The sequence below is a fragment of the Engystomops pustulosus genome, chromosome 1, assembly GCF_040894005.1.
Source record: "Engystomops pustulosus chromosome 1, aEngPut4.maternal, whole genome shotgun sequence".
Lineage (NCBI taxonomy): Eukaryota > Metazoa > Chordata > Amphibia > Anura > Leptodactylidae > Engystomops > Engystomops pustulosus.
The window spans coordinates 40,571,003-40,715,181 of NC_092411.1; the positions used below are offsets into that span (position 1 = coordinate 40,571,003).

Consider the following 144,179-nt stretch of genomic DNA (forward strand, 5'->3'; position numbering starts at 1 on the left):
AGAGGAGGTGGGGAGAGTTTTAATGGATCTGAGAACTTTCCACGTCAACTATGGAAGATTAAAAGATGTTTTTATGGCACAGCGGATTCATACAGAAACCTCAATAGAATCATTGGAATGTCTGTATCCCAGTCTTTAATGTATTGTGTAAGGTTTATAATGGAGGTTTGTGGTGAAATAATTTTCCTCACTATCTTTCACGGTATCACAAACGTGTTCCCTCACTGTAATTTTTAAGTCTCTCTTGGTAAATCTTATTTATATCAAGTTTTATTCTATTTTAAATGTAAAATGTCAGCTCTTTCTGCAAAAAAAACACAGTGTACGCCGCTCCGTACACTGAAGTAGGGAAAAGTTATTGGTTTCGGAATAAGGCAAATTAAAATTTTGTACAAAATTTTGATACAAAAGTATCAAACCATAATACACCATTTATAAATTAGGTATCTCTGTGATCGTACTGACCCAAAGAGGTAAGTGGATGTGTCACTTGTAGCGCACAGTACAAATAGCACACACTGAGCCCGTAAGAAATTGTTGCAAATGATGATTTCATTCATTTCACTGCCTTCACAAATTATTTTGGTAATCAGCCCTTAGTTTCTCTAAAAGGTCATGTGATCTTGTTAAAAAAACCCCACAAGGCAATACAGATATAGAATAAAAAAAGTTTTAGTTTTTATAAGCAACAACATGTTTATTGTCCTTGGGATGATCAAAGCTTCCTGTTCTCAGCGTCATCATGGACGACAATCTCAACCTGTTCTGCTCTTTGCATCAAGGCCGTTCTTTGTCCGTCAGCCGCAGCAGAGAACAGGCATTTACGCCTCGGGGATAAGTATACTGACGACTGAATATGCACAGGTTTTATCCAAGAAATAATGGAATTCACTGAATATACAAGTCATCACATCATCGAGTGATGGAACAAACATAAGGTTCAGGGTCAGCAACGTTTATGTCTTCCTTACCTGAAAGAAAGTTTTCTTAGATGCCAGGAAATTAAAAGGAATAATTTCACTTTTATTTAAAAATGTTCAGGAGCAGAGCACCAGGATTCTGTTTAGCAAGAAGCAAAGTTCTTTTGACAAGACCGGACTGGTGAAAATGATATTATTTAATGCTCTCAGCTCCCTCTAGTGGATAACAGCCATACACTTCCATAAACTTGATTCAGACCCAAATTCAAGAGTTAACGATTTACGTCAAACAATTCAATCCAACTCTGACATTGCTGAACATTCATTTGGTTATCACGGCTTCATGTACTATTTGATTTGTAGGAATATTACAAAGCAATTGTTAATAATGTTATTATAATTATTCAAGGCAAGTGCAGTCCTTTCTCTCTGCTTGTCTATACAATTATCAAAGGAATGTTCCTTATACTCGCATTCAACACGAGCTATGAAATCACAGCAACTTCTATATTTATGAGGTACAACGTATTCTGAAAGACTTCACTTTTAACACTTTGTTATTTGGTGACCTTGTTATAAACAATAAAATCAAATCCGCCTCTCCCCATTGATTAGAAACAGGGGCATAATTATAATAATAATTCCTTTATTTATATAGTGCTCACAGATCACGCAGCACATAGTTTCCCAGATTGGTTCCCGTCCTCATGGGGCTCACAATCTAATCAACCTACCTACCAGAATATGAGGGGCAGCTGGGGAGGGGTCAGCATATGAGAGCTCGGGGGTTTAATATGGGGGGGGGGTGGGTTACAACATGAGGGGTAGGAGGAGTCACAATGTTTGGGGTGGGGCAAAAGGCGCAACTTAGATATGCAGCTTTTGTCCCTCATTCACTTCAACAAACGTTGGGAGGTATGTGCAGCAACTCTACCAATGCATAGGGTAGGTAGTTGTTGCGAATAGCGCCCTCTCCATGTTAGGAGCTGCTGAGGGAGAATGATCACCTCGCTAGGAGGTCTCAAAAAGTGGGGAACTTTGTAATTGCAGCTGGAACCACTGCCTGGGAGGGCAAGAGTTAACATATATATTGTCTGTAATCAATGATATGCACTGTTCTTATTGTAAAGCAAGCTGGAAGCTGATTGGAGAGAGCGGCCACCTCAATGGTAGAGTATAAAAACCCCTTGTGGGAACATTAAAGGTCCAAAAGCCAGGCTGCTCCTTCACGTCCTGACGGCAGCCAAATGTTTGATTTCCCTGTTTGGAAAAGAACGGCCCCACCTTCTTCGACAGATCTGTATGCTCGTATTAAGGATATGAGGTCGATGGAACAATTGACTGCTCAATTGAACAACAAATTGGATCGATTTGAATCAGTTTGGTCTCCATGGGACATTCACTGTATGACTAATAGTCAAGGCTCATAGGGCGTCTGCTCTGACTCCTTCGCACAATCTCCTAAACGTGTGTAGCTAATATGACAGGATTGTTGTTTTGTTTTGTTTCTCCATATATGTCTTTTATATGGTTATAAGGCTGATAACATCTACTATCTAATGCTCCTTTCATTAGACTTGTATATAGCCCATGTTTGGGCAGATGTTTTTGTCTGTGATTGTTAAAGATAAAACAAAGTAAAATAAATAAAAAAAAAACCCTTGTGGGTGGTAGCACATGGTCTGAGGTTTTAGTCAGCATTCAAGAAGCAAGGCCAGTGTGCAGCTCCTGCAGAGCTGCCATCCAGACACACTACGAGGAAGCAGAGGTGTCTCAGGCCTGCTGCCTGACACCTTTTAGCCAGTCAGGAGACTAGGCTACAGCCGAGGTCCACTGTCCTGTCCTCATCTCAACCAGCCCAGCCTGAAGTTATAACCAGGCTGTGAGCAACCCTTCCTAAGGAGCAGCCATCTCCTACCAGCTTTCCAGCTTGCTGCTGTTGATGTTAGGCCATTGCCTGCTTTTGACATTCAAATAAAGAACTGTGAGTTGTTTTGCACAAAGTGCCTCCGTGTTATTCCTGGATCAGGCTGCTTCACCATTATGGACTCCCCATCCTCCATCACCTAGGGCAGTGATGGCGAACCTTTTAGAGACCGAGTGCCCAAACTACAACAAAGACCCGCTTATTTATCGCAAAGTGCCAACACAGAAATTCTATTTGTGATTTATACTCCCTTCTCTGTCACAGTTTTCATTGATACCAGCACCCTGAGGACACCAATAAAGCAGAAAATAGTCCCAGGTAGCGCTGTCACTTTAAAATACCTCTGTGCACAGCAAGTCCTGGGCTGTCTGGGACTGCAGGAAGATACCTGGAGTCATCTCTGGTGATGGCCTGAGTGCCCACAGAAAGGGCTCTGAGTGCCACCTCTGGCACCAGTGCCATAGGTTCGCCATCACTGACCTAGGGACTCCTACATATACCCATCCTACATTTAACTTTGCTCCCTAAGCCTGCTGCCATATGGGTTAAAGCTCTACTGTGATTGGACTTTCACTACTGACCAAAAAATGTGGAGCAATGCCAGCACTGTTTAAAATTCATTATTCATTAGATAAATTTAAAGGAAACCTACCACTTCCGATGGTGGTTATAAGCTGCAAATGCCGTGCGTTTAAACTCTTTAGTAATCTTTATATACAAGTAGCTTCACCGCACCGTGGTATGCGCTCGGCGCACCATGCGCGCGACCACTTAGTGCGCCTGAATAGGACGTGGTCACGCGCATGGTGAGCCGAGCGCAGTGCGGTAAAGCTGCGTTTGAATGCTTTACATCTCTTTAAAAACATAACGAAAATAAGCGCCGGCACCAGCAGCTTATAACCACCATCGGAAGTGGTAGGTTTCCTTTAAAAAATTTAACTAATAACAATAAAATGCATAGATGGATACAAAATCCGGTTGGGATCAAAACACATGTCGGGGAGGTGCTGGGCAGCATTTCCTCTGTGCGCATCAATACACTCTGACTACAGGTATACATAAAATTTCCACATGGTACAGAACCTAACATGGCATATCTGTACTTTATTTATAACTGTGTCTTCGCACTGTTGTTTGTTCATTGATTATATAGTGCCTCTAGTCTTACACTATGCACTAAGGAATGGCATATATTTAATCCTGTGTATCCGTTGCCCAGCACTTTTTTGTTATCAGTTACATTTTTGAAATGTACCGTATATACTCGAGTATAAGCTGACCCGAGTATAAGCCGAGACCCCTAATTTTACCACCAAAAACTGGGAAAAACTACTGACTCGAGTATAAGCCGAGGGTGGGAAATGCATTGGTCAAACCCCCCAAGTAGTATACAGCCTGGCAGCCCCCAGTAGTATACAGCCTGGCAGCCCCCAGTAGTATACAGCCTGCCAGCCCCCAGTAGTATACAGCCTGCCAGCCCCCAGTAGTATACAGCCTGCCAGCCCCCATGTAGTATACAGCAGCCCCTAGTAGTATACAGCAGCCCCTAGTAGTATACAGCAGCCCCTAGTAGTATACAGCAGCCCACAGTAGTATACAGCAGCCCACAGTAGTATACAGCAGCCCACAGTAGTATACAGCAGCCCACAGTAGTATACAGAAGCCCACAGTAGTATACAGAAGCCCCTAGTAGTATACAGCAGCCCACAGTAGTATACAGAAGCCCCTAGTAGTATACAGCCAGCCTGCCCCCACGGCCCTTAAAAAATAAACGTATATACTCACTCTCCGATGTCAGCGCGGCTCCCCGATGTCGGCGCGACCTACCGATGTCCTCGATGTCAGCGCGTCCCGTCTTCTTTCTTCTCCGCGGCTCCTCTTCTCTCTTCCGGCATGGACGCGGCCATCTCTTCTTCTAGCAGGCGCATACTATGACGCGGCCGCTGCTGAAGTCATAGTATGCGCAGCCACTAAGAAGACATGGCCGCGTCCATGACGGAAGATAGAAGAAAGAAGAAGAGCCACGGAGAAGAAAGAAGACGGGACGCGCTGACATCGGGGACATCGGTAAGTCGCGCCGACATCGGGGAGCCGCGCTGACATCGGAGGGTGAGTATTTAAGTTTATTTTTTTTTAAGTGAGTAATTTTTTTTTTGTTATAGACTCGTGTATAAGCCGAGGGGACGTTTTTCAGCACATTTTTTGTGCTGAAAAACTCGGCTTATACACGAGTATATACGGTATCTAATAAATAATTAATTTTAAATTGCTGGCATTGCTCCACATTTTTTGATCAGTAGAGTTTACTTCTGAGCGTAACTGGCTAGTATTGATTTGTGTGTCCCATTTCACTGAGCACTAGCTGTAATACACTTATCTATTACTGTCCATTTTTTTGATAGGATTGTTGTGATTGGATTTTGCAAGACAGACTGTTATATTGCTGCTAATCAATGGGGTTAAATACCCACAAGAAACTGTGTCCACTTTGCTACAACTGCTTCTGCTGCTACAGTGCTAAAAGTGTTAAGTTCCGCCCATGCGTAAATGGCGCAAAACCTGGCTCGAGGAGGAAATTAAGCCCGTCACAACCCTGGGGGGAAAGACTAAAGTTCCTCAATCTGGTTCAAAGGCTTCCTGCTCCACTTCAACGCAGGAAGAACTCTCGTCAGTACTTCATAGTCGGAGAGGCAGTGATTTAAGCATGGCGGAACAACACACAATTTGGGATCCCAGAGGCCAGTCAGGGCACATCACCCGACACCCAGAGGGTGTCTCCGGAGCTGCAACGTCCCACTGGCACACCCCGAGCTGGCTGACTGGAACATGTCCATTCTCGTGGATTTGGTACGCCACCTGAACATCTCCCAGTATGTTGACCGACCCTTACCAGAGATCCCAAAGGCGCTCTCAATTCCACCCAGCATAGTTGGCTCCTCAACCCGAAGCGGCTGCCAACGCTCCGGCATCGAAAGAAACACCTGCGGAGTCCTTGCCCAGGTGCTCATCGCACTTTCACCTGTTATGATGTTGGGACTACCTACAGCCTATGTCTGCCGATTACTGGTGATTTGGTGCTATAGAACCGCTCCTCTGGCATTGTCACCATCTTTGACAATCGCCGTGGGTTCCGCTTCATCCATGAAGATGGCACTGGCCGGTATGTTTGTATCCCAATGGTCCGTGAAGTGGTTTGACCTGCCGGATATGTGGCACAACCTGCAACCTGGTGAGCAAGTACTTCCTATCAACAGGGCTCACATGGCTACTGGGCTGTAGACCTCCACTGAGGATGCCCCGGCTACAGATACTGAAGGCCAGCGCTCCTGTTCCTGGACCTGTTTAGATCAACGGCACCCTGGAAGAACCTGCAGTTCCAGTAACCACCACCAGGTGTACGCAGTCGGTTGGAGATTTTTCTCCCAGTTGGGCTGAACCCATAATTTTATTAAGAGCTAGAAACTGTCCTGAGACTCTTTTCCCCCTTATTTGTAAGTCAGATACATTCCTGGACTCTGCTGAAAGCAGACACAACTATAACATTGCTACTAAGGACTGTGCCCCTCAGCACAAGAGGATATACTCTTTTGTCTTTTTCCCTTCCTCAAGCACTGTGCCCAGGGGATGGACTGGTATAGATGGTTTCTGCAGATTCGTTATAATGAGCCAGTAGCACATTGTAATAAATACTGTACAAAAATTACATATTCTGCAATACAGTGGTATTGCAGTATATGGTGGGAACGATCAGACCATCTAGGGTTAAAGCACACTAGAGGGTATAAGAAATAGGAAAAAAAAAGTTTAAAAGTTACATAAATACACCTGTACCCTGATAATGTAACCACATTGTCACCCCACAGATCTAGATGGATCATAATGGGGGTCATTTCCTAAGGGCCCGATTCGCGGTTTCCCGACGTGTTACCCGAATATTTCCGATTTGCGACGATTTCTCCTGAATTGCCCCGGGATTTTGCCGCACGCGATCGGATTGTGGTGCATCGGCGCTGGCATGCATGCGACGGAAATCGGGGGGCGTGGCCGAACGGTAACCCGACGGATTCGGAAAAACCGCCGCATTTAAAAAAAAAAAATTGGTCGCACAGGCCACACTCACATGCACCACGATGGTGCACCTGGTGGACATCGCAGGACCTTCATGAATCGCCGGAAGACCCGAACGCTCGTCAGTGAAGCCGCCACTGGAACGCGAATGGACCGGGTAAGTAAATGTGCCCCAATGTGTCTACTTAGAGAGGCTCCACCCCCACACCATGGGATTTTGCACTGAACAGCCTAGAGAGTGATAGGAGCTAACACAGCAAAAACACTGAGTAAAATTGTAAAGTAAGGGGTTAAAATGATCTTTATTGTATTAACATCACTATGGGGTAGAAATGTGAGAATTTTATTTTGTGGGAAAACCCCTCTAGGGGGTTAAAGGTGCACCAAAATAAAGTTGGTTCACACTTTATGAGCAGTGCACAAGATTAAGACCGTGCTCCAATCTTCAATAATCTGGCGCACCCTGCACCTCAGTGAGACACTACTTTTGATAAATGTGGGCCATTGTGTCAGGAAGCAAGATTGATAAGCTATTTCTTTTTGGTGAAGGAATCAAACAGCGCATTTACTAAATGAGTAACGCTTTCATCTTCTACAAACAGACACACTAAAGAGTTTGAAAGTAAAAGAAATTATGGAAACTGTATGAAAGTTTTCTAGAGAATTTGAGAGGTTAATTACGTTTTTTAAAATATAAGCCACAGGGTTATAAAAATATCAAACTATACTCCCCTCTCTTCAGTGCTCCCATTACTGACACTCTCTGTTTGTACACAGAGGCTCAGCTGTGATGTCATGTCCACAGCCGCTGGCCTGCTACAGCCTAACACGGGCCACAGCTAGACTTTGCCTCGGCTGTGGTGTAGAACAGAGGTTGGCGAACAGATGTCTTCTTGCCTGCCAGCTTCAGTACTACAAACAGCAGGAGAGAAGAAGCGCTGCAGAGAGGTAATAGAGAGGTAGGTATATGGTGTTTACTTTTTTTTTCACTAAGCAGTAACAAGAAGGATAGGTGTCCATAGTATAGAGAGGAGCTGCTCTATGGAGGCACATAGGGGAGCTGCTGGAAGGCACTGTGTGAAGGAAAACTGCTGAGGGGCCATAACATGAGGGGGAGCTGTTGTGGGTCACAGTATGAAGGGAAGCTGCAGGGTGCACACAGTACGAAGTGGAGCTACTGGAGGGCATAGTTTGACGGAGAGCTACTGGAAGGGACCACAATATTAAGAGGAGCAGCTAGGAAGGGGTCACAATATGAGGGGGAGCTGCAGGGGAGCACAGCATGAACAGTAGCTTCTGGAGGGGCACAGTATGAAGGGGCGTTTTGGGGGGTACTGTATGAAGGAGAGCTGCTTGAGGGTAAAATATGGAGGGGAGCTGCAAATGGGGTACACTATGAATTAAAACTGCTTGAGGGTCACAATATAAAAGGGAGCTGCTGAGGGGGCACAATATGAAGGGGAGCTGCTGTAAGGGACAACAATATGAAGAATGGTAGCTGGGGAAGGGGCACATGGTAGCTAGGGAAGGGGCACAGCATCAAGGAGAGCTGCTCAGGGGGGCACGGTACGAAGGGAAGATGCTGGGAGGGCAAAGTATAAAGAGGAGCTGTTGGGGATGCACAGTATGAAGGGGAGATGCTGGGAGGGGTAGCAATATATGTTGCATATAATTGCGTTGCACCCTGTAGGTTTATTATATGATGTTATAAAATCGCCAGAAGTGGCATAGAAGTCCTGAAATAATCACAGATGCTAGTGTATCGCTAGCACTTGCGATTATTTTCCCCTTTCCGCCACCTCCACGCCAGGGGGGAGTAAAGGGGGCATGGCTGGCGGGGGAGCGGGCTGCCGTGGGGTGTTTTTCTGTCCCGGCGCACCCGCTGCAGCAAACGGCTTCTCACACGTTAGAAGTCACAGACTACGCTTATTTCTACGACAGATAGAACCGGATACATCAAGAGGCCGGCTGCTACCCCAAATGTCTGTATTTTATGGGCACCTTTGTAAAGTGTCTTGATTTACCCTTTTTGATTTACAGTTAGCAAAATATTTTCCCAGAAGTATTTTAGCATTTGTCAGCTACGGTTCTGCTTCACTTTGCAGAGTGTTACTAGGGTAGATGCGATGTGCTGCGTGCTATGCTGGCTGCCATCCTCACAGCTTTACTAGAAAGGATCATCTGTTATTACAAACAGCATCTGTGTCATCTCGCCTGAGAGACCGAGCCTTCCCACAGTGGGCTGTTCTGTATCCGGCCTGTCATAATAACGTGTGGGAGTAGTGGGTCAGGTCCAGTGATCCTTACTGTGTGGCCAGTGGATGTTACATGAGCATAGTTATATTTATTACAGCCGAATTCTCCTACAGATAAGTGACTTTAAGGTAACCTGTCAGGGCGATTTGGGACACTAAAAAAATGTCCTTATGGTCTGCTGTTCTAATGTCCCAAATCACCCATAAGTTTCTTACTAGGTCCAGAACCCTCAATGCCTGCACCGTGATAGAATTAAGCCGCTGTAGTTCACCACAGTTTCACTTCACATTTCAAAAAGGTATAGCACATGTGCAATGAAACTGGGCTGTACTAATCTGGCTTCACTGAATCACTGTGAGGTGCTAGGACCACCAGAGGCGACTCTGATGTGCCTCATCTCCAGGGCCGGCACCTATAGGGCTGTACATAAGAAATCCATGGGGATGAGGGGGGCTATAACTAATGAATCTATACGGGTTGAGGGGGGCTTTATGTAAAATACCCATGGGGGGGCTGTTTGGTATGATAAACTAGGGAATATTTTAGGGAACAGGATATTTTAGGGCCCAGGGGCCTACTGAAACATGGACCCAACTTTGCTAATCTCTTAAGAAGTATAAAAGGTTTCTTTTTTTATCACAGCAGCCACACAGTAGTAACAGGGATATTTGGGACTGTAAACCACATGGATCAGGTTCTCAATTCACCCTGACAGGTTCTCCTTAACCACTTTAACCCCTTCCTTACTGCTGTATGACCATATAGCGCATGGGGTTCCTGCTCTCGGGCTGAGTCCCTCTCCATACACAGTTGTGTCTTTTTACTACAATACACGGAAAAGTAGACATAGACTAATGACTGGAGTTGACACAAATCCTCTGTCCATTCAGCTGCCTGTTAGATCCTTATGTCCTAGCTGACAGCACCATGGTGACTGATCTGAGCTGCTGTTACACCCATACGAGGTGACCAGACATAGAGAGATGGTCATCATAATGTATGTGGATAATGAAAGTCAGCTTTGAGACTAGGGTGTATACTTATTATACCAGTATAACCTATAGTCAATTAACAATACGTGTTAACCTATTTTCCACTTATGGGCATTTTCCCTTTTTAAAGATGGTAGCTTCGTACACTCACTAGGCTTCATAGTTTGATGAATGGGTGATGTCATCAAGCTGAGCTAGGTTTGTCAAGCTGGCCGATAGACTCGGACTATGGGGGTCATTTACTAAGGGCTCGAATCGCGTTTTCCCGACGTGTTACCCGAATATTTCCGATTTGCGCCGATTTCCCCTGAATTGCCCCCGGATTTTGGCGCACGCGAACGGATTGTGGCGCATCAGCGCTGGCATGCACGCAACGGAAATGCAGTTCAGCTACTGGGTAGACAATCATTTAACAGGGCAAATTGACATCGATTTTGATCATTCATAATTGTAATATTTACTACTTCAACCCCAGGTCTATCCCTCTTCTATATAACATTACTTAATGCTGTACCTGACTGTATTGGCATTTATCCCCAATTGTTCCCCAATATCTCAATGTGGTATGATATGTACCGTACTTGTCCTTTCAGAATATTTATGCTCCATTCAGCAATAGTTTTTTCTGGGTCTTTAAACAGCAAGTAGGTTACCAATCCATACCAGTTCTCCCCCCATTATGGTGACTCTATAAGATTTGTATGTTATCAGCAATGAGTAAATAAATCAGAAGCACAACACGTTTTATACATCTGCTAGCAATGGCGATGACGCCTGGATTCCTGCGTTTCTAAGTGATGTCTAAGCCATCGCTTCATTCTGCGCTTTGTTTTGCAGGTGTTGAGATAATGTCAAGTAGGTTCCATTGAACAGTAAGTACAGAGACTCCTCTATTACAACCACACAAAGAATTTGAGATTGAGACAGCTGGTTGGGGAGGTTTTTAAGTCTGAGGATAATTGCCTATAAGGATTAGTTCCTATGCAACAATATTTCTTATGACTAAAATCTGCATTTTAATGGGGGTAAAAAAGAACCTTGAAAAGTACTGGAAGCTGAAAAATACCTTTATACATGTTTTACCAGTGAAAATATGTGAGGATTTTCACGTGTAGGTCGTTTTACCATACATTAACCTTGGACAAGTTTTTTTTTTCTCTTTGGACAGATGTATGTCCAAGAGGGACCATGGCATATCTATATTTTCTGCTCAGAAGAGGTACCTAAGGTTTAACTTTGGGAATTAAACATCATACCATAAATACTCGAGTATATAATATATATATATATATATATATATATATATATACTTACTGTATATACTGGTGTATAAGACTACTTTTTAACCCCTTAAAATAATGGCTACAGTGGGGGGTCGTCTTATACGCCGGATATACGGGGGCCGCACTGTGTGAGGTGTTTTTTTTCCCCGTCAGCGCGCAGAGAGCCGCTTCCTGGGACCGCCGCGCATGCGCGGCAGTCCGCCTCTCACGGTCATTAGAAGAGGCTTAGTACGCGCTGGCGGGGCGGCGCGCTGTATGCTAATGCAGCCGCCCTGTCAAAGCGGTCGGCGTCACAGAGCTGGGGGTCACAGGCGGCACTTACAGAAGCATGTCGGATCTTCATTAATATCGCAGCTTACAGTTATGATCACCAGGCACTTGCTCTCTTGTTTGTTTTGCAAAGTTTTAAGCAGACTTTTTTTCATTTGGGAGAGGGGTAGTCTTATACAGTGAGTATATACCAAATTCTATATTTTTAGGGCAGAAGTTGGGGGTCGTCTTATACGCCCAGTCGTCTTATACGCCGGCATATACGGTATATATATATATATATATATATATATATATATATATATATATATATATATATATATATATACACACACACATATATACAACACTGGGAAAACCTATTGACTTGAGCATAAGCCTAGGTTGGGAAATGCACTGATCACAGTCTATCCAAGTAATAAAATTCCCTGCAGCCTTCCCTCACTTACTAAATGCCCCATGCAGCCCTCCCCCAGTAATGATATTCCCCATGCAGCATCCCCCAGTAATGATAATATGCCCCATGCAGCCTACCCCAGTAATACTATGCCCCGTGCAGCCTCCCCCAGTGATGATAGTATGCCCTGCGCAGCCTCCGTGCAGGACTCTAGTTACGCCACTGCTTGGAAAATAACCTGTGGGGAACATTTACTTACACGGTCCCACGATAATGCACTCTGCCGCAATTCACTAAGATCGTGCGCTCAGTCCAAATCAGTCGGATCGTCCCCCGATTTCTGTTGCATGGAAGCCAGCGCAGCCGCGCCACAATCTCTGCGCCAAATCCCGAAAACCGTGAACAGTCCGACGAAAGTGGGATCTGCGACCCGTAGTAAATAAGCCCTATTGTACTGTGGAAGGAATGAACTCTGCTGACCTCTGGAAAAAAATTATCAATACATTAAAAATGATAGCAGCACAAATGACATTTTTTTTCTACACAAACCAGCACAGACTTAGCACAAATGTTTGACCCCAGTTGTTGTGACCACACATATGTGGGAAATGTCAGGGCAGGTTAACCAATCCTAAAATTCTTGCTTGTGTATTGTGCCCGTGGCGACATTGCTCTTCCAGAAGTCACATTGTCCTGGGGTTGATGTAAGTGTTTTTACCGAATTACTATCAATTCAGAAATATTAAAAACACATGATGTGTAACTATGGAAACCGGCCTAGAACATTCATGTACAATTAAAATGTAAGGCACTTAGAAAGAGCAACATCACAGCACACAACACGACTGTATATGAGGACACCTCACTAGGGATCAGTGCATCATTTTATTATTCGCTGACACCCAAAGGATACAGACACAGATTCCTTTATTTTTACATAGTTTTGAACTACATTGAAAAGGTTTAAAAATAAAACTTTATTTCATTCGGTAAGAGGGATCTTTACATTCACTATATGCACAGACATGACAGCCCCTTCCATGTTCTTTCCATTATTTTATGGGATTGTCCCAACAATGACACATGTGCAGCAGAATAATGGGCGTCTGACCCCCAGCAACAACAAAAATGGAATTCTGGCTAAAAGAGAGGTAATGTGTGGGCCATCTATTTCTATTCTGCACTAAGCACTTTTTACACATAGGAACTTGTTCAGCATCACATTACTCATGGATTCTGCAGCAATGTTTAATTATGGAATATTGTATTTATTACTATGTACATTTATTGCTAAAATTTATTGCACTTTCTACAATATGTAGATGACCTATGGCCTGATCCTATGGGCGTGCACCCGTTTTGCTATTTTCAGTCAGACCTGTGCTGCTTGGACTTTCTACAAGTAATATCTGGATCATATATATAGACACATGTGTCATTCGCATTGCAGTTGTATTAAAAGTCTTGAGACTATCAATTATCCTAGGCCAGATGTGTAGACATAGTAGAGTAAAGGTCCTAGGACAGAGTCTTGAGGGAGAAAGGGTGAGGTGAAGAGGTGGAATGAGAGTCCAGTTGGAGAAGATCCAGGAAAGGGGAAGGTCAGAAGTCAACAGTGTCAAAGGCAGAGCATAGGTCAAGATGAATGAAGTAATCCAGTGTGGCAGATGTGATTTATAGGTGAAGTGCAACATTCCCCACTAGGGCCTAGCCTTTCCTTGTAGCCTAGAGGCAGCCAGGGCCCAGAATACCAGAGTGGCTGGGTAGAGCACGGTGTTGTAATGGTGCTAGGTATTGGGACCGGAGGGCTGTCCTACAGCCTGGCAGGTCTCCAGCAGGTGGTGTGTGCAACAAATATGGAGGGGAAGGCTGATGTACGGGTTTCTCCCTGGGGCAACCCCTGAGTGTCCCTGGGTAATGAATAGGGAAACCTGGGGTGGTAGACAGCCGTATCCAGGGATCAGACGGAGGCAACTTTATTGAACAACAGGTAGCAGGTAACAGTCCAGAACGGTCTCACAGCAGATTCAGATTCTGGTACTGGAGTGATCGTGGAGAGTGGTCCCCAGGAATAGTGCACCAGCCTGCTAGTAGATGCAGGCTGGGATAATTGAGATGGAGCTGTGTCCAAACTGTGGAAGCTGCAGATCTGGGTTAGAGTCTCCTGACTCTTTTTGGGATTGGTTTCTGTGACAGCACTAAAGGTGTGCTCCACACGGACTCTCTGTTCACTCTCAGACTCCTGGGACAGACCATGAGGTCAGATTGCTGACAGGCAAAGACTACAGAGAGACCATGATGTCTGTCTCTGCTCTCACGGAAGACTGGGTCATGTGCTCCCCCTGCACAGGGGTTTTATACTCCCCCTGGTCAGGTGGTAGCACCTCTCCAATCACACTCCAGTTTATAATACAGCCAACTGATTGGATAACAACTTATACCCATTTAACTATTGCCGTTCCAGGCAGAGGCTACAGCTGCAGATTACCTGAGATCTCCCTGCATTATCTTCTGAATGAGTTGCACAGGCTCACCAGATGGATCCTGACAGGGAAAGGGCCCTATTCGCAACTACCCCCTTGCCTATACGTTGGCAGGGGTGTTGCATCATTTTATGACAGGAAATTTTCCTTGGAGAGGGATTTACGCAAAGGCTGTTTAGCAGTGGTTGGGTTGTCTAGTTGTAGTGAGAGTGATGAGGGCTGTAGAGTTCAGGCCTGAGGTATCAGTGGTCTTGTAGAAGGCGACAGCAGTTTCTACCTCGTTCAATGAAAACAGGATTGTGTTTGCGGAAGTCTAGATGTTTCCTACATGATTGTATTATCTTGTGAACTGCAGGAGTGGTTGAAGCCAGAATGGTAGAGAAAGTAAGTTGTGCTCAGATAGGAGGATAATAGTTAGACAAAATGGATAGGAACAAAGGTGCGTGAATATTAAGTCCAGCGTATAGCCTTCTTTGTGAGTGTCTGTGGAGGACCATGGTGAAATGCCAGAGGAAGAAGTGAGAGGAGTTTAGAGGTAGAAGAATGTGCTATATCAATGGGGATGTTAAAGTCACCCATGATGATGGAGGGGCTGTCAGAGGTGAGGAAGTGAAAAATCCAGGTGTTCAAGTGGTCAATAAAAGCAGTGGCAGAGCCTGGGGGTCGGTAGATGACAACCACTTGGATGTTAGAGGGAGCATGGATGCGGATGAGTGAAATTCAAAAGACAGAAAGGTGAAGGAGGGTAAAGGTAGGATTGAGCTAAAGGAGCAGTTGTCAGACATCAGAATGCCAACTCATCCACCAGGTTTACTGCAGGGCCGGGCAGTGTGAATAAAGTGGAGTCCAACATAAGAGGAGCACAACAGGGGAGCTGCTTTGTTCCTCTTTTTCCTCCAGTGCTGCATCAGGTGGAGGCGATTTGATTCAGAGTCAGTGGGGGGAATAGTTAAGGTTCCAGGATATAGCAATATCATCAGTGCAACTCCATTTTCCATTATGTTAAAGCACACAGCAGTCTCTGCTGCCTAATGCAGCCACCCATGTTAAAGAGTTACTTAGTTAACAGGTGAGATAGAAAACTGGCTGCAGCAGAGATGAGGAACTGAAATACGACAAAAAAAAAATGACCAAACAAGGTGTCAGCAAGAGCAAAGACTTATTAAGGCCACAACATGTTTTTGGGACAACAGTTCTCCATTTTGAGAGGCAGTGGTGTCTGCTGTATTTCAAGGATTGGTCACCAGGTCCAATGTTAAAGGCTTCATGTTCCCCGCAGAGTTACTTTCTGAGAAGAGTAATTCTTTTGTTCCGCATAAATGGAGCAAGACTAATAGTGAACTTCCCCAACCATCAACATGCCCAAAGGAGATAAAGAGACATGTGGAAAGGGGGCACTGTCTAAATAAATCATTACCATATAAATCATGCATTATAGTATGCATCGTGCGTTCATATAAAGTAGTACGGATCCTAACCCATGAACAACCTTCCTTGCCTATGTCTTGAGTCTTTACTTTTTTGCTTGTCCCTTCTGTTTCACGGCCTGCTTCAGCTGACTCTTTTGAGGTTCAAACAGATCATAAAATATCTGATCTTCCTTTGAATGCTCACGAATATACAGCAGGTCCTCTACAGGGTAAATGTCGTCCTTCCCTGACCAGACTGTGAGGCTGTACCTGTAATAAGACAAATATCAATCATCATTAAAGTGAACATTCTCACTATTTTATGAGCATAACGTGGCATGTAGAAAACATCACAATGACTTCAGTAATCATCAATGGCATGTTCTACTGCAATAGGGAACTTTCTGCATCTAAACTATAAATTCTACGATTTATTACTTTTTCAAACATTTGCAGGTGTTAAAATTGTGTATATGAAAATTGGCAAATTGGAGCAAATACCCCGACACCCCATTCATCCTTGATAAAGTCGAGCACTGTGCACGACTATATCTGGCAGTCCATGTGGCATTCAATGGAGCGCGATTCAATTTAAAATATCCATAACAATGCATCTTAAAAAAAGAGGTAAAACGAAAATATTGGATTCAGTATGTAGCAACAATTTGGAATAGCAATCCAGAGCTTCTTGAAACATGGCAAACAGTGTATTGTCATTTGTGGTCCATCACCTAGGACACAATGACTCGCCAAGTTTTTCACTGCCACTAAAAGTAGGGTTCAATCTGAATCCTCTTATGCTGGGCCAAAGCGGAACCGGTTGTACTTCCACAAAACAAATGAAGGACTCATCAAAAGGTGCATAACTAGGAGAGGCAGGACCCTATAGAAGGCTTCTGAATAGAGCCCCCCTTCTCACTTAAAATATATTAATGTATTTTTAATAAATCACAATCACACATTTTTACACTCATACGAACACACGTAGAGAACATATACAAATGTACAACATATATACAGCCACAAATACAGTAATATATATATATATATATATATATATATATATAGGTCCACATCCTTTACTTTTTAGTGTGTCAGGTCGGAGGCCACGGCCCCCTGACACTGTGGGCCCCAAAGCAGCTTTGATGGCTGCTACCACTGTAGTTACTCCCCTGCCTTATCATATGCAAACAGAAAAGGTAAAGGCGTGGCAAGTCTGTCAGTACTTTACCTATCTGACATCTGCAACAGCCACTGAAGCTGAGGCCACGACTGTCGAACTACGGGAGCTCTGACTGGGAACGTCACCGGCTGGCTTAGATTCTTACAGATGTCTTCCATTTCTTTCACCATTTCCCAGCTGTAACCTAAAAAACAAAGTTTTATATAAATGTAATTACAAAAGAAAACCACTACTATCTGCATCCACTTGTATAGGCTGTTCTCACTTACTGCTGTTACTCATAATTTCTCTTCCATTGCAAGGATGCAGCTGGACTGTGCCGGAAACACTAGTCTGTCTAGGTAAAGCCCTTATACCATGGTTTTGTCAATGTTCCCATGAACTAGTGCGATTATGAGTACATTAAGATTCATTTTACAAATCTTTCAAATGAGAAGAAGTGGACAGAGCACTATATACAGCACCCCACAGATGTCATTGGTGTATAATCTATAGAAAGAATGCAAGTCTGTGCACACCTCGTGCAGCTCTCCTCTTCCATCCCAAACGAGAATTTGTGAATCTGAACGTCTGTGGTTCAGAGATTTCCAAAGATGCCTCACAAAGCCACTGATTTCTATGGGTGTATTTTCACTGATCCGTTGTCCATGGGAAAAAATATAAAACATCCTATTTTTGTCATGGATGTGGATCGCGTAAGGCAATAGAAGTCCATGGGTCCGCAAAAAATACCTGATGTGATGTTTTCAAAGCAATGCCAAACCTTCAGTTTTTTTGTGGAGACAAAACGGAAGAAAAAAAATGGAGACACAACGAAGACAACTGTAGCTTAACAACAACCCCAAAATAAAAGAGCCCTTACTCAAATTCAGCTCTCAGTATCAAAACTTCTGAAATTCAAACCCAAATGTAAAATAATACAGCACAACAGTTGTTCTATAACAGTAAAGCTATAGAAAAAACGCTCCAGTTATCATCGTGAAGTTAAAGAAGAACATGTTTGTTGTCCTTGGGATGATCAAAGCTTCCTGTTCTCAGCGTCATCATGGACGACAATCTCAACCTGTTTTGCTCTTTGCATCAAGGCCGTTCTTTGTCCGGCAGCCGCAGCAGAGAACAGGCATTTACGCCTCGGGGATAAGTATACTGACGACTGAATATGCACAGGTTTTATCCAAGAAATAATGGAATTCTCAGAATACAAAAGTCATCACATCATTAAGTGTTGGAACAAAAGTGAGGTTCATCGTCAGCAACGTTTATGTCTTCCTTACCTTAAAGTTTGCCCTTACACTAGGTAATTAAAACCAGGTAAAGCAGTCATGTAGTAAAATAAAGTGCAAGGATTTTCCTTTTTTTTTGTTTTAGTGCAGTCCCCTCTAATTTGGATCCTTACACTAAATAATGCAACCATGATGCACTTGGAGGATTAGTCCAAGGCTACACACAAACACACAGATTTCAATCACCTTTCAGTTGCTGGCCACCATCTCAGAGGGTAGAAGATCTATAATATTATATCCCATTTCTTCTAATATCAGGTGGATAATAGACACCATGAGGGTGCAGAGACATGTTCAGATTTTCAGATGCAGTTTTTGATGCCCAAAACAGTAATGAAGAAGTAGGAGGAGTAGTGGAACCTTTCAATTATTTGTCTAACACATTATGTTAAACACCTCCTTTTGGCTCCAAAATTGGCATCTGAAAAACGTGTGGCCTAATACAAAGACATCTACTGTGAAAATGTATCACGCTTGACCTGTAAACGAGAGAAAAACACTAAAAAAGAACAGTAATAGATGCTAGTTATACCTTCATTACTTCTATCAGGATACCATGCAGTTGTCCAAGCCAATGACAGAGTGACATCTGGGAAGAAGGAGGTGACAATCTGAAGAAATTCTCTTGCACCCACTCTAGAGTTTCCACCAGGTCCAGGAAGTATGTCTGCATTTATCCAAACGGGTTGGTGAAGATGATCTTTCATTGCATCCAAAATCTTCATAGAAGGCAGTACCGCTTCCAAACTATATGGCAAATTTTGAAATAAAAGTACATTACAATGTTTGCAGCACACAAAGCACAGTAGACCTCCATTTCAAGCTCTGGTAGCTTTGTAGCAGGGGCTGCATAGTGGGTGCACTCACTGTTTTGACTGATGTCAACATCTTGTTCATACTTTTGTGTACGAAGATTCAGAAAGCTCCATTCACAAACTAAGGTTGGCCATACCCTTTGGATAGAGAATGGCAGTACCACCAGAGATGTGAATGTACCCGAATGTGCATGGGGGCCTCCCAATAGCGGATGTTGAGGGAGAGAAGTTGGCGGACATGTCTGTCAGTGGCTTACTTACTGCACTGCCAGTCAAAGCCAAAGTCGGTTAGCAAAATTTTTAGAAGTGCTTCTATTTTTCAGTTAAGATTTCATGTTTTTTTTAAAAGGGAGGGGTCATTCAATGCCATTCTAGTCCACATGCACAAAATTAGCAAATTTTGTTAAAAGGATGGGGTGGGGATAGGAGCTTTACAGTCTGCTAAATATAACATTTATGCCAGGAATAACATTCTAGATGACCACTTATTGCACACTAGTCATAATAAATTATAGGCTGGCAGCATATGACCGTGGTCAGTATGTGAAAAAACGTGTGCTGGCTGGATTTCATTGACCAAGCACAGTGTAGAGGACAGGATCTCTTGAATCAATGTGATGAAATGAGTCCCTTCTTCCTCGCTCTAATACAGTTCTGTGCTGCTGCCGTGAGGGGAAGAAGGGACTCCTTCATCATATATCACTGTGACTGCTGGACACTGCGCAGTCTGTGTCATGTGCCGCTGTCCTTGGTTGTTTCTTATAATAAAGCCATTAGAGCAGATTTACTAATCCGGTCTAGTTTTAAGATACTATAAATTAGAAAAGACAGCGCAAATACGCCTCAAATGACGGATGTAGAATGCTGTATTTGGGACAGCACTGTGTTACAGAAAATACTGTATATTATTTGTTAATCCTGATGACAGCTGATCGGCCACCATTGTTCTATTCTTAGGGATTTCACGACCCCCACTGACCGATTTGTTACATATTCATTCGACAAAAGTGTTTGTACGAGAATTTTTTTTTTAACCATAACCCCTGGGGATCGCATCCTTTTCTAGAAGCTGAAAAGTATCATAGTCATACATCAGTGAGATAAAACATGACAGCTATTAATTGGAGAGGGATATGTCCTCCTCAGAGCGGTGTACCGGGAGCACACACCACGTTACCCAGGGGATTCATCTGTCTAGGATAGAGATGATGATGACGTCTGAGGAACAGGTTCTACAAACAAAGACTATCCAAGAGCAGTCATTTACGTACACATCCAATATACAGGGCGACGTGGAGTACGCCCACTAGACTGACATCCGGGTTATTTCTTCTCTTAATTGTTATGTCATCACTTTCCAAGATGAGAATACAACTTTAATGCAGTATTCCAGGTATATCAAATTTTCCCCTATACACATCCAAATAGGTGTGGATCCACCCGTAGAGATAGCCGATGGTCGTACTCTGCTATTTCCAACAGGTGAGCAGTACACAACCTTAGTTAGTCCATGAAATTAGGACCATGTGCTGCCCAGATTTCCAGGATTGGGGATGGACCCTATGCATCAGAGTGACATATGATGCATGGAGTCCTTACTCTATTCATGATTATGATTGTTTGCAGCTGTCATCGTCCCATATACGGTATGTATTTTGTAAGCTCCTTTTCTTATCATCAACAGTCCACCAATTTTTGTGATAGGTAGGGGATTGGATCACTGACAACCATTGAGTAATATGGATTGGGTGGGGGATGAATAGACAAAATCAAAATATCCCTTTAACTTTGGGGATGAATTTAAGAGCAGTTTATTTCCTTTAAGAAAGCTCCAGAGCCAGCGGACTCAGTCCTTTGCACCATTGCTGATTGCGGCACCTGGTCTCATCCTACCTGGGAAAATAAAAGTTGGTAAATGATGTTGTAATTTCTTGTATATTCATTTCCCAAGTGACATTTTCTCACAGACTCAAAACCTTTAAAAAAGGTTACAGATTCTGCATCTTTCTGCAAAATTGATTGTGGACTTCGCTGTTGCGCAATTGAATGTCTGTCAGATGCATGTGCATACGCAGTGGGTGTTTCTCCCTCCAGATACGTGCAGGGCCGGAGAGGAGATACTAAAAGAACTGCGCATGTCTGAGATTTTGAATGCTCCTTCAGAACACCCCTCAAAGCCTTTCAGGATCATTAGCATAATTAAATAAAAGTTGATTTTAGAAGGAAGGAGGCCATGGCTAACAAATATAAGAAGATTACCACAGTCACAGTGCCTGGATCTATGGCCCTGTTTATCCATGCCCGAATTTGAGATTTTATATATATATATATATATATATATATATATATATATACATATACATATACATATATACATATACATATACATATATACATATACATATATATATATATATACATATACATATATACATATACATATACATATACATATACATATACATATACATATACACATATACATATACATATACATATATATATATATATATATATATATATATATATATAGTGGAGCAGGGGGCGGGCTGGCTATATAGTGGCGCAGGGGGCGGGCTGGCTATATAGTGGAGCAGGGGGCGGGCTGGCTATATAGTGGAGCAGGGGGCGGGCTGGCTATATAGTGGAGCAGGGGGCGGGCGGGCTATATAGTGGAGCAGGGGGCGGGCGGGCTATATAGTGGAGCAGGGGGCGGGCGGGCTATATAGTGGAGCAGGGGGCGGGCGGGCTATATAGTGGAGCAGGGGGCGGGCGGGCTATATAGTGGAGCAGGGGGCGGGCGGGCTATATAGTGGAGCAGGGGGCGGGCGGGCTATATAGTGGAGCAGGGGGCTGGCTATATAGTGGAGCAGGGGGCTGGCTATATAGTGGAGCAGGGGGCTGGCTATATAGTGGAGCAGGGGGCTGGCTATATAGTGGAGCAGGGGGCTGGCTATATAGTGGAGCAGGGGGCTGGCTATATAGTGGAGCAGGGGGCTGGCTATATAGTGGAGCAGGGGGCTGTTTACATACTGGAGGACATGCTGGCTATATACTGGACGGGTGGGAAGTGAACAATGCATTTCCCACCCTAGGCTCAAGTCAATAGGTTTTCCCAGTTTTATTGTGGTAAAATTAGGAGCCTAGGCTTACATTCGGGTTGGCTTATTATATACATTAGAAAAATTCTGTGTATTAAAGATCTGTACGAGTTTTCTGGAATACACTACCCAAGACAATCACGCAACATTTAAATATCACTTTTCCAAAACCCCTTCAACAATATGCTGAAAAACCAAATAATATAAATTGATAAATAATACAATTTGATCCTTTTATCCTTCAAATGCCAGCAGGATTGTCCAATTTTACAGAACAAGCGACACATCCTTTTTTTTTTTCTTTTATAGATATTTTTAGACAGTTATCAAAGTTGAGACACTAAAATAAGATAAGTCACTAAAATTGCTCAACATGTTGATGAGACAAGTGACAGCCATGGGAGTAAATGGTAGAAGTCCCTTAAGGTCTGCACTGTACTGATACATGTGCGCAGTTATGACGACAGTAATGTGGAAACATTTACAGTTCATGATTTCACCTCCATATTCTTTATATTGGGTTCATGTCTCAGAAGTATTTTAGCATTTGTCAGCTACGGTTCTGCTTCACTTTGAGTGTTACTAGGGTAGATGCGATGTGCTGCGTGCTACGCTGGCTGCCATCCTCACAGCTTTACTAGAAAGGATCATCTGTTATTACAAACATCATCTGTGTCATCTCGCCCGAGAGACCGAGCCTTCCCAAAGTGGGCTGTTCTGTATCCGGCCTGTCATAATAACGTGTGGGAGTAGTGGGTCAGGTCCAGTGAGTGCTCACAGCCAACTTCTACACATGAATGAGGTTTTAGAAACAAAAATAAAAAAAAAAACACAAAAAAATAAATCTTCCAATGAGAAGCAATTTATACCACTATTCAACCCATTACTCAATTTCAGAGATTTGAATGATGAGATTCTTATCTTTAATATGACACCATGAGCATGTTTCTAGGACCTATAGAACTGAAGATAGTGGCATCGGAAGTGGCCCCTCCCCTGCAGCCTCTAATTTGACACATCTCAGGTAAAACATGACTCTTCTCTGCTCATTTTTACATGACTTTGGAGGAGATTTTTTTAATAGGTGAATGGGTGCGAATGGGTACAAAAAAAAAAAGGGAATTCTGGAAAGGACATGGTAGCATTTTAATGTGGTACAATCTGATGACAGATTCCCTTTATTTGTGCCACAGTTGACTCTGGAAAAGCAGCTGTCATGCAAATCGTATTTCCTCGAATTGACCCTCTATAAGACAACTTACCTTTTGAAATCGAGCTTGATGCCTTTATTAGTTGCAGAAACCTCAGTCAGCCAGGCCTGCAGATTTATGTCACTGTCCGTTTCTGGGGGATGCGCCATTATTGGTTCCCTATCTCCAGCGCCTCGCAGGAGGACGTCCGCCTCGATCATATGTACATCACCTGCATGTTTCCAGAAAGTAAAGTTGTCATTATACATGAAACTTATAGGGTAGAACTGCAGGAGAACACATCCATTTATGTCTACTATCACAACCAATTTACCACATTCCCTTAATGTATATAAAAGAAAAGGTGAAGCAATGTTTTTGTAAATTTATTTCTAACTCCACAGCAAATTTGTCTGTCTCCAAAGCACGTGTAGTCTGATCCTATAGTCATATGCCCTGTCATCTGTCTCTATACAAATAACATAACAAATGCATCTTCAAGTTTATGCAAATGGATAGGTCGCAGGATCACACTACACTGTTAGTTTACATGGCATGAGGTGGAGATATGCAGATTTGCATAGAGAGGTAGCTATCACACCCAAGTCCAGAAATACTGGATATACTGAAACTATATAACTATACATAGCATAGGAATGTTTTCAGAATCCATCATAAAACTGAGTGTACAAGCAGTGCTCGTCCGGTCTCTGTCAGGCTACATTCACGTCTCATTTTTTTTTTTATATATTGAATGTATCCACAGACATATACCGGCAGACAGGAAACTTTTTGCTTCCATCTACTTAGCACAAGTCGCATTCAGAAGGAAACCCAGACCAGCGGAGGCCATAACAGCCAATTGGGGACGGATGCAACTGTACTGCAACCATCCCCAGCCTCTGCTGGGCGTACATTGCGGGTGTTTGCCCTATGATATAACGATCATTATAGGAACAGTTACATCACTCTGAACCTTGAGAGCAGCCAATCACTGATGTTCAGCCCGATTCCCCCTTTCAGGGGGGATAAGCATAAAGGGCACATTGTTGGTAATCTACCAATACAGGGCAAAAACAATGTGTGAATGTGACTTTGGATCTATATTGGGTCCTTACTGGAGAATATTTAGCCTCTAAGGGACTATGTGATGTACATTACTCACTCTGCAGAGCCTGCTGCAGCTTCTCCTTGCTATTTGTTGCATGCTCCCACATTATTTCCACTCCATCTCGGTTCTCTATCACGTGTTTATTCAGGAAATAGTCCAATATATTTACACTCCATGGACCTGGTAAAAGAAAGAGGTAGAGTCACAGGACACAGCTTCTGAGACCTTCCTGCATTATACTCTTCAATGTTGAGGACTCTATAACCTTATATGATTGGCTACTTGTAGGCTCAGTAGGTTTCTTCAAGCTTTGGCATTTCAAAAATATCTTGTTACTCCTATCCATAACAGCTGCACAGGTGAACATTGCCTTTTCACATAAATTTACATAAATTTATTGTGGGAAATCAAAACTGTTCTGCTCACAGAGATTTCTGATAAATCTTCCCCATTGTGTTAACCAGACTACACAGCTTGTTTGTAGTCTGTTACCATGGAAACATATAGAACCATATCTGAGCTACAATGAAACAAATTTGGGAGATTAATAAATAAATCAGTTTGCGTCCTTTTAGGTATGAACAAAAATGATGTAAAGAGAAGTCAAAAACAGTTGCTTTGAAACAAAAAAAAAAAAAGTAGATTGTTGGGGGTGAATAGGACACGAGACACATAGCCAACGCAATTAATATCATTATTAATTAAGCAAAGTTATCTTAAAGTGGTTTTCCAGGAATACTTGCCCTTCTCAGTGTCCTAGGTCACTCAGGTGCTTCAGGTCTTTGTCCAGATAGTCTGTGGGGTGTCTAGACCGGCTTCTCCGGTCAGTGAGCGGCCTCCTTGCTGACGTTCCATGGTCCGAGGAGACCACTCATAACTCAAGGCTAATCCTGTGACCTTCTGGTCAGGTGACACAGACTGGAAGTACCCGAGTGATGTGGGAGCCAGAGCAGAGCAAGTACACTGAGCTTTCCAGAATCCATACCAGATAGGTGATGTCTATCTGATCATGTATGAGCCCGAGAGATGGAGATTGAAGGTCCAGTGTTACTTGTCTGAATTGCACACCGTTTCTCCACCCAATGTATATGGGACTAATAGCACAGTAGCGTGCTTGTGTTCTCAGGCACATTATCTTGACTGAAGGGGTAGCCTAGAAATTAGATGGAGGCCTCAATACTTGGACTGGAAGAAGAGGGAATGGGGGCCAGGCAGGTGCATGGGTGCTGACTTCAGCGACAATTTCAGTGGTTACAACAACTTGTTATCCTCTAGCAACAGGAAAGGGGATAACTTACGAAGAAGTCGTGGGATCCCCATAAATCACGAGAATGGGTCTGTTGTGCCCCAAATGCTCCAGACACTGTTTTTGGCCATGTGGAAGTATCTGAGTATCAGCACCATGGAGGTGAATAGAGCACCATTAGGAATAGACCACCCAAGGCAGATCTGATGGTAGTTTCCTAGTTACGTTCTAAGCCTTTATCCATCTTTCCCTAACCCTATATACTTTCTAATATCATATAAACTTTATCAACCTAATATGCTAATTTTAGGCAGAGGCTACTGGGTCGAGAACAAAGGCTACTCCACAACCCTGTAACCCTTGTGATCCTTCCTTCTTGTGTATCCATGCACACTCCTCACGCTTCTGCTGTGGTCCTGGTTCCTTCGTAGTTCTGTGCATGCGCAGTAGCTTTGGCTTCAGAGCCAACAGGAGTGCCGCTATGCACGTGTGCTCTTCATCCGGTGCTACTGCACATGCGCAGACCTACTAAGGAGCCAGGACCACAGCAGAGGCATGAGAAGTGTGCCGAGGATGCGCAGGAAGGGAGGATCACAAAAGCTAATGGGAAAAAGCCTTCACTCCCGCTCCCCAGAGAGGCTGCGCCACGCCCAGTAGGGTGATGCCACAGATGGCGTTTTGAACCCGTTTTTGGTCCGTTTTTAAGCAGTCCGTTAAAAAACACATGCATAAATTAAGATAATTGGTAAAACCTGTTACAAATGGATGCGTTATCAAAAAACACATGCATTTTTTTTTTAACGGACTGTTTAAAAACGGACCAAAACTGTTTCAAAACGCCATGTGTGGCATCACCTGTAGCCTCTGCCTAAAATTAGCATATTAGGTGGAGAAAGTGTAGATAATCTCAAAAAGTTATTATAGGATTAAGGAAATATAGATTAGGACTTTATTAGAACGTTACCAGCCACCTACCATCAGACCTACCCTGATAGATAGATTTCTGAGGGTAGGTTTCATTTAAAGGACCCCATTCTCCTGATGTGTGGGGGTCCTTCTGCTGAGATCAGCAAGTTGTCCACTATCCTTTTAAGGCTGTAGTTACAGACAATAAGACTCTTGTGACAGCAACTTACTGACACCTAAGGGTCACCAGGGTCAACACCAGGAGCACACACAGCTCCTCCAATATACCATTACTGTATAGCTGCTCCTTACCGCGGCTCTTGTCCATAGTGTGACCGGGGGGCAATGCACAGCACAGCAGGTGGTAGGTGACGAGCAGGACCGCTGAGCCGCAGGTGACACAGAACCAGCACCTCCTTCCTCGCACACATCGCCCCGAACCGACCCGGCCGTGCACTGGTACTGAGCCCATACAGGAAGAGGGCGTCACGTGATCTCACCTACACACACAGAGCCATGAGACGTGCTAGGCGCGCCCCCGTGTGGCGGAAGATGAGTTGACGTTTTCATGAGAATGTAGGGGGCGAAATGTGTGAGAAGGGGGACATTGGGGAGAAGGAAAGTGATTTCTGCAGGGATGTGGGTGTTTGGGGGACTTTGAGGAAGGAATCCAAGGCAGAATATAGGAATCATAATATAGATCTGCATCAAAAACACAAGTTGATGTATAATTTCTGGGGGAGAATTATCATAGAGCACTGGGGTATGCTGCAGTCCCCAGCCCCTGGCATCAATGAATTAGCAGACTTCAGGCTACTGATGTACTGATGTATTTGGCGGGGGGGATATACCCCGGTGTACAATTCTATGTATTCTAAGGCTATATATTGAATGGGGGTGAGGGGAACTCTATCTAATAAGTCCATGAGGAGTGAGGGGGGCTGTTTGGTATGATAAACTAGGGAATATTTTAGGGAACAGGAGACTCTTTTAGTTTCTGAATTTTAAATACCGCCATGGGAGTTCACTGCAAAGGCTCTGTTGCCCAGGGGCCTACTGAAACCTGGAGCCGGCCTTGCCTGCCCGGTATATAATTGTATCTCTGCCAGGCTGTAGCACAGGTGCGGCCCAAGAACGGACGGTGCTGACCCACTCTGCCACCGCATTTTTAAACGGACTACAAACGGACCAAAAATGTCATGTGGATACATTCACATGATATATGCCCGCCTTTTACTCACTGAAAGTAATAGGAGTTGTGTGACAATAACGGCTCGTGCACCTGCACCTCCACCTCCACCACATGGACAGATTATATCCACTGGAAGTAAATAGAGAAGCTTTCTTTAGAAGCAAAGATCTAGAAAACTGTGAGGAATTGATACAGAAACTATATTGGAAAATTGTATAACTTTTCGTGAGGCCCCTTTCACACTTGCGTTTTTCAAGCGTCAAAAGCACGCGCAGAACTTGCATTGCACTCTGACCCATTGTAACCAATGGGTCTTTTCAGACTTGCATTTTTTTTCACGCACACACGCGCGTTCTTTTTAACGCGCGTTTAAATCTCGACGTGCTCTACTTTTGCAAGTCACGCGCGTGAAAGACGCACCATACAAGTCTATGGAGATGCCTCAAAAACGCATTGCACTCTGAGACACTTGCAAGTGTAATGCGTTTTTCACGCATCAATTGCCATAGAAAAGATAGAGCTCAGCCCTGAGTCCATTTCACGCGCATTTTCTGCGCGTGAAAAACTGAAAACTGATTACACTCTGATGCAAAATGTGCGTTTTTCACTGACGTGATCTGCAACGCAAGTGTGGAAGGGGCCTTACACAACCAATATCTATTATTTGCTGAAAGTGGACAACCCCTTTAATTGTGATAAAAGTAGATAAACATGTCTGGTGTCTGTCATCACATCAGGTGAGAAGATCGAAAAATCATACAGATGCAACAACACACTACGTACAAGTCCTGGAAGATGTTGTTCTCAAAATCTTGTTGAATGCAGTCTTCTACTCATCTCCATTGTGGATACGGATCAAGTTTTAGGTCCCTTGGACATCATGCTTTGAAAATATTTTTGCTCCACTGATTTCTTTTAATATAATGATTCAATGGAACAAATACACTCAGTATGAAGTGGTGCATACAGGACAATACTAGGCTCTTCTCTCTCAGATCAGGTCAAATCCTTTGTTAGCGCTTCATTGTTTGCTTCCTGTGGATAAAAATATGGTACCTAGTCATGTGATCAGCCTGTGTGTCATAACGAGCCGTGCACCTGTGTGACATCACATGACCAAGGACCATTTTTCATCCACAGGAAGTAAACAATGAAGTTTCCTTTACACAGCAAGCATAGATGGGGAAAACCACAAGGAATTGATCCTGTGGACAGGGCCTAACTTTCCTTCATGGGAAAACTCCTTTACTTGTAAAATGGGCAGCTTACAACTGTAGATTTTATAACGTGTTACACTAGGGGGCATTATTTGGGTGTTAATATTTTAGGAGGACTTTATGTGTGGTTCTATTACATTATTTAGCTGAAGAGGTTTAGGGACAATATAGAAGGCAGAACATAAGATGTGTGGTAATCTCCATAGGCAGAGTGCATGGCTGGAATTAGAGAAATGGTGATGGGGGGCTTAATTGAGAATTTGAAGAACAACTACTGCTCTGATATAATAGGTCGGCATTCCTACAGTGTTTTCTGTAGCTGTACAGTTGTTTTAGGTGCAAGCACATGGGTGGTTATGTACAAAAGGGGACGCAACTGAGAATTTGGTACGTATGCATCGGGACCCGTGCCCAGATCTTTTGTGATCTGGCGAACACAGATTACACAGCGCTGCAGAGTTTGCCAAATTGGTCCCTGTCCCCACGGGACTCACAATCTAATCAACCTACCAGTATGTTTTGGAGTGTGGGAGGAAACCGGAGGACCCAGAGGAAACCCACACAAACACGGAGAAAACATACAAACTCTTTGCATATGTTGACCCTGGGACTTTAACCCAGGTCCCCCTTAAAAACTTAAAGTGTGAATGGCCTTGTTTTGGAGAAAATCATCTTTTAAAATTATAAAAATGAGCCTCAGGGTGTACATCACAGAATTATACATGCCTCTGTGTGGTGTTACTACCAACCTCTTCCCTACCCAGTCAGAGAGCTGATGACTTCAAAACTATCAGACCCCAGAGCTAGAAGGGGCTAGATAGTTAGGAGCTCCTGAGACTCATTTGCATAACTACAAAATACTATTTTCTCCAAAACAAGGTAATTTGAGGATAAAGTAAGAAGGAAACGTGTTCAGGTGGACACGCACCAGTGTGTAAGCGTGCGTTCCGTACAATACTGCATCAGTGATTTTTAGATTTTCTTTAAAGTTCAGGTCAGAACCGGGCGCACAACCCCAACTTTTTTCCGAAGTTCCGGCGAACTCGTCAAACCCACACTGGGAGTCACAGTGCTCCTTTCGTCCCTGCTGGGGGTGTGTCTATGCAGCTACTAGGAGGAGTTTCTATGACAAGTGACTCCTCACTACAGGTCCCAGCAATGTGTCTGTAAGGCGACACCGCTGTCTCAAAACAGGTTTAGTTTTCGCGGCACCTTTTTAGGCCCCGCCCAATGAACTTTAAGTAAACAAAGTGACCCTCAAAACCACTGTGCGTTGCCGCCCACCGGACGCTCTATCGAATCAGGAGGCCTCAGAAGGGAAGTAGGCGTAGTCTGGCTCCTCCCTCTGACGAGCTGCAGAATGCGGCGGAGGAAGCCAGGAGGGAGCCCGGGCCCGGGGCAGCCGGTCATCAGCCACTTCTTCTCCCCCCGGCAGTCACACACAGCCGGCTCTGCGCAGGTCAGGAGGTCATACGATTAGTATCACGTGCTGATCCTAGCCCCCGCCTGCAGTGTTACCGTGTCACGTGACATGGCACTGGAGAACGTGCATGTGTTATTGTGTTAGCGTTGACTTTCCTGCAGATTCAGAAGAAACATCATCTGCGACTTGTGAACAGTGTAGTGTGTACAGTGTCCCAGCTACACTTCATTTAAAACCCATAAAATTACCTTACGGGTGATGCCCCCTGTTGTCTGCTCCGTGTAATGAATCATCACCCCCAAAGGATGCATAGGGGTCCCTCAGAATAGCTAGAAATAGAGAATATACCTCTTAGGCTACATTCACGCTACCGTATGGAGGACGTATATACGGCCGATATACGTCCTCCATAGACGGCAATGGGTGCACGGCGCCCTACGGGAGCGGTACGGTGCAGCACACGTGCGGCACCGTACCGCTCCGTAACCGGGACAGGTCCTATCTTTACCCATAGTAGGGCGCCGTGCGCCCTAACTTCCTATAGAGAGGGGCGGGGGTGAGCTGCGCTCACCTCCTCCTCCTCTCCCCGTGCACTGCCGTTGCCCGCTACGGTACGGCAGTGTGAATATAGCCCTAGTTATAGGAAAACGTATAACAATGTATCGGTAAGGTTTGTACTACACAATTTAAAAGACATCTACCACCAGGATGGAGGAGTGTGAACCAAGCACACTGACATACTGGTGTGTGCCCCCTCTGGCAGGATCTGCTCTTCTTTTAGCTTCTTATGCCCTGTTTTTTTTTGTTGTTAATAGAGCCTGGAGCCCCTCGGGCTAATTTGCATATTTTAAAGCCCCTTTTTCTTAAAAACCAGAGCATAAGAAGCTAAAAGAAGAGCGGATCCTGCCAGAGGGGGCGCACATCAGTATGTCAGTGTGCTTGATTTACAATTCTTGATATGTTGGTAGATGTCCTTTAAAGCCTAATTGCCCGGTTTAGTGTGGATTTAATTTTTTTGCAGTACAAAGTTTGGGGTAGCTGAGGATTTCTATTGAAAAAAAAGTGTTTTTTTTTAACAGCAGTAGATTGCCAAGGCGAAATTCTGTGAAATGTCTCTTAGGCTCCAGTCACATGACAATATAGCTGCCCATGTTCTGGCCGTGCAATCAGGGCTGTAACTTTAGGGTGAAGACACACATGGCTTTTTTGGGCCGTTTTTACTAAGTGCGTTTTCAGATCGTTAAAAACGCATGCGTTTTTGTCCGTTTTTCCGAAATTGTGCAATGAAAAACGGACAAAAACGCATGCGTTTTTAAAAAACGGATGCGTTTTTTAACGATTTGAAAACGCACTTAGTAAAAACGGCCCAAAAACGCCATGTGTGTCTTCACCCTTAGGGGATGCAGAGGTTGTGATCGCACCCGGGCCCAAGAGGTTTAGGGGGCCCTTATGGTGTCTCTTTCCCATATGAGAAGACTATAACTATACACCATACATTATAGTCGGGGGCCTGGCACAGACTTTGCACTGGAGCTTCTAGTTACGCCACTGCATGCAATATGTGGCCAAATTATTGCACCTGGTCACAGTGTTCACTATGTGTCTCGGGGACTAAGGCCGGTGACATACGTTGAGTTTTTGTTATGATTTTCAACTATGTAAACTGCATGTGTTTTTAAGCATGCATTTTTCGAATGTTTGCTTGCGTTTACGTTTTTAAAAATGCTATACTTGATGTGCATTAATTACATGCAGCTGTGTCTCTTTGTATTTGTAAAAACTTTGCAATCTTGTTCTCCCAGCTGTTTGTGCATGTAATCACATGCATTTCAAAAAGTGGACCACAAATGCATGCAGTTTCAAAAACACAACCGCATTGAAAAGCACAATTAAAAAAACCACTTAAAAAAAACAGGCACAAAAAAGCAAGGGAGAAAACGCTAAGTTAAAACACTTTATCCAAAAACTAATATAAAGAGCCAATATGCAAAACTGATGTGTCTTACAAAAATGCAAACACACAATGAAAAGAATGCAAATTCGGGCTGATTTTGCGTTAATTTAATGCAAAACAATGCGGCTCGTTCCCGATCGCAGGTGTTTCCATAGAAACACCATGTGATCAGGGTGCGGCTTGGTCTGCGTTTGCAAACGCAGCCCGAACGGCAGGTGTGCCACCACCCTAAGGCCGGCGCACGCAAACGCAGACAAAGTCGCGCCCACCGGGGCGGGCCTCGGCTCGATCGCATCGGCGTTTCTATGGAAACGCCTGCGATCGGGAACGAGCCGCCGGTGTTTTGCGTTAATTTAACCGCCGGTGGGCGCGACTTTGTCTGCGTTTGCGTTTGCAAGCGCAGACAAAGCGCCCTGTGTGTCCTCACCCTAAGGGTGAAGACACACATGGCGTTTTTGGGCCGTTTTTACTAAGTGCGTTTTCAGATCGTTAAAAACGCATGCGTTAAAAAACGCATCCGTTTTTTAAAAACGCATGCGTTTTTTGAAAACGCATGCGTTTTTGTCCGTTTTTCTTTGCGCAATTTCGGAAAAACGGACAAAAACGCATGCGTTTTCAAAAAACGCATGCGTTTTTAAAAAACGGATGCGTTTTTTAATGCATGCGTTTTTAACGATCTGAAAACGCACTTAGTAAAAACGGCCCAAAAACGCCATGTGTGTCTTCACCCTCAGGGTGACGCCACACATGGCGTTTTTGGTCTGTTTTTAAGCATGCGTTTTCAGTCCGTTTTAAAACGCAACAGTTTTTGTCAGTTTTTCCAATAACACATGGTAGACGGTCAAAAACGGATGCGTTTCACGGAGTGAAAGCGCATGCTTAAAAACGGGCCAAAAACGCCATTTGAGACATCACCCACGGCTAAAGTCACATGACCCTAGTCCACACCAGAATCTGACATTCACTTAGCCCACATGAAGGCGAAAATGAATTTGGGACATTTGCTAGCCTTTTTTTTTTAGTCCAGTTGTGTTGAATGATCAAATGTGAACATACACTTTTATGTTTTGTGGTGTTATTTTTGTCTCTTACAAAATTTTATGTGCCCTCTGTTCTTAGAAGGCTAATTACTGCGGAGGCCAAGATGATGAGCCAAATGCAAAACGGAGTAAAAGCAACCAAGAAAGCGATGGAAGTGATGGCAAGGTGGAAAAGAAAGGTGAGCCAATCATCACGGCAGCACTGAATGCAATATTTCACCAGGGATCTGTTCTCATTAGGGTGCAGCCACACATGGCGCTCGTATTATGTAAGAAGCTCTCTGCCGTTTTTCTCCATCACTTTCCGCAGATCTTCATAAACTATAGTCATAGATTGATCCTTGAAAAATGGTTCTGACAAAGAAATGCTCTGCTTTTTAACGGATCGCTCGTACATTCTATCTTCACAGCCGAGAATCTGTACGTTCACCTGCAGGAGCCTGCATTCACACGTTCCATCTGGATTGCTTTTCAAAACGCATGCAATCGGTAACAAGTGCTCAATGTTTGGCATATAAACAATGCAAAAGACCGGGTGCTACTTAAAGATCACATGCGTTTCTATACGATAGGATACAATACAATTTTATTGATCTCCAGGGGGGAAATTGATTTTATACCAATGGTCCAGGCAAGAAAATTGCAACGTTGCCTGAAAATGGCTGTTAATGAAAAGTGGAGATTCCAGCTTTTGTTTTTTAGAAACACTTTGGATAGTTAAAGGTCTGTCATAAAGACAATAAATCTAAGTAACATATCCTATATTCTGTGCGGATTCTGGTAAAATATAGAACATGGGTGTCAAAAATCCATCTCCAAAAATCTCTTGTCTGTAGCCAGGATAATATAGTGTGTTCCTCTCCCTTATATTGGGCTTTCACAGACTCGCTTTACGGTTAGGTTGGTAGCCATATGTAAGTGCTCTACCTTTCTATTCCAGTTTTCATAAAAATTCCCCATTAATGTTCCTCTTCAGGAAATATGTTTCTCAATTCTTGATACCTGAGGTGAATAGTAATAGCGCCATTATATTCCGCAGCGCTTTACAGAATATGGGGAATATGCACAAATAAAATAAGACATGACAGATTAATAAGTCATATGGAACAATGGGAGTGAGAGCCCTGCTCACAAGAGCTTACAGTCTATGAGGATGAGTGGTGACACAAGAGCTTACAGTCTATGAGGACGAAGCAGGTGACAAAAGATCTTACAGTCGATGAGGGGGTGACACAAGAGCTTATAGTCTATGAGGATGAGGGGGACACAAGAGCTTACAGTCTATGAGGATAAGGGGGTGACACAAGAGCTTACAGTCTGAGAATGAGGGAGAGGGACACAAGAGCTTACAGTCTATGAGGATGAGGGAGAGGGACACAAGGGCTTACAGTCTATGAGGATGAAATGGTGACACAAGAGCTTACAGTCTATGAGATGAGGGGGTGACACAATAGCTTACAGTCTATGAGGATGAGGGGGTGACACGAGCTTACAGTCTATGAGGATAAGGGGGCGACACAAGAGCTTACAGTCTATGAGGATAAGGGGGCGACACAAGAGCTTACAGTCTATGAGGATGAGGGGGGCGACACAAGAGCTTACAGTCTATGAGGGGGGTGACATAAGAGCTTACAGTCTATGAGGATGAGGGGGTGACACAAGAGATTACAGTCTATGAGGATGATGGGGTGACACAAGAACTTACAGTCTATGAGGATGAAGGGGATGACACAAGAGTTATAAGAGCTTGTATAATGTTCCAGCCATTTTTATAAGGGAACAGAACAAAAAAATTTAAGAAATAAAAATGCTGCTGCTTGAACCAGTCATCAGCCGCCATCTTATATACAAGGTCCAAGGTTAATGGGACTGCAGAGAAGCCTGATGCTTGGTACCTGGCATTTTCTGGATAACAGAGGGAGTACACCGAACTAGTTAATAAAGAGAGAGCTAGTTGCATATAGGGTAGGGCATTCCAGAGAATTGCTGCAGCTTGGGAGAAGTCCCGGAGACTTGGAGAATAATTTAAGATCACTGGCAGATCGAGAGCATGAGATGGACGATAGACTGAGAGGAGAGGTAGGGAGGTGCAGCATTATGCAGAGCTTTGTGGATGAGAGTGATTAATTTAAACTGTATTTGGAAGGAGACAGGCAACCAGTGCAGTGACTGGCACAGACTGGAGGCATCTGTGTAGCGTTTGGTCTGAAAGACGAGCCTGGCTGCTGCATCGAGAATGGATTCATTCTCAATATTTATATCAGGTCCATTTTGTTACAGAACCGATACTCTGTACAAAGTCTCTCATCTCCGGGGGCACCCTGCAGAGGTTACGAGAGTTTTCTAGTGATTCTGGAAAACAGAGCAATGATATTCCTGTCATGAAAGTACCGAAGAGCCTGACGTCTTCTCCCAGCAGTAAAGATGGAATCACAAAGTCGGAAAACAGAAGTGGTGAAGTAAATTCACTTCCTATTCCCAGGGTAAGTGGTAACTGGGTTTAACAATTTCTTTTTTTCTTGTCTGTCTATTAGGTAATGATCTAAACAGTTAAATGCTGTACGTTTGTTACGTGGTGACATCAATGCATCTCGTATGTGTGATGTATTTCTTATTATGGAAATGTTACATCTTTATTATGCGATTTTACATCTCGGCTAATCTGTTGCCCATAATTTAGGGGGAAGTTTGGAAAACCCCTTTAATTGGTAACCTATTGATGACTCTGGCTTTCATTAATAGGAAACTTGAAACCATGAAAATGCTGTATGGCAGCGTGGTATAGAGCAGGAGGAGCAGAGCAGATTATATACAGTTTTGTAAATTGGAGTATAACTTGTATATACTTTCAAGTATCTGCTATTTTTATGTTAATGAGTGATCGGAATCCATCTCTGTCTGCAGAGCCGTCAGTGATCCTCCCCCTTGACTCGGAGAGTGCAGAGATTTAAGTGCTTATATTAGAAAGAATTCTGAATCTTTAACCAAATCTATCATTTTCCTCAGCTCCTTCTGTTCTTGCTGCCTGCTGGTTACTATTGATGTGTTCTTTGCGAACGAGTCGGCTCTTGTTCGTGAATGGCGGGAGCCGGCTCACCTAACTCCCCCCCCCCCCTTCCCTTTCCAAAGAGCATCACATAGCCCCCTTTACTCCGATACAATCGGGTGGAGTGGCGTGGGGTGATTGAATGGCCTGCAACTCCCTATTATATATTTAATAGGGAGCCATTCAGGAGCAGGAAGAGCCGGCTCTTCTTAGTGAGTGGAGCCAGCTCACTAACAAGAGCCGGAATTTCCATCATTACTGGTTACACTCTTCTATGGTTCCTTTCAAGGAGCATCTGTCGTCTGCCCTGACATGTCTGCTTTACTTCTTATAACTTTATCTCGTCTATTCCTCCACAATTCCTCCTAGGGTGTATTAATAAATTCACAATTGGATGTTACTATTCCCATTGTCAAATAGGTGAGAGTACTAGGTCTGATGCTGGCTGCACTGATTAGACAATATTACAGTTTCAGTATTCCGTATATTATACATATATTACAGGAAGTGATACAATGTTATAAGATGGGATGTTCCAGAATTGTTATATAATGGGAATTATACCTCTCCTTTTGGACTTTCCTATAGTAGACATGATGCTGATGGATATCTGGTATATGACCCTGTACAACCTGATGCGATCTGAATGTCTGTGGTTAATGCTCTTCTTGCTGTCACATGTGATTTAGGTTGCAGATCTTCCTAATCCCTTGTCTCAGCAGTCTTAATCTATTCCTCTCTAAGTCATCAAAGTAAGTTATAACCGTGAACTGAGTGGATTGATGAGTGATGTTACCATATGAGGAAGGGCTAGTCACGATCGCAGATGCATTTGTTTACATTCAAAACACGTTGAAATGCATATGCGATCGAATCAAGCCCCTCCCTGCCCCGATTTAATTTATTTTCAAAACGTTTTTCAATCAGCCTAAGGATGTCTTGTTTCTGACTACAAAGATGCATCATGTAGTCAGGTATCAATCAGTCGGTTTTCTGCCCCTATTTATTCCAGAGTTGTACACATGATATTGCTAAATATCATCTGCATTGCTATATGACTTTATTATCATTATTGTTTTCTTGCAGGTAGAAAAAGTCTCTATAAAACAACAAGCGACATACCCTCTTTCTAAGTCCCAAGAACAAGCTTCAAATTCTTTAGAAGCGAAAAACGCCAATCGCAGAACCAAAAGTATTTACACCCCCCTTGAAGAGCAGTACATGGAAATTAAGGCAAAGCATAAGGATGCAATTTTGTGTGTTGAATGTGGTTACAAATACAGGTTCTTCGGGGAGGATGCAGAGGTCAGTACAATTCATGTGTGGTTTACCTGGTAACTCATTCAGGTGACCATTCTTTTGGTTTGTGTGAACAGACTCCAAACAGACTTACAATAGTTCATAGTTCCATTTTTCTTTATTGGTCCATGTGACAAAAATTGCAGGATTCATTACTTGCATTAAAAGCCTGTGTTATGGATGACAAAGACTTGGGGTTGGTAATCACCTACAGTTCGAATCCATCTGAGTTGTTAGACATATGACCAGAATGCAAATATAAAAAATGTGTGCTACAACTTCACCGGCTGTGCTGTATGCGGGGTTCTTCTTTCAGATGAAAATATGCTGGTTTGTAGGAACCTGGTATTCTCAGTTTATGCGCTTATTATTAATCCTTTAGTGGAGGCCTTAAAATGTGGGTGTTTTTTTACATTTTAAATTAAAGTGTAAAAAAAACGTTTGAACCAATTTTTTTCTATTTTAGAAAGGAAAAGTGCAGATGATAATTGTACACTTCATTAAGAAAAGCCATTTGTTCTACCTTTCGTTCTGCTCTTTCTCCTGTAGTGATCATTGTACCGCAAAGCCTTGAGAGCTTTACTTCACATAAATAAGGATACTGTTGATTAACTCAGGGAACAGATTTCTTTTAATAATAGTAAACTTTATAATATACTTTATCAACCCTGTTCTTGTGCAGTTTTGCCAAAAGTTTAGTTACTCTTTTTCTAAAAAAAAGAGATAATAAATATATATTGTGTGAATTCAGATCTATGTAGTAAGGAGAGATAAGTCTCTGACAGCCAGAGACCCAACCTACTCCTGCGATCCTTACAGAAGTAGTAGAAATTGCAGCAGAATTGAAAGACTCAACAGCAGATTATTCCCTTAAAGACACGTGACATAATAGCACGTCACAGGGCCCTTAAGGATGTATGAAGAGGGCCCTCTTTGCTTCATTATGCTGCAAACAGCAGTAATTGGTGCTGGTAATTAAAATGCTGGTTACAAAGCTGCCGGTTGCATTTAAATAATGATGGCTCCCAGGCACGGCCATTTCGACTGGGATCACTGCTCCCCGTCATGCCGTAGGGAATTGATTATCCATTTCCATGACATACTGGAGTCTGTAGGTGACTCCAGGACCTGTTGTTTGGGATGATCTGTAACAGTGTGCCGTTGGCAAACTGTTACAGTTCTGCGCTGTTACATAACAGCTGTATTTTTTGTACAGATACTTTTTTTTTTAAAATTTACTGGTAAATGAATTTGTTATTCCTTTGATCGCACCAACCCAGAGCATAAAGTGGTGGTTTAATTTGAAGTACATTTTAGAATTTTTTACCTCTTTCTAGTACACAGCGTGGAATATTAAATACCCTCCTTACAAGGAACATTTTATTAAGCAAAAAAACAGCCCTCAAACAGATTTTTAAAGGAGGAGAACGCAATAATTAAAAAGGACTGTGGTGGGAAGGGGTTGGTGACATACATCACCTGCCTTCCAAAGATGCTGAGTGGTCGTTATCAGGTTTATTAATGAGCCGTTATATATTTTTATTATTATTGACCTTGTATTCTATTGTCTGTACATGATTATGGGAGAAGCCATTTTGCCTGAGCTATAATTTATAGAGACGCTTTACAGCAGCCACATTGACCATGGGAACCAAAAGATGTTTATTGATGTCTATGGGAGGGTTTTGTAGGCATTTGCTAACCTGTAGGTCATTACACAGGAAGGGAGCAGTTGGGCCTTGTGGTCAGTGTGAGAATTACAGGATCTCAGCCGTTTTTTTGTTAAAACAGATCATTACTAAACAGTTCTTTTTAAAAATTATTTTTTACATAAAAACTTGATTTAGAAATGAAGGATTTTCCTGATGACACAGGAAAATTCTGAAAACTCTAGAAGTGCAACCTTTTAGATAAAAGGCTATGAGTTTTTTATATTTTGGTAATGGATAGCTTTCATATTGATGGTAGCTGTAATTGACATGTTAGGGCTTAATGAGGGCTGCTGGTTATGTGTAATGGGTCCATTTGGCTTGAAGGCCTCAATCAGGGTCATAAAAATGGCAAGTAATTATATATCCATTAGCTGATGGCTTGTAATTATGGTCCACTATATAATATTGTATCAGGCAGTGTTGTCATGACCTCTTCATGGAAAACTCACATTTCTAACCTTTTACAGATCGCAGCCCGGGAACTTAACATTTATTGCCACATGGATCACAACTTTATGACAGCAAGTATCCCCACACACAGGTTATTCGTCCATGTCAGGCGGCTGGTTGCAAAAGGTTTTAAAGTAAGTCACCAAGGTTTTCTGTATTATTATAACAAATTGTTAAAGGCGTTTTACCGACTTATCAATTAGAAACTGTAGGCTATTAACAGGTTATCGGTGAGGAGACAACACCCGCCACCTCTGTCCATTAGCTGTTTCACACTACTCGCGGAGTCAGGAGCAACTTTCTTAGTGTTTTGCCTCCAATCTGGCCTCTGCGCACCCAGCAAAATCTTACTCTGTTTCCAGTGCAGATATTTCACTCCTTAGTGAGTATGGGAACTATATCGCATCCACAACTCTGCCTTACTCAATTTATTGTGGTGAGGCAGGACATTGGCTACGCTATGCTCCACCTATTGGCCATGTTCACACTTGGCCTTTGCTTTTGAATTACGTTTCAAAACGCAATTCAAGGGGGAGGTCCTTGGCCCAATGTGTGCAACACAAATGTGGCACAGGTACTTCTTATATACCCGTGCAACAGTTTGCACAGAAAAGAGTGTAAAAAAGTCCAACAGAAAACTGGCGCAAGGGCCTTAGTAAATGTGGGCCAATGTCTTTGGCCTACAAAAGACGTGTTTCATGTTACTTATTGCGAGTGATCTGGGATGATTATGACTGATGGAGGAACTCCAGAAGCATAAAGATGGATAGGCAGAAGGAGGGAAATAAAAGCGTAAAGAAATTCAAGGATAGGGGTACAACAGGCGGAATGACTCTCACCTGATGAAGCTTGTCGAAATGAGTCTTGCTCTGCTTGGTGTTATCGGATATGGCAGGCAATGAGATTCCGAATACATATCATTGTGACCACGTAATTGCACCTGATGACGAAACGCGCAGTGCACCCAATAAACGATCCTTTATACTAAAAGAACGGCATCTGCAACTGTGTTAGATATAGCGCCGAAACAAACGAGAAGATACACGTGTACCAGAACCTGATCCTTGGAAACCCGCCACTCTTGGCTGGCGGGTTGCACAGGTATATAAGAAGTACCTGTGCCACATTTGTGTTGCACACAACTCTTTTGCCATATAAACGTCCCCCATAGATACGTGCGGCACCGTACCGTTCCATAGGTGGGAGGAACATGTCCTATCTTTCCCTGGAAAACGGCCTTGTGCGCCATATATCACTATGGAGAGGGGCGGGGCACACATCGTGTGTGTATATAATCCAAGATAATACGGATATCTCTTACACAATACAAACATACAACAATACAAATCTTTTAATACTCAGCTTTGATGCTAGGCAATGAGGTGTCTCACTTCCGTTTTTTTTTTATATAAAGAAAATTACAAAAAATTGTTGTAAATGTTCCCTGTGCAGAATGTTCCTTATAACAAAGACACGAATACAGAAGAGTGTATCAGGAAGGCTTCTCATTTTCGGATTCATCTTCAGTGTTAATAAGTTACGGAGAGTTCTCCACCAGATGGCAGTAGAACGTTGCTAACAGTCTTTCCCATCTACATTTTTCAGGTTGGAGTTGTCAAACAAACAGAAACTGCAGCGCTCAAGGCGGCCGGGGAAAACAAAAACTCTCTATTTACCAGGCAGCTGACCGCCTTGTACACAAAGTCAACCCTCATTGGAGAAGATATCCTTTTACCTACAGTCTACTTAAATGGTCACTAGCCTTTTAACAAACTATTAATTAATCTGTCTTGCACTAATATATAGTAACTTTTTGTTCTATACTTCTTTCCCCACTTATTTGGCTCTTTTCTTCCTCTCCTGCCTCCATATATGCAATTCACTCTGATATGTTCTCTGAATCAGACTTGCTATCTCACTGGAGCTTCCTGAAATTTCTAATATACAGATGTATAATGAGAGGAGGCCGGGTAGGGAACAGAAGAGACACTGGGACAAAGAATACAGCAGTTAGAAAGATCATAACCCAAATTTCAAGCATAAAAAACTTCCTCATCCAAATAGAATGTAGTTGTTTTGCACTGAATCAATAATAGAAACCACTCCTACATAAATCCAAACCCATCAAAAGAATCCATGCTATAAATTTTATTGGAAATTCATGTTGAAAATTTGCATCGCAATGAATATTTGTGATATATATAACAATACATTGTGCCCCACCATTAAACCTAGGGATTGCACACTACTACCAACAATACTTTAACCCAGTGGTGGCGAACCTATGGCACGGGTGCCAGAGGTGGCACTCAGAGCCCTTTCTGTGGGCACTCACCAGACAGGAACAAATCCACCAAATCTTCCTGCAATCCCAGGCAACTTAAGAGATGCTGCTCTCAGCGATATTTTAAAGCCACAATTCATTAGCTGTTAGGAACTGTGGGAAAAGTGAGAAGGCGTGGACAGAACTGCATTATCTTTGAAGCTCATCCTGCTGGACCCTTCATTCTTCCTCTACAGAGAGACCCTGGAGAGAAGCTACAATTATAGTCTGAATTTGCCCTCCTTCTTCCAACTGTATATGTGGCCTCAGGTGCTGATACGGCTGAGAGATGTGAAAGAACAGATAACAATAAGTTACTGCTTAAAATGCCACGTTGACACTTCACTGTAAATAACTGGATTTTGGTTGTAGTTTGGGCACTCGGTCTCTAAAATGTTCGCCATCACTGCTTTAACCCAATGTCATAAATAAACTCTAAGTCTTGCTCATAATGGTGTATAGTCTTCTATGGTCAAGATGAGGCTCCCCAACGCATGTTTTGCCCCTGCATGGAACGAGATTCTCTTAACAAACTCGCACGTGGGCAATGGTCCTAAGATTTTTGGTCTACCGTTAAAATCTTATCAATTGACTGGCGGGCACATGCTCACTGCCATATTACAGATCTCTCCATGGAGCAGACACTGGTCGCATCCTAGAAGCCTTTCCCAATGCAGACACTTTTTTTTTATCATGAAAACCATTGCCTCTAAATCTATGATGAAGTCCATTGTACAATGTCTTCCTTAGCCGATCATAAATGTGAGCCCATTATTGAACATTGATGATTCTTTGGAGATTGAGGCGGCCACTACTGATACCCCATGTAGCTACCTCCTGTGCGTGTGTGAAATGCCTGAGAAAACTAAGAAAACTGACGATGTTGCATTTGGCTTGGTGGTAAGATTTTTTTTGTTATCTATCTGCTTTGAAATATACAGTTGCACACCACTACTTTCATATTCACAGTGGAGTAAGGAACTGTCCCATCTTATCCCTATGTATTATTCAATGAATTAGCTGTGACTGGAGTGTTCCTTTAACCCTTTAAGGACCTCACCCTTTTTTGTTTTTTTCATTTCCATTTTTCATTCCCCACAATCAAAAATCTATAACTTTTTTTATTTTTACACGTACAGAGCTGTGTGACCGCTTGTTTTCTGCGCAACAAATTGCACTTCATAGTGGTGGTATTTATTATTCCATGCCATGTACTGGGAAGCGGGAAAAAAAATAAAATGCAGTGAAAATGGTGAAAAAACGCAGTTACGCAGTTTTGTTGTGGGCTTGGATATTACGTCTTTCACTGTGCGCCCCAAATGACATGTCTACTTTATTCTTTGGGTCGGTGCGATCATCTGGAATACCAAATTTGTATAGGTTTTATAATGTTTTCATACATTTACAAAAATTAAAAACTCGTGTAGAAATGTTTTTTTTTTAATTTGCCATCTTCGTGCGCTAATAACTTTTTCATGCTTTGGTGTACAGAGCTGTGGGTGGTGTCATTTTTTTGCGACTTCTGTTAAAGTTTTTAGATGCTACAATTTTTAGGACTGTACGACCTTTTGATCACTTTTAATTGAATTTTTTATATAGGGTACTTTAACCCTAGGTTGTCCGATTGATCTTTTCATATACTGCCGTATATGCGATATGCAGCAAAGACTTACCGGTTATGGAGAGGGCTCAGCCCGTGAGCCCTCTCCGTGCAGCCGACCCATGACGTGCATTTTTGTCATAGGTCGTGACAGGGTTAAAGGGAACGTGTCACCAGGGACCTCATTTTCACTAAAGACAGATTGTAAAAGCCCATGACACCTGCAGTGCAAATCTGCCTCTCTGCCTTTTCTAAGCGTTTGCATTACAGTATACAGGCAGTCCCCGGGTTACATACAAGATAGGGTCTGGAGGTTTGTTCTTAAGTTGAATTTGTATGTAAGTCGAAACTGTATATTTTATAATGGAAGTTCAAGACAATTTTTTTTCTTTTGCCCCAGTGACAATTGGAGTTTCAAAATTTTTGGTGTAATTGGACCAAGAATTATCAATTAAGCTTCATTACAGACATCTTACAGCTGATCATTGCAGTCTGGGACTATAGTAAAGCATCCAGAGAGCTTCACCAGAGGTCACAGTGGGCAGAGGGGTCCGTCTGTAACTATGGGTTGTCTGTAAGTCGGGTGTCCTTAAGTAGGGGACCGCCTGTAAATGTGTGTTATAACTTACTCTTGCATCCTGACAAAATCCTGGGGTAGTCCCAGGGGTTGGGCTTTGGTTTGTATGCATTTCAAAAAGCAACATGTGACTTGTATGGGCTGCAGGCTGCCTCCATCTTTGTGCTCCTGTACAGCTTGTCCCTCCCCCACTGATGTCAGGCTCACCAGGCTGTGACCTCTGAGAAGGAGCAGGAGGTGGAGCTATACAGGAGCTCAAAGGTGGGGGCTTAGATCTGAGGAGGGAGTAACAGACAAGGCACATGTAGTCCTGTGACTACCGCAGGATTTTGTTAAGAGTAAGTTATAACACACAATTACATTGTAATGCCCATGCTTAGAAAAGGCAGATTTGCACGGCAGGTGTGATGAGCTTTTGCAACTTGAACCTGGTGACAGGTTCCCTTTAAGCCATGCTGATTACTGTATACAGTATACCGATTTGTTATGTCAGTCTGATATATCTATATGATATCTTAAAAGTAGAAAAAGTTGTTGCTGTTGTGTTTTCACACTATGTACTGGGGATAGATCCAGAGTCTGTGTACAGTGTGATCAGGTGGTGTAATGGAGGATGCCCCTGTAGACTTGATGATCACCTGAAGATGTTTACACACTTTGGGACAAGGTGTTTATCCAGCTGGAAGGACTAAGATTCCCTCACGATTGCCATGTACTCCAGGTTATTTATCCTCCTAGCGTCTCCTTCTGGGACCTGATATTGTGTTGATTTGTGGCTCAAAACTGCAGAAAAATCAACATAAGTAAATTTTATTTCGATGACTTAGTGCAGAAGATTTATTTGGAAGATCACATTTTACTTTCTGGAAAACAAAGCAAAATCACACAAGCAAAACCTGTTTTTGGCGGAAAAGTTTCTGGTAGTTGATTTAGACTCAATAGTTGTTGGTAGGCAAATAGGGGATCTGGTGCTTTCTGTTTTCCTTCCTAGAGAAGTCATTAGATAAATCTGCACCAAATTTTGAAACACACAAAAAAAAGAAAGCTAAATTGGAAAAACCTCTGCTTTACAGTGTTGATACAATTTGGCCAGAAATTGGATGTCCCACAAGTCAGACATATCCTTTATGTAGATAATGGAGGGAAAGTGTCTTATTACTGAGGGTTTGACCACTGTTTTCCCATTGCTCACCATCGCTGATGTCCCTGATTGTGAAGCAGCGGTGGACTTGTATGACCCCATTCTATGAGATTGCGAGAACATGTGGTGAGAGCGCCACAAAACTGGTGGAAACACCATAGTAAATGTCCCCCATTGTTTCTAGGTCTTTGAGTAACTTCTTTTAATGACTAATTCTGTGATGGGTTATTTAATGTTTAACCCTCATTTGAGATAAATTATTTTTATATTGTGTGTGTGTGTGGGGGGGGGGGGGGGGTGAAGTGTATTAGAAAAACAATCATTAACAAAATCAAGCTAGTCTCTCCTATAGAGATCTGTATTCCAACCGGTACAGTTCGGGTCTATGGAGGTTGCATGAGCTCACATCTTATCTCTCCGTTTTTCGTTAAACATCTCGGAGTAGGGAGGATTATCCCCTTCACTTTCAGCTTGATCTCTTAAAAATACTACTCATAGCATACTACAGCCTGGGAGAGAGTAGGAAGAGTTAACACTCACAGCTGTGTAATAAACAAGAGAGGTGAGTTAACTGTGTTAAAAACCGGTTTTTCATCACAAGGGGGGCCTGAGGGGCGCACAGCACATTCCCGGGCCCTTTATGAGAAAAAAAAAAAATCTATGCTCACCATTAGGCTTTTTCTCCCCGGCCCCGTGGGTCCCTCATCTGCTCTTCCGTCATGGGCACATCACTATGAAATGGTGGTATTGCGGCCATGTGACGTCACATTGTATACGCCGTGCGGGCCCTTACACTATGACACCACACCGCCGCGTCATAGTGATGCTCCCGGGCCGGAAGAGCAGAAGATGGAGCCTCTAGTGGCGGCGATGCACTTCATACACAGCAATCCGTTTTCTGACAAAGTCCAGAGATGGGGACAAAACGTGAAAATAGCATTTTGGATTGCGTTAATATGTATGTATTATTCTTCAATAAAAGAAGTTTACATCAGAATCCCTATCTCCTATCTTGAGTGCCAGGCATTTATTTTCTGAATTCGACTGGGGTTGGTTCCCTAGATTATGCACCAAACCGCAACCCTTTCTTTACAAGGAGTGACATGTATTAGTCTATGATCTGTACAGCGCTGTGGAATATGATGGTGCTATAGACATAAAGGTTTATAGTCATTAACACCCAGTCCTTTTTCAGGCTGTTCAGCCATCTACAGGAGAAGTGATCTTTGACAGTTTTCAGGACTCTAAATCACGTTCTGAGTTGGAGACGAGGATAATACGTTTGCAACCGTCTGAAATTTTACTTCCGTCTGAGATTTCGGAAAGAACTGAGAAGCTAATCAACAGCATTACAGCAGCGTGGTGAGTGTACCGTGTCATGCCTCGTCTGTAACTAATAGTAATACTCTTACATGTACACTGGGTGGCGCTGTGTTATTATACATTTCATGGGTTCTCTAGTTTTAATATTCTGATGTGTATCGCAATGTAAGATAAGCTGCCATGTGGGAATGTTATTTCTAGTCATTATATCAACTGTATTCTATAATATACTATATAAAAATATATATACTATATATAAATTGTATATGTGTGTGCATGTATGTATGTGTATATATTTTTTTTTAAAGAAAGTTTTCCCTGAGCTAGTTAGTGAGTGAGGACTAGCCAGCGATTCTAATACATAATACTGGGGGTGATTTATAGAGGCTTTTATGCCACTTTTTTGGAGCACAAACCTTGCAATAATCACAATAACTTGCCAACGTAGTCTAGGAATTGAGATGATTTCCACCTTACGCCACCTCTGCGCCGAGTGGGTGGGGCCTGTTGTAGAATTGCCTGGGTGGAGCCTCCTGATATATAGGGGGGGGGGGTGTGAATTATCCTATACGCTGGTGCATGATGCGCCAGCATATGACAATTTCTCCTTTCCCCGATTCTGAAATAGATTGGAACAGACCAGTATCGGTATAGGGAAAAAAAAAGGCATTTGACAACCATGTTATCGTCTCTGCTGTCTGTGCCTTCCTCTTTTTTCTCTCTCCTGATAAACCATAGACACTTACTCATACATAAAGGCACCGTGACTCTGGTAATCTTCTTATATTTGTTATCCATGCCCTCCTTCCTTTTAAAATCAACTTTCATAATTTTGCTAATCTGCCTGAAGGATTCTAGGGAGGTATTACCAACGCCCCTCTATGCTGCAGTTTCACTGGCTGTTACACTGTCTCACCCTCCCTCTGTTGATGTCATCTCACGTGAGCTCAGGCAGTCTTAGAACTCCTGCACAATGTAACAGCCTTAAAAAGGAGGGGCTTTAGTAACACTCCCAAGAGCCCTTCTGATCCATAAGCATCATTTTAACCCCTAGGCGCACCAGGACGTTATAGTACGTCCCCGGGGCTAGATGCTTAGCGCACGGGGACGTTCTATAACGCCCTGCTTCTGGCACCGGCTCACGAACGGAGCCGATACCAGAAGCAGCGGCTGTCAGCTGTCTAGTACAGCTGACAGCCTGCGCTAACACCAGCGATTGGAGCCGTGAAACATGACCGCGCCGTGAAAGGGTGTTTGCGCTGTGGATCGGATCCCCCGCTCCGAGGACTGGCATGTGCCCCAGAGCTGCCCGGTCTCCATGGCAGCCAGACCCCTTCCGGGTCTGACTGCAAACTGTCTGAGCATGCGCAAGCTTGCTCAGACAGTTTACACTGCTCTACAATAAAATAGTATTGTAGAGCAGTGTATTGAACTTAAACCAGTGATCAGAGCATCACTGGTTCAAGTTCAAGTATGTATAAGTAAAAATATGCAAAAACACTTAACACTACACATTATAATAAATAAAAAATAAATACATAAAAATATAAGCCCCTAAAATGTCACTTTCCCATAAAAACACTCAATAAAGTATAAAAAACACAAAAAACCCCGCATATTTGGTATTGCCGCGTCCGTAACAATCTGTATAATAAAACAGAATCGTTACTGGACCCGCACGGTACACGCCGTAGAAAAGAAAACCCAAAAACGTTCCGAAAAAAGATCATTTTAAATTAATACCCTATAAAAAAATGCTCTAAAAAGTAATTTAAAAAATGTTATGCACTCCAAAATAAGCCCACTAAAAAGAACAACTCTTCTCGCAAAAAATAAGCCCCTAACTAGATTTGTCAGCCGAAAAATAAAAAAGTTATGCATATGAAAAGATGGTGATGCTAAAATGAACAAGATTTTCTCCAAATTGGTTTTTATTCAGTACAATTGAATAAAATACACAAAACCCCCACATATTTGGTATCCCTGCGTCCGTAACAATCTGCATAATAAAACAGAATCGTTATTAGATCCGCAAAGTGAACCCCGTAAAAAACAAAACAAAAAAATGCTCCAGAAAAAAGATCATTTTCAATTAATACCCTATAAAAATGCTCTAAAAAGGGATTTAAAAAAATGTTATGCACTCTAAAATAAGACCACTAAAAAGAACAATCCTTCTTGCAAAAAATAAGCCCTTAAACAGATTTGTGAGGCGAAAAATAAAAAAGTTATGCATATGAAAGACGGTGATGCTAAAATTAACAACATTTTTGCCAAATTACTTTTTATGCAGTAAAAATGGGAAAAAAAAAAAAATCTATATAAATGAGGTCTTTTTGTAATCGTGGCGACCCATAGAATAAAAATAATATACTATTTTTATGGTATGGTAAACAGCAAAAAAAAACCCCATAAAAATCTTCCTGAAAAGTGATAATTTTCATTTCCTCCACCAACAAAGAGTTAATAAAATCTCACCAATTAGCCTATAGATTCCCCCAAATTACGTACCAGAAAAGTGCATTTCATGTGGCAAAAGAAATAAGCCCCTATAGGTCCACATTAAAAAAAGAAAAAAAATTATAGCCTGTACAATGTGACATAGCAAATCTGATCTGGATGGCGCCTCCTTCCCTTCTATGCCCGGCCGTGCGCCCATATAGCAGGTTACCAGCACATATGGGGTATCGGTGTACTCAGGAGGAATTGGGTATCAAACTTTGTGGAGCCTTTTTTAATTTAATCCATTGTAAATGTTTAATTTTCCACCCAAAATGGGTGTATTGTGAAAAAATATTACCATTTGTAGACTGCACCTCCATTTTGTTTTAACCCCTTATAAAACACCTAAAGGGTTAACAAACTTCTTAAAAGTGGTTTTTCATACATTGAGGGGTGTAGTTTTCATAATGGGGTAATTTACGAGTCTCACTATTATTTAGGCCTCTCAGTGTCAATTAGAAGTTGAGCAGGTCCATCTAAATACAGGTTTTGGTGAGTTTACAAAAAATGTGAAAAATCATACCTAAATTCTGAGCCTCATAACATTCTAGTAAAATATGTGGAATCTTAAAAAAACATCCAACATAAAGCAGACATTTGGGAAATGTAAGTAGAGAATTTAGAACGTTGAAAATAAAGAATTTTTCCAAATTTTTTCAAAATTTTGTTTTTTTTCATAACTAAACACAAAAGATTTCATCCAAATTTTTAAACTAATTTGAAGTACAATGTGTCACGAGAAAACAATCTCAAAATCCCCTGGATATCTCATAGCGTCCCAAAGCTATAAGCACTTCTAGTGGCACAGGGCAGATTTGAAAAATGGGGCCGCGTCCTTAAGGCCAAAAGAGGCTGAGTCCCGTAGGGGTTAACCTTTGCTTGTGATATTTCATGTTATCAATGCATCACCATGTTTACTCCTATGTAATTACCAAATATGTAGGAGTCTTTTGTTTTATCAGATTATTACTATACGCTAAAGACTTTACATTGTGTTTTGCTATTTTTCCTGTCTTTGTACTTTTTCTTGAATCTTTTGTGGGAAGATTGCTTTCTGCGCTTGTGAGGTGGGTGTCTACGGAGATCCCAAATGTGGGATGTAGTATAATTAACTTGCTGAAGTAAAAATATAGGCTGCGCTCCGCCGTCACTGTCATGTCTTTGAGAGTAACGGTGCATGGCAACAGATTCTAAAGTTTGACTTTTCAGCTTTAAAGTGTCTTGAGATAAATCTTGTTATGAAACAACTTTCATGCCAGACGCAGATCAAAAGATTCTCCTCTCGTGCTGCACGTATAAACGTACCGCAAGATAACTTGTTTACCTGTTGTAGTCTAAATTTTTTAGACTAAAATTTTAGACTAAATTTTAGTTAGTACTGATTCTTGATTTCTATATACTGTGCGGAAAATTTTATATAGCCGACACTCCATGCGCAGACATCCACCATGGCGGATACATCATGCGGATTAGACCTCCTTATGTGTCCTTTAGGGGCGCAGCCAGTGGGGAAAACTACAGCCCCTACCTGACGTAGTTTTGCATTAAAAACAGCAAACATTTAGCAGTGAAGGTTCTCGGGCTATAGCGAGTGAAAAGCAGGAACGCTCCGCAACGGCCCACTCCACTGGTGGCCGCACCCCCTCCACATAACTCTAGTCCTAACACCATTTAGGAGCAAGGTCAGAACAGACTAGATGGCGGGCAGTTCATTTAAATGACCATTAGTCATCTCTCTGTCCATTGTTGAGCCCCCGTTATGTCAATTAAGAAAATGTTTTTAAGTACATTGTATTTTTAACCACCACCTTACTGCTGATCGACTATATACTTTGTCAGCAGTATGGGCTGTATGGAGAGGAGTCACAAGCTGAACCCTCTTCATAAATGGCGGGTGTCAGCGGTATTACACAGCTGACACCTGCCAGTAAAAATTTGAATTGCCCCCATTTGCCTAGAACACGTATATAAAATTAATAAAGAAGTAAAATCATAAACCTGTTAGGTATGGTTGTTAGGGGAGGATTTAAGATATCCTCTTTATAGTGCGTCAATTGTGTGTTTAAAATTTATTAAATTATTGCACATGTGCACGGTTACAAGGAAATGAATCAGACCACTGCTGATGCAAGACATGCTCATGCTATTGCCCAGGGCAAACCAGCACTGCGCAAGTTTGGTATGACAAATCTATATAGAAAAGTAGGATAAAAGTAGAAAAGGAGTAGCGTATAAATCATAACATATCACGGTTCCCAGATCATATAGTCTCTTCATTGGAGAGTTTCCCTGTTGTTGCGCGCTAACGTCACCATAGTGGGTTCCTGAAATTCCTCAGCCTCGAAGCTTTAGGTGCGGTCCACGATGCCGGCACCATCCAAAAATGTATTCTCTGTTACAGTGCTTTTAGGAAAATAAGCAAGTGGAAATGACAGCTAGGTTTACCTTAACATGGTGTTCAAAAATGTCAGCTGTTTCAAAATATAAAAACAACTATTCCCGGTGGTGAACCTCATAATAAAACAAGACATGGAAAAAATATGCAAATGAACCAGACTCAGTTAACAGCTATGGAGCCCAAAGCCCAAGAAAGTAAGAAGCTAAAAGAAGAGCGGGTGCCAGAGGGGGCACTCATTAGCATGGAAGTGTGCTTTGTTTACAATCCTTCATCCTGGTACATAGGTTTTCAGTATGGTAATGTCTCACATGTCAAGGAAAAAAGGAAGTAAAAATTGTTATCATTTAAAGAGACCTGTCACCCCAAAGAAAGCAGCTCCTAGTGTTACCCCATTTTTAGAAGTTTAAACTGTTAGCTTTATCGGAACACTCTGATAAAGCTAGCAGACACCGGAGTACCTATAGAGCTTACAGCGGTCCGGTATATTCATGAGGGGACGGCCCGGAGCGCTGCTTCTTCCCCCGACCACCCCTCCCAAACCATAGACCGGCGGTGACTGCTGGGCTTCATGTGGCAGTACCGCCCCCCTCATGAATACGTCGGACCGCTGTGAGCTTGGTGCGGTGTTCTGAGGCTATGGTGCTGCAGTGTCTGCTAGCTTTATCGGAGGGTTCTAATACTGCTATTACTGGGCTACTGCTAGGAGCTGCTTATTTTGGTAAACAGCATCTAGTGCGTTTTTTTTTTTTTTTTAGGGTGAGTGGTCTTCTTTAAAGCAGAGCAGAACAAAACTGCAAATATTGTAAAACTCCCAAACTTCAACCTCTAACCAACTTGGATTAGTTTTCTTCTAAACTTTTCACAGAGAATTTATGAACTTTTTGCATCCTGCAGATTTCATTGGGTGGCTTTGTACAGGAAGGCTCCAGCTTTGCCAGCCATTATTTAGGTTGGTTTCCTGCTGTGCTACCGTTTCCTTTTTATTTTTGATATTGAACTCTTTTATTTTTGCCTTTTGCAGAGAGTTTAAAGCTTACTCTTTTTCAAATAGTTGTCTACTTGTCTACCATTTTCTTTCAAATAAAATTTAAAGGGATCCTGTCATCGTTTATGTGGTTGCAGCTTATCATTTTGGACCCCAAACCTGGAAACCTTGTGCCCCATCTATTGTTAAATCTTCATAGTTTCTTTTTCTGCTGGAGAGGAGTCATGTCTCTACAAGGCTTCAGCTACACATGGCGCATGCAGCTGGGACTGCTGGATAGGAGTCATGTCTCTACAAGGGCTCAGCTACACATGGCGCATGCAGCTGGGACTCCTGGAGAGGAGTCATGTCTCTACAAGGGCTCAGCTACACATGGCGCATGCAGCTGGGACTGCTGAAGAGGAGTCATGTCTCTACAAGGGCTCAGCTACACATGGCGCATGCAGCTGGGACTGCTGGAGAGGAGTCATGTCTCTACAAGGGCTCAGCTACACATGGCGCATGCAGCTGGGACTGCTGGAGAGGAGTCATGTCTCTACAAGGGCTCAGCTACACATGGCGCATGCAGCTGGGACTGCTGGAGAGGAGTCATGTCTCTACAAGGGCTCAGCTACACATGGCACATGCAGCTGGGACTGCTGAATAGGAGTCCTGTCTCTACAAGGGCTCAGCTACACATGGCGCATGCAGCTGGGACTCCTGGAGAGGAGTCATGTCTCTACAAGGCTTCAGCTACACATGGCGCATGCAGCTGGGACTGCTGGATAGGAGTCATGTCTCTACAAGGCTTCAGCTACACATTGCGCATGCAGCTGGGACTGCTGAAGAGGAGTCGTGACACTAGTTCTTATGGTTATGAGGATCTGTGCTGTGGAAAGATAATACCTTACTGTGGCTGAAATACATCTTTGATCAATGGATAAAAATAAAGAGTTTTTCTTTTAGCTTGCTCCAGCTGATCATCATTTTCATGATTACTTTTAGCCCTTGGTGAGTAAGAACGTCTTGAGCAGAATGTACAATTCTACAGTCACAGCTGAAGTCTCTCTTCTGGCTAAGTGTATCTGGATCTAACGACTGTGATATATTTTGGTTAGAGTCGCCTTTATACCTAGCCTTGTTCAGTAATGTTATGTAGAAAAAAAAAAAACTACTCCCTCTGTACTAAGAATATATCTGACAGGCTTGTTTACTGCTTCGAATAACACCCAGCAGAATTGTGAATGCTGCTCTGCTGAAAAACGCAGACTATTGAAATAATGAAGGCAATAAAACGTGGCCTTGTGCTTTTATATGATTCCAGGACTCCTCAGTGTCTTCTAATAATAATATATAATTTACAGTACTGGGTACATTATCCCATAAACAATCTGTTAAATGTTCCTTAAAGCTGATCTTGCACTTTAAAGAGAACGTGCCTCCTCTCTTGGCATTTCTGTTTTTGTAAAAACTGGCATTACTCATGAAACATTAATGTTTGAGAATATTTTCTTCAGTTTGTGTTGTGCCATTCCTTTGGTATTTCTCCTAAGTGTCAGGGTCAAGTAACATATGAGTGTTACTGTTCTCCTTGTTGGGCCCCTGTATAGTCAGAATAACCTCTTCAGGCCCACCCATGTATCCAGACGGAACCTGCATGTTAGATACTCTGTTCCCTCGCTGTAGCATCAGGTCCCTTATCACACTATCTGAGACAAATCTTAGAGCTTTCCGCTCACTTGAGCCCAACCACAAGTTTTTATTCTATTTTACATTTCCCTCCTCCTCTCTGTCTATTAGAAATGGGATGGAGAACAGTGTGATGTGCCCGAGCTCCTGTTCTCTATCTGAGGGCCGAGGGTCAAACAAACTGTGAACTTGGACAGTTTACCTCTTAGATGCAGTGGACCACAACATCTAAGGGGTAAGACACTGGCATCCTGAAAATGTGATTGCAGGTGTAAGTGGTGTCACAAGGCAGCTGAGGGACCTAATGGTGGTTACAAGGTCTGCCTGAATTATAAAGCTCCAAAAAAAACAAACCCCTACACACACAAACAAATAGTTCTAAATAGAAATAAAAAGTGTAACATAAAATATTCTGTTACCTTTTATATACACAAATACAGGAAAAATACTGTAAATACTTTTTTTTTTTTTTTTAAAAGGCATCAAAACTTTTTTTTTCCCCAAAAAAATTTGCACAAAAATAAAAGTCTAGGGTAGCTGTGGTGCATAAACAATATAGGTAAGAAAAATGGTTTTTCTTATTGAACAATTGAAAAATTGGGTTTGCTGTTAACATTAACAAAAACAGAAAAATTTAAAAAATGAAGGCTCTTGGTATGTGTAAATGGGAAACTGGAAAAAAAAATAGTTTTAAAAAATGTGGTCATGACGTTGATAATTACTTTAGTACTCCCCCGCCTTTCCCTGATCTTCCGAGTCCTATGTTTTACCCCTTTTAGCATGTGTCTTCCTTCGTGACATTATTTCTGCCTGCATGGACAACCACCAATTTGCCCAAGATGATTGGTTCCACCATTATTGGGGCTACACCTCATAGACTGTAAGCTCTTACTAGCAGGGCCCTCACTTCTATTGTTCCCTATGATTTGTGAGGTGCTCTGGAATATGATAGCACAGTATAAATAAAGATTATTATTATTATTACTACTATACCGTTTGGTTCCAGCATCTCTCAGGTATCTCCAGTTTTTGGGCAAGCATCTATCTTGAAGTTACTGGAGGTCAAGGATCCAAGTCCAGTGAACTTCTCTTTTTTTGTTGTCCCCTGATCCGAGGAAGCTACAAATGGCTGAGACGGGTCCTTTGACTAACCAAGGCAGAGTACTGAAAACTGGAAGTACAGGAGTGACCCGTACTGGTGGAGTGATCACTCTAGATTTGTTTTTTGTTTTCCCTTTCCCACCTTGGCATGGCTCCGTGGACATGTTCTACATTCCTTTAATCCAACATATTTATAACCATACTCAAACTTTCATTATTAGTCATGATTCGTATGTACAGTTTCTGGTGATATGTTGGCTCTTTATAAATTAAGGTTTTTATTATCGTTGTTAATTTGCACTTTCTGTGTATTGTATTTGCTTCCTATGTGACATGTAGTGCTCCGGTTACACACACTTGGCTGCACTCTCCGTATAGAAGCATTGTAGGCATTTTCTTCTCCCTTATTGGCCATATTTACTGGATGTAATGTTCCCAGCCTTGTGATCTCTGACCGGTGATTATGCCGCCATTCCTCCTCTATGAGGTGATATTGATTATCGTCTCTGTGTATTTCTCAAGTAACACTGGTGACGTCTGTTCAAACCTGAAACTAAGACATGAGTGTCCTGCGAGCCCTAACATCAGTGCCAGATGTTGTTAACCACGTTCCAGGCCGTAGTGATGTGCACGCTGGATGTTCTCTGTGTTAATGAAAAACTAGAGCTTCAGGTTCATGGGGAGAATAACCTGTTATATAAAACAATTCGGCTACAGAAGAAATGGTGACCCTGGGGCGTGTTTACTCTGCAGGCGGCCGCTAGATGCTGACCTGCCATCCCCACTTGTGCTCCAATGTTTTATACAACATTAAATACAGATTTGATAGGGGGTTAGTGTGGAAAGCAGATGAAGCTAATGTGGTTACCCTTTCATTGCTCTCCCTAAACCACAGGGATGAGTAGTACATTATTAGCACTGGAATAGAGAGGCAACAAATGGGCATAAAAGTAAAGAGAAACTCTAAGTGGAGGTGATGAGCAGAACAGTATCACAGACTGAACAATGCAGTATTGCACATTACAAGAGGCGCAAGTGCACCTCCAATTCAAAAAAACTATTTTGGAAATAAATAGAACATCTGAATGGAGGAAGTAGGATATTGGGGTATAAAGTGTACTCCCACAAACATGTAACTGTTTCAATATCTTGGTTTTTTAATGTGACCATGAGGATCAATTATATTTTGACCACAATGTTTTCATGAGTAGCTTGTCTGCTGAGCAAGGGCGTAACTACAGAGGTAGCAGCCATAGCAACCGCTATGGGGCCCATAGTGCCAGGGGCCCCAGCACCTGGGGTATTGGTTGTGAATATGCTCTATGTGTGTATTAGTGATGTGTATATTCTGTGTATATGATGCATGGGTGTATATGGGACTGTATGTATGTATATATGGTTTGTGTATATACTGTATGTATATTATTTAAGGGGTAATTGGGGTCCCATTCAGAAGTCCGCTATGGGGCCCTGCTTTTCCTAATTACCCTACTGCTGCTGAGTTCCTTGAAGGAACTCTAAATTAGAAATGTTGGTAATGGCAGTGAGTTGTATATGACATTGCTTTTCTCCTTTTTTGATTTTTTTTACTTTTTTCATTAGCCTACGAGATGATGACCGGATAAGAATTGAAAAGAGGATCAGCGATCATTTTGAGTACAGTCAGGCTTTTCAGCTCATCAGTGATTTTTATGGGAAAGATGAAGGTAACGTATCCTAAATTTTCTGTACCCTTTCACGCACTGCTTTACTACTGTATGTATGGTGTAAGATATTACAAACATGACCCTTATTGTCGGGAAAAGAAACTTGCTTTACTTGTCATATTATGTTTTTAGTTTAGATTTTTTTAAATTTGCCAATGTGGTTTAATTGTTCCCTAAGTTGTCACCTGAATCCAAATGTGAAACTTGGACTTTTTAAAAAAAAGTCGCAAATTTTAATCTAATGTATGGCTGCCCCGACCGGGTGTAAAAAATTAGCTTTGAACTGATTACGACTTTTGGAGACTTTTTGAAGCCCAGACGTCATATGTGTCATTGAAAAATCCCCACAAAGATATGGAACATCTGACCAGAAAAGCCAAGAAAAGTCCCAAAAACAGACCGACAAAGCCAGATTTATGATACATATGCCCCAATGTGTCCTCACTGCACCGTTAATGGGGACCGATATTAGGGTCCCGATTAAGTTTGTCTGAATGAGCCTTTATCCTGTATGTATGTATGTATGTATGTATGTATGTATGTACAGCTCTTAATGTGACTACTAATTATCCTGTATGTATAAAGACAACTCAGTACTACTACTCGTATCATGCTTATAGGGGCACTGCACAGAACTACTACACTTATCCTGTATACAGGCAGTCCCCGGGTTATGTACAAGATAGATTCTGTTAGTTTGTTCTTAAAGTGTAACCGTCATTTCAAAAACCTTTTGATGTTGTAGGGCAGGTAATTTTAAGCCCTTTTGCAATTGGGGCTTAAAATCTTGCTCCTTCCTCTTGTATTTTGCAGACTTCCCCTAGATGGCAGTGATCTCTCATATGTCTGTTACAATGGACATTCCGTCTTCATAAAAAAGCTGAGACTATGGAAGTAGAGACACGCCCCCATCCCCCTCCCTGCTCACAGCTGATTACCTTATGTCTCCCTGCTCACAGCTGATTACCTCATGGCTCAGTGCTGCAGAAGTCATGTGCAGGGAGAAGCCCTCACTAATGTAATAACCAAGCACCTACACTTATCTCTCCTCAGCTTTCCCTACACTTGTGTATAAACACATAATCCACACAGACAGAAACTGCAGCCCCCTTCCCCCATCACCTCACACAAGGAAGTGGCAGGAGACACTCTGCAAGTTGTGCCCTCATGTGCTGTGCTGGACTGTTAGATAGATACATAGGAGATAAATAGAAGATATATATAGATATATGTGTATATATAGATACACGAGAGATGGATACATAGATATTAGATTGATAGATAGATATTAGATAGATAGATTGATTGATAGATATGAGATAGATAGATAGCTCTGGTGTCATTGGTCAGCAGCAGGCACCTGTGATGAGGGTCACAGGAGGCAGGCTCCGCCCCTCTATCTTGCTGATTGTAGTTTTTTTTGAGAGCTGGAAACCCTGGTTGTTATGGGCAAAAGGGTACTAAATGAGGACCGAGAGGCAAAATATTTTGAGGAATGATTCCCAGGGACACCTGGAGCAGAATTATGTATTTTAGTTTTTTTTTTGTTCAGAATGACGGTTACACTTTAAGTTTAATTTGTGTGTTATTTGGAAAGGTATATGTTATAATTGTAACTCCAGACACATTTTTTTTGTCTGTTACAATTGGATTTTAAAAATGTTGGATTGTCATAAGAACCAGGATTAGCAATAAAGCTTAATTACAGACACATTTAATAACTGTTATAGCTGTTTATTGTAGCCTCGGCCTAAAGTACAGTAAATAACCCAATTACCAGAGGTCCGTTTGTAACTAGGGGTCGTCTGTAAGTCTGGTGTCCTTAAGTAGGGGACCGTCTGTATAAGGGCACTGAACAGTACAACTCTTATGCTGTATATATGGTTTTTACTTGTGTGTAAGGGGGACCCTCCATTGTTAGCTTTGCTATTTCAGTTGATTTGTGTTATAGAGGAATCAGACCTCGGTTTTTATGTCACTGATATCAGCAAGTGCATTTCTCTTCTGATCATACAAATCCTATAACGTAGGCTTACATCTTCCTGAAAGTTAACAATTCTCATGCATACTTTTACGAAGACATAATACATTTATTATACATTATAGCTCTTATTTCTGTACATATTTTGTTTCTGGACATGAATATTTAATATTCTTTGATTTAACATGTGCCAGCATATCAGCAAAGGAAAACAGACATCTTTCTCTGGAGACCATGAACTAACTTCTGGTAAATACTGTATATAGCAAAGAGAATGATCCCTGTCTCCAGTCTCACATTCTTGCATATTAATATTTTTATATATTTAGATTTAATGTTTGTATGTTACATTTACCTTCAACTGGTGAGCTATTTGATGAGCATCTCTGGCCTTAAAGGGATTATCTGTTTTCATAACTTTTTACTATTGACCCCAGATGGTATAAAAATGATAAAGAGGTTGTACTATCCTCAAGCTGTGTCTTCAATCAGGTCTCTGTTTGTAAGAGTCCCTCATCAGTGACATAGCGTGGACAGCGCACCACAGATTTTGCTACTTTTTCAGACACTTACTCCCCACAAGCCACTATAAAAGGTGGGCAGGCTGTGTTGGTTATAGCTGTTATATCACAATTCTGATGCACGTGTGCTGTGCCTGAATTATTAAGAGGTCAGAACCTCTTAGTAAATCTGGTGTAAATCTCTGTGTACTGGCTTCATGGGCTGTTACAGTCTCCCCATCCCACCTTCTCCCTTGCACATTGTTACAGACTGTGAATCTGTAGCACAGAGGGGCTCTGGTAATGTCCCCGGGAGCCTTTCAAGCTCTTTATCATAATTTTAAAAGTTGATTGAAGAAGGAAGGAGGCCATCGATAACAAATATAAGATGATTATCAATCACAGTGCCTGGATCTACAGTATTTGTCCCTGGTTTATCATGCTCGATCTTGATGTTAGATTTCCTTATAAAAGGACCCTACACTACTTTCACAAACCCCAACTCTTTTTATCCTTTAATTGTTCTACTGAATGGTTGGAATTTTCTCTACAGTCCTCATTGTTTCTGAGTAATGATGCCATTACCTTTGCTTTGTTCCCGTCAGATGGATGGAGCCAATCATCTGACAGTAGCAGTATTTTCACTACCAATATGCTAAGTAGTCTAGTAACTGTCAGAGGAGTGGTCCTGGGCTGACAACCTGGCTCCGCCCATCTGACAGAAGGAATCGGCCAGAATCCAAAGAGTTAAAGTTAAAGAAAGTGGTGAAAGATCCTCTTCAATTCTCATGATAGTAAGTAAACTGCATGTATCCGGATGTGTTGATTGCTCAGTGAATAGTACATTGTCATTGCCCCCCCCCCCCCGTACCTCTTAATTGCCTCACATTGTCATACTTCTTGTTTTTCTGTGTTGTTGGATCAATAACATGTTGCACTGATATTGACTGTGCTGTATTTGATGAATGACAGATATTTATTATAATGGCATCTTCTATTACCTTCTATTGTCATGTTTTGTTAAATATAAAAAAAAAAAATAGTGTGAAAATAATTTTATCTTCCGTTCTTCAGACTCTCTAGGGAGAATAACATGTCTTTTACCAAAGCCGAAACTTTTTTTTTAGGAGGTTCTTTAGGGCTATGTGTATACAAAGTACACATTTATGTTTAATTATTGGGATATTATTATTATTTTTTTTTGTCTTTTTTTAAAAGTTGCTCTGGGTCTACACATCAAGCAATCCATTTACAATAGGCTGAATGCCGAGCATATATCTATCATTGTACACATCGATATGTATAAAATTCAATACTAGTTACTGTCCTGCAGAGAAGACTTTTCCATCATGTATAATAGCCCTATTATAGTCAATTGGGTCTTTTAGGCAATATTGGTACCATTGTTGCGGGGGTTCTGTATTTTTCTTTGTTCTACTCTTGGAGAACTTGGAGTATTGGAGCACTGGACACCCAACATGGGGAGGGTGGAGAGGGAATGGTGTGTTAGGTCTCACTACCCTTTCACACCAGCCATATTACATGCTGATGTATATTTTATCCTGGCTGACTAATCCTAAAAGCAGAATTCAGCTGGGGCATGTACCGTATCTTTATTTCTGTTTTGTTTTGTTTTTTTCTTTCGTTTTTGTGACTTTTTTTTAATTATTTTTTTGCGACTTTGTGTGTGTGTGGTTTTTTTTGGAGACTTTTCACAGCGACTTTGCTGTTGTTTCTCAAGTACACCTTGTGACTTTTCACTTATGTATCATTTTTTTTCTCTATTGTACGCTGGGCATTGAAAGTTTGGGCAGTTTTTTTCATTTATAATTTTTTTTTTGCATTCACAGTTGAATTTAAATGTATTGGTTACTTGTAAAGGCCACGTGCCGTTTTAGATGCGTTCTTAAATGCATTGCAGAAACGCATGCATTTTACATGTTGCCATGCGTTACCATGGCTTTTTAGGAAGTGTTTTTTCTTTGTTGCTGGAAGTGTAAGCAGCTGTAAAAATGTTAACACGGGTGTTTCAGACCATAAGGATAAACGCATTCGAAACAACCAAATACATGGCTACATGGTAAAATGTTAAACGCATTCAAAAACTCATCTCAAACGCCATGCGTGACCGCACACTCATATGTCGTCATCTCCCTGGGATGTGACTAGAGTACAGATCACGGCCTCAAAACAAAAAAATTACAGTAATGTAGTAGTGTACATAACCGCCTCACGTGGTTTGTGTCCATGTGGATTTGAGACATTTGTAACAAAAAGTTTTTTAAAAAAGCCAAAAGTTGCAAGTGCCAGCATAGGAAAAACTAAACCTGTATCACAAAAAAAAAAAGACATGATTATACACAAGGTGCAAAAAAAGACCTTGGTGGCTTGTTTTGGAACAAATAGAAGGGACAGAAAGGGTTAAAATAGAGTGGAAACTCCTTCAGAGAGAAGTATATTGGATCACAGAATTGCACACCCTCTTTCCCCATGGTTTGAATGAGCAATGTAATTTAAAAAAAATTTTATGACGCGATAGGTTTGATGTTTTGTAGATAGTCTGGGCAGTTTGACGAGGTATAGTATTTGATTAATTAAGAGTTGTGAGCCAGGATGATTTGAGGTTGCTATAAATACGTACCTGTGCCTGTGCTGCGCATGCCTGAGCAAGGAGACGCCACCTCCGAAACGTTGCAGTTCACACCTGTTCTCTCGTGTAACCCCATGGACAGCGGACCGCTATACTCCTAATACGTGACCATGGACGTTGAACTAATAGACAGTGGGGATGTATAAATCACTTATTTTACTGAAGTTTGAAAATAAATGGGAAGAATTTTTATGTGAGTACGGCTTGCAGAGATTTTTTTTGTGCGAAAAAAGACTTTCCAAATGTCTCAATTATACACCAAAGAAAAAATAAGATACTTGTTCCCCAATGAGTGAAATCCACATCAACATATGCTGGCAGACCTTTTAGGGTAGATTTTGAATTGCATGTCCTACGTTTCTAGAGGAATACAGAGCCGGCATAAACATGTGTTTTTAATGTTTTCCATGGAGTAAGCCCCTACGGTTCTGGATCTATACAAGCAGAGCTGTAGTCTCCAAGGTGTTTTCTGGTATATAATATCCATAATATCAATGTCCAGAACTATAATAGATCAGATATTGATCATCAATAAGGGCCCAATAACCATTTACCCCAAGAGTCGGCGGTGTAAAGAGCCTGCAGTGTTCATTGCTCTATTGTTAATTTTGGAAATTTACCTGAATGGGACTGAACTGCATATAGGCCGTGTAACCACTAAATGTAGTATCACGAGCTTATAAAGCAGACTTGGCACTTGGAGGAATGACTTCCACTTCCACAGATGATTAATGCCAGATGTGCAGTTTCTGAAAGGTACAGGATTATGAGCATGGCCTTAGGGGAGGCTGCCATGACGGGTAGTGAAGTGACTCGCAGGTCAATTTGGTGGGAAGTAAATTCATATAAAATGGTTAAGCCAGATTTACTGTTTCCCAGGACCTTTGGGGTCTTTTTTTTTTTTTTTAAAGGGAGGGGGGTAGGAGTTCAATTTAATCTACATGTAAGTCTTAATTTTTTCAAATACTGTATACACTCGTGTATAAGCCGAGTTTTTCAGCACACAAAATGTGCTGAAAAACCTCACCTCGGCTTATACACGAGGCAATTAAAAAAAAAACCCTTATATACTCGCCCTCCGGTGGCTCCCTGGTGTCAGCGTGGCCCCTCTTCTGTCTTCCCGCAGCTCCTCTTCTTTCTTCGGTCTTCTGTAACAGCTAGCATATACTATATACAGCCGGCATACTATGACGTCATCAGCGGCTGCATCATAGTACGCGCCTGCCGGCAGAGCACATGGCCGCGTCTCTGTCGGCTGTTACAGAAGCCGAAGAAAGAAGAGGAGCCGCGGGGAAGACAGAAGAGGAGCTTCGCCAACATCGGTTAGCCGCGCTGAGCTTTTTTTCTTTTAAGTGCTGGGCAGGCTGGCTGTATACTACAGGGGGCAGGCTGGCTGCATACTACAGGGGGCAGGCTGGCTGCATACTACAGGGGGCAGGCTGGCTGCATACTACAGGGGTCAGGCTGGCTGCATACTACAGGGGTCAGGCTGGCTGCATACTACAGGGGTCAGGCTGGCTGCATACTACAGGGGTCAGGCTGGCTGCATACTACAGGGGTCAGGCTGGCTGCATACTACAGGGGTCAGGCTGGCTGCATACTACAGGGGTCAGGCTGGCTGCATACTACAGGGGGCAGGCTGGCTGCATACTACAGGGGGCAGGCTGGCTGCATACTACAGGGGGCAGGCTGGCTGCATACTACAGGGGGCAGGCTGGCTGCATACTACAGGGGGCAGGCTGGCTGTATACTACAGGGGGCAGGCTGGCTGCATACTACAGGGGGCAGGCTGGCTGTATACTACAGGGGGCAGGCTGGCTGTATACTACTGGGAACTGGCTGGCTATATACTGGGGGGGGGGGGGACGGTGACCAATGCATTTCCCACCCTCAGCTTATACTCGAGTCAATAGGTTTTCCCAGTTTTTGGTGGTAAAATACTCAGGTCGGCTTATACTTGAGTATATACTGTATTTTAAAAAAAACGGGAAAAGAGGGTAACAGGAAGAAATAGTATGCCATGTGTCATTCGTGGCGTTATATAACACTTCACATGGCATTTGTGCAGTGTGTAGAGGGTTCACATCTGATGCCTTTTTCTGGGACTGAGGTCCTGTTCATTTGTATGGGTCTTCTGCAATCACTGGCCAATCAATGAGTGGAAAGTGACAGCTGAAGCAGTAATGGACTTTTGTGTACACATTCGGCCGCAGCAGAACAAGATGGGAAATCCTCCTGCAGTAGCTGTACTGGTTTCAGTAGGCAAGTATTATTTGTGGGATAGTGTGTGGTGTTTTTTTTTTCCCCAGTTTTATTTTTGCATAAAAAGGTTTTTTTCATGGATAGCACCTTTAAGTTACACAGCTTTCATTGTGCTGTAGCTATAACTTTTTGATGCCACCGTAAGATGTGCAGAAGAAGGATCTTGATGTATTATTTATTTAATGCTTTGTAGAACAAAGACCAGAGAATGAATAAATTCAAACTAAAAGTTGCAGCGACAGTTTGCACTGGTCCCCAATGATAAAAACGAGAACCTTAACAAAAATGTGTGACTAGCAGCTTTATTTCCTCACTGTTTTGTTTAATCTTGGAAAATTGTTTCCAGGACCTCATTCCTAATTAGACTACTTATACATTGTCATACCCTTCTCGATCCAGGGAATGATATTAGATGCTGCTCCATGATGCAGGCTTTCAACACACTCAAAACAGAGAGGTAGGGTGGGTGCGGACCACCAGCTTTCATGTATCCCCAGTGCTACCTGACAGCCAATACACAACAAAAGGAGTTTTGTTCTACTACCTCAGACTATTGCCTGTTAAAAAGAGACTATTACTAAGCATCCTAATCTACTGGCAGCATGAAATTCACAATTAAAATCTAAAGAAATATTTTAAAATTATTTCTGTAAAATTCCCATTTGAATCCATATGCTAATGAGGCAGTTGGTGCACCCAGAATGTGTGCTTAAAACATGGAGCTCTCCTGGTGCCTCCTGGCAACTACCCTATAATAGAGATTTGTCTTTTTGAGAAGCGAGAGGTAAGATTAGAAAAAAAGCAAAGTGGTTTAGGCAGGTAGTTCTGGTTGCTGATACACGCAGGGTGCACTAGCTGGCAAATTAGCATACAAACTTAACTAGGGCTATCTTAGAAATAATGGACAGAAATAATAAAGGTACCGTATGTTGGAAATCAATGCATTTCTCTACAACATCCTGTTAGCAGATTATAAGGCATGGTGGAGGTGGTGGACTACCTTTAATAACCTTTCCTATGGACCAAGAACTAAGATTAACCCTGTATATGGCTATGTTATATTTCTGTATGATAAATGCTTGATGTTTCCCTTACCATGGATTGTATATGCTGTTTGAAAAGATCATTTACTTCCATTATTAACTGTTCTCAATTATCTCAAATTTCCTAACCCAGATGTATCTGCAAGTTCGCAAAGATTAATGCAAATCTTAAAACTCGACAAGACGGTGATTTGTTCTTTGGCAGCACTTATCATGTATTTAAAGGAATTTTGCCTGGAAAAGATACTTCAGAATCCAAGGTTAGTTCTGTATCTGTAGAGTCACTGAGATTGTCGGGGTATACAACCTTTTACACTCCTACTTGCAGAGATGCACGAAGCTTCTTGGATCTAGTTATTACTCTGTGTGGCTACTATGATGTACCTGTACCTGCCTGTGAACTAGAACTAACAAGGTGTCGCTAGGATATTTCCTTCCCTGAAGAACAAGATGAGCTGCCCTGCCAGGTTTTTTTTTTAAATCAATTTTCACATCCTCCTCTGCACAGGGAATTTAATTTACAGAGCAACATGGTGACTATTTGTTCCATTCATTAGGTTTCATGGACAGGGCACAGAGAGAGACGTGTATAGCTCCATATGCCGGGGCTGTGTGTTACTGTATAAAGCCCTGTCGAGGGCCCTGAAAAAAACCTGCTTTCTCATGGGCGCTTGACATCCTACTTTAAAAGCCAAAATTGGATTTATCTTCACTTCTAGACTTTTAACCTTTTAGATACTGCAGTGTGCTTAAACACAGTGGCGGGTGCTAATTTATAGTGGTCCATGTCTGATATAGGTAAATGAGAAAATTGAAAACCCCTCTATTGCACCATAAATTATGACATATGGACCAATTGTTTATTGAAAAGTTTCTTTAAAAAAAATCTCTCTCTCTCTCTATATAATATGTATATCCCTATCCCTGCTCCAAAGAATAATGGCCCAGATTTGTATTAGAACACATTGGGGCCCATTTACAAAGGGTCCGCGGAGCGCATTTCCGATTTGCGTTGCATTTAACAGGGGTTTTTGGCGCATGCGATCGGATTTTGGCGCATCCGCGCTGTTTTGCACGCAACACAAATCGGGGAAGCGGGCCGTCGGACAACCCAACGGATTCGGACTACACGCGGGATTTAACATTTCAAATTGTGTCGGAAGAAACGCACTTACAAGCATCGGAAAGAAGGTGAACTCCTGTGGACCTGACCGGGGAAGCGACGGATGCAGGAACACACGAGCTACGTGAATCACGCTGGACTTCATCTTCGTCAGACCGTCCGAATTCGGGGATCGCGACATGTAAGTAAATTTGCCCCATTATCTAAAGGGAATTAAATTAACCCCTCAAAAATTAAATATATTTTCAGAAACTGCCTTTAGAAAGCATTGCCTCATATTGTCCCTCTCCATGCCTGTAAACTGAAACATTCAGTTCCTAAAGCTGTATGCACATGACCTGAGGTGAGTCCCATCAGCGTCTTCCCTGAAGCTGCAGTCTCTCTTATTCATGACTCCTCCACAACCACGCCTCCCAGTGCTTGAGTGACAGCCCATATAATCGTTTGTAATGCCTATTTTTGTGTGAATACTCTGTATTGTAAGATGGGTTGTAAGACAAGTGGTCAGTGCTGACTTCCCCCATGTTCTATTTATTGTATGTCTGGTTTTGGTCCGGGTTGACACCCCTCCCCATGCTAAGCTCCCACCTTCCCTTACACCCTTTGCCTACACTTCTAGTCATCTTTCTGTATGCTTAGTACTGCAATGAATACTCATTTACGGATCCCAGTTCTGAAAGCCCAGCTAGAAATAAGGTATAAGAACCACTACGGCTTCTCGCATAAACCAGTCATTACTGGAGCAGAAGACCGATAAGCTCTGCGTCCAGACAAGTTGATCCTTTTACCTGGTTAGTAAAGCGTAGCACAAGACGCAGTGGGCAGAACTCCCTGGGACTTCGATCTGATTTTATTATATAAAGCCAAGTATAAATAAACATTTTCCTATTTTTTAAATTATATTATTCTAAATAAGCAGTTTCCATAAGTAACCCACTAGGTTACACTTTATCTCATACAGACTTTAAAGCAATATTCACTTGGCAACATCCTACGCATTTCCAGTATCAAGGCTCAAAATCTACCAAGTAAAATGCAACCAAATCCAACAAAAACAAACCCTGTCATTTCGACACAACAATCGAATTATTATGGGGCACATTTACTTACCCGGTACTGTCGCGGACGGTCCGACGAAGATTAAGTCCAGTGCGATTCACCAACATCGTGCGCCCAAGATCCTGCATCTGTCGCTTCCCTGCTGAGGTCCGCCGGAGTTCACCATCTTCTTCCCGGTGCTTGTAAGTGCGTGTCTTGCAACACAATTAGAATTTTAAATCCTGCGCGTAGTCCAACGGCCACGCCCCCGATTTGCGTTACATGAAAGTCGGCGCAATTGCGCCTAAATCCGATCGCATGCGCCAAAAACACCTGCTAAATGCGGCACAACACGGAAATCGTCGGGAAACCTGCCGAAAATGCGGTCCGCTGATGAGCCCCTATGGGTTTTGGAATTTGGTGACACAGAAAATACTTTATCAAACAATCTATACTTGTTTTCTCCGTAATAATATAGACCTTATTTATCGTACATGGCAGAATATACCAAGATTGAGGAAATGTAATTTTTGTAAGTTCCATGTACTCCAAAGTTGTATCAACAAAAACAACTTTTGTTGTTTTTATTGGTTTCTAGCCACTTCATGCCGATGTCCAGCGCAGTGGAGTGCTTTAATTTGAATGGGACGACGCTAAGAAACCTGGAAATCTTACAAAATCAGGTAAGTGTCTGATCGTGACTGATATGCCGATGAGCATACTTGGGCAGAGCGCATCGGGAACTAGGTTGGACATCTCAAACCTCAGCAAGTTATATCTTCAATTCGTACAGATTTTTCTAATACAATAGTCTGAAATACAATGAAGGAAATAATTATTTGATCTCTGTAAGTTTGACCACTGACAAAGACATGTACAGTGTATGTTAAAGGGGAACCTGTCACCATGGACTTCATATTCACTAAAGACAGGTTGCAGAAGTCCATTACAGCTGCAGTGCAAAGATGTGTGTCTGCCTTTATTGTGCATTTGCATTGCAATATAATTGTGTGTTTTAACTTCCCTTGCACCCTGATAGAATCCTGTTCTGAGTCCCAGGATTGCATAAAATCGTTTATAAACTGCAACACGAAGTTTGTTGTCTATCAAGCTTGCTGCACTATATGCAATGTACAATACATTGGCAGCACTGTACGCCCTCTCAAAAGAAGACTAGCCGAACACATAACAGATGGATCCAAACACACAGATAAGAACATATCCAATTTGTCAAAACATTTTTATAACATACATAAAGGAGATTTTTCTTCTCTGGTAGTCACAGGTATTGAAAGGGTCAGAGGAGGCAATAGAATACAAAAATTACGCAGTCGCGAAATGTTCTGGATCCTTAATCTGAATACGAGGGTACCATTGGGTTTAAATAATAAAGCGGATACTATGTATCTGTATTAGGTCATCATTCTTTTTTCTTTTGTGTTGTTCATTCCCTCACAATCATGTAGTGTGAACAGGCATCTAATCTATGCGGTTTGAGATTTCTATGGTCACGTTAATATGTGTAATCTTTCAAGTTTAATATATATCTATTACCGTCATACATATGTAATTTTTGTCTGTCTAGCTTACAAAATCATACATGAGTAGATGTTTCAACTCCTCTGTACATTGATTGTCATATGCTATTCTGTTTCTCTGTTGGAATTCTATGCGCATGTGTTAATTACTCGTGCGCCGTTTCACCTGACCATGTTCCTTTTAAGAAGTGTGTTTGGTGGTCTCACGTAGATCATGACTAAGGACTTAACAATTTAGTCCGAAACGCGTAGATCGTGTATCGGTGGTCACACAAGATATGGCTGCACGTTTTTAATGTGAAGAATAAAATGCTATGATTTTAGAAGATTTTGCGAGTGCTGGAATACTTCCTCACCTTTCAACATTGCTTTGGTTTGGCTGCATTTAAAAAAAAAATACATTTGTTGTCTGTGCTGCACACTCACTCCTCAGCTCTCAGCCCCCACCTTTGTGCTTCTGTACATCTCCTCCCTCCCCCATTGAAGTCAGCTCACCAGGCTGTGAGCTCTGTCCTTGTGTGGGAAGAGTTTTTGTAATTCCTAAAAATTGATCAAAAGATTTCACAAATAATCAATTAAACTTCATCAGATGCTTTAAAAAAAAAAATTAAACCTCACTCAATTTTTTTTTTCAAAAAGGTTTTACTTTTTTTAAAACTTATGGAAATTTGGTATCCCTGTAATCGCGCAGACCCAAAGAATAAAGGGGGTTTGTCATGTGGAGAGCACAGTTAATTACAGAACCCACAAAAAATGGCGCAAAAGCTTTTTTCATTTGGAATTTTTCCCCACTTCCCAATACGCAGCACTAAAAATAAAATCCCACCACTAGAAAGTAGAATTTGGTACGCAGAAAACATGCCCTTATGAAGTCATGGTTTTTTAAAAAGAGGAGCAAAAACAGAAAGGCGCAGATGTACATACTGTAGTTCTAATTTATTGATTTTAAATAAATTTTTTTTTGCTGATTTTTTTTTTTTTTAATTTTTTTTTTTTCAACCAAAATTTCAGACTGATCAGAAAACAAAGGGCAGCTTGATATGGGTTCTGGATCACACAAAAACTCCCTTTGGAAAAAGGAAGCTCAGACAATGGGTGACTCAACCATTTGTTGATTCAAGGTGATTATTTATTTATATATATATATAGTTTTTTTTTTTATCACAGCTGCATGTAACAGGACAGGTATATCGGTGAAGTTCAACCGAGACCTCACCTATTCCTCTCCTGTGACGGATGTTAAGATTTGTTAATGTATGTTAACACACGCCTTTACATTGCGTTAATGTATGCTTTTGTGAACGCAATGTTAACAGCAATGTAATTGGGTAAATCTCCTTTTGTGATGTGTCTGAAAACGTGTGATGACCCTACGCGTGAACGCACCCTCGAGATTGCACCTTTATGTATGGCCAGATTGGTAAGACAGTTCATAAATTGGGTGCCAATGACTGTATCAGATGATTAGGTTCAGTTCAGGCTGAAAATCTGTAGGCAATAATACTATAAAATAATGTAATTTTCTGTAGTTATTCCATTTGTGTGTATTTAGTTTTTTTTTCTTACCTCACACGCTCCGCTGATTAGTAATCTCTGTAATTACACCATAAATAGAAGTTGAATGCTTGGAGGAATAATTTATCACCTTGCCTAGAACAGGATACAAAGATCAGGTCACATTGTGTTGGATGACTTTTTCATTTTGAGGATTATTTAAAAAGAATTGGACAGACAGTTGTGTTTCAGTTAAATGACGCTCTCAAGAAGCATATGCGATTGGGAGAATGGTAGGATTTGTTGGAGACATGAATTGTTATGTATATACAGTGTGTGAATTTTATTTTATTACATTTTATAACAAGAACAACATGCTGTATGTACTGGATTTTAAGCTGATCCAAGTTTAGGGGGAGGCACCTCATTTTGCCACCAAAAACTGGGAAAACGTATTGATTCAAGCATCAATGATAAAAACCTATAGTTGCCCTGATCCTCGGTCTCCCCTCTACGCGTCGCATCGGACAGGTAAGTATAAGTATGGCTATGCTCGCCATGTAACGAATATCCCGTCACCAATTAAATAATATGCATTTATAGGGGGATACAATATGTACACTGTGTGTATTTGTGTGTGTGTATAATAGGTTTCATTTTTCATTGTCAATGTGTATTTCATTGGTGGATATTTGTTAGTGGTATAAGATGGTGAGAATAGCCATACCTCTGTACCTGTCTGTGAGTAAAGTGGAGACTGGTGATTGAGATACATGCCTCACTGTAGGTATTCTTCATTGATGCAGTGTTCATACCTTTGCCCCTGGAGCTCTCAGAGACTACTCCACGCCCCAGTAGCCCCTGCAATGAATTTGTAAAAAAAAAAAGTGTAAAAAAGTTTATTGTAGCAAAGGCCGACTACAGGATTTTTCTAAAACATTTTGGAGATGCTGCAGGGAGGGAGAACAACTTCAGAAGTAGGTTCCCGATGGTAGATTTCCTTTAAGATTTAGGCTACTTTCACACTGACGTGTACTTGCCTGGCACCTGAGAAGGAGATGTACGGTACGGAGGGCAATTCGCCCATCAGAATGGATAGACGTATTGCCCTTTGAAAGGAATAGGAACATATGCAACTTGTACCGCAACGCCATGTGTTGCATATGGCCGTTTTCACACATTAGTGTGGAAGTGGTTTAATTTGCAGGACCCATGTTATTGTATTTTCAGTAATTGCATAATATTCTTTTCTCCTAGTGAAATTAATACTCGGCTTGATGCGGTGTCTGAGATCCTTTCATCTGATAGCAGTGTTCTCAGCCAGATCCGTGGCTCTCTGTGTAAATTGCCTGATTTAGAAAAAGGGATTTCCAGTATTTATCACAAAAAGGTAAGATGTTCATAATATTGGTATAACACACAAAATGACAAAGTTTTATTTCATATTTTTCAATAAACAATGACAACAAGACAATAGTGCAGCAGTGAGTTTACAGCAGTACAACTCCATACGAGATCCTATATTCTGTCTATAAGTCAGTGAGTGTTAGCAAACAGATTTTTTTTGGTTTTCCTGGTGTGAAAGTAGAATGATCTTTGATGGTGTGAAAGAAGAATAATACAAGTCGTACGAAAGTCAGAAATAGTTTCACATCTTATGTACACACTTGCGCATCATGCACACAACCGTTTCATTTCCTTTTTTTTTCATTCTGGTCATGAGCTTACCACACAAACTGATAGCGCTCAGACCTCTATTGTTCACATTGTGGTGATGCGGTATAGACCAAGGCCAGCCCTGATTTGTGGCTCAACCAAAAAATTACCAATGGACATTGGCATGAAGTGTCTCCCTACCCCGCTGATGTCCACCAGCAGCGACCAACATCATGAAAAGTTATCTGTATAGCAAGTTTAAGTACACTATAACACTTTAAAGGGGTATTCTCACGAAGACAAGATTCTTAAATATACTCAGGATAACAAAATAACACATTGGGGGTCATTTACTAAGGGCTTGAATCGAGTTTTTTCGTTGGGTTTCCCGAAAATTACCGATTTGCCCGGAATTGCCCCGGATTTTTGGCGCACGCGATTGGATTGTGGCGCGTCGGCGCCAGCATGCACGCAACGGAAATTGAGGGGCGTGGCCGTCGAAAAAACCCGACGGATTGGGAAAAACCCGCAGAATTTTAAATTTTTTTTTAAAATGTGTCGCTCGACGCGCACTTACCTGCACCCAGGATAGCTTGGTGAACTCCAACGGACTTCAGCGCAGAAGCGACACCTGTTGGACATCGTGCACACACTACCTTAGTGAATCAAAAGACCCGAACCCGCCACTGGATTGCGAATGGACCGGGTAAGTAAATCTGCCCCATTGTCTAATTGTGTTATAAAAAATACAGCATTTCACAGATATAATTCCAACCTGACCCTATCAGTCCTGTTGTTTAAAATTTGGTTTTCCCTGGATATTCTGACTATGGTTGGATTCTTCTCATGAATAGCTTCTCCTCTCTGCACACTGCAGTGCTCTCTGCCTCCTGCTCCTCCCTCTGCACTACAAGACCAGCTCATACACAGGCACTTCCTGCCGACAAGCAGCGTGCAGAGTTAACTACAGTCAAGATAAGGTTTTATCCTAGGGGAGGCATATCCTAAATCTGAACAAGACAGAAAAAGGTTGCCTAGTTGGCTAACTCACTTTTCAAGTCAAGAAAAATACATCCAAAAATCGGTAAGAAATCCAGCAGAATGTACATTCTGCTGTTTTTCTAGGGGAGGCATATCAGAGCTGACTGTATGTGTTTTATAGGTGACATAGCAATGTTCGTCTTATTGATTAGAGAACGTAGCAGAGCTGAGTGTTTCAGTGTGTCTTATATTGCATCTCATGACTCTGATCACTCCTCTCTTTTTCTGTGTCAGATACTAGTAGAGAATTCAGAAGCTAAAGAAAAGTGTAGATAAACCCCTTACCCTGATAATATAAGCACATTGTCATCACACAGGATCTCACAGCACAGAGGAATCATGAAGTGTCTGCTCAGCTAATGCTGCCCACAATATGGAATATTGCACTGACCATCACTGGGAGCTAAAAGATTGAATAAAATTGTAAAGTAAGGAGTTAAACATGATCTTTATTGTGCAAACATCACTAGGGGACTAAAATTTGAGAATTTTCTTTCATGGGCAAACCCTACAGACTCCATACTGTCGCCGGGAATAGGATAGAGCATGCTCTATATTTTCCCCTAAGTACGGCCAGGCACCAGGCATCCCAGTGGTGAGCGGAGCAGAGGAGCACTCATCCCTCCGCCGAACGCGTGCTGCACCCAGGCATAGCACATGTTTTTGTGAAAGAATCCTAAATGAAATGTATCTTGTTTCATCTTATTCTAGCTCTGATTAACCAGACCATGGCTGCTGTGTACAAGCTTCATTGACTGGGGATCTCACACAGTTTGGATAAGATCGTGCCTCACCAGTTTCCCAACATCGGGGTGGAATACTAGATTGCATGTATACTGGTTGCAGGGCTTCTTGCAGCTACATAACACAAATCTTCTCTATAGGCGTCTGGTATTGTAGCTCTGCCCCCATCATTTGGAAAGGAATGGCTAAACAAATTGGTCGTACTACACGTAACATGCATGATCTTGTTTTCTTCTTATATTAGTTATATGTTTTTATAACATGGGATACTTAATATTGTTACCTACTAATTCCTATTACTTGGGTAGTGTACACTCTTGCATAAACATTCCCCTGACAAGCATAGCGAAGGGAAGAAAAACTCCTTAATGTGCCCATTTTGAGCCCTTTTTTTAGTGTTGCACCATTTTTAGTTTTCTGTTCCCATCTGCTTCTCATGACTAGTAAAGGGCTTCCGCTCCAGGAGTTATTGTCTCCCAGAGAAACTTATTGATTGTAAAATTAAAATTAGCACACTTGCCAAGATAGATTCATATTGTAGAATAAACCAACCACCACTTACAGTTATGGGGGCATACTACTCCGTACTTTAGAAATATCATAGAATCACATACTATTCTGCAGAGAGGGTTAAGTACTATGCACGGATTTCTAAAGAGTAACAAACCTTTAAAAAAAAATGTTATTTGAGAAATTAATATTGCAATTTGTGACTTGGGTCTGCTCTTTCTCCTGTAGTGAGCATTGTATATGAAAGCCTTCCGATAAGGTTACTAATGATAAACTCTTTCAATACCTATAGGTAAATCACTCTTTTTTCTGAGAGGGTCCTCAGAAACAGTTATGTCATTAGGAATATTATCAGATTCTTAGTTGCCACTGGTGTACAGGCACGTTTTTTTTTTGTTTGCAATTTGGATTATTAAAATTTTCTGCTGTCATGGAAACAAGGATCATCAATAAAGCTTCATTACAGACACTTTACAGCTGATCATTGGAGCCTGGGACTATAGAAAGCATCCAGAGGTCACAGTGGGCAGAGGGTTCCGTCTGTAACTAGGGGTCGTCTGTAAGTCGGATGTCCTTAAATCGGGGACCACTTGTATAGTTAGAGAAGTTAGATTGTTATATTTTCTCCATCTTTCTATTTACCTGGTATAGTACCGTATTTTCGGACTATAAGGCGCACAAAAAATCCTTTTATTTTCTCAGAAATCAAAGGTGCGCCTTATAGTCCAGTGTGCCTTATGTACAGACCACAGCTGCCTTGAACTGTGCACAGGTCTGCCACCTGCTGGTCATTCATCCTTATAATCAGGTGCGCCTTATATATGAACCTAGACGTTTTAGCAGGCATTTATTGATGGTGCACCTTATAACCCATTGAGCCTTATAGTCCGAAAAATACAGAAGCTTTTCTTGTAGCTCCTACAGATTTTTTTTTTTTTGCTTGGATAAGGTACAGAGGTGTCCACTTTTTTCCTGGCCATCACTCTCAACATTGTGATCCCACATAGCTGTGATTGCAGTCATGTCCGCAGGTTGTGTGAAGCACTTGAATCGTCTCTTACAGTATTGTTCTTATTAACTCTTGGAGACGTAAAGGAAATCTATGAGTTCTCTTCTTGATATGTTATATTTATACACATTAAGCTTCTTTTCAGAAATATCCATTATGCAGTGTAAATATCATTATTGTTCCCCCTTTAGCTTAAGGCCCCTTCCATTGCCTATAGCAGCTGCCAGCAGGCTTTTGTTAGATCCTCAGGGCATCCATTGATAATGAAAAATCTCTTATTATCAGATCATTCCCTTGGAAGAGAACAGGTCATGGAGGTTATGGTCCTAATTGGCAATGAAATCGGGGGCTGCATAACAGAATAATAATAATTATAGAGCACCTTACATTTCATAGGGTCTGTGCACCGACACTCTACATCGCTTACTTCTACAGTAGCCATGACCTGTAATAATCTTTAATATGTACAGTATATTGCACACATCACTCATAAAGCTTCAGATGTGTCTATTGCATCTTTTTCTTTTATAGAAGAATATAATTACTATTTGCCTGGGAAGACATTCCATTACATAGGATCATAACATCCTGTCGCCCTACAAAATTTAATGTTCTTCAAAATATTGGGAATCAATATCCGTCATGCATTGGGTATTAAGGAATGTTGGGAAAGGGAAACGGTTGCACTGCTGTACTCTGTCGGCTATACTACAGATTCTGATGGAGCTCAGACCCATTCCAGGGTTTTTCCAGCACCTTGATTTTATTTTATTTTTTTCACTAAAGCTTAGATGCCATGAAACTTTTACTATTTGCTTTACTCTCCCATGTGCTGCCTCCTAGGTCCCTTGGCAATCTGGTTATTCATGCCTCCGGCAATGACCTCAGCGGAGGTTACTGCAGCCAATGATTTTTTGTAGTGGTCATATCTCCATGTTGAAAGGTTACCAATGTAAATAGGAATATTAAATCTGGTGTGGGACCTGGAAAACTGAGACTTGGAAAAATTACAGTTTTTTAAAAAAATTTAATGTCATTCTTAGTTCTTTGTTAAACATTTAAAGGAAATCTAGCATCAAAATCCATCATGATAAATCAGAGACCCTTACTCATAGACCCAGTCACCATGACTGTGGTAATCTTCTTATATCTGTTATCCATGGCCTCCTTCCTTCTAAAATCAACTTTTAAAATTATTCTGAGCAAAATGGACTCTGTTATCAGAGTCTTTCCATGCTGTAGCTTTACAGGCTGTTACACTGTGCAGGAGAACTTCCACCTCTCACTATGTACTAAAACCTCCTGAGAGAGCAGGGGTGGGGGACATACGCCTACACACCCTGTGAAGCTACAGGACAGAGGGACTCTCAACACCCAAAGAGTTGCTTCTGGATTTTGGAGTTGATTTAAAAAGGAAAGAGGTCGTAGATAACCACAAAAATATCAAGTGAAAGTGTTTTTTTAAGTAATGTTTTCATATTTGGTGTGTTCAAGTGGTCAATCTGGAATTTTATGGATTTTCTTTCAAAGCGATTTTTCCCAATCCCCCCGCCCCCAAATGGGAGGCCTTACAAGCCTCTACAGACAACGAGGTACTTTTTTGCACTCCGTTTAGTGTAAATGCTAACCTTTATACATTACATGTACAATGTGCATCTCAACTTACTTTTTCTCATGTACCTTTTACCCTTGTTTATGTCTTTCTGAAAACCAAAAAATACCAATAAAACAATATTCCAAAATAGCTGCTTATAACCAACTTTCAGGGTGTTTTTGATTGGTGGGTGTGTTTACTGCAGGGGCCCCTTTGTACATGTGAGGTTCTTGCCTATTTTCCTTCATCTGGAGTTCTTCCATCTATAGAAGTCTCACAGAGAGAAATGAGATGCTTATGTTTACCTCTGCACTTAAGAGCATAGTACAAGGGTCCACTGTTATTGTGGATGTTGGTCCCAGAAGTTATACCTCCACCAATTTTCTTTTGTTGGATAGATGATGAGTTGAAAGCTTGGTACAACCCCTTTAAATAAACTCCTTTAACTAAACTATTTTCACAGTCTTATTAAAGTTTACTAACCCTTATCTGGCTCCCAGTTCTCTCAATGCACATGTGCCTCTGGTTTTTGTTAACTGGTCTTGGCCCAAAGTGATGGGGGCCAGGACACCAGCTTTGGCCAATCCATGGTCAGAAGGAGACATCACTTTCTTTGATCTCACAAGTGTCAACAGGACCCCAGAGCAGGTTAAATACTCTTTGTTTTATTATAAGCCACCTCTGCTCATGAGTGTTTTCCAAAATTTCTGAAATGTTGAGCACCATAATAGTGCGGCACAGTGACAACACGAGCCACCTGTGGAGGTAAATATCTGCATATATATGTCCCCATAAATACCCAGTTATAACACTTAAACACCATGAAGCTATATAAATTTGGTACCTCCATAATTGTAATGACTCTAAAAAACAAAAAAAGAAGCCAATAAGAAAACTACCAATTCCTTTTTTTCTTTTTTTTTGTACTGCATTTGGAATTTTTTTACCAACTTTCCGGTACATTAGACTTTCTACAGTCAGTATTTAAGCAATTTGACCTGCGGATAAGCCCTCATCCTGCAATAAAAAAGTTTTTGGAAGGTGGGGATTAAATGGAAAAGGAGTGTGGCACTAAGCAGTTAATTAATATTTTATGGCACAATAATACAATTAGAACAAAACAAAACCGAAAAAAGTTGACTTTGATATTTCAGGAACTTCAGCATATTGTCTGTATAGTGTCTGGGCTTGAAAGTAAGATGTAACCGTAATTATAGTTTATGCTTCTGCTTATTAGGGATCACCTCCAACCTTGTCAGAAGTCCTCACAGACTTGACACTTTCTCTCTTGTCAATATCCACTTTTCAGAATAAAACCAGTCTGGTGGTTGTTGTCTCTTCATAATAACTTCTCCCATTGATGTAATTCCCAGGTGTCTGTGGAATTTTCTATTGACTGTACTCACTTTGCGGTTAATTCTGCTATAAGATGTGACAAGTTACCCCGTTAGTCGAGGCTTTTCTGTGATCAATACTTTTAATTGCTTTTAAAGGTGACTATATTTGACAAATGTGTGGATTAGATCAAGTTTCGATAGAGCTTGGTCTTTGAAACTACATATTTTATGATGTCATTTTCTTTCCAGTCTTCTCCCCAGGAGTTCTTCTTAATCGTCAGCACATTGTACAATTTAGAAAGCCACCTTCAAGTATTGATCCCTGCCGTCAACTCCCAAGTCAAGTCGACTTTGTTGAAGACGATATTTACTGAAGTCCCAGAAATTCTCCGTCCGGTTCAGCCGTTTCTACAGGTGTTGAATGAAGAAGCTGCTAAGTAAGTTCTGATGGTTGACTTGTTAGTATACAGAGTTCTCTCAGCAAGATCCAAATGACAAGATCTTTGTTCATAGGACTGGAAATAAGACTGACCTATTCAAGGACCTCACAGACTTTCCGAAAATCAAAGAGAGGAAGGCTGAGATCCAGGAGGTCGTTTCACAAATTCAAGGACATCTTCAAGAAATTCGTCATATATTGAAAAATCCTTCCTTGTCTTATACCTCGGTGTCTGGACAAGAGGTAATAGAACAATATAGACAGCTGTAATAAATATGTGTTTGTGCAATTTTCTGACCTTTTGTGTTGTCAACGCTTCAGCTCCTGCAGAAGTAAAGTAATGAAGCCTCATTAAGGAATCTGTTTTCCAGCACAGTCTGTACACGACTGATGTACCATAAATAACACATTAAATTAATTTGAGCCGCGTAATTACCCATAAATATTGCTTTTGTCTCATTCACATTATACTTGTTCATTGTATAATCTTGGCTACACAAATAATTGCGTATGGAATGTCAATGGCCAAGCACAATGTAGAAATCCATGATCACATTCCACTGGCGAAAACTCCATTAACACTTTTACTTTTTGTCCTCATTACAACTTAACCAAGACCATTTACCATCTACATCTCCCGCTAAGTCTTTACATCCTTTAGTTGGTTCTGGAATAGTTGGAATTTCCCCTCTAGTCCCCACTTTTCCCTAGAAATCAATAGTTTTGGATCAGATGGGTGGAGTCGACCTGTTTTGATTAGCCTAATTAACATATTGAATACTAAAACTATTCTATTTGGGCTTCCCAATGTCCCAATGGTGGTGTATTTGACCTGTGTCATCCAAGCTGAAAATAGACTAGACTAGACGGTACTAGAACATAACTCCGGTTCTGCCAGAATCGGAGTGACAATGCCAATTAAAAGATTTAAAGTTATGAGGTTCTTGGACGAGGTAAAAAGTTCTTTTACATTATCTCCTTTTTTTTATTTTCCCTCCTGTCCTAACTAATATTTGTACATATACAAGGTAAATCTTTTTAACATTTCTCAGGAAATCTTCAATTCCCCCATTTGTTCCTCCTTGTTATCTGTAGCATTTTGTGATGTGTGGCAAAGTAATTGTGATGAAGGCCCTTTGGTCGTAGGAGCTGTTCTTTTGTGAGGTGCTGAAACATTAGAGACAAGTATACAGCATATCCTTCATTCATATTAAAGGTCACATAAGAATTTCGGTGGGTATTCATCAAGAGTAGGATTATATGACCACATCAAGACTGTGGTTTTAAATCCAGTAAATCGTTTTTAGGATTAAGTTATTCACCCCTAGGCTTCCTGTGGGTAAGATGACCATTTCTATACCTTAAACATTGGCACTTGACACTCTTATCCTATGGAAACTATTCTAAGGATCGCAACTATGACCCTGCATCCACTAAAATAGAAGATTATGGAACAGCAGAAGCCTCTGGGTAACTTAAGCGTACATTATAAAAGCTTCTTCTGTAGCCAAGTGCTGCATGACCATGTTTGTCTATCCTTCTATGTTAATAATTACTCTAAAGCAGACACTGCCAGTACGAATGCTGCTGTAGGTCACCCTTTGCTATGAGGGAGACTGTAAGCAATATAAACTCCCTTGCATTCTTCTTTTTTTTAGACTGCTTAACCTGCCTTAGAGAGATACTGTACTTGGCATCAACCATCTTAACTGCAACCTGTCCCCTTCTCCCTATTGTCCCTGCGTTCAGATGGAATAATTTGAGTACAATTCAAATATATGAAAAAAAAATCGCATGAACAGGAAAATATAGTATTGGACCAAATTGTTTTTTACCAAAGTGAAGGCTACATCTAAAGTATATATAAAAAATGTAATAAATACATATATTCTTATGGCAGAAGCAGTGTGAGAGAAAAGAAGTAGGCGCCTTAAAGTCATCCCTAATTATATTGTGATGTCTGAGTACTCCATTCCAGGTGTACGGACAACCGTTTAGGGAACTGGATTTGGTAACCAATTCTCACTTCAGTTTTTTTTTTTTATTTTGCTTCTTAGTTTTTAATTGAAGTCAAGAATGCTTTACTCTCCTGTGTACCATCTAACTGGGTGTCAATAAGTAGGTAAGTTACATCCAAACCTATGGGAGTTGAGACTAAAATTTAAAGAAGCTGAACTCTTTATTGGATTATGTTGTGGCACAGTTTTTCTTCTGTTCTCCCGCCTGCCCACTTACTGCCTCGACACACCCACAGTGGTTTGCGGATCAGAGAAGCCAGAAAATTGGTAGGAAGGGGGAGATTCATGTGCTTTCTCTTGCAGAAAACAGGCAGAAGACATAATGAATCTCCCCCTGTATGTATCTGACTACCTCAGAATTCATCCGGCTGCTTCAGTCCTGTTTCACATCATCCATAAACACTAGTGACCCAGTGCCACTGGCAGCCATGCATGCTCGGACCATCACACTACTTCTGCCGTTTTTTACACATGATGTGGATAGGCATCAAAAGCTGTACCACACCTTCACCATACTTTTGTTTTTCCATCATTCTGGTAGAGGTTGATCTTGGTTTTATCTGCCCAAAGAATGTTCTTCCAGAACTGTGGTGACATTATTCATTTTTTCTGCAAAACCCAATCTAGCCTTATTCGTGAGGCTTATGATTGGTGTGCACCATGTAGTGAACCCTCTGTATTTACTTTCATGCAGTCTTCTATGGTAGACCTGAATATTTCCTAGAGAGCGTCGTTCAGTTGATTGGTTGTTCTGAAGGGGATTCTTCTCACCATTGAAATTATTCTGCGGTCATCCACCACTAGCACCAAATGCTTGAACAAAAAATAACCACATAACTTCAAATATATAAAGCTAAATCAATCTTTATTAATCACAATAAAAATTCATACAATAGGGAAAGTAATATGCAGACCAGGAAAGAGGATAAAAATGACAGAAGTATTGGCCACAAAAGGGCTTAGGCTATATTCACACTGCCGTTGCCCGCCCGTACCGTACCGTAGCGGGCAACGGCAGTGTACGGGGAGAGGAGGAGGAGGTGAGCGCAGCTCACCCCCGCCCCTCTCCATAGCAACCTATGGCGCACGGCACCGTATTACGGGAAAAGATAGGACAGGTCCTATCTTTTTCCCGGGTACGGAACGGTACGGTGCCGCACGTCTGCGGCACCGTACCACTCCCGTAGGGTGCCGTGCGCCCATAGAAGTGTATGGGGGACGTATATCGGCCGTATATACGTCGGCCGTATATACGTCCCCCATACGTTAGTGTGAATGTAGCCTTAGAGGTAGGTTGTACAATCCATACACAAAGGAAATATGGCACAAAGAGGAGACAAAAATAGGAAAAGAGAACTCACACAGCCAAATCTATGACCTAAACTAGATTGTTAGTATACCATACCACAGGACAAGAGTACACACCACAGACCCCGACACGTGTTTCGGCGGTAGGCTTTATCAATATTAATATCTTTATTAATAAAGATTGATTTAGCTTTATATATTTGAAGTTATGTGGTTATTTTTTGTTCAAGCATTTGGTGGTGATTGTGCTGGTGGTGTGCAGGCCCTCACCACTGGCTTTCTTACTTTTTGTGTGTACTAATCATCCACCACTGTTGTCTTCCGAGGGCATCCAGGTCTTTTTGAGTTGTCAAGTTCACCAGTCCTTCCTCCCGTATCTTCCCGTATATTTTACCACTCCTAAGATTGTAGCGATTTCTCTGATGGTTTTTTCTTTTAGCAGCTTTAGTATGGCTTGTTTCACCTGCATGGAGAGAATCTTTTGGCCACATGTTTCCTTCACAGCAAAACCGTCCACACGCATGCACCAAACCTCAAATCAACTCAATGCATTTTATATGATTAACCCCTTACTCCTTTTTTGTTTGTGTTTCCATTTTTCACTCTCCACCGTATTTTTGCTTGTACAGTGCTACGTGAGGGCTTGTTTCCTGTTTAACAAACTGTACTTTGTAGTGACGCTGTTTAGTATTTCATGCTGTGTACTGGGAATTGGTAAACAAAAACCCCCACAGAGCTTCCGCAATGACTGGTCCTGGAGTCTTATAAAGACTGACTATCATGGCAATTGATTGTTGCTCCCCGTCAGTTGTTAAGGGGTTAATTAAGAATGACCTATAGAATTTTTTACATCTGCCCATGAAACAATCTTGGAGTAAATTTTCCAATTATTTTGCCCGCTTTTAAGGGTGCGGTCACACATTTAAAAATGCATTGCAACAGCTGAAGAGAGATTTGCTTAATTAAACAGTTGTTACCACTTGCGTTTACAAAACGCATCCGTTAACACATTTTTAACGGATGCAGTAACATTTGCATTTTGTAAAAGCAACTTTCACAGCTGTTTAATTAGGTAAATCTCTCTTCAGCTGTTGCATTAAACGCAACGTGTGGTCACACCCTAAGGGTGATGCCACACATCCCGTTTTTGGTCCGTTTTAAAGCATGCAGGTTTTTTTACCCATTACCATGCGTTTGGCTGCTTGGAACCTGTTTATCTTGAAAGTTTGTCCATGTCTATTATTTAACTGTACTTGTAATTATTTTTTCTCTGTTTGCTAAAACATATACATTTGTGTCAGTGTCCAAATATTTATGGACCCAACTATACATTGTCTATTGGTGTATTGATCCGTGATTGTCAACAGGATTTTCAGTGACCATACAAGAACTGGTGCTCTACAAGTCACATGGCTTCTCCTTTACAAAACCAGATACTACTGCATAGCACATATTTCAGCTATTGTAAACTCTCATATTAAAGTGAAAACAGGAGCCTTGATATTGCTTATTAAATATGAGCCTCAGCTGATATGTTTCACTTGAGCTGATAGGGTGTGTTTTTATACCAGCAATAAGTCCACCTATTCCTATAAAAGGATACTGTGACGGGTCTGTATACATATGGCCCGACACAGCACAACATTTTCTGATAACAAGGATAAATTAATATGACGCATGTTTCGCGATTCCAGCGTGTATATATACACGAGTAGCGCGCTCCCTTTCAGCAGTAATTGATGGGCTGGTGTGCATCTGCATATATAGCAGCACATCCATCACAAGCTGAAAGACGGGAGGTCACTGGCTAAAAGCAGTAATCAACAAAAGCAACAATCTGCAGGATATTTACTTTTAAGGACATCCACATCTTGACCATACAAGAAATCTATCTACATCTGTGAGGGCAACATAAGAGAGGCATAGTCCATTACGTGCCCGAGGAACAAGGATCACCTGGCCTCTGTTCTCTTAAAGGAACACTTCAATCCAAGCTAATTTATTGAATAATGCATGGTGCAGGTCCTGAGGGGAGACTCATTTTCTTTGTATTCCTAGAACCTTGCTAGAACCTAGTCCCTTCAGGCCCTGCATAAGGTATAATTCAATGAATCACATGTGACTGGAGTGTTGTTTTAATCCCTTGAGGACATGTGAAGTATTTTGTGTGTCATAGTTCTTATAAGGCTGTATAAAGCAGGCTCACGATTTGAGCCCACTCCATGCATAGGTGGTATCGGCTGCATTATGCAGTTGACACCCGCAATCATTGTTAAACCCCTAAGTGCTGCCATCAAATGAGAGAAAATTCTCAAATCTCAATCCACTAGTGATGTTTACACAATAAATAAAGTCTACCCCCTAAGTAGAATTTTACTCAGTTTTATTGGTGTTTTAGCTCCTATCACTCTCTAGGCTGCTCAGTGCAAAATTCAATGGTGTGGGCGGGGACTCTCTAAGCAGACACATTGGGGGTCATTTACTAAGGGCCCGATTCGCGTTTTCCCGACGTGTTACCCGAATATTTCCAATTTGCGCCGATTGTACCTGAATTGCCCCGGGATTTTGGCGCACGCGATTGGATTGTGGCGCATCGGCGCTGGCATGCAGTTCTCCCAATGAAATGCCCTGCAGAGACGCATATATTATTATATACTCGTGTATAAGCCGAGGTGAGGTTTTTCAGCACATTTTTTTGTGCTGAGAAACTCTGCTTATACACAAGTATATACGGTAATAATGGCTGTAAGTTCCAATAACGGAATCAATAAAGGGGTTTTAGATGGAAATACATACATTTTTAAAAATCTATTAACATATGTATCTTTTTTCTTTAATATTTAGAAGTATTCTTATCCAGTGCATTATGCTTTCATTGCCAAGGCTTGTGTCGCCACATCCAGGGCTGGGGCCAGCGCTGGCCATACCTTGCAAAGTTCCAGGATAAAGGGCTGCTAATGGGGCCCACATAAGGCTGTACTTAAGGAATCCATGGGGTGAGGGGGCTGTATCTAATGTATCCTTAGAGGTGAGGGGGGCTTTATATAAAATAACCACTGTAAGTTTCTGAATTTTTAATGCTGCCACGTGAGTTCACTCTAAAGGGGCCCACCGAGGCTCTGTCGCACAGGGACCTACTGAAGCTGGAGTTGACCTGACCACATCCATTTTTTATTTGACCTATGTGTGAGTCATTACCCAGTACAGTCACAAAACAACATGTCACGCTGTTCTTAGTGGGTAGTGAAGAAACAGCAGCACTTGACTAAATGTTGCAGTCCGTGATCTGTCATCCCACCTATCTGATACTTGTCACCTATTGCTTTTACCCAATATTTACATCTGGAAATTGTGAAATTCTTTACCATATTTTCTCTAGAAAAGTCAGAAGCGTTAACTAGCTTGGGGTTTTCCCACCAAGCGAGTTAGGCCTTATCCACAGTTATGAGACCCCCGCAGATCACGAGAATGCGGGGTCCAATGGGGTTCCATGTACCTCCGTCGTACTCCTCGTCGTTCCCCATGATTAATGGAGCAGGCGGTACATGGTAAAGGATTTTGGCCACTGCTAGTTGTTCCGGTCTGGTTATGTCCAGTTCCCCTACACAGCCCAGCACACATATTTTGGGATCGATAGGTACGTTAACCGAAAACACTTTATATATCAGTCTACTTGCTTGCTCTATTCATTTCTATGGAGCTGACGGAGATTACCGTTTCCTCATTGCTCCCCACGGCGCTCGCCAATCTCTGTCAACTACATATAGAACAGAGGTACCTGGGGCCCCATTGGACCCCTCTTTCTCGTGATCTGTGGGGGTCTTACCACTGAGGCCCCCACAAATCGGTAAGTAAGGCACTATCCTGTGGATAGGGCCTAACTTGCTTGGTGGGGAAAACCCCTTTAAAATATTGCTAAAACAACCCAAATAACTTGGTGTGATAAAAGCAATCTACTACATGTTTTCACCTGAATGAATGTAATATCATCGAGAGGACTAAGCGAGATTTCTTGTAAAGCAGTTATTTTTACAGTAGCGAGATGAGGAAGTGTCCTTATATGCAGAAATGTGTATTATACAAGTCTGTAAGGCATTCTGTGAGCGCTTCACCATAGTAACCCGGTGCTCTATTTATACAAAAGGAAATGTGAAGCTACAGGGACTGGGCTCACCATAATGGAGCGATCCTTCTTTATTGTCAATCCACTTATTCTAAAGCTTGGTGAAAATATAAAAAAATAGTGGCGGAGACTAATTTTCCCCGGTGATTACATAACTGATTGCTTGGTAACCTTGATTTCTTTTTCTGATTTTAGCATTTTTCTCTCTCTCTCTCTCTTTTATAGCACAAAAGCTGTCAGTCGCTTCCACTCTCCTTTTATTGTCGAAAATTACAGACATCTGAATCGGCTTCGGGAGCAGTTAGTCCTTGACTGCAATACTGAATGGCTACGCTTTCTTGAGTGAGTTACTGAAACAGTCATCAAACATTTATGTAGGATTTAGTCTTGATTGCCGTACATTGGACGTGGCCCAATACAGGAGTGTGACTGGGAAGTCTTCTGATGAAAGCCATTGCTGCCAATGATATGATCAATCCTTTTCGATTGATATTCATATGGGATTGCAAAACTTTACTTGCTTTAGACAGTCCTGGGCTTTACCCATTTAGACTATTTAAGACATATCAACAGAATACAGGCGGTCCCCTACTTAAGAACACTCGACTTACATACGACCCATAGTTACACACGGACCTCTGGATATTGGTAATTTATTTTACTTTAGCCCTAGACTACAATAAACAGCTATAACAGTTATCACAGGTGTCTGTAATGAAGCTTTAGTGTTAATCCTGATTCTTATGACAACCCAACATTTTTAAAATCCAATTGTCACAGAGACAAAAAAAGTTCTGGCTGGGATTACAATGATAAAATATACAGTTCCGACTTACATACAAACTCAACTTAAGAACAAACCTACAGACCCTATCTTGTATGTAGCCCGGGGACTGCCTGTAAATAGATACAGGTCTGTCTAAGAGCTTGGGAGTGGAGATTTGCAGGTGGTCTGAGCGTAGTATGTGCCAAGCACATGTGTGGCCACTCTCCATTCAACACGATGGGAGTTCCAAAAGCATAGCCTCAGCTGTTGTCACTCACATACAGTTGAATGGAGAGTGGCCGGACATTCATTCTATGGGTCCCTGAGGTAGGACCTGCATCTATCATCTATTTATGACATATGGATATATTAGAAATGGTCTAAATGGGAAAACCCTTTAATGGGTTTTGCCCATGTGAGAAAGTTTTACAATATTACAATAAAGATCATTTTTAACCCCCTTGCTTTACAATTTTACTCTGTTTTATTGCTATTTTAGCTCCTATCACTTAGTGGTGGTCAGTGTGGGCGGGAACTCTCTAAGCAGAAACTTCATGATCTCTCTGTGCTATGAGATGCTGTGTGCTGACATGGTGTTTAGATCATCAGGGTACAGGTTTATCCACACAAGAGAGATTAGACAGATCAGAGCTGAGGTCCATAAGATGAATATAGCAGATGTGCTATATGCTTCCCTCCCGTATATAGATCTTATCTTACCTGTAATTTGTAGACTAAGGCTACATTTACACCTCAGTATGGGAGATGTATGTACGGCCGCAAGCTTGGGGCCATACATACGTCCCTCATGGCAATGGCCACACGGAGCAAAACTACTCCGCGCATGTGTGGCACCGTACTGCTCCTTACATGGGGAAAAGGTAGGACATGTCCTATCTTTCCCCATGTTATGGGCCCTGCGCAATGGATCGTTATGGAGGTGGAAGGGGTCACCCCTCCTCTCCATCTCAGCTGACGTATGCCCGCACAGTTACGTCAGTGTGCATATATCCCAAGTCTCTGCATGCTGCTTGCCGGCATGAAGTTCCTGTGTCTGAGCTGGTCTTGTAATGCAGGGGGCAGGGGAAGGGACAGAGAGAACTGCAGTGTGCAGACTAGGGAAGCTATTCATGAGAAAAAGAAGCTATTTTTTTTTAAAATATTGAATTGGAGAATGTGCTATTATATCTATTTATCAATATATCAGTATATTTAAGAATCTTGTGTTCATGGGAATACCCCTTTAAGGACACACATACTGTCTTTTTTTAATAAAAAAAATTTTTTATATCCTTTTTGCACACACTAAAAAAAAAATACTAAAACATTTAAACATCAAATGATCCAGGACTGAGCATTAGGAACAGGAATCAGGACAAACATATCCTATGCAGCAGGCTAGGGGTCTTGTATGCCCTGTGCAAATAAATGGACTTCAGATGGGCTTCTGATGGAGACAATAACAGTATTCCTTCCACTGGGAATTCGAAATTTCCTCTACATCAGCCTTTTATTTGTCTTTTATGGATTGAGGATAAGCTTTCAAATATTCCTCCAAGAGCCTATCGTAAATAAGCAATACAATATCTCTATTCGGGCCTCCCCCATCGACCGTTTTAAGTTACCATGGACACAAACACTTTCTGTGGGGTGTTTGGTCAAGATTCTGTCAAAAATTTTGTTGTCCTTATCTATCAGATAACCATGAGGTAAATGCTACTTGCAACTATTCCTCCTTACCCCAGAGTAAACATGCATACACAGCTTAGCTTAAAGGGGTTGTCTCACAATACTTGCCTTCAATACACAAGTGATTTTTTGGATGTACAAGCCCCTCCCCCAATGATTAGGAGAATGGAGAATTGAAAGTCTACCTAAATACTACCGGTAAGAATAGCACCTGGACCATCCCTCCATTTTCCATTTCTATGGGACCGCTTGAGATTGCATTGCAAGGACTATCATCTAAAGATGGGATATGATGTTAATTACAATGTGAAACCTAGCATGTTTTTTTACATATAGCAATACAAAAGTTAACAGTTCCTGGAGGAACCAACAATTTTTTTTTTGGGGGGGGGGGGGGGGCTTAGTTCCACTAAGTAGCATCCCTTACAGAAAGTTCACCAAATTAATCACCAAATCTAGTTACCTAATCTTCAGGGAGATGAAATTATGATACCGGTTCTGTATATCTAATGTACCCATTGGGCACTGATTATAGCACAGAGAAATAGGCCAGCACAGGATCCACATATATGCCTAAACTTCAGAGGTAATTATTGCTTGTTGTAACAGGAAAGAAAATAAAAGTTTAATTCCACTGGTGCGGTGTATTGCTACCCCCTCGTATATCTCTCTTATAAGGGCTTAGCCTTTAAACGCCACTGACTTACTGTTACATTACACAGAGGATTCGGCTGGTGGAGTAAAATTGGCTTTATTAATCAGTTTGATGGATTGTTTGGATGATGGCAGTGAGTGCTGGGGATTAATAATGTACACTTTCTCGGCTCTTATTTACATTGCACACAGCATGATGGTATTACAGAGTCCACACAACTGTATTATGTATGTATGCTTGCATTTCCTAGTATTTACTCATTCACAGTTGTATATCTGCCAATGAATACAGACTCTGCTGTGGTGCACAGGAGGCAGATTTACAGACTATTTTATTGTAATGGAAATCCAGAGAACCTCAGCGTACCATAAGTCTTGTATAAAACATGTATTGGCAACATTTTTGGCCAGGGACCATGGAAGATGGAATTTAAAGTGTAACTAAACTTATGAGTCATTTTTTTACGGCATAATTTAATAGTTCAGCTCATTATAGCACCTTTCTAATATAATTTGGTGAAGAAAAAGTATTTCTTTGTCTGTTTTTTCAGCTTAAGGGGAACCTATCATGGCCATTTGGGACACTAAACCACCCACAGGTCCTTATGGATTGGTGATTTAGAGTCCCAAATCGACCTGTATCATTTTTAAGAATTCAGATTTTTTTAAAAAAAAACATGACACTCACCTCGGTCCGTCGGAGCCTGTGCCTTCAGGCAAGTGAAGGCGGAACATTACACCGCAGCTTTACTGCGCATGCGCTGGAAGGTCTGGATACTGTCCAGGATTTACTTCTCTCTTAGCAAAATGTTGCGCCAGTGTGGGATCTCCTGATGCAAGGTAAGTATTTAAGTTTATATTATTTATACATTTATATTGCCTCAATTTAAAATATGCATAAACACATATTGTAGATTTCCTTTAAGGTTTTCTAGGTCTCTGCTGTAAAAGATTCAACAGGAAGCTTCATTATTTACTTCCTGTGGATAAACGGGTGCACGGTTTGATATATCACAGATTGTAATCAGAGTTGAATGCTATAACAAGCTGTGCACCTGTGTGACATCAAGTGACCATGCACCAAAGGTAAACTAGGAAGCTTCTTGTTGAATGACAGCAAGCAGAGATCTAGGGAACTGCGATGAATTGATTCAGAAAGTAAATGGAAACATTGTACCGTAATAACTTTTGATTACACAAACAATATCAATTATTTGCTGGAAGTGGAAAACCCATTTATGGTTCTACAATGGATTTTATTAAATGTTGCATTATAATAAAGAATTTTACACAACAGGACGTGGTGTGAACAGTTTCAAAAATGTATGCATATGGGACTTCTTTAGGGATATAATTTGTATAAGCGATATGCATCTAGTTTAACAAAGACGACGAACAGTAACAGAATAATGGCCTAACCAGCCAACAATAAAAAGTATAAATTGAGGTGGGAAACCTCTTTAAACACAGATCACACCCACTGATTTGTGTATCTACTTAGTAAGAAGATTGTGCCATTTTGCCTGAATATTAATACAGTGGAAGTTTAGTTTACAAAAACATTTTCTTCTCTTTGATGCTTTTTATTATGGATGTGTCTTCTGGTGAGATACTGTATAAACTATAGTCTGATAAATACAGTAATTAACAAAAATGTAATCTCTGTAGTTCTTATATGATCATCACTGTTTAGTGAGATGGCACATGCACGGAACTTTGTGTATACAGTGTTAGGGAATTGCCTATCCAGCAATTTCCTAATATGTTTTTACAGTCCCTTCTGCAGGTAGCGGAGATGAAGGTGAGAAATTAATTGAAAATGTATTATTAATTGACCATTAATTGTGCTGTCCCCAAAACAGAAGAAGCTACAAAAAAAGAAAGCTTTATGCTCTATGAATGTTCAGTCAGTCACTGCTACTTCTGAGGTTTTCATTGTTATTCCTGGATTATCACCGCTTGGTTACCAGAGCTTTTGTATAATAGTAGATTTATCTCTGTTTGATGGAAGTTTCTAATTAATCTTTTTCATTTCTAGTAAATTTGGAGAGCATTATCATTCAATAGCGAAGGCTGTGAATCACCTAGCAACTGCCGACTGCATCTTCTCTTTGGCGGAAGTGGCCAAGCAAGGTGATTATTGCAGGTAATTACTTCAGTCTTTTTGCTGTTTCTTATTACGTAGTATTAATAATAAAGGTAATAAATGAGGCTGTATATTACAGTTTCCTCTTATTAAGGGTAAATTCACACGACCATTGGGGAAATATATACGGCCGCCTAGTGTGGGACTGACCCACCAGAGTACCAGAGGATCCTCCAGTGGGCCATAGCTTAACCCAATACTGAACCTGAGTCCATCAGAAAACACCACAATTTGAAGGCGGCTAGAGAATATTTGCTGGGGGATAATGAAGAGTGGTCCCCCAGATTGGTTTTCTCTGGTGGGCCTAAGGAAACCCAGTCCGACACTGCGGCCGCCGTATATTCGTCCCCCCATAGGCCGGCAATGGGTGCACAACGCGGTATGTTGCAGCTTTCCAGTACAGGATAGCGGGCACACGTTAGTGTGAATTTGCCCTAAATCTGTACTGCAGACATTAAGTGCTTATTTACTAAGGGTCCCGCGGCCGCATTTTCGTCGGGTTTTCCGACTTTTCGGGGATCGTGCCACCAGGACAGGGATTTAGAAGGCCATTGTGTCACACACGATCGGATTTTTGGCGCAATGGTGCCGGCTTTCATGCAACACAAATCAGGGGGCGGGCCGTCGGACATCTGACGGATTCTGACAAACCGCAGGATTTAACTTCAAAATTGTGTTGCAAGCCCAAGCTCTTACATGCACCTGGAAGAAGATGGTGAACTCCGGCGGACCTGAGCGGGGAAGCGACACATGCAGGAAATCCTGCGCACGATCTCAGTGAATCGCGGCAGCTGTGCATTCTCGTCAGGGAACGCACCTCAGGAAACACGCATGAACGGGTAAGTAAATGTGCACCAAAGTGTCTGTAAACAAATCAGTGCAACTGGAGTCCGACTCAAGTCTTATTTTGCACCAGATATATCATGCTGATTTATTTAGAGTCTGCGCAGTTGTACTTTAGATCATCTATTAGTTTATTTTAGAATTTTATGACGCTCAGAATTATCTGCGACCCAGGTTAGGTCGCACCCTTTATGAATGAGTCTGAAAACAACCCAAAAATGGTCTAAAGCCCTCAATAAATGTGGCGCACAGACAATTAGGCAGAAATTACTCCACCATTCTGGCATACAAGGTTGACAAATACTAAATTCTGCCATTCAGTTTTTTCCCTAACTTTCCCTCCATACCGTTTGTATTCTTTGCTTCTTCTCTTGGAATTGTTAAGGAAATTGAAAAGAATTAAAAACAACATGGCCTTTTTCTAAAAGAAAAAAAAATTATCACTGCTGCCCCCAGGATGTGACTGGTATTGAAGATTAATATAATAGATTTGGACTGCGGTACCACACATAGCCAGTAGACAGGTGTGGCACTGTTTTGACTGCTACTCCAACTTACTAAATCTTACAAAAAAAATCACTACTTAAAGTCTTCCTTTAACTGCTTTTTTAAAACATACATTGTATATGAATAAATATATACAAATGTATGCATATAACATAAAATATTATTCTATTTCCAGACCAACTGTTCACGATCATGGACCTGAAATAACGATTAAAAATGGCCGCCATCCTGTCATAGATTTACTATTGGAAGAGCAAAATCAGTATGTTCCAAACAGCACCAGTTTGTCGGTGAGTATTGTTACCTCCTGGAATAACCTAAATATACATTGCTCTTATAAGCACTAAAAAGTCATAAGTGTACAGTCCAAAAGTCTTTTCTGCCAACTTCCTGGATAAGTTGATAAGTGAGTTATAGGAAAACCTGTATCTGTCAGAAAAGAATAATAATTTATTGTCTTAAAGGGGTATTCCCACGAAACAAGTTTCTTAAATATATTCAGGATACCAATATAACACATTCTCTAATTCCCTGTTATTAACAAAAATACAGCATTTCACAGATATAAGTCCAACCTGTCTCTATCAGTCCTGGTGTACACCATTTCAGTTGCCCCTAGACACGACCATGTAACTTATGACTTCGGGACGGGTGGCCGCCATCTTTGATTTCTGTCTGACGACGTGTAGCTGAGATTTTTGTGTCTCTCTGTGCTTCCTGCACTCTAGCCCCTCGACTTTCAGGATGGAGCTCACAGACACTAACTCACTTCTTGCCAGCAAACAACACATTGTGAGGATAGAGAAGCTGCAAGCTTCCGGCAGATAAGTTATCCGGGGGAAAGGGATCTGCCCTCTCTGTGAGGACAGATATGTAGCAGTGCTGACAGTGTGTAATAGGCATCTCAGGCATCTCATCATCTCATGTCTGATCTGTCTCATCTCTCTCTTTCTATGTGTCAGATACTAGTACAATGTCCAGAAGCCAGAAGAAAGTGTATATAAACCTTGTGTCTGCTTAGAGAGTCCTTACCCACACTCCGGAATTTTACACTGACCATCACTGAGTGATAGGAACTAAAACAGCAATAACACTGAGTAAAATTGTAAAGTAAGGGGTTAAAATGATTTTTATTGTGTAAACATCACTAGTGGACTGAGATTTGAGAATTTTCTTTTGTGGGAAAACCCCTTCAAATTCCCATGACATTCATTCATAAAGTCTTTATATCCAGAAATGTATATCTTAAAGTTCTGTGATGCTCTGTTATCACAATCCAGAAGTCGGTCATAGATGGATACATTCAATTTCCAGCGTTTTTTTTTTTTTTTTTCAATCCAAGCAGAGGTAGATGCATTATCTGACATAATAGACGTACTTTGCCGTTGTCTATAAAGTGCAAACTTGCCACTTATGTTCTTCTATTTCCATATTAATGTAGGCTTCTCGTGGAAATCGGTTGCTATGGAGAAGAGCAGCCTACATTTTTAATGTTTTCACTGGCACTTTTCACAGTGTTTTTAAAGTACTTTATTTTTTTTTTATCGTTTAAAACTTTTTTTTTAAAGGATATTACCACCGGGATCAAGCATTATAAACCAAGCACACTGACATAGTTTTATACTAAATGGTGTGCGCCCCCTCTGACCGGATCCACTTTTCTTTGAGCTTCTTATGGTTTTGTTTAAAAAAAAATGAAAATAAGCCTTAGTGGCTCCAGGCTATGGTGTTACGGAGCACGAAGCCCCTTAGGCTTGTTTGCATAATTTTTATAGCTTTTTTTGTAAACAAAAGAGCATTAGAAGATAAAAAAGAGCTAACTATGTCTAGACACTATCTACAGGCAACGGTTTCAGGGTTACGGCTACTTTTTGGTGCAGAGCAGACGGATTGCAATAAAAATAGTTTAATAAATGAAAATCAGCCGCCATCTTATATACAAAGTCCAAAGTCAGTGGGACTGCAGAGAAGCATCTTCCGGATAACAGACAGGGGGAGTACCCAGAATTGGTTGATAAAGGGTTAGTTGCATGCAGTTACCGAGTGTGATAGGCTTCCCTAAATAAATGGGTTTTAAGAGCACATTTAAAACTTTGGAGGATCAGTAATCGTCTGCTAGTCCAGACATTCCAGAGAATTGCTGCAGCTTGGGAGAAGTCCTGGAGACGTGAGTGAGAAGTTCGAGTTAAGGAAGAGAATAATCTATGATCACTGGCAGATAGAAGAGCACGGGTTGGACCATATAGTGAGATAAGAGAGGAGAGGTAAGGAGTTGCAGCATTATGCAGAGCTTTGTGGATGAGGGTTATTAATTTATTAAATTAAATTTACATTGGAAGGAAACGGGCAACCGGTGCCGAGACTGGCACAGTCTGGAGTGATCGGTGTAGCGTTTGGTCTGAAAGACAAGCTTAGCTGCTGCATTAAGAATAGATTGTAGAGGAGAGAGTTTAGTAAGTGGAAGACCGATTAGTAGGGAGTTACAGTACTCTAGACAAGAGTGAATCAGGGCGACTATTACTGTTTTAGAGGTTTCAATTGTAAGAAATGGACGGATTCTAGAATTAATTTTAAAGTGCATCTAGCAAGAGCAAGCAAGAGATTGAATCAGCACAACCAGGGTTGGTAAGTAGACAATGGAAAGACAAGAAGTTCAGTTTTGGAAGGATTAAGTTTCGAGAAGAGAGAGGCCATGATTTTAGAGACAGAGATACAGTCACTGGTATTCTGTAGTAAGGTAGGAGTGATATTAAGTGCAGGCTTTATATAGCTGGGTATCATCAGCATAGAGATGATACTGAAAATCAAATCTGCTAATGGTTTGTCCAACAATGTATAGTGGGAAAAGAGAAGAGGACCTAGGAATAAGCCCTGAGGAACCCCGGCAATAAGAGGAAGAGGAGAAGAGAAAGATCCAGAAAAGGAGACGCGGAAGATGCGGTCAGAGAGAGAGGACGAAAACCAAGAGAGTGCAGTGTCCTTCAGGCCAATGGAGCGAAGCATCCTGAGGAGGAGCTGGTGATCCACAGTATCAAACGCTTCCATGAAATCCAGAAAAATGAGGAGAGAATAGTGCCCTTTGGATTTAAAGTGAGGAGATCATTGGAGACTTAATGAAGAGCATTTTTTGAGTGGAAACCAGATTGTAGGGGGGCAAAGAGGGATTTGGCTGAAAGATAGCAGGTTAGTTGAGAATAGACCAGACTGGTCGGCATTTAGCAGCACTGGATGGGTCATGGGAAGCTTTCTTTAGTAATGGAATGACAGCAGCATGCTTGAAAGAAGAGGGATAGACATCCGAAGAGAGAGAGGTTAAAGATTTTAGTGAGATGAGAAGCTACCACTGGGGACAGAGACTGAAGTGTATCGAGTGGTTTTGTGGGTCGAGCAGAGAAGAGGAACTTGGGCACTTCTTCCACTGTGACTGACGGAGGGAAGGGGATTAATGGAGTTGGTGGATTTGGTTATTATTTCCTGTCGAATGCAGTCAATTTCATCTTTAAAATAGGTGGCCAGATCTTCAGCCTCAAGGTTTGTAATCGGTGGCCTAACCTTTGGCATTAGTAAGGAATGAAGAGTATCAAAAAGCCTTTTAGGATTGTTAGAGATATTAGAATAGTGAGGAAGTCAAGAGGCAAAGTGGTCTAGAAACTGGTAGGGTGAGCCAGGACGATATATTACAGCCATGCGAATATCCTGAGGGTGTGGACCTTAAAAGATGGGAAAGGGAAGATGAGTGAGGGTACAGGAGGAATGACATGGAAGGTGCACTGTGTGCCTATTGAGGGTATAGATAGAGGGTAGGTGAGCAGAAAACAGATAATATATTTGGCATGCAAGTCCTGAAATAATCACAGCAACTAGCGAACCGCCAGCAATTGTGGTTATTTCCCCCTTCATGCCATCTCCACGCCAGCAGCAGAGTGTCCTGCCTCACGTCTGTGAACTAGATATAGCCTGTGAACATTAAGCCCTGAAAGGCTATATTGCATTTTACATCTGATGTGTCTGGAGGGACGGGGACTTCATCATAACCCAGGCCAGCGTGTAGAAAGAGTCAGGAAATAGTAGATCGAATCCAGCACTGCTGGTCCTCTAAAACAGCGGTGAAGTTTATTCCAAAATGCAGAGAACATCAGACAAAGGTTTACATTTTCTGAACTTCTTATAAGTTCTTAGTTATAACTTATAACACATAACTCCTTAGAGGATCACCGTATAGGCATTTGAAGTCTTACAGGCCATGTAAGGGCCACCATAGGAACCCAAACCTATCATGAGAACAGGGTCTCCTGACCTCCGTCTTCTAGCCAAGTACAATGGAAAGTGGGTCTTGTGTCTGTGCCTCGCATTCAATTAAATCCATGAGGTGTTTATTACTTTTTCATCATTTATCAATCTTGTACAGGCGGTCCCCTACTTAAGAACACACGACTTACATACGACCCCTAGTTACAAACAGACCTTTGGATATTGGTCATTTATTGTACTTTAGTCCTAGGCTACAATCATCAGCTGTAACAGTTATCTCCGGTGTCTGATATTAAGCTGTATTGTTAATCCTGATTCTTATGACAATCCAACATTTTTAAAATCCAATTGTCACAGACACCAAAAAAGTTCTGTCCGGGATTACAATGATAAAATATACAGTTCCGACCTACATACAAATTCAACTTAAGAACAAACCTCCAGACCCTATCTTGTATGTAACCCGGGGACTGCCTGTACTATCCATAGTAGAATGATATTTATCAGTGTCTGCAGCACGTTGAGAGATTGTTGGCTTAATGGAGAATGTAGATCAAGACATCTAGGAACATTCTTATACCAGAAGTAACTTTAACCGCAACGTCTTGTTTTCAGTAAATACCAGGGTCACGCAGCATCCCTAATGGATTTTCTGAAAGTTGAACATAAAGTAAAATACGGTAGATATTGTATCCTTAGAAGTTATACATATACAGATAAATACAGTGTGTTGCTTATAACTTGCTGGCTCATCCAGGGTTAATTTTGGATGATAAGAATTACTACATACAGTAAAAGGCCGGTTTTATTTGCCTTATTCGAGTGTTATTAACATTTTTTACAACAACTTTAATAATAAATGTGGCTCTATACTTCTCTGTAGGCAGACTTGGAGAGAGTCATGATAATCACTGGACCCAATATGGGTGGGAAGAGCTCGTACATCAAACAGGTCGCCCTCATCACCATCATGGCACAGATAGGATCCTATGTCCCTGCAGAAGAAGTCACAATTGGGGTTGTGGATGGAATCTTTACCAGGTACAAAAAAAAAACTTATTGTAGTAAAGAAAATGGATGTATTTTGAGGATTTTTTGTGAGGATTTTTTGTATTTATATCTGGAATCTTACATTTTGATATATATTTTCCTTTTTGAGGATTTTTTTTACAATTTATTCTTAAAGGTTTTTTTTTCCAGGATTACATTTTTTAAACATGAAGATAATAATCAACCTATACTCGCCTCGGTCTCGGGTTCGGGTGTAGTGCTGCGTCACCTGCTGCCATCGGCCTCTGTTTGTACAGTATATAGAGGATCGGCAGCTGACACCTGCTACAGCCCTTTGCTGTATCGGCTGCGCACTGTTGACTCCACATCACCTCTCTGCCTCTGTGTATAAACGGCTGACGGTGATGGACGACACTGCGCCAATGTGTATACATTGTTGTCTATTTTCATAATTCCTAGGGTCATTTGTAGAGAAAAAATGGTCTTGGACAACCGCTTTGATATCCAATATTCTAAATATTTCGTGAAAAAAGTTTGAGACAGAATGGCTAATCCTGTCTAAGCCGTCATGCGAATGTCAGCATGTGTGTCGTTTTACTACTAATAATAATAATGCACAAAGCAGAACGTAGACCCCACATATCCTAAAAACTACATCCCAGGCATAAAGGACTAACAGAATATTCTTAGACCAAGCACAAATTGGCAGTGACATTACGACGACGAATCACTGCTCATCCTCTGTATTTAAACAGAGGGTGGTGGATGGCACTGCATTGCACCAAAGCAAGGTGAGGTATAGGTTTCTTATTTTTATACTCCCTAGGGCCAGTAATAAATAAGAAGTATTTAATGTTCCGTATTCTGTGTAATCGTGAAATGTTAAGTGAAAAAGTTTTGGGACCGAATTGCTAATTCTGTCTAGGCCCTTCTTCTGTGCCAAAAATCAGCATTTGTCTGATTTGCTAATAGTGTGATCCAAAAAATAATCCTTCTGCAGAGACGTCCACAGTAGAATGCCTGCCACAAACACTTGAAAAAGTCGTCTGGTTTTTGCAGCAGAAATTCTTTGTCCCCTCCAAATGGATATAAACATTTGAAGCATAAATTTAGTGCAAGCTCTGTTCTGCTAAGCAAGTCATCAACTAGCGATTACACGGCGGCTAACCGGCCATTTACCATTTTTATGTTGTCTTAATTTGAAGTAAGATGCCACATTTTGTGCCTAAAATGGGCCAGCTTATAAAGTGTAATAAGCCATAATTGTAGGCATTAAGGCTTAAAGGAACCTGTTATTAGCAACTGACCTAATAAACCTAATTAACCACTACCAGTATTTTGTCAAGCAGCATAATACCTTCTCGTTTTTGTTTCTTTCATGGCCCATGGTGGTGGCATCGTCCAGAAAATCAACTTTGAAGTGAGAGGTAAATTGGTTGTATAAGGTCATGGAGGAGGAGAGTTTAACACTGAAGTCAAGGTGGGAAACTCTGATGCCTCCTCCTCTGGGATTAACATTATGCATCAGACTTCTGGAGATCTGGTTAGTGAGGTCTCTGGATGTAGGACCATCAATTACAGTGAAAGGGGCTTACAGGGAAGAGAGAGCTTGACTTCAGTGTTAAAATCTCTGCATCCTTAACTTTAAAAAAAAAACAATTTACATCTCTCTTAAAAGTTGATTTTGGGGATGATGCCACCACACTGGGTTATGAAAGAAACAAGGTCTGGAAGGTGTTCCGGTAGCTGTTTATTAGGTAAATATCTGATGACCGGTTCCCTTTAAATGAAAATGAGATCTTGTTGACCATTACAAGCAGTCACAGTCCGTATTTCTAGGCCTAGAGTAGAAAGCTAATTGTTTGGGACAGCAAAGCCATTTTTAGTACTTTCTATTTAGTTTGTGCATTTTTTCCCTATTAGTATTTGAGGAAATGGATTCGGTCGTATAAGCCTCAACATTTCTTTGTGACTTTAAACAAGTTACTTTTATTACTTTGAATAAGTTTCAAACCAGAATAACAAGCGTACAGCTAGAACTATAGTTTTCACTTTGTACAACTTAGAAGTATTGATTTAATTGGAGTTAAGGCAACAAGCAGGAACCCTGCATGCGGGAGCCTTGTGCTAATTATTTTCTTTCCTCGCAGACACATTCGGAAAGGTCATTCTCCTAACATTTACCATTTTATAAGCTGTTGTATTCATAGTGAATACTATCACCAGAACAATACTATAACATTCTGTGAATCGAAAGACCTCGGTTCAGTAAAATACACAAATGTTGGCCCATTTTTAACTTTTCTCTCCTATCTTCCTGAAGCTAATATTCTGATCATTGGGGGCAGTGCATGCATTCTACCCCTCTATTCAATGTCTATAGATAAGTGCAGTGGAAAGTGGACTAATCGAAACAGGAAAACCCCTTTAACTGTGAGGATTACAAAATAGAGTTGTGTGATCCACTGGGAGACCTCTTGCCACAGAGTTTTTTCATGTTCAACCCTTTGTTCATGTTGAACCCAAGTTGACTTACACCACAAAACGGATACATGTCCCATTAGTGGAGGTTTAATTATTAAGAGTACCACCAGTTGAAGTAATAAGGCTGTATTTTAGGAATTGGAATTTATAAATGGCGAAATTGAGGTGATCTTTCAAAATGGTGTGCGAAGCAAAAATGGTTAGGTTGGAAATTAGTCTAAATCTACAGAATATTAATTTGCAAAGTATAAACCTACAGTATACCTAATAGTGTAGATTATCCCCCCAAACAATTTAAAAGCACCTGCCTCTCCCTTATGTTGTATTTCCAATATTTGTGGCCCTGGAAATGCTGAATACCCAAGGGACAGACCCTCCCCTTAAATGTGAGTAATGTGATCTGCTACATGGTCCTACAGCCTGCCGATCATTTAGGTGTGCATGTTATCATTGTTTTACCATTGTCAAGAGATTATCAGTAACATCCAGGATGATGGGCCTCCTGAGCTTTACTCTGTCTACGGTTGTGTCTGGTGAGAAAAAGGCCACCAAGTCCTCCTACAGCAGAGCTCAGGAAAACTCCATTGACATAACACAGTGGCCCTGTTCTTGGCCTATCACAGTGGTGGTGTACCTATGGCACGGGTGTCAGAGGTGGCAATCGGAGCCCTCTCTGTGGGCACCGAGGCCATCACCCCAACGCAGAGTTCATCAGATAGGCCACAATGATCATCTTGCAGTTAGACGCTGCTAAGCTACGTGCCACGTTCAGGGCTATTTTAAAGCAACACACCGTTGGCTGCCAGGGACTAAAGGAGATGCAAGAAGTTGTGAACAGATCATTGGAGCTATTGCTCTGTGTTCAGCAAGAGGCCCAAGAGGGAAACTACAATAATGATATATTTCTCCTCTTTTCTTCTACTGTATTAGTGGCCTCAGGATGCCTATACAATTGAAAACTGGGACAAAACAGGGAGCATTAAGTTGTATCTTAAATTGTCATGTTTACACTTTGACAAACGTGTGGGTTTGAGTTGTACTTTGGGCACTCAGTCTCTAAAGCAGTGATGGCTAACCTATGGCACTGGTGCCAGAGGTGGCACTCGGAGCCCTTTCTGTGGGCACTCAGGCCATCACCAGAGATGACTCCAGGTATCTTCCTGCAGTCCCAGACAGCCCAGGACTTGCTGTGCACAGAGGTATGTTAAAGTGACAGCTGTACCTGGGACTATTTTCTGTTTTTTTGGTGTCCTCAGAGAGCTGGTATGAATGAAAACTGTGACAGAGAAGGGAGTATAAATCATAAATTAAATTTCTGTGTTGGCACTTTGCGATAAATAATCGGGTCTTTGTTGTAGTTTGGGCCCTCGGTCACTAAAAGGTTCGCCATCACTGCTCTAAAGGGTCCGCTATCATATGTGATCCAAGGTTTCCCAACAGATGCGTATGATTAAACACATACTTTGCTGCAAGGAAGAGTTTTCAGCTAATAATAAACCTCTGGTTTTGGCCCATAATACTTTAAACCAATAATTCATATTCTGAATCAACAAACCGAAGGATTGTGTTACTTAAAGCTTGTGTTTCCTCTGGAGCGTCCCATCACTAGACTACTTGCACCATGCCGTCTATCGATGATTGTATTGCATTCTACATATTCATACCCTTTATGGTGGAGGCGGCGAGGTGCTGTTTGTTTTGTAATCCCTGCTATCGTTTTCATATAGAATCTCCAATGTATTACTATAAATTGGGCGTGCCGCCAAACAAAGTGTTAGTGAGTAACCAAGAACATGCTGTCTTGTGTTGTTCAGGCATTGCTTAAGGGAATATCTGATCAGAAAAGTATGCATACATGAATGGGGAACAGATCTATTGTCTAAGTTATGAATTAGGGATATAATCACTTCTGCTCCATTTATTTTATAGAATTAGCCAGGCTTTTAGTAATGGAACAAAAAAAACTGCTAATCTGAGCCGGATGACTTTCCCCAGTACACACATAACGCATGACTTTTCTTTATGGTCTGTTTCTCAGATATGTTACATAGGAAATCACATCTTAGAGAAGAAGTAGAGCGACTGAGACTAACGAGAGACCTCAGATATTCCCCTCCGTATACCGCTGTCATCTGTTTAGTGGGAATCTTTCCTGGTAATTCCTAAGATAGATGGAATAATTGTCACCCTCAGCCAATTAGTTGTATGTGCGCCAGTGATTTTCAATACGATTAATCCACTGAACCACCGCGACAGTACATTCAGCGCAACGGAAGACGACATAACACTTCTCTTACTTTGCCTCCAGACATAAAAAATAAATTCTTTTTCCTCGGGAAGACGCTCTTCTGAGGCCTACACTTATTGCGGAGACAGTGTCTGCAGCTGTGATTTCAAAGCAGTCAGGGGAGAATGAGCCGCCATAACTGTGCATGAGGCGCGGATACATTGATGGATCGATTCATTTCACTATCATGGCTTCATCCCCATGTGTTTGTGCGGCACAATAGCTTCAGCTGCAGTCAGAATTTTTAAGGCTGAGCCTTTTCCTCGCCCCATGTAATCGACTCGCTGGCAGTTTTAAAGTGGCACTAGAGTGTTTGTCAGTGATTAAGAAATGAATATTTCCTAAATGTTTGCTCCATTTTTACTGCTAAAATTCTGATTTTGATGATCAGCTTTCATAGTTTTTTTATATTTTAATAATAATTTACAACATTTTATTATTATACGCTTTTCATATTCCTTTCCTTTTTACAGAGAGTTGTAGTTTAAGAGTAAATTATATTTTATTTTTAATCAAGTTAGTAGCTCAGTACACTGGGGGAGAGGCCTCCTTTGTTAAAGGGGTATTCCCACTTTGGTAAATTAATGTTATTGTTTGTATGATGAAAAATAATAAAGTTTTCCAATATACTTTCTGTATAAATTCCTCACGGTTTTCCAGATCTCTTCTTGCTGTCCTTCTATAGAAAGCTTCATTGTTTATTTCCAGTGGACAGAAGTCTGACCATGGTCACACAGGTGCACGGCTCGTTATATCACAGAGAGTGATCAAAGCTGTGTGATATAACAAGCCTTGCACCTGTGTGACCATGGTCACAGATTTCTGTCCACTGGAAATATACAATGAAGCTTTCTAAAGAATGACAGCAAGCAGAGATCTAGAAAACCGTGTGGAATTGATACAGAAAGGATATTGGAAACTTGTGTAACTTTCATTATTTAAACAAAATCAATTACTTGTTGAAATGGGAAACCCCTTTAAGCATCCGTTATCATTTTTGCTGCCCATTACTACCCAGATGTGCACTATTTCACAGGTATTGACATATCATGGAAATATCAGGTAGAAAAGTGAAAATGAGTGCACTAACAGACATGGGCCGGCCCTCAGTGCACCCAGAAGAAATGAATGATATCAGTTATGCTATGCCTTATATGGTATTTGCTTCCTAAAACCCAAAGCTCCTATTATTTTACAGAATGGGAGCAGCCGATAATATCTATAAAGGACGGAGCACATTTATGGAAGAGTTGTCAGAGACGGCAGAGATATTAAAGCAAGCCAGTCCTCGGTCTCTCGTAATCTTGGATGAATTGGGAAGAGGCACTAGTACACATGATGGGATCGCCATAGCGTATGCAACTCTGGAGTACATTATAAAAGATGTAAGTTTTTGTCTCTTTTATGTTACATTTAGTTCCTTCAACCGCATGATAATGCCATGGGCAACTAGAATTGTTTTACCTCAGACAATTCTGATACGTCTCCACCTTAGACTCAATAGGGGGAATTCATTAAGAATGGCATTTCGAAAGCAAGTCTTAAAATTTCCCCCACCGATGCTCTCTTTCACCCATATCGAGTAAGAGGCTCCGGCCTTTTAGTAAATACATATGCAAACTCCACCAGTTTGGACCTCGTAGGCCAGATCTGAACTGGCAGACCTTTTTTTGCTACAGTCTTATTATAGAGTAAATCCAGAGAGTGGGTGTTCACACCCCTGCCCATCCCACGCCCGCAAAGTGGTGTCCGGATGGAGGAAACAGGAGGGGTAGATTTATGTGCCTTCACCAATGAGTTTTGTATTTATGTAACTCTCCCAATGTATGCACTAAACATACGGCTACCACATACACCGCCTTCTACTATATAGATGCATACGTCACCCATAGCTGACTATTTTGTTGCAATAAGGCTCTGCATGGAATACTATCCAGTACAGTAAAGAGCAAATTATTCCCCAGAAGAATTGATATTATGATTAATATGTACCAAGCAGAGTTTTTTTTTCTCCTGCCTTTCTCGAATTTTCTCAATGTTTTATTAATCTATATTCTGCCCTCAGGTGATGTCATTAACACTGTTTGTCACACATTACCCTCCCCTGTGTGAATTGGAAGCCTGCTATCCTACTGTTGTTGGAAACTACCATATGGCTTTCTTTATTGATGAAGATCAGGGAAATGAACATGGTATGAAGTCTATGATTATAATATTGCGTAAAGAGAAACTGAAAACGTAAATAAAAGCCTGAATTATTATAAAATGCCTTATATACTTAAGTATAAACCAAGTTTTTCAACCCAAAATCTGCTTATACTCAAGTAAAAAATAGAAAGAAATTACTCACCTTTCTGATTTTCCCCCCCACCCTCCTTGCAGGTCTTCTCTTCTCTGTTCCGGGAGAGGCACGTCAGTGTCACACTCCAGCACACAAGCTGTGAGTGTGTACCAGAGTGTGAAGAAGAGAAGACCTGTGGGGGGCGTCGGGAAGGTGTGTATTGATTTTCTTTTTTTATGTATTGGGCAAACAGGGGCTGGCTGGCTATCTATAGGGGCAAACTGGGGCTGGCTAGCTGTCTATAGGTGCAAACTGGGGCTGGCTGTCTGTCTATAGGAGCAAACTGGGGCTGGCTGTCTATAGGGGCAAACTGGGGCTGGCTATCTATAGGGGCAAACTGGGGCTGGCTGTCTATAGGGGAAAACTGGGACTGGCTATCTATAGGGGCAAACTGGGGCTGGCTGGCTATATACTGAGGGCAGGGGGCTGGCTATATATGGAGGGCAGGGGCTGGATGGCTATATACTAGGGAAGGAAGGGGACTATATACTGGCTGTTACCAATGCATTTCCCACCCTAGGCTTATACCCGAGTCATTAGGTTTTCACAGTTTTTTGTTTTAAAATTAGGGGCCTTGGCTTACATTTGGGTCGGCTTATACTCGAGCATATACAGTATGTGGAAAGCCAAAGTGACAATGGGGATTGGTGAGGAGGTGGCGTGAAGGAGAAAATAACCACAATTACTGGCGTTTCGTAGGTAATTGCGATTCTTTCAGGGATTGTACGCCGGGGCTTATATTCTCCTTCTACTCCTGTGCAGCAGTTCTAATATATATTCTCACAGCAGGTTATGCTGGATGATAAATGTATCTGGTCTTGAGTGATGCTCCCCCTCCTGCCTTATCTCCATTTTCTCCAATTTCCTTTTCACGTGACATTGGAGGAGATGTTTTTGTAATAGGTGAATGGTTGAAATTTCACATAAAAGAGGCAATTCTAAAAAACCACTTTTTATACTCTACTTGAGGGTGCCAGGAATAATTGGGTAAAAGTAGGTGGCAAGTTCTAACTTGACAACTCATATTAGTTTTGATAATAAATCTGTTTTTTCATGTTCATTAAACTGTAGATATGTGAATGAGATCGTAGGGGACAGACATTTTTCTTCTGGGGGATCATGGGGGACAGACATTTTTCTTCTGGGGGATCATGGGGGACAGACATTTTTATAGTCTTCTCTTATCATAGATCAGATAAACAGATACCAACAGTAAGCAGTGAGCCACAGTAACTACCAGTGGGGACAGCCTTTGCCTTTATTTATGGTTTTAGCCAGAACAAGCCATATTCTATCCCTAAAATGTCATGAAAAGCTTGCTGCTGGTTCCAAAAGGAGGAATTTATGCAAATGTGAAAGGCTCACTAGTTTTACAGTTACATTGAATGTCATACAATAGTATTTTATTCTGTTAGATTTTGTATCTGAATTTTTTGTATCCCATGGAGTCTCTTTATTTTCTCTAAATTTCTCGTCAAGGTGATTGATTGTAAGGGTTGTATCCATTTCTGAAGTCTCAAGGCAGAAAGCTTTATCATTCCTACACACAATTTCACAAAAACAGAACGCATTCAAATCTCTTTCAAGAGCACAATATTGTACCTCTCTTAAAGGGGCCACGGATGCGTCTGAATGACTGTATATAGATAATGCGTCTATTTTTATAATGTAACCTATGTTCTGTGAGTAGTTGACCCTATTCATGGAAGAGTCGTCTACATCCATTAACATGTTGCTTTTGCATATATGTGCATTTTCAATGTGACCCCACTTGGCCATGGATATACATTTCTAACAAATTTGACTATGTACTATTGTCTAAGCTACACCAGGCAATGTTAATGTAAGATAAACTGTGCACTTACCATGACAACCCTTCTGAAACCTTCATCGGTGATCTGTAAAGGTCAGGAGAAGTTGCCGCTAGTCATTCATTTCAGAATATATATGTATGCATGTGTGTGTATATATATGTATATATGTGTGTATATATATACATATATCTCATATATCTATCTATATAAATATATATAATAGTACCGTGTATACTCGAGTATAAGCTGAGGTACCTAATTTTAACACAAAAAACTGGGAAGTGCATTGGTCACAGCCTCCGTCAGTATAAAGCCGACCAACCCATATCCCCCAGTATATAGCTTGCCAGCCAATGCCCCCCAGTATATAGCCTGCCAGCCCCTGCCCCCTGAAGTATATAGCCTCTAGTGCCTCTTCGAGTCCTTCCACTCCTCTTCGGCTCCTCTTTGGGTCTCCGCACACAACCGCCACACAGAATTACATCAGCCACTTGCTAATGTCAATGTTTTTGAGCCGACGGCATTGCGAGGGGACCCGAAGAGGAACCTGAAGAGGCACTGAAGCATCGGAAGCAAGAAGAGGACTTGAGGGAGGCGTCGGAAAGGTGAGTACAGTGTTAATTTTTTTAATAGACTCAAGTATAAATTTTGTGCTGAAAAACTTGGCTTCTATTCGAGTTTATATGGTATTATGCATTTCCCACTTCGGCAGCCATATATGATAAAAACTCAGCAGTTACAGCCATAACATTTTGCACTAAATCCGTAATACATATACAGGTTTCTATTGTATGTACATGACCATGTGTTGTCTGCTATTTTGCTTTTTTTTAATCCTCCAGAATCTGAAATTGCGGAGAAGCCCGAGTATATCACATTTTTATATCAGATAACTCGAGGAATTGCTGCAAGGAGTTATGGATTGAATGTTGCTAAACTGGCAGACGTCCCAGAGGAAGTTTTAAAGAAAGCAGCTTGTAAATCTAAGGAGCTGGAGGGTCTAGTGGAGATGAAAAGGTAAAGATATCGGCTATATATTTTACACACCGTACTCATAAGTCATTCTATCAGTACAATATTATGTCCCCTGCTGATGATCCAGCCCAGCCAAACCAAAGGATAGAGAGAGGTTGGTACTTACCTGCTAGGGCTTACAATTTATTATATACCCTTTCACCAACACACTCAGTACGATACACACTTATCAATTCATTTATGCACAGTTTATTGAAACTTTAGATATGCTAAGTATTTTTCTTAATCCTTAATTTTTCTTAATATATTCCCAGTGCCTGTTTACTGTGATCTGTGGATCTTCAATACTGAGCATGAGCAAAAAGTGCATGCACATTCTTCTCAAACTTAAACCTACATCCTTAGCTGGGGAATAGAACAAACATTTATAGGACATTCCATAATTCCCCAAATTCTTATGAAATAATTATTGAGCACATACTGCAGTGAACTAATTGTAACAATATATTATATATTTTTGGAGTTGGTCCATTTTATTCCGACTCCTCCAAAATGATCTCCAACTCAGACTCCATGACTCCGACTCCACAGCCCTGGATGAGGCACAGACGGGCTCCTAAGATTTAGAATAGGCTGCTGTACGGCTTTATGGCTTGTAGGCTTTTTGTAATCAGCATTGTAGTTGCCTCATTTGGTAACTAGTACAAGATCAATTTTCACTGTCAAAATATAATTTCTACTAGATTTTCCTTTGTAAATCTATTGTTAACACTCGCAGGTTAGATTTTTTTCAATATAGCAAAGAGCATGCCGCGTACTTTGTGCATTTACTGTGTATTTTGTAACTTTTAGATTGGGTTTTTATAAAAAAAAAAAAAAAAAAAAAAACATAAAAAACAGGATTGCTCTCTGTCTCAATCATTCTACTATACATTTCCTTTCCTTCCTCTAGAAAATCAATTATTAACCAATTTTATTTATTGGCAGGAAGAAGATGAAGATATTTCAAACAGCTTGGCATATTCAGAGTGCTGAGGAACTGAAGGAATTATTGAAGTCTGAAACATCTGAACATTCATCTTGATAAGGGAAATGGCTATGTGGGAGTCATTGGGGTGAAAGAGATTTAGGCACTGGGGACCCACTGAATTTATACTTTATGATATTGCTGAACATAAATTGGAATATGAACCCAAATGTACATGAATAATGAGGCACCAGGGACATGAATGATGCAACTTCTATGTAGATTCCGCCCATGCTAGACCTCGGAGATAAAAGGAGTACAGTAAGGTTAGTCGTGTTATAAGGTGTCACCATTTAAGAAACTTTAGAAATTATTTCAAGTAGAAGTCATGTGCTGAATACACAAGTGTATCATGAACATAAAAATTTACGTTTTTTTAGTAAGAGTTGTCTGTTGTTTTATTCCTGGGAACATTCAATAAGTATAGAACTGCCATTGGTAAAAATAGTTGACTATAACTTGAATAACCATGAACTAGATAACGCAAAAAGTAATATATTTCATTATTGAATATTAATTGAGTATTCCAACCACTAACTTATATACTCGAGTATAAGCCAAGGTACCTAATTTTATCACATAAAAAAAAGAGAAAACCTATTTCCTTAGTGTCAGCCTAAGGCCCCACTAGCCAGCCCCCCAGTGGTATGTAGCTGGCAAGGCCCCCCCAGTGGTTTTTAACCAGCCAGCCCCCCAGTGGTATGTAGCCAGCCCCCCAGTGGTATGTAGCAAGCCAGCCCCCCCAGTGGTATATAGTCAGCCAACCCCCCAGTGGTTTATAACCAGCCAGCCCCCCAGTGGTTTATAACCAGCCAGCCCCCGGTGGTATGTAGCCAGTAAGCCCCCCAGTGGTATGTAGCCAGCCTGCATCCAGACCCCAGTGGTATGTAGCCAGCCTGCATCCAGACCCCAGTGGTATGTAGCCAACCAGCATCCAGACCCCAGTGGTATGCAGCCAGCCAGCATCCAGACCCCAGTGGTATGCAGCCAGCCAGCATCCAGACCCCAGTGGTATGCAGCCAGCCAGCATCCAGACCCCAGTGGTATGTAGCAGCCAGCATCCAGACCCCAGTGGTATGTAGCCAGCCAGCATCCAGACCCCAGTGGTATTTAGCCAGCCAGCATCCAGACCCCAGTGGTATGTAGCCAGCCAGCATCCAGACCCCAGTGGTATGTAGCCAGCCAGCATCCAGACCCCAGTGGTATGTAGCCAGCCAGCATCCAGACCCCAGTGGTATGTAGCCAGCCAGCATCCAGACCCCAGTGGTATGTAGCCAGCCAGCATCCAGACCCCAGTGGTATGTAGCCAGCCAGCATCCAGACCCCAGTGGTATGTAGCCAGCCAGCCCCCCCAGTGGTATGTAGCCAGCCAGCCCCCCAGTGGTATGCAGCCAAGCAGCGTCCAGTCCCCAGTGGTATCTAGCCAGCCAGCTCACTACCCCCAGTATTGTATGGCAAGCCAGCTGCCAGTGGTATATAGCCAGCCCCCAGTAGACTATAGCCATCCTGTCCCCTTCACTCAGTATGCCCAGCAAATACATTAAAATTAATAAACTTAGTACTCACCCCCCTCACACACACGCACACGCAGGTCCTCTTCTTGCTTCCTGTGCACGGGCCATCAGCCGCTTGCCAGAGAGGACCGGTGGGGGACGTCAGAAAGGTGAGTACTGAGTTTTTTTTATTTACCGGCATATTGTTCTGAAAAACTCTGCTTATATTGAGTATATATGGTAATTCTACATCCCCTTTTCCAAGGCCTTGCTCCTTGTCCTAAAAGGTGTCTTAAAACTGTCTTCTGTTGTGCATTTTGAAAGTTTATACAGGAGCAAGAACATGGACCTTAACCGCATATAAGCATTAGTTTGGAAGGGCTCCCCTACAAAGAATCTTATATTTTTCAATGTACAGTGACAAATAAAGTGCCAATCTTCAATATTACATGCCTTGCACCAGCGCATGAGGGATATGGCAAAGGTAGTGACAAGATGGTGTGATGTAAATCTAAACCGCATATATACCGTAATTAGATTGAAGAACAAATGTTCCATTGTCAAAAATAATCCTCAAATTTAGCATTTTGTTAATTTTCACTTGAACTGAATGACAGTAAGTTTAATGAAAAACATTTTTTAATGGCTTTGACAAATAAAATTCAGAAAAGCAATACTTGCTATATGTCTAAAAAATATATATTTGTAGGGAGGCACAGTTCTGATAATAATATTTTGGAAAAATCACAGCAAATGTAGAAATCAAATGTCCTATTACTTTTTTTCCATCTTCAATGCTTTCATTGTAATGTGTGAAGAGCACGGAGACATGGAACATGCTGGGACACAATTAGTTTTACTTCGGCTCTCCAAGACCGCGCCGGTATTCTCATGTATGTTAATGACATTATATAGCAGGTACACTGCTCCTGTGAGGGCGCCACTTGTGGAACAAGGGGAATGCCAAAGTAATGTGGTTTTGCTAAGATTAAAGTGAATGAGACCCAGAAGACTTAAAAGGGTATTCCCACAAAGACAAGATTCTTAAATATATTCACGATAACAAAATAACACATTCTTTAACAAAAATACAGCATTTCACAGATATAATTACAAACGATCTCTATCAGTCGTGGTGTTGCTGCAGGATCCGACCCTAAATCAGAAGTCTAGGGTCAGGCATGGAAGATAGTTCTACTGCCTGACGCTGCACTGAGCTCCTCTCTGTATCGGCGCCCACCCTTGCATTCCAAGACTAACACACAGACACACACACTCTTTATCAAGGGGAGGGGCACATATATTAGGTCTTTATCATGGGGAGGGAGGCATGGCAGAGCTGACAGTATATGTTATGGCTAAGATAGCAGAGCTGAGAATGTAATTGTGTATTCTATTCCTCTCATGGTACTTCTCATCTCTCTTTCTATGTGACAGATACTGGTTAATGTTCAGAAACTAAATGAAAGTGTATATAAACCCGAACCCTGGTAATCAAAGCACATTGTCATCACACAGCATCTCATAGCTCTAGAGATCATGAAGCGTCTGCTTAGAGTGTCCCTGCCCACACACTGTCCAGCCCAGGGAGTGATAGGAGCTAAAACATCAATAAAACTGAGTAACATTGTAAAGTAAGGGGTTTAACCCTTCAACGACCCTTTAACGACGGTCTCAGCCCTCTCCAACACCCGTGCTAGGACCGATCGCGGTTGTTAACCCGCACATTGCTGCTGGCAAAGCTGCCGTTGGCTTCAAAAAGGCCATTGCACAGCTTCAGGCCTTCCAAAGACCCGAAGCTGTGTGGATTTAACCCATTTATTACTATTTGCTAATTGCACATTGTAATGTATGAGGATGAAAATCCCCATATACTGCCATACAGTAGTATGGCTATATATGGTAGGATAAATCAGACAACTAAGGGTTAAAGTACACTAGGGGGTCTGAAAAATAGTAAAAGTAAAAATAAAAAAAGTTGAAAAAAAAGAGAATAATGAAAAACCTAAAAATTCAAATCACCCCCCCCCACCCCGTTCCCTAAAACTGATATAAATATAAATAAATATCTATCAAAATATAATAATGTTTTTTCACTGCGTTTAACCCTGTAATGGAAAATAGCGCTCAAATTTGAAAATGGCACTTTTTTGCCATTTTAAAAAATATAAAAAGTGATCAGAAGGTCTTGCAGCCCTAAAAATGGTAGCATTGAAAACTTCATCGAAAGTAGCAAAAAATGACACCACCCACAGCTCCGTACACCAAAGTATGAAAAAGTTATTGGCGCCAGAAGATGGCAAAATTAATGGCATATTTGGTATTTCCGTGATCAAACCAACCCAAAGAAGAAGAAGTAGACATGTCATTTGTGTCACATAGTGAAAACCTTAAAATCCAAACCCACAAGAAAATGGCCCAAATGCGTTTTTTCAGCAATTTCACTGCATTTGGAATATTTTTTTCCTGCTTCCCAATATACGGCATGGAATATTAAATATTGTCACCATGAAGTGCAATTTGTTGCAGAAAACAAGCCGTCACAAAGCTCTTTACGTGTAAAAAAAAAAAAAAAAAGTTATAGAATTTTGATCGTGGGGAGTGAAAAATGAAAATGAAAAAAACAAAAAAGAGCCAGGTCCTTTAAGGGTTAAAATGATCTTAATTGTGTAAACCTCACTAGGGGATTACAATGTGAGAATTTTGTTTCATGGGCAAACCCCTTTAACATTGCAGATAAAATAGATTGAGGGCAGTCCAAACAGGAGACTATTTTAAAGCGTATTACTTGGGGTAGAGCTAAATCGATTTGTAAAGGATACTTTTTATACTTCTTTTTTTTTTTTGTTTAATTAATATATATTTTTATTTATTTTTTTTTTTTATAATATTTTTTTTATTAATTTTCAAAATAAAATAGTACAATAACACATATTACAAAGGGAATGTTAACAATGTTCACATATGAATTATTGCAATTAAAGTCCATACCCGGGTCTGGAGTTCGGTTAACACTCCAAAATAGTATAATGTTTAATTAATATTAAGAGACCACAATTCTCTTTTCGGAAATCTTAGATGTTTTATGCGTCATCAATTTTGTAGGATACTCAACCGCTTGACTAAAGTGCAAACATGGACCTCGGCTGCCAGTTAGATCTATCTAGAGCCCACCTCTTCGGGACAGGAGGGGTTCAGTGTTCTTAAATTGGGCAGGATGGCAGCCTGATGGCATATTCAGCAGTAAAGAATGTGTTCTACCTAAACCACGGAAGAAGCAGTAGATTCCATACTCTGTATTTTTTAAGTTTAGTTGACTTCCTTTGTTGACTTCCTATTGTTTGCAAATAGTATTTTACTGCCAATTCCAAATGGATTGTTCTTCTTATAAGAATATTTCCGATTTTTCTTTCTTGACAGGAAGATTCTCCATGACACAACAGAAAATTTTTCTACTTTCTGACACTAAGGACAGTCTCCTGTTAGCACTTACGCTGCTCTTGATAGCTATAAATATAATAAGCCTCAATAGCAATCTTCTTAATTACATCACTTTTTTTTTTTTATTTAATGAAGATTTCATGAGGCTTTTTAAGCGAACAAGCATTGTTGCTGCCTCTGATACCAAGGATCCAAGCCCAAACCTTGCCTTAAACACATTTTTAAAATTGGCTGTAAATATTGAGTAGGTGCTGAGATGGGTCTTTCTCGAATGCCAGAAGGAAGGGGAGAACTTCCTGCTGTGTTAGAGAAAAAGTTTTTTCAAATTAAACATAAAAGTGTTTTTTTTGCTAAAATATATATACCTAAATAATAAAAAAGGGATTTAAAGGGGATCCAAAAAAAGGTGTTAATTTATTTAAAAAAAAATATATATATATACACATATATGAAGAGAAAAATTGCAGCACTCCAAGAGACCATCCAAAATTGTGTACATTTATTCAAGTGGCCACTGCAACATTTCTACTCTTGAGGTCTGGAGTCTTTTTGCCTCCAGCATGTGATCTCATTTTCAGATGTAGGGTCTGGCAGAGCCTATAGTAAATATTGTGGGTTAGGTTGTTTACACCCCTGCCTGTCCTACTCTGTACCCCCTCCTCCATCCCCTATCACAGTGATGGCTAACCTATGGCACTGGTGCCAGAGGTGGCTCTCGGAGCCCTTTCTGTGGGCACTCAGGCCATCACCAGAGATGACTCCAGGTATCTTCCTGCAGTCCCAGACAGCCCAGGACTTGCTGTGCACAGAGCTATTATAAAGTGACATCTGTAACTGGGACTATTTTCTGCTATATTGGTGTCCTCAGGTGCTGGTATCAATGAAAATTGTGACAGAGCAGGGAGTATAAATCACAAATTACATTTCTATGTTGGCACTTTGCGATAAATAATTGGGTCTTGGTTGTAGTTTGGGCACTCGGCCTCTAAAAGGTTCGCCATCACTGCCCTATCAGATAGGATATTATGTACATTCAGCTCCTCCTGCTCTATAACATCCTTGCCTAAAGATAGGACACAATGTGCAATTTTTGCAGCTCATCCTGCTCTATAACATGCTTGCAGCAGATAGGACACTGTATAATCTTCTCAGCTCCTCCTGATCTTTAACATGCTACACTATGTATAATCTGCTCATCTCCCCCCACTCTATAACATGCTGCCTGCAGATAGGATACAATGTGCTCAGCTCTCCCTGCTCTATAACATGCTACTTGCTAATAGTACACTATGTACAATCTGCTCAGCTCCCCCTGCTCTATTACATGCTGCCTCCCGGTAGGACACTATATATAATTTCCTCAGCTCCTCCTGCTCTATAACATGCTGCCTACAGATAGGAGACTATGTACAATCTACTCTGCTCCCCCTAGTCTATAAAATGCTCCCTGCAGATAGAACACTATGTACAATCTGCTCAGCTCTGTCTGCCCTATAACATGCTGCCTACATATAGAAGTCTATGTACAATCTGCTCAGCTCCTCCTGCTCTATAACATGCTGCCTGTAGATAGGACACTATGTACAATCTGTCAGCTCCTCCTGCTCTATAACATGCTGCCTGTAGATAGGACACTATGTACAACCTGCTCAGCTCCTCCTGCTCTATAACATGCTGCCTGCTGATAGGACACCATGTACAATCTGCTCAGCTCCTCCTGCCCTATAACATGCTGCCTGCAGATAGGACACTGTACAATCTGCTTAGCTCCTCTTGCTGTACTCTTCTACTAGCTGGCTTATATTTATAGAATTTCTTAAATACGCAGAGACGTCTTTATACACAGAGACAATGATGTTTTATATAATTTATGTGACTACATTCGTTTGTTAACATTTGTTATGACTTGAGATACACAAGGTGACTTCTATCTTGAAGCGTTTGTGTGAAAACCATCACTTACATGTTGATGCTCTGTGTAATAATCTATCAGGCATTTCATGATGCGCTAAATATGTAACAGCATTCTTACCAAGCCCTCACATCAATCACATGTATTAGTGGAGAACAGAACCCGTGAACAGTACATAAGTGTAACTAGTTTCTATTATATTGGATGTAGCAACATGTTTAAACATCACCGCATCCAACAAGCAATAACTTATATATACAGTAATATATTCCCATGAATATAACAGGCTGCCTGCAGATAGGACACATCAGGGCTTGTTTTTTGTAGAGTTATATTTTTCAAGGGATCATCAAATGATTACAAGTTGCATATAAGCTGTAATGTGACTGTAACCATCGTACCCACATAGATACTAAACACATGCCAAGGATGTTACAGTGATTAGTCACTTTTACACGTCCCCTTTTTGGATTTTACCTTTTGAACCCCTTTGAACGCCTTGGCGTGTACTGGGAAGCGGGAAAAAAAAAATCCAAATGTAGTGAAATTGTTGAAAAAAAATGCATTTGCGCCATTTTCTTGTGGGCTTGGTTTTTACAGCTTTCACTGAACGCTCCAAATGACATGTCTACTTCTTTCTTTGGTCAGTACTATCACAGGGATACAAAATTTATATAGGTTTGATAATGTTTTCATAAATTTACAAAAATTAAAACCTATACAAAAAAAATTCTTCCTTTTGCCATCTTCCGGCGCTAATAACTTTTTCACACTTCAGTGGACGGAGCTGCGTGTGGCGTTGCTTGATTAATTTTACGACTTTTGATGAAATTTTTTGATGCTACCATTTTGAGGACTGTACGGCCTTTTGATCACTTTTTTGGAATTTTTTTATATTTTGCAAAATGGCCCGAAGATTGTCATTTTCAAATTTGGTCGCCATTTTCTATTACGGGGTTAATTAGCAGCAAAACTTGTTATTATATTTTGATAGATCGGACATTTTGGGACATGGCGATACCTAACATGTTTATGATTTTTACTGTATATTTATATCAGTTCTAGGGAAAGGAGGTCATTTGGATTTTTAGGGCTTTTTAATTTTAAATTTTTTTAAATGTTATTTTACTATTTTTCAGACCACTAGGGTACATTAACCCTGTCTGATTGATCCTACCATATACTGCTATACTACATTATGGGGATTTTCCACATCATCTATTACAATGTGCTAATCGCCTAAATAGCCTAAAGTCAGACAGCCTTTGTATGACCCTAAACTGTCATATTAATAGATTGCTGCCCCCCCCCATTGATATGGGGAGCAACAATCTAAGCCAATTTGGTGGCACCCATAGGCCACCACCTTTTTAATACATCCGACAGCTTTGCCGATGGCGGTCAGAGGGTTATCACCCAGTGGGTGTTTGCAGCCGTATGCAGCAAACACTCACCTTGTATGGAGAGGGCTCAGCACGTGAACACTCTCCAAACACCCATAGGTAACGTGTGACATAGTAAAGGGGTTAATAACATTTAAAGGAAATATTCATAGATCTTTCACTCACTGAGATTGTTATAATCTTATATTTGCTATCCATGGTCTCCTTCCTTCTAAAATCAACTTGAAAGTGATTCTCATAGTCGCTCCGTGCTGTAGCTGTGCTGTGGCTGTTACTGTCTCTCCCTCCAAACTGAACTCTCAGCCTGTGAAGCTACAACACAATGGGGCTCTGGTAACTTCTGGCTCATTGGTATCATTTCAAAAGTTGATTTTAGTAGGAAGGAGGCCATGGATAACAGATATAATAAGATTACCACAGTCACAGTGCCTGGAGCTATGAGTAAGTGCCCCTGGTTTATCATGATGGATTTTGATAGATTTAATTTAGGTTTTTCCTTCAAGAGTAAATTATCGTCCATCCACAGTATTGGCTTGGATTGCTGACCGATCTGGGATACCCAGTTATAAAAACGTGGGGCTGAAAGTTCCCCTTTCAATGAGGAGGCAGTGCACATGCGTGACGGATACTCCATTCACTTCCATGGTGAAGGGCAAGATCACTGTCATGGTGGCCACATAGAAGTGAATGCAGTTCCAGGACACACGGATACCAACGCTTCATTCGCACGGGAAGTTTTACTCCAGCAATAATTGAATGTTGTGGAATGACCCCTTTAAGACATGATGCATAAAGCCTAACGCTACCTGAACCTTGTGTCTCCTTTGTATAATTACATTTTCCACAGTGTCTTCTACACTTCACTGCGTAACCAATGATTTATATCAGGGGTCCCCAAACTTCTTACATAGGGGGCCGTTCACGATCCCTCTCAGACTGTTGGAGGGCCGGACTAAAGTTTAAAAATAAAAAGCGGTACATGTGACCGCATCCGTAATACACTGGGACCCCCCTCAATTAATATACTGCACCCCCTTGTGAACTATTTTATATATTGGCCCAATGAATTAATTAATTGGGTCAATTAATTCTTAAATATACGTGGACCCCTCTCCATGAATTATTTTCTATGCTGCTCCCCCCATTAATTATTTCCTATGCTGCTACCCTCGTTAATTATTTCCTATGCTGCTCCCCTCATTAATTATTTCTTATGCTGCCCCTCCATCATTAATTATTTCCTATGCTGCCCCCACCATTAATTATTTCCCATACTGCCCCTCCATCATTAATTATTTCCTATGCTGCCCCTCCACCATTAATTATTTCCCATACTGCCCCCCCACCATTAATTATTTCCCATACTGCCCCCCCCCACCAGTAATTATTTCCTATGCTGTACCTCCATCATTAATTTTTTTCCCATACTGCCCCTCCATCATTAATTATTGTCCATACTGTCCCTCCATCATTAATTATTGTCCATACTGCCCCTTCATGATTTATTGTCCATACTGCCCCTCCATCATTTATTGTCCATACTGCCCCTCCATGATTTATTGTCCATACTGCCCCTCCATGATTTATTGTCCATACTGCCCCTCCATCATTAATTATTGTCCATACTGCCCCTCCATCATTAATTATTGTCCATACTGCCCTTCCATCATTAATTATTGTCCATACTGCCCCTCCATCATTAATTATTTCCTATACTGCCCCTCCATAATTAATTATTGTCCATACTGCCCCTCCATCATTAATTACTTCCCATACTGCCCCTCCATCATTAATTATTGTCCATACTGCCCCTCCATCATTAATTATTGTCCATACTGCCCCTCCACCATTAATTATTCCCTATACTGCCCCCATCATTAATTATTGTCCATACTGCCCCTCCATCATTAATTATTTCCCATACTGCCCCTCCATCATTAATTATTGTCCATACTGCCCCTCCATCATTAATTATTGTCCATACTGCCGCTGCATCATTAATTATTGTCCATACTGCCCCTCCATCATTAATTATTTCCCATACTGCCCCTCCATCATTAATTATTGTCCATACTGCCCCTCCATCATTAATTATTGTCCATACTGCCCCTCCATCATTTATTGTCCATACTGCCCCTCCATCATTAATTATTGTCCATACTGCCCCTCCATCATTTATTGTCCATACTGCCCCTCCATCATTAATTATTGTCCATACTGCCCCTCCATCATTTATTGTCCATACTGCCCCTCCATCATTAATCATTTTATATAGTACCCTGCTGCTGGTTAAAAAAAATTAAAACCATACTCACCTCTGGCAGCGGCTCCCGCGTCTTCTTTCTTCGGGCTGCTGTCGGTCAGGAAGGGGTGCGCGGCCGCGTGATGACGTCATCACGCGGGCGCGCAGCCAGGTACAAGGAGCGATGTGCGCCGGGGTTGTCTTCCGGCCACATCGCTCCACCTGTAATAATAGTGCTCGAGCGGACACATCGGCCGCATCGAGCACTATTAAGGGACGGGCAGGAGCTTCCTGTCCGGGCGGACGGAGGCTCCTGCCCGACTGCCGCGACCCTCACTTCTCAGCAGGAGCTGCTGGTGCTCAAAGTGGCGGGGGCCAGATGAAAACGGTCCGCGGGCCGCATGTGGCCCACGGGCCATAGTTTGGGGACCACTGATTTATATGTTCGTCTTACATGCCGAGTCTCCTTGATAATTGCATTATATGGGAACATGTAAAGACCAATTTGTCTCCTTGATTTGTATGGAACGTCACGATATAAGTGTACAAGCTTCCGTTCTATTCTAATAACCTGTACTGTGTGATATGCACACTGCCGCAGATACATTTGTGTAGGTGTAAAATTTAGTGTGTAGTCATGAAAGTAATACCCACGTAATACCCATCAAATATTGCGTGTGCTCTGCACCATTATCCTATATGACTACTAAGGACATTTAGTTGCTGCTTTCCATTGAATTTTCATAGCTCATATTAATACAGGATACTACTCATGTTTCTTCAAGATAAACCTTTTTAACATGTTTTCTGGCTTCTCTAAACCCTGACTACAGGCAGTCCCCGGGTTACGTACAAGATAGGGTCCGGAGGTTTGTTCTTAAGTTGAATTTGTATGTAAGTCGAAACTGTATATTTTATAATTGTAGATCCAGACAAAAAAAATTTGGCCCCAGTGACAATTGGAGTTTAAACATTTTTTGCTGTAATGGGACCAAAGATTATCAATAAAGCTTCATTACAGACACCTTACATCTGATTATTGCAGTCTGGGACTATAGTAAAGCATCCAGAGAGCTTCACCAGAGGTCAGATGGGTCTGTCTGTAACTATGGGTTGTCTGTAACTCGGGTGTCCTTAAGTAGGGGACCGCCTGTACTAGGATTCTGCATCCAACCCTGTAAAGCAAATATGGGCAAGGGGATGCGTAATACTGGCACAATAAGGTCGGTCCCTTCCGAGAAGAAGCCGTGATTGAATTCCAGTGATGTGGATTTTATTATTAAGGCCTTTTCTGAGACAGAGTTTCAAAAAACTGTGCAAATTTCTACTCTTCTCATGGCTCTTTTTCAGAAAAAAAAATCTTTCAAGACTTCAAAAATTTAGAGTGGACAGAGAGGACACCGTGCAGCTTTGTAGTGAGTAAATTCGGCTCTGCCTCAATGTCCAAGCCATATGAATCTGAGAGGTTGTGTAGAAAGGGGCCTTGGTAAAAGGAACTATATCCACAATTTGGCCTGGGACGTGACTCTGACCTCCCTGAACCATGCACCTCTGTATATACAGTCATGCTGCGGTACTGAGACTTCCCCACTATTCCCTACCGTCCTATTGTGTCTTGTCCATTTTGTCTTATTCTAGGTTTTATATTAATACAGCTTAGTTATGTGTTCTTTGATTTCTTGGTTTTAGTTTGTGGTGTACTGTTTCCCACAATGGGATCGGATATTTAGCTCTTCCCGACCACAGAAAAATTGCATGGATGCCTGACAGGCAATGGTTGTTAGCTTCTAGCTTTGTTCTGTAAAGATCTTTGAGAAAGAGGTTAAAACCGCGGCCCACAAGATATGGCATATAATGTGTCCTGCCTTGTCTGTTGTAACATTGTACACTATCTAATGTGTTATATGCCTTTCTTTCTGAAAAATGGAAAAAAAAAACAGTTATAAAAAATAAAACACCATGCAGACTTCACACAAACAAGTGTTTTTCTTTCTGTCTCCCAAACTTGACTGGGTTTGGAAAAGTATTTCACCTCACAAGGCTGTTCTGTAATGGATATCTCACACAAATAATGCAGTCTTTTTTGTTTAAAATGCAGCATATGTTACTGTGCCAAAGCTGCAGTTTGGCTGGCAGACAGGGAGTCCTTGCATCATATTTCTGCATGATGCAAATAAACCCGTGCTGTGAATTGTGTTATATCTGTGGGATCTGACCAGCACCACAAACAGAACATGTTTTTGTGAAGGCAGCCCTTATTCTACCTGTGCTCTGTTCCACTTGTGTAGATGTCCTTGAGTATCTGGTGAACGCCTTTGCTTTGGCAGATATTCTCTGCCTTTGGATTTGGCTTGGCCACTTAGATTTAGGATTTGTAATTCTTCCTTTTTTCCTTGATATTGACCTGCTAGCTTCTTTGTTTTTCTGCTGTAAGATTTGCAGTTCCTAAGGATTTTCCATTTTAACCTATCATTTGGGTTCTGATTCTAATCTGCCAAACACTAATCAGTGTCACAGATCTAGGACGGTAAAGGGGAAATTTTAGAGCAAAAATGTCCAAACTTAGTTATCGTATAGAGCCAGCAATGTGTCTATTTTTGCAGATGACACCAAGCTGTGAAGTTTAATACAGTCTATGGAGGGATGTTCATAGGCTGCAGGATGACCTGGAGAAACTAAGTGTTTGGTCATCAACTTGGCAAATGAGGTTTCATGTAGATAAATGTAAGGTTATGCACGTGGAGGCTTATAATCCAAAGGCAAAATATGTCCTTGCTGGAGTAATTCTGAGAGAGTCAATCAGCTGCCTTTAAACCTAGCAAGATCATGTATCAATAGTGGTATGGACTCTCGGGTGGGATAGGGATGTAATATTACCACTGTACAAGGCATTGGTTCAGCCTCACCTGGAATATGCTGTCCAGTTCTGGGCACCGGTCCATAAAAAGGATGCCCTGGAGATGGTACGACGAAGAGCCACAAAAATGATAAGGGGTATGGGGGGGGTCCTAGTTATGAGGAAAGATTAAAACAACTAGATTTATTTAGTCTGGAAAAGAGACAAATACAAGGGGACATGATTAATTTATATAAATACATGAATGGTCCATACAAAAATATGGTGGTAAGTTGTTTCAGATTAAATCAAATCAAAAGACAAGAGGGCACTGTCGTCTGGAGAAATCAAGGTTTAATCACCGGAGGCGACAGGGATTTTTTACTATGAGAACTGCCAATCTGTGGAATAGCCTGCCTCAGGCTCTGGTCACAGCAGGGACAGCAGAAAGCTTCAAACTAGATGCCTTTTTACATCTAAATAACATTGATGGTTATGTTATATAGATTTGTTTCACCTAAATCCCTTCCTCATCCAATCCCTTGGTTGAACTTGAGGGACATGTGTCTTTTTTCAACCGTATAAACTATGTAACTATTTAAGCAGTAACTTATTTCTGGCTGCTCTGCCATAGCTTTCAATCATAGTGAGTATGAGGTCACCAATACAATTAAAAGAAAGAGGGAGAATTCACATTATCAGAGCAGGAACAATTGCTGGGGGTGGTCCAAAGATAATACAACCTTCTCCACACTCTCACTCTTCCTCTAGTCCTGATGTAGCAGGCCAGGATTACCCTGGAGTATACTCCCCCAGCCCAGAATATGAATGTGACTCTTTAAGAAATCTACCATGAAAATCAAGCATCATAAGCCAGGGGCAATTACTTATAGATCCAGGCACCATGACTGCGGTAAACTTATTGTATTTGTTATCTATGGCCTCCTTCCTTCTAAAAAAATAGATCTCTAAAGTTCTCTGAAGGTGTCTTGTACACTGCTCAAAAAAATAAAGATTACACCTAAACACCATTTAACTCTAAGTAAATGAAACTCCTGTGAAATCAAACTGTCCACTTAGGAAGTAACACTGATTGACAATCAATTTCACTGGCTATTAACAAAACACACTCAATAAAGGAATGGTTCTGCAGGTGGGGACCACAGACCGCTTCTTAGTACCAATGAATTCTGGCTGATGTTTTGATCAATTTTGAATGTTGGTGGTGCTTTCAGGCTTCTGGTAGCAAGAGATGGATTCTACAACCTACACAAGTGGCTCAGATACTGCAGCTCCTCTGGTAGGAGGAGCACTACCAGAGCCCTCCAAAATGACCTCCAGCAGCCACAAATGTGCATGAGGATGGAATGAGGGCCCAACGTCAACAGATGGGGCTTGTGCTCACAGCCCAACACCATGCAGGACACTTGGCATTTTCCAGACAACACCAGGATTGGCAAATTCATCACTGGCGCCCTGTGCTCTTTACAGATAAAAGCAGGATCACACGGAGCACATGTAACAGAGCCTGGAGATGGTGTGGAGAGCCATCTCTTGCCTGCAACATCCTTCAGCTTGAGCTGTTTGGCAGTGGGTCAGTAATGGTGTGGGGTGGCATTTCTTTGGAGGGCCGTACAGCCCTCCATGTGCTCACCAGAGGTAGCCTGACTGCCATTAGGTACTGAGATTAGATCCTCAGACCCTTATAAGACCATATTCTGGTGTGGTTGACCCTGGGTTCCTCCTAATGCAGGACAATGCTAGACCTCATGTGACTGTAGTGTCAGCAGTTCCTGCAAGATGAAGGCATTGAAGCTATGGACTGGCCCGCTCGTTTCCCAGACCTGTACCCTATGGAACACATCTGAACACATCTGGGACATCATGTCGCGCTCCACCCAAGTCACATTGCACCACAGACTGTCCAGAAGTTGGCGGATGCTTTAGTCCAGGTCTGGGAGGAGATCCATTTGGGAGACCATCCACAACCTCATTTTGACTTGTTTTAAGGTGATTAGATCAAAGTTGGATGTAGGATGTTTTTCAACTTTAATTTTGTGTGTGACTCCAAATCCGGGCCTCCATTGGTTAATAAATTTGATTTCCATTGATGATTATTTTGGGGATTTTGTTGTCAGTAAATTCAACTTTGAGCAGTGTAGTATCTGGCACCATGATGTGAGCAGCTGACTTTTCTAGGCTCTGTAGTTTGTGAAGTATCAAACTTCTTCTAGCACATACCACAGAAGCTCGATCAGATAAAGAAAGGAATTTCAATACCAGACTATGACAGACTACAATCTGTCATGTTCCTCCTACCATTTCTGAACATTTTTCTTGTAGTGTAGCAGAGCACATTATTCTGAATAGGGAGGGCACTGCTTTTAGGAAGAGCTGTTGTGATTAAGGCTCGTTCCACACTTGCGATAAATTTGCATCACACTCGCAACGCATGCTGCCCGGATCTCCCGGCCAAACGCTGCAAACCAGAACTCTACTGACATGCTGAGTTCAGTTCCGGTTTGCAGCATTCGAGCCAGGAGATCCAGGCAGCATGCGTTGCGAGTGTGATGCGAGCCACTTTACTTCATGTTATTTTGTATTGCAGGATATTAGGTAATTTACCAATTTACATCTATTAAATGTTCCCCCAACGCTTCCCTGAAAAAGTAGAACCTCCTGATTCAGAAATTTAACCTCATAAGCTGTCAATACCGCAGATAGAGGGTCATGTGATCTCCATGTCCATGACAAATCTACCTTGCAGGACCTTATGTTCATGAATCCAATATTAACCCCTTCCCAACACCCGCTCTAATAGTACGGGTGCGTGTCGGGTGCGGGTGCATGAAGAGGGCTCACGGGCTGAGCCCTCTCCATAGCCAGTAAGTCTTTGTTGCATATTGCAGCAAAGACTGACTGGTAACACCCACAATCGGTGCTAGATTTCGGGTGTTTTCCCGTTGATCCCCGGCCCTGGAAGGTGGACAATTAAGATCACATGACCCTCCATCTCTAGCAGGATTGGTAGATGATAAGGTTCATCTGTGAAACAGGGTCTTTACTTTAGACATGAAGAAAGCGGTGTAGAACTTTTAATACATTTATATTTCTCAGCTACCTAATATCCTGCCCCATAAGATAAAATACTCTGCCCCATAAGAAAAATATCCTGCCCCATAAGTCCATGAATGGCTGGGAATATGTTTTTGTAGGCAGCAAAACTATGTTGTACACACAATACATTGTAATATAGGCACAAATTGCGTAACATATTTTCATTTACTGATCTGAAGAAAACTACAAATTACAAAACAAGCAGATAAATGAGGTTATCTGCTTGATTTGATATGTTGCAGTTTTCTTCAGATCAGTAAATGAAAATATATTAATATTAGAGTACAGGCAGTCCCCGGGTTACGTACAAGATAGGGTCCGGAGGTTTGTTCTTAAGTTGAATTTTTATGTAAGTCGAAACTGTATATTTTATAATTGTAGATCCAGACAAAAAAATTTTGGCCCCAGTGACAATTGGAGTTTAAACATTTTTTGCTGTAGTGGGACCAAGGATTATCAATAAAGTCTCATTACAGACACCTTACAGCTGATCATGGGACTATAGTAAAGCATTCAGAAAGCTTCACCAGAGGACAGAGGGGTCTGTCTGTAACTATGGGTTGTCTGTAAGTCGGGTGTCCTTAAGTAGGGGACCGCCTGTATATTTTTTAGAATACATTATAAGGTGTATTAAGTCAAGGGATGCCCCTGGTACATATATATCATATATATATATATATATATATATATATATATATATATATAGGAAAAAGGAACAGATTGGAACGGCACCATGCAAAAGGTTGGGTGCAGGTCTTCAGAGCGGGTCTGACATGACTCGCTGAATGCAATCGAAGAAGTAGGTTGAAGCAGCACTCCAATAAGTAGTGAAAAAAGAAAACAGTTTATTCCACCATTGATGCGACGTTTCGCCTTATCATTAAAGGCATTCTCAACGTCGCATCAATGGTGGAATAAACTGTTTTCTTTTTTCACTACTTATTGGAGTGCTGCTTCAACCTACTTCTTCGTGTATATATATATATATATATATATATATATATATATATATATATATATATATATCATATATATCCAATGCCAAGCTGTAAGTGTCCATGCATCAAATGGAATCTCAGTGCCATATATTTCTTAATTTTTCCATATTGATATAGTCATTATCAGAAAAAAATATGAGAAATATAAAACACGTGCTCCTGTGCCTCAGAGAGAAGGATTTATATGCAGGTCTACTGTCACGACTAGAAAAACTTCAAGGTCTTGATAGAAAGGATTGTAAGTAAGGCCATGAAAGGATGGCACTCCATGGAGCTGAGATGTTCTATAAATATTAAATGCCCTTGAGGCGAGTAATAAAAGCACATATCGCTCAGTGGACATTGTTATTATTGATTACATTTCAGATCATTTTTTTTGTCATTCGTAAGTAAATAGGACTATTTTCATGTACTAAGTATTAAAATTTCTTCCCATAAAAGTCAATACAAAAACCTGCAGCTTATTCTGGGTTTATAGAAAGTTAGTACATATTTGCTAATCAATATAACACACCTATTAGTAAATGAGTAGGCGGACATGTAAGACAGTAGCAGAATGATGTGAATTCTCCATATGTCTCCTTACAGTTTCCCTGTACAGGTGCTATATATGTATATGTATTATATATATTAATTATAATGACTCCTTAGGAACATTGATGGGGGTGGGGGGAGGTGTACAAACAGCTTCTTGTTGACTGCCCCTTTTTGCTGTCAGATTCTATACACCTCTATATAAAATTAACAACTCTTATTGTAACAGCCTACACATTGTCCTTTCACCTGCTACTGAATACTGTGTTATGTTCCTTATGGTGAACATGTCTACCTGTGAATGAGATTGATATGGGACAAACAAACAGTTAAAGGGGTATTCTCATCTGGGCATTCACATTCAGTTTCACTAACCTTCCATATATAAACATTTTTTCAATTGGATGTTATTTAAAAAAATGTTCCTGTGTGAAGATAATTTCTCATAAATGTAGTCATGTTGTCCCTTAGAAACCAGATGGCTTCCTCGGATACGACCACGTCACACTCTGGCAGCGGTGGCCAGACTTGCGCTATAGAGTCCTGCCTGACCTCCTGGATTCAGTGATCATTACCACAGGACGGCTGTGGGACCTGCAGTAACTCCCGAACATTTCATACACAAAACCTTTTGTTTCTTTGTGCAATCTCTCAGGCAGAGGTGGCCGTATCCGAGGAAGCAATCTCGTTTCTAAGGGACAAAATGACTACATTTATGAGAAATTATCTTCACACAGGAACATTTTTTTTAATAACATCTAATTGAAGAAATGTTTATATATGGCAGATTTATCAAACTGAATGTGAATGCCCAGGCGAGAATACCCCTTTAAGCCTCCCAGAATATAGTAACATGAAAACAAATGATGATAAAAAAAATATATATATACGGTAGATAGATACCAAGGATTCAGCTGGACTCCATGTAGTGAATGAAAAAACAGTAGGATTTATTCCAAACACATCATAACGTTTCAGCATGACAAGGGCTTCCTGTAGAAGGTGAAACGTTGTGATGTGTTTGGAATAAATCCAACAGTTTTTTCATTCACTACATGGAGTGCAGCTGAATTCTTTGTACCTACCGTATTTACGTGGAGGATTGCTATACTCTGTTGGCTTGCACCCAGGATTTTAAGTTTTTTTGCAGTGCTGCTCTGGACTTAGTTTTATATATATATATATATATATACATATAAATAAAACTATATACCGGTAGGTATATATATATGTATAATATTATAACCCAAATTTATTGCGTCCCTACAAGTATCCTAAAGTCGGGATGACTCCCCTCGAAACATATATTAAACACCTTACACAAAAGGGGAACTATATGATAAAAACTTAATATTTTTTATTTCATCAATTTAAAAACAGAAAAACACTTTCAAATAATCTTTACAATGGTTTAAAAACTGATCCCAAGTATTGGTGGAGCAAGACAACCAACAACAACAGTCCGGTATTGCACTGAAGTATTAAAAATAGTCTCATATTCCTGATCTTAATTCATAATGACACCTCTGTCGTGTTTGTCCACTATTAGGCCCTGGTAGAACTGGTTATTACCTTACTGCTGCGGCTGCCAACTACCCCTCGCCCCGACCTGCGTTTCGCCCATTGCTTCCTCCGCAATTTTTTATATATACCGTATATTTTTTTGGTGTGTACTGGACATCACTATAATCAGACTGACCCCACACAATAGAGGGATTGTGTTATGTTTACTATACGGTGAGTGGTGCAATAAATGGGTTAACAATTTTCCAATCTCTAAAATGCAGTCCGTTAAAAGTAACACAAATATTACACATTACAAAAATAAAAAGTGGATGAATAGTAATTCACCAGCACCAAACAATAATTGGCATGTAGGATTCTTCTTTATTGGACTTGACATAACAAGTCTATGTCATGGTCACCAAGATTGAGACTTGTTAAGTCAAGTTGAAATGCCTCGGTCCTCCTTGGACTTGTCTGAATATATTATGACTTTTTAGAGAATTCCAATAAAGAAGAATCCTGCTTGACAATTATTGTTTGGTGCTGTGAACCACTTTTATTTTCTACGATTTGGTGCCTGGCTTTGGGATCTTTATCCGTGCACTACGACTACTTATGGCAGTAAATGGAATAACTGCAGAGTTAGGGTGAGCTGGTATCTTTAAAAATAAGGAGCGTTCATGGTCCTTGCAATATCATAGTTAGGCCAGGAGTGAGTGCAGTCAGTGAAAATCGCTCCCTGCACTAAAGGGATCTCCTGACCTGAACCTCTGACCAAAGGAACAAACACAGCATGTCAGTTCATTCCTGTGATCAGAGGTTCAGGTCAGGAGAACTCTTAAGTGAGTGCACGGGGTGATTGTCACTGACTCCTAAATGGGTTTCCAGGATTATTGGGAAAGAAAAAAAACATTTTGGCATGAGTGTGTACTTACCCTGTTTCAGCTCCCAGTTACAGCAAATAAACCTACGTGCACCATTTTGGATCCAGGGTAATTCTTTCTCATCCAATTGATCAGATTTGTAATATCTCTTGTGGTTCAAAGTTGTCAACACAGAGATTCTCCAAAAATACTAATGTGGGTTCATAACAATTGGATTCAGAACTTTCCATTCCATCTTCAGCACCATGAACAACATGTGAAATAGCTGTACTTCACAGGGAACCTTCCTGGTTGTTGTTTCAATTTTCTGTGTTGATAACTTTTTAACTACGAGAGAAACTATAAATCTGATTGTAGTAATCAATTTCTGAGACAATTCTGCAAAAACTTTCTTGCCTTTGTTCCAAGATGACGTTGCCTTTGATCCAAGATGATGTGCTGGAGTAGTCAGACATGTCATTTTTCCATTTATTTCTAAAATAAAAGGGTGGCCGGGGACTTTTCACTCGCCCTATACATTTAGGCATATTTAGCCAAGAGGAAAGGGAAGGAAGACAACTTAAAGGAAATATATCATTTGATTCAATGCATTATGAGCCAAACATACCTTGAGACTGCTGAAGATATATCTTGTTTAATCCCTGAGCTGAGTGGTTTTGCTGAAAAAACTATTATAAAATTCAGGATAATGAGTCTCTGTCGCTCCTTTCCTGGCTCAGTGCTTCTCCTCTCACACTGCTCAGGAGAATGATGTAATCACTGACAGGCAGATATAATCAATCACTGTACCATCCCCCAGCTGTGTATAAGTGATCCAACTCAGGTTGATTAGTCCTGTCTGGACAATGCAATGTAATGTATTTATGTACTGCAAGAAGTATGCAATCCAGCTTTCCCAAGGTCCTGAATGTCATAATAGTTTTTTCAGCAAAACCACTCAATTTAGGGATTAAACAAGATATGATCCTGCATCCGAGTAGCTACAGTAGTCTCAAGGTATGTTTGCTTCATAATGCATGCAATGAAATAGTAGATTTCCATTACGTCCCCTTTGACAATGAGAATGATAACATCCACTCTACATTTTACAGTTTCCATACATTTCCAATATGAATAACTAAGGAGCAGCATCGTAATAAAGTATAGAAAAATATACTGCACTTTTGTTCTTTGATGTATAATACAGTTATTAAGTATGTCAGCCCCTCCTTACAAGTGACTCTGTACTTTCTACTGACTGTTTTCAATGTTATACACCTATAGATAAGATCATGACATGGGGAACAGATGTAAAAAGTTATTACTTTATAAGGAAATTTATGAAAACTGCATTTAATCTTAGCAAGTGATTACCGTAAACATCATAAGAAGCCAAACAGCCTCATAGCAAAATGACCCAGACAAAGCGTCGAGTGACAACTATTACATCCCTGTAAAACCTTGGAGACATATTATATAATCAGCCGGGCTGACATGCGCGCAGGAATTAATTCTGCATCAGGGAAAGTGTGCCGTTTAACTCACATCAGCTCCATGCAAGTGTAAGGGCTGACAGTCTGCATCACCACAGTCAGGTAACAAATCTGGCACAATTCTCCGCATGGCCATAGACTGTATTGCCAGCAAATCCACAGTAGTTTAATATGGCCTGAGGTTGATTCATTGGAGGCACAGCAGTCATTATACATTAATTTATGTAATGTAGCTATAGTAACTGTGAGCTATCGACAAAGAATGAAGCATCATGCTAGAGCGAGCTTGATTGTCTAACGTAACAAAAGCTGCCGAAATGAAGAAGCATTTCTTATACGCCCAGAGCTGGTGTTATTACCTTCTCCATTCTCTATAAAGACTGCTGGCTTTCATTGTACGACTGTAATGGAAGAAGTTCCTTTAGATAACGTTCGTGGAATCATGTGATCTGCGGAGGAACAGACTGAAGCTACTTTGTGAGATGGATTTTACAGCTTCTTGTCACTATTACGGCATGAATTAAAGCGGTACGACAGCAGCAAATTGTTCAATATATTGGTAAAGAGCACCCATACTAGTGTGTGGGAGACTTACTTTACCACTTTACACTTACCAATTATGTAAGTTCTCCCACTTAAAAAGATGACAGAGGCATCATAGGTAGAACCTCAACTATGGGAGACAAAATGTGATTACAAATCCAGAAAATCTCCTTGTCCGATTCTCGAAGAATTTATTTGCAAATTATGGGGAAAAGTAAGTACTTGGTAACCTACAAAGAAGCAAGATTTCTGGCTCTCACAGACTAGTAACTTCTTCTTTAAGAGGCTCCTTAGTCCCACACTCATTACCTGCAGTAATGGCTTCTCTTTCTTCCATCCATTACCTGTAGTAATGGCTCATCTGTCCACCTCTCTGTCATGATCACGGGTGCCTGTGTGACCCATGTGCCTTACTGTGCCCCCGGAGCCTGCCTGCACGTTGACTCACCTCTCCCGGATCCAGCAGCAATCTCCTCGTTCTCTGCGGTCCGGGGCGCACGTTACCGTCTCTTAGTGCGCACGTGTGCATGCCAGATTTAAAGGGCCAGTGCGCCGATAATTGCCGCTGGCTGCCTGCTAAGATAAATTCCTGCCTCTTCCTGTGTCCCCTGCCGAATGTTTGTGCCTCTATGCCTAAGAGAAAGCTTTTTTCCTGTGTGATTATCCTGATTTCCTGTTGTGACCATGACTCCGTTCCTGACTCCGCTACGTCCCCGACCACGAGATTGCCTGACGATTCTGTACTACGCCTTGGCTGCCACCGCAGACAAAGTCGCACCTGTGGAACGACCTTTTGGTACCACGCCGCAGCATGTGCAACCGGCTTTGCAGCAGGCTCTGGCGAAAACCGGTTACCACTTAGACTCCGGTCCCAGGTGTTGGCTTATGTCATTATCCGCTGTTGTCCAGAGGATACACTATCTCCAATCCTTACACACTCATTGCATGTAATAATGGCTCCTGTTTGAACTTGTTATCAATGTAAAAGACACCTGTCCGCAACCTCAAACATTCACACTCCAATCTCCCCTATGGTGAAGACCAAAGATCTGTAGAAGAATACCAGAAACAAGATTGTAGACCTGCAACAGGCTGGGAAGACTGTGTCTGCAAAAGACAAGCAGCTTGGTGTGAAGAGATCAACTGTGGGAGCAATAATCAGAAAATGGAGACATACAAGACCAATGATAATCTCCCTCGATCAGGGGCTCCAAGCAAGACCTCACCCGTGGGAGTCAAAATTATCACAAGCACGTTGAGCAAAACTCCCAGAACTACATGGAGGGACCCAGTGAATGACCTGCAGAAAGCTGGGACGAACATAACATAGGCTACTATCAGGAACACACTACACCGCCAGAGACGCTGCAAGATCTGAGTCCCTGGTGGCCAGTACATATCCATAGCTCCCAACCGTCCCGATTTTGCCGGGAAAGTCACGTTTTTCTTACCTCTGCCCCGCGTCACGGGCAGCTATGAGATTGTCACGGATTTTCCCCCCAGGTCCCGCTGTGTCCCGGCGCTGTGTCCACATAGTAAATACTTTAAAAGCCTGAACTCACAATACAGAATGGCTTCTACAGACATCGGGAGGGAATCCTTTTCAGAGAAGTGTCGGGCTTAGCGGAGAGCAGGGACCACGTCATCAGCATCTGTCCATATATGGTCACTGCATCTCCTAGGGTTCCCCAGAGCAGACATCGGGCAGGGAATCCTTTTCAGAGAAGTGTCGGCTTAGCGGAGAGAGCAGGGACCACGTCATCAGGTCAGATCAGCATCTGTCCATATATGGTCACTGCATCTCCTAGGGTTCCCCAGAGCAGACATCAGGAGGGAATCATTTTCAGAGAAGTGTCTGCTTAGCAGAGAGAGCAGGGACCACGTCATCAGGACAGATCAGCATCTGTCCATATATGGTCTCCAGGGCTTCCCCACACACAAGCTCTTTATTAAATTAAATAAAGTTTTGCCCAGGCTGAGATTCAAACCTGGCACCCTCTGCACTGTAGACAGGAGCCTTAACTAACTGAGCTATAAGCCCAGTGATACAGAGCTGAGAATTTCTGGTAACTAAGAAGTGTTATCTGCCAGTGTTGCACTGTGACACAGACTAATGCACTGATAGAGAGGGATCTTCTCAGAGATTATTTATGTTAATTATTGAAACTATTATTATTATAAATTTTATTATTTTTATTATTATGGAGACGATTATTAATAATAGTAAAAATAATAATAATCATCTCAATAATAATAATACTAATCTCCATAATAATAATAATAGTCTCAATAATTAAGATAATTTCTGAGAAGATCCCTCCCTATATACCAAAGCAGTAAATCTGTGTCACAGTGTAACAGTAGTCATAGTTCTTAGTTACCAGAATTCTACACCTAGATAATCACAGGGGTTATAGCTCAGTTGGTTGAGGCACTGTGACATTATAGTACATGGACACTGCAGGTTCTGGGTTCAAATCCCAATGAGGATAATTTTTTTTTTATTGAGATTATTTTTATTATTATAATATGGCTAAAATTTGGGGCGTGGCCAGGAAGTGATTGGGGTGTGGCTTAGGGGGATTTGACCCTCTTTCCCTTTCACAAATGTTGGGAGGTATGCATATCCAGTGCATATCCAGTGCATATCCAGTCCCTAGCAGCCAGTACATATCCGGGCCCATCTGAAGTTTGCTGGAGAGCATTTGGATGTTCCAGACGAGTATTGGGAGAATGTCAGATGATCAGATGAAACCAAAGTAGAATTGTTTGGTAGAAATACAACTTGTCAAGTGTGGAGGAGAGTGAATGCTGAGTTACATCCAAAGAAGCATAGGGGGAACCAACATCATGACGGGGGGGGGGGGGGTCGCGGGCTTACCCGTGTTCCCCTCTGTGTCCCAGAGTGGAAAAAATCCTATTTGGCTCCAGAATTTAAATCATATTCGTTATTATTAATTAATAATTATTCTTAATATCTGCTGAATACTGTATTTGAACACAGAATCAAACGGCGTTTCGTTCACCTAAGGGGCAACACAAGATCACCAAAGTCACAAATGTGCCTTTATTTCAAATTCAGCCTTTTGGATCAGAACAGAATTTAGTTGGGGATTGCTGACGCTCATGCTACATGCCACATCATCATGCCACAGATCAAAAATGGCCTTACTGTTTCTAGAAAACCCTGGGGACGTGGCCTAGTAGGAAATAGCCATAGACCCAAAAAAATTCAATATTGTATCGCAGCAAACTAGACCACAAATATGAGATGCAACATAGGATTCCCTAGTCTTAGGCCCCTTTCACCTTTCCCCTTTCCCCCTCGCAGTATGTGCTGCCTAGAACGTCTGACCCGAACTGTGAAAATCGGAACAGAACTGACATGCTGAGTTCAGTTCCATTTTGCAGCATTCGGACCAGATGTTCCAGGCAGCACATGCTGCAAGTGTGATGGAAGGTCAAGGCGAAAGGGGCCTTATGCTGCAACAGATGCACCCAGCATCAGACACACTGGGGGTGATGTATTATTTTGTTTTTTGTCTATGGTTGGCGTTGTTTTGCCGCAGGTGTGGTGCTAATTCTGTTTTGAGACTTTCCATTGCGCCATATGAACATAAGACAATGACATTTTTCACAAAAGGAATTTCGACTTTCGGCATAGGCGCAAGTTTTTGCGCAAATTGACTCCAGTCTCCACCCCAATCTATGTGCTGCGACTTTTGATGTTTTTTTACAACTTTTTATCCGACTGTTACAAACAACCAACGTAACATAAGACACTGCCAATAGATTTAACAAGGGTAAAAAGCCACTTTATTAAAATCTAAAGGGCAACGGATCTCCAAAGACAGACATAGAGCTGTCGTAAGGAGCCGCCTGATGATACATAACCCCCAGTGATTAATCTGGAGCAGCAGAGAACTGTCTGGTTCCACTCCGCACTGGTCTAATGACTTCTCCCCTTATGTAATAGGGATTCTTGTGTTTTTCTTTTCAACATTTTGAGGTAAATTTAATGTTATATAAATTTACCTCAAAATGTTGAAAAGAAAAACACAAGAATCCCTATTACATAAGGGATAAATGTTATGTAAATTTAATATTTATAATATTTTGGTTAATGAGTGTAAAACATTTATGTCACCATTGTTTTTTAGACATAATTATGGATGATGAGATTAAATTAACGAAATGGGGATTATTTACTAAGGGTCGCGGATCGCACTTTTGTCGGACTTTTCACGGTTTTCGTGATTTGCGCAGGTTTAACAGGTAATTAACAGGGATTTGCGCTGGGATTGTTTAGCACGTGATTGGATTGTTGTGCAGCTGCGCTGGCTTTCATGCAGCAGATAATGGGGGGGCAGGCTGTCGGACAATCGGACTAAGCGCGGGATTTAATTTTCAAATTGTGTTGCTTCCAATGCACTTACATGCACCAGGAAGAAGAAGGTGAACTCCGGCGGACCTGAGCGGGGAAGCGGCACATGCAGGATGTCGGGCACACAATCTTCGTGAATCACGGCAGAGTGCATTATCGTCGAATTATCAGCGCAGCACACGGGTCAGATGCGGGCCTCTGTTGGACAATGGGCCCGGTCTCAGTCGCGACCCCCGCGATTGTTACGCTCCTGTTTCCAAGGACTGTTCTGATTGTTTTTCTTTCTGATGGTTGCAAAATAAAAAACGTATCAACTAAATTTATTTGTACCATGAAAAAAAGGAAACGTTTTGGAAAACTTCATTTACTTAGATAGATATTTACCGTCATGATCGAGCCTGATAAACCAGGGACATTACTCATAGATCCGGGCACTGTGACTGTGGTGATCTTCTTATGTTTGTTATCCATGGCACTTTCTTGACCCACACTTTGTGAGAAAGTGGGGAAGTGATGAGGGAACAGGGGAAGGGTGCACAGTGTAACAGCCTGTGAAACCAGAGCATGAAGGGGTTCTAGTAACGCTCATGCGGCTCATTAGCATAATTTTAAAAGTTGATTTTAGAAGACCTTTAGAACATTGTAGGAGACAATAAATATGGCTGCACTTACTGTTATAACCAAATAGAAAATTGCTAATATGTTAACATCTCGACAGGGGTGTAACTAGGAGAGGCTGGTCCCCGAAACAGACTTCTATATGGGGCCCCCCTTCCCTTTAACCTCTTCACGGTCTGTACCGTACATGCACGGACTGAGCCTTTTTCATACAAAGGTGGGGTTTGCAGCATATTGCATGAAACATCTACCGTTAAACCCACAGTCGGTGCTAGCAGCAAACACCCACCGCTAATACCCACGATTGGTGCCAGCACCGATCCTGGGTATTAACCCTGCCGATACCGCCGGCAGTATTTAAAAGACAGCAGCGCATGGGAGCGGCCATCTTGGTTCTAGTCGTCGCTCCACCGAACGTCATCTTCGGCAGACCCGGGGCTGTCTGTGGTCTGTGGCTTTTTGTAATGAATACTGTGCAAAAATGCCACATACTGTAGTATTTCAGAATATGGTAGGAACGAGCAGACCATAGTTAAAAAAAAAAAAAGGTTTAAAAACTGATACAAAACGTAATAAACAGTAAAAATCACGAGCATGTTAGTTATCACCGCATGTCAAAATGCCCAATCTATTAAAATATAAAAACTGTTATTTCCGGCAGTGAACCCCATAACGGAAAATAACGCTCAAAACATCCGAAACAGGACTTTTACACATTTTACATCACATAAATGTAATAAAAAGTGATCAGAATGTGGCAGAGACCACAAATGGTATCAATGAAAACGTCGGCTCATTCCGCAAAAAACGACACCTCACACACCGTACACCAAAGTTTTAAAAAGTTATTAGCGTCAGAAGATGGTAATATTGTTTTTCTTTTTCGTACACATTTATTTAATTTTTTAAATTGTTTTATTGTTGCTGGTCACTGCAATATTGGCTCTATTGTACATTGTCACAGGGTCAGTGCAGTATTGGTTTTATTTACGGTATTTTGGTACAAAGAGAATTTTATCCTAAAATGTTTGCCAAATCTACTGTTCCTGCAGCAGCATATCTACCATAACCAGTATATATGTATATTAGGGTTATGTTGTATATATATATATATATATATATATATATTTATGTTTTTATTTTAGGTATTTTAGGTATTTTAGACATTCATTAAATATGCATATAAGAGTAGATACAGGACCTGTGATCCCTTTTTCATTTATACTATTTTACCGTTTAGACACACGGTTTTCCACAGAGCACATGTCTAGTAGGTGGGTGTTAATTATTAGTGCCACTTCTTTTTCTATTTCATGTTTATTAATTTTGTAAATGCATTAAAATACTATAAAACCAATATAAATTTGGTATCACCGTGATCATACCTGTGTATACACATCATATACATGCACAAACTTTTCATACCGTGCAGTAACCATATACACATCAAGTGCACACAGTGGGGCACATTTACTTATCCGGTCCCTCGGAGTTCCCAAAAGTGCATTGTCCATGTATAATGCACTGTGCCGCGATTCACTAAGATTGTGCGCCCGATATCCTGCATCTGTCGCTTCCCCGCTCAGGTCCGACAGAGTTCACAATCTTCTTCCCGATGCATGTTAGTGCATTAGATGCGACACAATTTCAATCTTAAATCCCGCGCTCAGTCCAAATCAGAAGGATCTTCCGATGGCATACCCCCCCCCCCCCCCGATTTCTGTCGTATGAAAGCCGGTGCCGCTGCGCCAAATTCCGATCGCGTGCGACACAATCCCTTTCTAAATAACTGTCCCAGGCGTGGAATCCCCGAAAACGTTGGGAAATGCGATCCGCGGACCCTTCGTAAATAAGCCACAGCATATATACATCAGTTACACGCTTATACAGTCAATGGACATTATATATTCACATATACCGGCAGTACAAGATAGGTTCCTTGGGTTTGTACTTAAGTTGAAGTTGTATGTAAGTCGAAACTGTATTTTATAATTGTTGATGCAGACAAAAGTTGTTTTTTTGCCCCAGTGACAATTGGAATTTAAAATTTTTTTGCTGTAATGGGACCAAGGATTATCAATAAATGTTAATTACAGGCAACTTACAGCTGATCATTGCAGTCTGGGACTATAGTAACATCCAGAGAGCTTCACCAGAGGTCACAGTGGGCAGGGGGGTCCCTCTTTAAGGGTGTCAGGTGTCCTTAAGTAGGGGACCGCCTGTATACAGTGTTTATACATCATGTTCATGGATATAGACAGCATATATACAAATACAAGTCATATACACACCATATACCTACAGTATATACACTCACAGTCCAGATATCTTCTCATCCTCATCTCCTGCTGTCAACTTCTGCTTACAGGGAGGGCAGAAGCCAACAGATAAGCAGCTGGGAAAATGGTAGACAGCAGGTGATTCCTCGCCCCGCTCTCATGCCGCTCCTCCCCCTCGTGTCTTCTCTGAGCTGACAACAGTTTGAAGTTAATTGTTTTCTCTGGAAGAAGTGCAGCAAAACATCTATACACTGCTGATGGTCCTTTGTTCTTTGCAGTGTGTGAGGTAGGGTGCCTGGGCCCCCTGACATTCTACGCCCCATAGCAGCTGCTTTGTCTGCTACCCATGCACCTCTATCTGTTCCCAAAGAATATAAATAACATATTTTCTGACTCTACCTATAGATAATAGACCTCTTTAAAGAGATGTGCATCAATTATCTTGTTTCTTTAAATAGATGGAAGATCACAAATAAATCTATAAATAAATAATTTCATATATTCACTTGATAAATGGCTTCCTCCAGCGATGACATTAAAATGTTCAGCTCAGCACAATGGAAAACAGCTATTGAATAACCAAATGTATTTCTCTTTCTAAGGCCCCCCTGCACACGAATGTCCCCGGTCCGTTGAAGTGGTCACATGTGCTGGTCAGATCCCATGGACATTTGGAGAAGGTGGCCCAGTATTTCATGGCAGGCCGATCCAAGGAAGGCGCCAAGGAACCTGTGCGTCGGAACAGAGACGTTTGGAGAAGGAGGTCCAGCGGTTCATGGCAGGCCGATCCAAGGAAGGCGCTTGGGTCAAGCATAACCGGACCACCGAGATGGTCCTTTACTTCGACCGACAGCAGGTCTTCGGCTTCGCCACCGAAGACTACACCGGACGGGAGGTCTTCATTCCCCGCCGGTCCGTCAAGAGGCCTGATCTGCCGGAGCGGCTTCACAACTTGAAGCCAGGGGAGTATATTGAATTCTCCCTGCAGGAAGGACCCCGCGGACCCTGGGCGGCTGGTGTCATCCGGATCCCGGATCCAGAGGAAGACCGCTATCAGTCCTGTGAGAATCTCTTTGAGGATGATGAGTGGCCAGAGTCTTCGACTTCTTCCTCTTCATCTGCGGTGAGTCCCCAGGCTGTGACCCATGTAAATGCCCCTTCTACTGTTATCATCAGCACGGGTCCCATTGCCATCGATGGGCCAGGCATGGTCCAGGGGAATACCCCAGTCGACTCTACTGCAGGGAGTGCAGCTGGATCTCGAGGATCCTCTGTGGTGGAGGATGGCCCGGCTGATGAGCCCTATCCGGAGGCTCCGATGAAAGACCCTCATCATGCTCTGGTCTACCAGTGGGGTCATGACCTGGCCCCAGAAGATTTGGAACTGGAGGGAGCTGCGGCGCTGCTGCAGACCCCTGTTTATTTGTTCCTGGACCCCTCAATGGTCCCAGGCTCTGTTGAGCCCCCAGCTGGAACAGCCGACATCCCGGAGGATGAGGAGCCTGCAGTTCCTGAGGCTACCACCTGGTGTCCCCAGCCGGCTCTTGATTCCTCTTCACAGGATCCTGCTCTGATTCTGGATCCTGCAGTTGCTGAAAAGAAAGATACAGAATAACCCCTGACGGGCTGTAGCCCTTATCAGGTACTGTAAATATATTGTAAATATGACATTTTTCTGCTACTCCCAGTTGGGCTGAACGCCCATATACCTTATAGAGCCAGAGGCTTTCCTGGGACTCATCCCCCTATTTATTATATAGTCAAGAGACTTTCCTTGAACTGCTCATCCTTGTTATATGCTATGTTAACATCAACCTCTGCTGACGCAGAGATCATTCACAAAGGATTCTGTCCCTCCACATCTAGAGGAGACCCTTTGTTCATCTGCACTTTTCCCCACATCAGGGACTTTGTCTTAAAGCCTTCTTAGAGACCTTTAGCCATATGCTACAAGGAAAAGTTGCTAATGACTTTATTTTGCACTTAATGTTTTCATTTGCAGGAATGGACATTCTGTTTGCAATGTCTATGCCTTTTTCTCCACAGGAAAATGGACATTTTGGAACTTTGCTTATGCTACCACGAGTAGTCAGTTTCAGTATTGTTTGTAACGTTCAAGCAATTTACCCATTGGGCTGCTAAAAGCCAATGTGTGTTATATAATGTTTGCACAACTGTCAATGCCATTTGTCAGTAAGTTTGCACTTAACCTTTTTCATAGGCTTTGCAGGATTGTAGTATGACTGTGTTGGACCTTCTTTATGTGTAAATCCAGACCACTGGCTTACGCCTCAAACCGAAGCTTTGTAAGTTATGGTATTCTGTAAACCGCAGGTCTTTAGGGGACCGGGGGTGTTCAACTAGAAACACCTAGATGCCATACACAAAGGGTAAGACCGTCAGACGGCAGGTAGAAATGTAACGGGGCGGTTCGTCCTCTGCACATAGCCAGCACTTCCTCGAAAGTGCGTTCTATACCATCCTTACCCCTACCGGCTGTTGCATACCTGGACCCTCCGGACACCATCTGCTGCTGGCCAGAGTTGGTTCTTGTTTCCCACATCTGGTCCAATAGTCGAGCCATCCCTGCCAATGCAAGGCAGAGGAGTTGTTGCAAATAAGCCCCTAATATGTATGTTCCCCTAATAGAGAGTCTGATCAGCTCCTCTACAGGACACTACACATACCCTTAGGTAATTGTGCAGCGGTAGATTCTGCCTGGAAAGGAAAGGGTTAAATATTGTTTATTGTTGTCATCCAATGATATGCCTCAATGCACTTAATTGTGAACTGGAGTGTGATTGGAGAGTGAGCCACCACCTGACCAGGAGGTGTAACAGAACCCCTGATCAGGAAAGTTCCAGAAGTCAGTCAGTTGTGGGCAGACTTCTTGAGACCCAGCTACTGACTGAGAAGCACCACCTCAGAGATCGTGCTCTGACCACAGGCCTCCTAGGCCTCAGCAGCTCTATAGAGTGTCAGTCCACCTTCAGGGATAACACTGAACCATTCCAGAATAAAAGCTGAAGCTTCCTACATTGGACACAGCTCCATCCCTGCCTGCCCCTGTATCCAGGCTGGTAAACAGACTCCTGTGGTTCCCTTTCCAAGAGCACTCCCAGTATCCTACCTCTGTAAGGAATCGTTGGGCACATTGCCTGCTGTCACTGTTGGTTCAAATAAAGAACTGTAAGTTACTTTTATGCACAACATTTCCTCTGGCTGGTCCCTCCTACGACTGTAACATCAAGGGAGCCCCATCCATCTACCAGGGACACATACTACAGATTCTAAGCGCTGCCCCAGGGAGAATCAGTACCACAGCCTCTCCCTCTATATAATTTCTTGCATACACCACCTGCTGGAGACCTGCCAGGCTGCAGGACAGCCCTCCGGTCCCCATACCAAGCACCGTGACACTAACGTGCCTAGGCCGCAACTGCCAGCCACTCCGGTATTCTGGGCCCCGAGTGCCTCCAGGCCCCAAGAAAAGGCCAGGCCCTGGTGTGGGATGTTGCACATGTATGATGGTCGTCCTCTCTAACTTCTCCCTTCTGGTTTGCAATACAGGAAAAAATGAGGACCTTTGCTCCTCTAGATTGAATCTGAATATGTCATTAGTGTTTTTGGTACATTTCCAGGAGGCTTGCGTCTGAAGGAATCCATGCTTGCCGCACATCTGATAGCAGCAGCTAAAACGCTAATTTTGCTATATTGAAGGCAAACCATCACGCTCCCACTAATGGCGTGGTTGGAAAAGGTCACACAAATCTATAGGATGGAGGAACTCTCTAGCTGGTCCTCTTATACGCATGAGCACTTGTGAAGACATGGTCCCGGTGGTCTACTGTTTTAGGTGCAAACTTTCCAGTTTGGCACTTTCTCACCCACACTTGCCTGGACACAAAGGGGCACATTTACTTACCCGGTCCTGTCGCGATCCCCGATCCGGACTGTCCAACAAGGATGAAGTCCGGCGCGATCCACCAAGATTGTGCGCCCGATATCCTGCATGTGTCGCTTCCCCGCTCAGGTCCGTCGGAGTTCACCATCTTCTTCCTGGTGTATGTAAGTGCGACACAATATGAATTTTAAATCCCGCGCTTAGTCCCAATCATTTGGGTTGTCTAACGGCCCGCCCCCCGATTTGTGTTGCATGAAAATCCGATCGTGTGTGCCAAAAACCCATGTTAAATGCGGCACAAATAATAGTCAGGAAACCCGACGGAAATGTTGTCAGCGGACCCTTAGTAAATCTGCCCCAGAGAGTTGAGAGATCTTAGTAGTGATGACACATTCACTCCAAGCCACAATATGAGCACCTTGGCTATCTAGATATGCCAACCCCCCAACACATCCATCCCCTATTTATTCCCTTCCCCAAATCTTCCCTTTTCATTGTTGTATTTAAAGTGTTTATGTTATACTTTTACCAGAGATGTTTTGCAACATTAGAAGAAACGTACTTGTATGTTATGACCTGTCCTAATGAGATAACAATAACTTATAAATGCACATTTTACGATAGGCGATCAATATTAAAGCAGTAGGGTGTGAGAAATTATCTGACCTTTGTTCCTGACCTTCTTCTGACCTTCCTATGAGAAGACTATTACTATAAACTAACATTATAGTCAGGGCCTGGAAGATTTTGCACTTGGGTCCATCAGCTTCAAGTTACGTCACTATGGAATCTGCACAATGGAGCCAGAGGCTGCTAAGAAAATGAATAAGGCTGGTGCCACACGCACCGCTTTGTCTGCGTTTGTGGCACCAGCCTTAGGGTAAAGACACACGTGGCGTTATTAGGCTGTTTT

The 144,179-nt window shown here is 41.6% G+C and overlaps 2 protein-coding genes across 2 annotated transcripts; one reads left to right on the plus strand and one right to left on the minus strand.

Annotated features, from left to right (window-relative positions):
- Positions 1-15,736: 15,736 nt before the first annotated feature.
- On the minus strand, positions 15,737-27,351 carry FAM151B (family with sequence similarity 151 member B). Its single transcript, XM_072139123.1, has 6 exons — positions 27,153-27,351; positions 24,743-24,868; positions 23,650-23,809; positions 19,004-19,218; positions 17,237-17,372; positions 15,737-16,275 (listed from the first exon to the last, which is right to left on the minus strand). The coding sequence occupies exons 1-6, from the start codon at positions 27,310-27,312 to the stop codon at positions 16,110-16,112; spliced, it is 963 nt and encodes a 320-aa protein (XP_071995224.1). The 5' UTR covers positions 27,313-27,351; the 3' UTR covers positions 15,737-16,109.
- Positions 27,352-30,536: 3,185 nt separating this feature from the next.
- On the plus strand, positions 30,537-110,083 carry MSH3 (mutS homolog 3). Its single transcript, XM_072139127.1, has 24 exons — positions 30,537-30,708; positions 33,749-33,845; positions 35,947-36,149; positions 37,799-38,017; positions 40,191-40,307; positions 41,779-41,896; positions 43,257-43,396; positions 47,010-47,176; positions 57,394-57,497; positions 66,067-66,193; positions 68,693-68,777; positions 70,644-70,753; positions 72,384-72,516; positions 79,267-79,454; positions 79,531-79,699; positions 81,514-81,578; positions 87,131-87,247; positions 92,053-92,160; positions 93,686-93,800; positions 98,645-98,802; positions 104,742-104,928; positions 105,609-105,735; positions 108,541-108,715; positions 109,661-110,083. Exons 1-24 carry the CDS (start codon positions 30,610-30,612, stop codon positions 109,755-109,757), a joined length of 3,225 nt encoding a protein of 1,074 aa, XP_071995228.1. The 5' UTR covers positions 30,537-30,609; the 3' UTR covers positions 109,758-110,083.
- The last annotated feature ends 34,096 nt before the right edge of the window (positions 110,084-144,179 follow it).

Coding starts and splice junctions, on each gene's coding strand:
- FAM151B (XM_072139123.1), bottom strand. CDS start 27,312: ATGGGCTCAGTACCAGTGCACGGCCGGGTCGGTTCGGGGCGATGTGTG. Junction 23,810..24,742: donor GCTGCAGCAGGCTCTGCAGA/GTGAGTAATGTA, acceptor GGAAACATGCAG/GTGATGTACATATGATCGAG. Junction 19,219..23,649: donor ATCAAGCTCGATTTCAAAAG/GTAAGTTGTCTT, acceptor TTTGCCATATAG/TTTGGAAGCGGTACTGCCTT.
- MSH3 (XM_072139127.1), top strand. CDS start 30,610: ATGCGGCGGAGGAAGCCAGGAGGGAGCCCGGGCCCGGGGCAGCCGGTC. Junction 36,150..37,798: donor ATTCACTTCCTATTCCCAGG/GTAAGTGGTAAC, acceptor GTTTTCTTGCAG/GTAGAAAAAGTCTCTATAAA. Junction 81,579..87,130: donor AACTGGGTGTCAATAAGTAG/GTAAGTTACATC, acceptor TCTCTTTTATAG/CACAAAAGCTGTCAGTCGCT.